The sequence below is a fragment of the Nothobranchius furzeri genome, chromosome 9 (genome assembly GCF_043380555.1).
Source record: "Nothobranchius furzeri strain GRZ-AD chromosome 9, NfurGRZ-RIMD1, whole genome shotgun sequence".
Lineage (NCBI taxonomy): Eukaryota > Metazoa > Chordata > Actinopteri > Cyprinodontiformes > Nothobranchiidae > Nothobranchius > Nothobranchius furzeri.
In genome coordinates this window covers 75,124,727-75,268,905 of record NC_091749.1, presented here as the reverse complement: position 1 = coordinate 75,268,905, position 144,179 = coordinate 75,124,727, and the positions used below count along the sequence as shown (strand labels likewise).

Sequence of the window (144,179 nt, the reverse complement as noted above, 5' to 3'; positions counted from 1 at the left end):
TTTCCGGTCGAGAACCATGGTCTCAGATTTGGAGGTGCTGATCCTCATCCCAGCCGCTTCACATTCGGCCGTGAACCTACCCAGCAAGAGCTGAAGGTCAGAGCTGGATGAAGCTAGGAGGACCACATCATCCGCAAAAAGCAGAGACGAGATTCTCCTGCCACCAAACTCGACACACTCCACACCACGGCTGCGTCTAGAAATTCTGTCCATAAAAGTGATGAACAGAACCGGTGACAAAGGGCAGCCCTGGCGGAGTCCAACCCTCACTGGGAACAGGTCCGACTTACTACCGGCTATGCGGACCAAACTCACGCTCCTCTGGTAAAGGGACTGAATGGCCCTTAACAGAAAGCCACCCACCCCATACTCCTGGAGCGTCCCCCACAGGGTGCCCCTGGGGACACGGTCATAAGCCTTCTCCAAATCCACAAAGCACATGTGGATTGGTTGGGCAAACTCCCATGCCCCCTCCATCACCCTTGCAAGTGTATAGAGCTGGTCCACAGTTCCACGGCCAGGACGAAAACCACATTGCTCCTCCTCTATCTGAGATCCAACTATCGATCGGACCCTCCTCTCCAGTACCTTGGAGTAGACCTTTCCAGGGAGGCTGAGGAGTGTGATCCCCCTATAGTTGGAACACACCCTCAGGTCACCCTTCTTAAAGATGGGGACCACCACCCCGGTCTGCCACTCCCTAGGAACTGCCCCCGATGACCACGCAATGTTGTAGAGACGTGTCAACCATGACAGCCCTACAACATCCATAGCCTTGAGATACCCAGGACGAACCTCATCCGCCCCCGGGGCTCCGCCGCTGTGTACTTGTTTGACTACCTCAGCAACTTCTGCCCCTGAGATCGGACAGTCCCTCCCCAGGCCTCCCAGCTCTGGTTCCTCCTCGGAATGCGCATTGGTGGGATTGAGGAGCTCCTCAAAGTATTCCTTCCACCGTCCGACTATAGCCTCAGTTGACGTCAGCAGCTCCCCATCCCCACTGTAAACAGTGTGAGCGAGTTGCTGCCTTCCTCTCCTGAGGCGCCGGACATTTTGCCAGAACCTCTTTGGAGCCGATCGATAGTCTTTCTCCATGGCCTCACCAAACTCCTCCCACGCCCGAGATTTTGCCTCGGCAACTGCCACTGCTGCACCCCGCTTGGCTATCCGGTACCTGCCTGCTGCCTCCGGAGACCCACAGACCAGCCACGCCCTGTAGGCCTCCTTCTTCAGCCTGACGGCTCCCCGAACCTCTGGTGTCCACCAGCGGGTACGGGGGTTGCCACCATGACTGGCACCGGCCACCTTACGACCACAGCTAGCAACAGCCGCCTCGACAATCGCAGAGTGGAACAAGGCCCACTCGGACTCAATGTCCCCCACTGCTCTCGGGACGTGGCCAAAGCTCTGCCGGAGGTGGGAGTTGAAGACCGTCTTGACAGGTTCTTCTGCCAGGCGTTCCCAGCAGACCCTCACTATGCATTTGGGTCTGCCAGGTCTACGCGGCATGTTCCCTTGCCATCTGATCCAACTCACCACCAGGTGGTGATCAGTTGACAGCTCCGCCCCTCTCTTCACTCGGGTGTCCAAAACATACGGCCGCAGGTCAGATGATACGACTACATAATCTATCATCGACCTGTGACCTAGGCTGCCCTGGTACCAAGTGTACCGGTGGGCATCCTTATGTTCGAACATGGTGTTCGTTATGCCAAACTGCGGCTTGCACAGAAGTCCAATAACAAAACACCGCTCGGGTTCAGATTAGGTGGGCCGTTCCTCCCAATCACACCCCTCCAGGTCAAGCTGTCATTGCCCACGTGAGCACTGAAGTCCCCCAGCAGGACAATGGAGTCCCCTGATGGAGCACTATCTAGCACTCGTCCCAGGGACTCCAAAAAGGGTGGGTACTCTGAACTGATATTTGGCCCATAAGCACAAACAACAGTCAGGACCCGTTCCCCGACCCGAAGGCGCAAGGAAGCTACCCTCTTGTCCCCCGGGGTAAACCCCAACACACAGGCAGAGAGTCTCGGGGCTAACAAAAAGCCAACCCCAGCCCTCCGCCTCTCACCCGGAGCAACTCCAGCAAAGTAGAGTGTCCAACCCCTCTCCAGGTCTCGGGTTCCAGAGCCAATGCAATGTGTCGAGGTGAGTCCGACTATATCTAGCCGGTACCGCTCAACCTCTGCCACAAGCTCCGGCTCCTTCCCCGCCAGCGAGGTGACGTTCAATGTCCCAAAAACTAGTTTTCTTGTCCGGGGATTGGACTGCCAAGGCTCCCGCCTTGGTCTGCCACCCGATTCGCATTGCACCGGACCCTTCATGTTCTTCCTGCGGGTGGTGGGTCCACAGTTGGACGAGCCCATGTATCCGGTTCGGGCTGGGCCTGGCCGGGCCCCATGGGCGAAAGCCCGGCCACCAGGCGCTCGCCCACGGGCCCCAACCCCAGGCCTGGCTCCAGGGTGGGACCCCGGTAACCCTCCGGGCCGGGTACTCCGACTCTTTGTTTTAACCGCCATGAAAGATCCTTCGAACCGTTCTTTGTCTCACCCTTCACGTAAGACCAATTTGTCATGGGAGACCCTACCAGGGGCACTAAGTGCCCCAGACAACATAGCTCCTAGGATCATTAGGGCACTCAAACTCCTCCACCACGATAAGGTGACGGTTCAAGGAGGAGCGATTTTAATAGGGAGTGATTTTAATGGAGCGACAATATCCATAGCAGCCAGGCAGGATGAATAAAGCACACGAAGTGATCCCTCAACTACAGAAGATGCATCAGTAGAATCATATGGAGCTGAATTCAGAGTAAGAACAGCGGCAAAATCTGCAGCAGTATTGGGTCTGATTATGCGAGAGAAGCTGGGATGGAAATATTCAATATGAGGGGCATAGTCCAATTTCAAATTAACAACACTGGTGAGTGATCTGAAAAAGTCACAGGTAAAATGCCAAGATCACTAATTTCCAGCTGATGACAGAAAACCAGGTCAAGTGTGTGTGTATGACCATGTGTGGGCCCACTCACACGTTGGGACAAGCTAAAAGAGTCGATGAGATCTAGGAAATCCCTTACCAAAGGTTTGTCAGGGTAGCAGACATGAATATTAAAATCACCAAGCAAGAGTATTTTTCCGTATCTACAGGAGACTTCAGCCAGAAAAGCTGCAAATTCATTTAGAAAATCCTTATTGTATGGTGGTGGACGGTAAATGAGAGCACATAACAGTGTAGGCGAATGTCCCAATTCAAACACGCTTAATTTAAAGGATAATGGAGTTGATTGAGGGGTAATCGGTGTGCAGATAAGATCTGCTTTAAATAAAGTCAATAGACCTCCGCCCCTGCGATGTGCTCCTGGAATGTTAATGAAGGAGCATCCAGGAGGTAACAGTTCGACTATTGCGGCCGAATCCCCATGGTTGATCATGATTCAGTGGCGCATAAAACATCCAGGCTGTTGTTCTGGAAGAATTCCTTCAGAATAAAAGATTTATTTCCAACCGATCTGGCGTTGATCAGCGCAAAGCGAGTCGACTGAGTACCCGATTGTAGAGAAAGTCCGGTTCCATCAGATCTTGTAACATACCGCAGGTTGGCGGGATTTCTTCCCCACTGAATGGGCCGGCCAGAACGAGAGCAGCCGAAACGTGCGTGGGCACCCGGCTGGCGAAACATCCTCATATCCCACGCACTCATGCAGCTCTCCGCTCCGAGAGCTCCCAGCCAGCAGGACATCCTCATTTCAGACGCATCCATGGAACATTCAGCTCCGTGCGCTCCCGGTAGCAGCGAGATCAGCCCACCACGGTTGAGATGGCGCTGGATCCGCCACATCACAGTCGCGGAGCAGCACTCTGATACGGCTTCACCGCACCGGATCCTTCGGAGCTGAACGAAGAAGCTGCCATGTTTCCCCCGTTTCTTTTTCCACGGTCTCCGGGGCAGCAGTAAACCAAAAGGCAACGCAAGCCCGAAGGCTTGGTTAACATCACTCTCCAGCGGTGGTGGGAAAGCATGGGGCAACAAAGGCCCTAACGTTAGGTTAGCGTCAGTCTCCAGCGGCGGCGGAAAAGGGTGTCCCGCATTAGAGTACTAGAGGTTGTCCATTCTGTACTGGATCGAGAGCAGGAAGTCCCGATCATACGCCAGCAGAAAATCACCGCTATATATCGAACAAACCATAAAATAGAATAGAAAAACAAAAAAGGTCGGGAGCCGAGCAGAAACGCAGCCGACCAAGGGCGCCATCTTGCTCCTCTTGCTTTGACTACGGCAGCACGCCATCTTAATTTTCGTGGACTTGTTTCTCATTTTAACGTCTACTACAGGTCGTCTTCAGTTACTAAGGTAATAAAATAATCCAACTTGGTTTATTTATCGACAGCATTGTGTTGCAGGCAGGGAATGTGCAAATTATAAATTTACGTTAGCTTTAGCTCATTTCTAGCATTAGCGTTAGCTACATTCGGCTGAAAAGAGCCTTGCAAAACCAGCAGTGCGCGTTTTAAGACGTGTTTTGGAGACGGGTGTATTAATGGAAACCGTCTAATTAGTATAGCTATATTTGAATGCTTTGTCTAAATGCGGCCTGGGTTTTCCCGCCTTGTTTGACATACAGCTGAAGCTTTAAGTTAGCTAGCCTTGCAGCTGTGTCATATTGACTATGTATTTTTGCAGCATATGTGGAGAATCGGTTCAGTCCGTGAAAGCTTATGTTTTGCATTGCAGACTGCATCGTAATGAACCCCGGTGTATTTTTAAATGTGTTGAAGTAAGTTGTAAGCAGGTGTTTTCTGGATATGCTGCTTTAAAGTCTCACTTCTACCGCCACCACACTGGTACCGCAACTGTTTCTCAGAATGGTACCTTAATGGGTTTGAATTGCACTGTCTCACTTTGTGAACGCCAATGTGAGGGAACTAAAGCTTTGATTGCTCACTTAAAGGAACACATAGAAGAGGGACGGCATGTAACTTGTCCAGTGAGAGGATGCCAAAGTGTGTTCTCTGTAAAATCTACATTTACCTCCCATATGTCTAGAAAACACAAACGTTTGGAAAATGTGATTTGTGGTTTAAGCAAAGATATTCAGTCAGAGAGTCGCAAAGATATTCAGTCAGAGAGTCTATCTACAAGTGCCACCATACAGGAAGGTGCCAGTGTATCAGATACAGAAGACCCTGGTATGGATGGGTCTAATTTCAGTGACCTGTATCTCAGAAATGTATGTGTGTTTTACATAAAACTACAGGGACAGCATCTTCTACCAGCATCTACCATTCAAACCATTGTTGAAGAAATACAAAATATACATGAATTGGGACAGATGTATACATTGAATAGACTAAGCTCACTTCTAAAAGATATGTCAGTTTCAGATGAAGACATTATAAAAATCTGTGACACAGTAAAACAATCTGACTTGTTCTCAGCTTGTCACACAGGGCCCATGAGAACTGCTTATTCAAGAGTTCAGTGCTTTAAAGATGTGTTCAAGTATGTTGAACCCAGAAAAGTGTTTTTGGGCAGGGACGAGAACAGGATGGAGAGATTTGCCTATTATGTTCCTCTGCTAAATACTTTGAAGAGTATGCTGGAATCAAGTTTTTGGCAAGGTCTCATATCAGTGGATCCTAATAATGTTTCAAGACCAGATGTTCTCAGGGACTGTTGTGATGGAAACGTGTTTGTGTCAAACAAATTTTTTCAGGAAAATCCGCATTGCCTCAAGCTGGTTCTGTACCAGGATGCATTTGAAGTAGTTAACCCACTTGGTTCTGCAAAAAAGAAGCACAAGGTTTTGGCTGTGCACTTATCTATACTCAACACACACCCCCCACCCCCATGCCCGGTCAAATGCTGATCATATGCAGCTAGTCTTCTGTGTAGGGAGAAGGATTTCAAGGAATTTGGCCATGACAGTGTTTTTTCAGAACTCCTGAATGATTTGAAGGTACTAGAGGAGAATGGGATAACAATGGCAGACAAACCTGTTGTGAAAGGAGCACTCTACTGCATTGCTGGAGACAACCTGGGCTCTCATTGTATTGGGGGTTTTACAGAAAATTTTAGTTCATCAGTGTACTTATGCAGATATTGTCTGTTAACTCGAACTGAGTTTCAGGGTGCTGATCCAGCAGTGTGTGGACCTCAGCGGACCCCAGAAATGTATAGATCTGCCACTGAACAGCTGGAACGAGAAGATGTGTCAGAAGTTCAGGGGATAAAGTTCAGGTCTGTATTTAATTCTTTACAAATCTTTGATGTTTGCACACCTGGCATGCCCCCATGTCTCAGTCATGACATTTTTGAGGGTGTCCTCTCATACGAGCTTGCTCTTTACCTTAAGTACTTCATCAACAAAAAGAAATGGTTCACTTACCCAATTCTGAACAGGCGCATCAAGCAATTTAAATACAAAGAAACATATGCTCCATCCAAACCTTGTGAGGTCAGTCCAAAAACATTGAAACTTGGTGGACAAGCTGTTCAAAATTGGAACTTCTTGAGACTTTTACCTCTCATAATTGGAGACAGAGTGCAGAACTCTCAAGATGATGCGTGGCAGCTAACATTGCAGCTTAAGGACATTGTTGACCTAATTTGTGCTCAGCAAGTTTCCAAGGCTCAGGTTACTTATCTGGATGCTCTCATCCAAGAGTATTTGGAAACCAGAAAGGTGCTGTTTCCTAATATCAACTTAAGACCTAAACACCATTACTTACGACATTATCCAGGGCTGATCCTAAAATTTGGCCCTCTCATCAGGCTGTGGACAATGCGCTTTGAGAGCAAACACAGCTACTTCAAAAGATGTGCAAGGCATCTGAAAGATTTCAAAAATCTGTGCTTGACACTTTCAGAGAGACATCAGATGTTTCAGGCCTTCCTTTCTGCTGGGTCAGTGAGTCCTCCAGCATTGCAAATAAAAGATTGCTCACCATTTTACTCAGAGCTTTACAGTGAGCAAGTTAAAGATGCAGTCCTACATTTTGGCTTTACTGAAAGCAATACAAAGATTCCAGTTGCGGTTCAGTATAATGGCCTTACTTACAGGAAGGGTCAGTTTATTGTCACTAAGTTTGATCAGTTAGTGGAGTTTGGTGAACTTCTCCTCATTCTTATTAAAGATGAGTCTGCTCTTCATTTTCTCATGAGAGTTTATGATGCAGAATGTATTTCTTGCTACCACATGTACTCTGTAAAAAATGACACTGGGAGATTAGAGTGCAGACTCATCAGTGAACTGATTGACTTGTGGCCGTTATCATCTTACGTGAAAAACGGACACCAGATTGTTCCACTGAAGCACAGCGTCTTGTCAGACTGAATGCCTTGATGTCATTGGGCCAGAGCCAAACTGTATGTGTGTCTTAACAGATATGGCTGAATCGCAGGTGCTTACCTTAAAGAACATAGGGGATGCAATTGCAGGAGTGCTTCCGGACCTTCCTGATCAACTTCTCAAGTCAGTAGAAGATACTTTGAAAACACTTGGTGCAGAAACCACACATGACTTGAAGTACATTACTGAAAATGACTTGCTGCCAGTGCTCAAGCCCATACAAGCCAGAAGACTAGTGGCTGCCTGGACCCAAAATGGTAAGTGTAAAACATTGTCACCACACCAAACGCACAGAGGGCTGTTGAAGTTGGAAATAGTTAGAATATGAGTGTTTCTGAGTCTGATGATGTGTCCATTATTATTTAACCATGCTTTCTGTGTAAATAAAACTTGATGCTTTGTGGGGCAGTTAATACATTTTGAGTTTCGAAATGCAATCTATCAGACAAATTGCATTTTTAAGTTTTGGCCACGCTGTGTAATCCTAATATCTCAAAATGTATCTAAGCAGTGCAGAATTTAACACAACAGAAAAAATGATTTGATGCTTTCATATCTCTTTTTCTATGTACTTTTAAAGTCTCTTGCACTTCAACACCAATTGCTGTACATTGCTCTCCAGTGGATGTCCTTTCTCCACCCTCAATTTCTTCTTCACCAACATCATCCACCACTACTTCATCACCTTCAGGAATCTTTACACCATTACTACCAAACTGGGTAGAGAGTTTTGAGATACCATGGCAGAGGCTCCCTGAGGAGTTGGTACAGAACTTGGAAAGACAGAAAAGACCAAGCGCAAGACAAAGACGAGGAATGATGAAGATTTGTAAGAATCCAACCAAACATAATACTACAGAGATAGCAAAAAGGTTGGTGGCCAAGTATCCCAAGTCTCTTCAAGATGTGATTGATGGTGATGTTATTGGACCTGGACATCATTCCCTGGTAAAGCAACTTCAGGCAAGAGTTGAAAATGTCAAGCGACCTGACACACCAAAGATAAAAAAACGCAAAGCAATATCAGATGATGGCAACGACACAGACGAAATACCAGCTGAACAAAAAGCAAGGGTTCAAGACACATATGGCTGTATTAGCTGGGAGCCAAAGCATTTGCCACTCTCTGAGACCGTGGAGAGTCAACTTGAAATAAAGAAGAAATGAAGAAATTGTTTAAAAAGAGTAACTGTAGTACAGATGTTGTGAAAGAACTAGTCACGTGCACCTATTACACGCAGCGTAAAGAAATCAATAAAGGGGCGAGCATCCAGAAACTATGCCAGGAATGGCCCTTTCTCTTCAATCAAGTTGGTATGACCGCACATTTCCAAGAACTGATTGGTGTGAATCTGATGGAGACCTTCCTTGCCAATGTAGACAAAAAGGGTGCATGTCTGTTAAAGTTCCTCAAATATGTTGATGCACAAAAGCACAAGCAAGTCCTGAATGCTGTTCTCAAACTACAGACTGAAAGAGGTCAGTCCAGTGGTTGCTTGCAAGAAGTCATTGAGATATTGCTTCTTTTACTGGCTCATTTTGATGAGAAGGAAGAGCTTCTGTTCCACTGCGTTGAGATGACAAGCCTTGCAGAAGATGTTCAGATGGAGAAAGTACCGCCAACACCCTTCATCATTGTTTGCGGTAAGCCGAAATAGCAAAATTCAACAGTTTTTTTCTGTTGTAACTGCCACATTCTTGTACTCTTGGCTTGTTTAGTTTCATGTTCTGTTGCTTCCACACTAATACACTGGCTAACACAACCATATAAGTTTAGCTAGTAACATAACGCATCCTATGATGCATGTAACAAGTATCTCTGTATTTGTATATACAGGTGCTGGCCAGTAAATTAGAATATCATCAAAAGGTTGAAAATATTTCAGTAATTCCATTCAAAACGTGAAACTTGTACATTATATTCATGCAATGCACACAGACCAATATATTTCCAATGTTCATTACATTTAAATTTGATATTCATAAGTGACAACTAATGAAAACTCCAAATTTGGTATCTCAAAAAATTAGAATATTCTGAAAAGGCTGAATATAGAAGACACCTGCTGCCACTCTAATCAGCTGATTTACTCAAAACACCTGCAAAGGCCTTTAAAAGGTCCCTCAGTCTTGTTTTGAAGGCACCACAATCATGGGGAAGACTTCTGACTTAACAGCTGTCCAAAAGACAATCATTGACACCTTGCACAAGGAGGGCAAGACACAAAAGGTGATTGCTAAAGAAGCTGGCTGTTCGCAGAGCTCTGTGTCCAAGCACATTAACAGACAGGCGAAGGGACGGAAAAAATGTGGTAGAAAAAAGTGTACAAGCTCTAGGGATAACCGCACCCTGCAGAGAATTGTGACGACAAACCCATTCAAAAATGTGGGGGAGATCCACAAAGAGTGGACTGCAGCTGGAGTCAGCGCTTCAAGAACCACCACGAGGAGACTCATGAAAGACATGGGATTCAGGTGTCGCATTCCGTGTGTCAAGCCACTCTTGAACATGAAACAGCGCAAGAAGCGTCTCGCCTGGGCCAAGGACAAAAAGGACTGGACTGATGCTGAGTGGTCCAAAGTTATGTTTACTGATGAAAGCAAGTTCTGCATTTCCTTTGGAAATCAAGGACCCAGAGTCTGGAGGAAGAGCGGAGAAGCACAGAATCCACGTTGCATGAGGTCCAGTGTAAAGTTTCCACCGTCAGTGATGGTGTGGGGTGCCTTGTCATCTGCCGGTGTTGGCCCACTCTGTTTCCTGAGGTCCAGGGTCAATGCAGCCGTCTACCAGGAAGTTTTAGAGCACTTCATGCTTCCTGCTGCTGACCAACTTTATGGGGATGCAGACTTCACCTTTCAACAGGACTTGGCACCTGCACACAGTGCCAAAACCACCAGCACCTGGTTCAAGGACCATGGTATCCCTGTCCTTGATTGGCCAGCAAACTCGCCTGACCTTAACCCCATAGAAAATCTATGGGGTATTGTGAAGCGGAGGATGCAATACGCTAGACCCAACAATGCAGAGGAGCTGAAGACGGCTATCAGAGCAACCTGGGCTCTCATAACACCTGAGCAGTGCCACAGACTGATCGAGTCCATGCCACGCCGCATTACTGCAGTTATTGAGGCAAAAGGAGCCCCGACTAAGTATTGAGTGCTATACATGCACATTCTTTTCATGTTCATTCTTTTCAGTTGGCCAACATTAGAGAAACAAACATTTTTTCATTGGCCTTTAGAATATTCTAATTTTCTGAGATACCAGATTTGATGTTTTCATTGGTTGTCACCTATAAATATCAAAATTAAACGTAATAAACATCGGAAATACATTGGTCTGTGTGCATTGCATGAATATAATGTACAAGTTTCACGTTTTGAATGGAATTACTGAAATATTTTCAACCTTTTGATGATATTCTAATTTACTGGCCAGCACCTGTATGGCTGACATTAAAGCTCTTGTTAAAGTTTTTAATTTGTTGTTGTTGTTGTATTAATTCTCAGGTTCCTCCTGCTTCGCTGCTGAGACATTCATGTTGAGCATTGACAAGAAGATTGTCAATGACCGCATCACAACCTTCACCTCTGCTATCTGCCTAATGTTTGGCAGTTACTACTGCTTTAACATACACTACCCTGTGGAACTACGATCAACACTGGAGTTCCTTCAACAGTAAAATTTCTTTAATTATAGATTTTTTTTGTGCTTATCAAATTGGACATCTGATATCCCACCTCAGGTTGTTAATTTCGTCAATCTCTCTCGCCCCTTTTTTCATAAAGGTGTTTCTTTTCCATAAATCCTGAGAGAGGCACCAAGGTTGAATCCAAGAAGAAAAGTGTTCTCAGTCAATCCCAGAGTCCTCACTCTCATCTCAGACATTGCTGACCATGAGTGGATCTAGTCCTACCCCTCTTGTTTGAGACAAGGTGATAAAGGTATTTACTATGTTACATACTCTACCGATGTTCTGTTTTTGAAACAATTGTTACATTTCTGACTGTGAGTGGGAAGGTTTTAACAATGTGAAGTTTTACTAAACACAATTTGTAAAAGTACATGTTCTACTTTTGATTCACCATTTTATATCTGAAAAATGTGTCTTTTAAAAATGTGGTAAACCTGCTATTTTGTTTCTTAGATTTTAATTTTCCCAGTTTTAAAGATATTTGTATTCCAATAGTGTACAAATATGCTGCAAGTACTTTGTTGGCATTTTGTAGTTATCCAAAAATTTGCAGTTGAAGTTCTCAAAACAAGTGTAAAGTTTGTTACCTGATGCAGTTTGAAGATGTACATTTCAGCTTTACTGTTCAGTTCTGTGTGCAAAATATGTGGGTGTAAACTTGTTACTGTAATTTCTTCAATTCATTTCAATTATATAAAAATATTTCATTCTCTATATTTGTATTTGAATAATTAGAAAAGTGAAGATTGTTCGTGTACCGACATTTATGTAGTGAGAACAGGACCAAAAACACAGGTGTCTGAATAGTCTGCTAAAGGCAATGTGGAATATGTGTGCTCAACTTAAAGCACTGGTTTTGCACAGTTTGAACAGAACTTGTAAGAATTCTCTGACTCCTTACTGTTACTGTCATGGAGATAACTAGTAACCATTTCTGATTTGTTTAGTATAAATGCAAATGTTTGATGTTCAAAACATCAAAAATGTTAAATAAAATACTTTTTTGGAAATTTAAGGTGGAGTTTTTTGTGTTACATTTAGTAATTTGAATAAAATCATGGTTTGTGTATTACGCGTACAGAGTAGAACACTTAAAAGCACTCTAGTCTAAAAAAGGTTTTGTATCATCTGATAACATCAAATGAACTGCTAAGCTATCTGAATATTTTACTTATACTCAAAATGTTTTTTGGCATTAAATGAAGTAGTTGATCATTGATACTATCAATTGAACAGTGAAAGGTGATCATATTTCAAGAGTTAAACACTCATGATAGTTTTTCATGTCATATTAAATTATGAAGTAAATTGGTGTTAATAAATAGCAAAAGTCTTTATTGAAACAGTAAATTATTTCACAAAAGATTAACTCAAAGCAACAGAACTAGCACCCTTTTAGTCGTACTAGTTAAGTGTTTCACTATAATATTTACATGGAAGTTTTATAATCTTTTTTTATAACCATTAAAAAGTAAATTCTGGCAATTTTAACAGAATAAAATTGTATTTTATTATTTTTTGATAGTTAATTTTACAGGGAAAAAATGTTGTGTTTTGTGGCAAGAGCTTTATTTTGTATGTTATTTTCATGTCAATTTTGGGGGGGAAAATGATTTTTTCTTCAAGTTAAAACATTTTCTTATACGGTAAAATATTGACCCTAGCGCTATTTTTAATCGTAAAATCAACAATAAGAATATGTTCTTACCATTAAAGAAAATAATGTTTCACCCGTAATTTTACGGTACATTTCTGGCAACCACAGCTGCCAGCGTTTTACCGTAAAATCTAAATTTTTTTTACAGTGTATAAAGATTTACACAAAGGGAATTTAACCCACTAATAAAGTTTCTTATGGACAAAAGAGCTCTAACGCTCTGAATGGAGAGCACCAGATAGAATCTGACACCCTCCTGGAACGGGTGACAAGCACCAGTCTTTAAAGGTCATTAATGCTACACTGAGCTTTAGAGGTCTTTACTGGCCTTAGCTGGTCTCTCGTGATTTTAGGGGTTTTATAAGCACTCTCAGCTTTAGCTGAAACCAGCTACCATTTGTAGGCTCTCTTTGTTCACACATTTAATTCTACCACGCTGTACTTATGTTTTATAGCAACCTCTTTTAGTTAAATCCCTTATTTTAGATTTACAACTCGTTCCTATTAGGTTTTGCCCTCTACCTTTTGTAGAGGGGTGCTTTGTGTTTAATAAACCTACCCTACCAGGGACGTGGTCAAACGCCTTCTCCAAATCCACAAAACACATGTAGACTGGTTGGACAAATTCCTACACACCCTCCAGGATCCCCCTAAGGGTAAAGAGCTGGTCCAGTGTTCCACGGCCTGGACGAAAACCACATTGCTCCTCCTGAATCTGAGGTTCAACAATCCGATGGACCCTCCTCTCCAGAACCCTGAATAGACCTTACCAGGAAGGCTCAGGAGTGTGATCCCCCTGTAGTTGGAACACACCCTGCGGCCCCCCTTTTTAAATAGGGGGACCACCACCCCGGTCTGCCAGTCCAGTGAGACTGCCCCCACGATACTGCAGAGCCACGTCAGCCAACACAGCCCCACAACATCCAGAGCCTTAAGGAACTCCGGGCGGATCTCATCCACCCCTGGAGCCTTGCCACAGAGGAGATTTTTAACCACCTCAGTGACCTCAGAGATTTGAGAGGCCAACCCAAAGCCCCCAGACTGCTTCCCCAATGGAAGACGTGTCGGTGGGATTGAGGAGGTCTTCGAAGTGGTCTGCCCACCGATCCACAACGTCCTGAGTTGAGGTCAGCAGCACACCGTCCCCACTATAGACAGTGTTGGTAGCACACTGCTTTTCCCCCCTGAGGCGCCGGATGGTGGACCAGAATCTCCTTGAAGCCGTACGGACGTCTTGCTCCATGGTCTCACCGAACTCCTCCCATGCCCGGGTTTTTGCCTTGACGACCACCTGAGCCGCGTTCCGCTTGGACTGCCGGTACCCGTCAGCTGCCTCTGGAGTCCCACAGGCCACAAAGACCTGATAGGACTCTTTCTTCAGCTTGACAGCATCCCTAACCGCCGGTGTCCACCAGCGGGTTCAGCGGTTGCCACCATGACAGGCACCGACGATCCTGTGACCACAGCTCAGGTCGTCCGCCTCAACAATGGAGGCACGGAACAGGGTCCATTCAGACTCAGTGTCCCCCGCCTCCCCGGAACATTTTGGAAGTTCTGTCGGAGGTGGGAATTGAAGCTCCTTCTGACAGGAGACTCTGCCAGACGTTCCCAGCAGACCCTCGCGATACGTTTGTGCCTGCCTGGTCTGACCGGCAACCTCCCCCACCATCTGAGCCAACTCACCACCAGGTAGTGGTCAGCTGACAGCTCCGCCCCTCTCTTCACCCGAGTGTCCAAGACATGCGGCCGCAGGTCAGATGAAACAACAACAGAGTTGATCATCGAGCTGCGGCCTAAGGTATCCTGGTGCCAAGAGCACATATGGACACCTTTATGTCTGAACATGGTGTTCATTATGGACAATCCATGACTGGCACAGAAGTCCAATAACAAAACACCACTCGAATTCAGATCGGGGGGGGACGTTCCTCCCAACCACACCTCTCCAGGTCTCACTGTCATTACCCACGTGAGCGTTAAAGTCCCCCAGCAGAACGAGGGAGTCACCAGAAGGAGCGCTCTCCAGCACCCCCTCCAAGGTCTCCAAAAAGGGTGGGTAGCCCGGCCGGGATCCATGGGTGAAAGTCCAGCCACCAGGCGCTCGCCAACGTGCCCCACCTCCAAGCCTGGCTCCAGAGGGGGGCCCCGGTGACCCACGTCCGGGCGAGGGAACACGGTTTCCATTTATATAATTCGTTATAAGAGGTCTTCAGGCTGCTCTTTGTCTGATCCCTCACCTAGGACCTGTTTGCCATGGGTGACCCTACCAGAGGCAGAAAGCCTCAGACAACTTAGCTCCTAGGATCATTGGGACACTCAAACCCCTCCACCACGGTAAGGTGGCAGCCCAGGGAGAGGTCTACCTCTGAAGATTCAGTCAAGACCCTTCAGTCATTTGGATATAACTATCCAGAAAGATACATCAGCTGCTGTGATCTCTTACCTCCATAATGGCCACATGTATGGTACGTAGAAACTCTGAAAAGGGCTGCAGGTTAAAGGGATACTCTGTAATAAAGATAATCATCATTTTCATCGATATATGAGCTGGACCCTAGGGACATTCTATGCTAATGTAGCGTTAAGGATTGGCTTCAAATATATTAAATGATAGAAGACTTTAGTTTCTTTGACTTATTCAGGGACCAGAAACACACTTCACATTAATTCAGACAGAGTCAATTTATAGTTTATAAAAATTAATTTATTTCTATTTTCCTAAACTAATGATTATACATGACAAAGTAAGAATGAAATGAAGGAATGGAAGCTAGATGTTGTAGCAGAACCTTTCTTAAGTATCTGAGAGAGTTTGTGGAGTCTGGATTGTAAAATCTATTTTGCTGTTATAAAAAACACCATCCGATGCCAGTGTGCAGAGTCTACGATACTCTCCGTGTTGCTCCCAGCCGTCTAAAGGAAAGGCGGCCCAAGTGGTGAGTTCACCGGGCGTCTAGACCACGAGAACCCAAAGAGTCGTAGCTCCCCTTGAATTCAGCGTTCACCGGCCTTGAGATGCAACCAGGGTCTGCAGGTTAGACGTCTGTCTGAGGTGTTGAGTGGCTCTTAAAAGAGCCGTTGTGTCTGAAATCACTCGCAAGCGTTGCAGAGAGGCTTTGACCTTGAGGTTAAAGAGAGGATGGTTTCAAATGCTTGCTCACTGGTTTGGCTGGACCAGGAGGCAGCTGGAGAACTGACTAGATCATGAAGCAATTCCTGTTTCATCACCTTCCTTGTTTATAATCTTGTACAAATCAGGATTTGACACATTTGAGGGCATTACCTAAATACCTCAGAAGTCATTCCTTCCCTCAGATACAAGGAGGGGTTAACGCTTTGTGTGAAGTGGAAATGTTTTAAACATTTTGAACATTTGTGAATATTAAAACATTAATATTAATCTAATGATGTATGAGTATACTGATAGATTAACAGATACTGATCCAGTGTAGTTTAAGATCTGACATGAATCATTGCAGGAATATTCATTTTAACACATCATTCATTGATGCGAACATTATTCACACACTTTGGGATTTAACAACAGATGATTTTATGGCACAGACAGTACAATGCCCGCATCACTGCAGATGCAGCACCAATCCACCTATCAATCTCATGCTCCATCTTTCCATCACTCGTGAAACTTAAACTCCTCCACTTGGGGCAGGAACTCATCCCTGACCTGGAGAAGGTATTCTACCCTTTTCCCAATCAAGACCATGGTCTCAGATTTAGAGGAGCTGATTCTCATCCCAGCTGCTTCACACTCGGCTGCGAACCGCTCCAGCAAAAGCTGAAGATCACGTTCTGATGAAGCCAACAGGACCACATCATCTGCAAAAAGCAGAGACCTGATCCTCAGACCACCAAAACGGATGCCCTCCACACCTTGGCTGCACCTAGAAATCCTGTCCATAAAGGTTATGAACAGAATCGGTGACAAAGGGCAGCCTTGGCGGAGTCCAACTCTCACTGGGAACGAGCCCGACTTACTGCCGGCAATGAGAACCAAGCTCTGACACCGGTTCTACAGGGACCTAACAGCCCGTATCAGAGGGCCTGGTACCCTATACTCCCGGAGTACCCCCCACAGGGCCTCCCGAGGGACGCGGTCTGACGCCTTCTCCAAATCCACGAAACACATGTAGACTGGTTGAGCAAATTCCCACGCACCCTCCAGGATTCCCCTAAGGGTATAGAGCTGGTCCAGTGTTCCACGGCCAGGACCAAAACCACATTGCTCCTCCTGAATCTGAGGTTCAACAATCTGACGGACCCTCCTCTCCAGAACCCCTGAATAGACCTTACTAGGAAGGCTCAGGAATGTGATCCCCCTGTAGTTGGAACACACCCTGCGGCCCCCCGTTTTATATAAGGGGACCACCACCCCGGTCTGCCAGTCCAGTGGGACTGTCCCCGATGTCCACGCGATATTGCAGAGCCACGTCAGCCGTCATCCAGAGACTTAAGGAACTCCCGAGCCGCATTTTGCTTGTACTGCTGGTTCCTGTCAGCTGCTTCTGGAGTCCCACAGGCCAAAAGACTTGATAGGACTCGTTTTTCAGCTTGACAGCATCGCTAACTGTTGATGTCCACCAGCGAGTTCGGGGTTTGCCGCCACGACAGGCACCAGTGACTCTGAGGCCACGGCTCCAGTCGGCCACCTCAACAATGGAGGCCCGGAACAGTTCCCATTCGGACTCAATGTCCCCCGCCTCCCCCAACGTTTTGGAAGTTCTGTTGGAGGTCGGATTTGAAGCTCCTCTATAATAATTTATCAGTCGGTTGTTTATCTCAAAGTGCCGTTCAAAAGACTGGCTCCTTGGGTTGGGTAGCGTTCCGCTGACGTCTACCACAGCGGTGGATGGGGGTTGAGCAGGTGTGCTTTACCGACTCACGGGGAGATTTGTTACCGGAAAACAAGATGAATGGCTCTCCACGGGGACTCAGCTCTCATCGTTCACATTGAAAACCCGTTCAAAAGATTTGATTTGTTCGTGAACGTCACATCACTACATTGCAGAGACATCAGGAGTCTTGTGTTTGATCCGAATATAAGTTCATGTTCCAAATTGTTCATCGCTGTCGAGTCTTTAGAGAAGTAATAAGGTAAAGAGATTGGTGTAGACCTGGAATGACGGTGTATGCTGACAAGCTGGTGTTTACAGGGTTTAGGCTGCGTGAGAAGCTCAATTCTTTTCTTAGGTATTTCAAAAGATTGCAGGAAATGTCATCATCTCCTCAAAATGCATATTTTCATCTTCTGCCTCCACTTAAAGTATGTTTACATTTTTTATTTCTCCTTCCTGGACTGGTTTGTGCCAGTGACACCTCTTCATTTTCTTGGCAGCAAAATCTAGGAGAGAGTTTGCAAAACAAAAAGAAAAAAGAAAAACTCCACTAAGACGCTGAATGCATTGCAGGAGAGGCACACTCACTCCCACTTTGTCCTTCTAGAAGGCAAAGAATATGAAAAACACTAACCTGACTCATCCTACAGTGGAGTTGCCAAGATGCAAAATTGCAATGACTGTACAACCTTGACCCCTTATCTGCATTCTGTCAACTCCCTTGGGAATATTGTTGGTCATGACCTGCGGTCTGTTGCTAAGGACAGGTTGGTGTTGGAGGTTTCTGACTAATCCTGTGACATCACATGTGTAAGGGGGTGATTGTGCCGGAAGAATAAACACAAAGTGAAAAAAAACAATTGCAGGAGCTGACAAACTGAGCATGTGACAGCAAGAAGAAACAGCAGTGAAGCTCAACAAGGGGCGGATAGATTATCCAGAAGGTAGGGGCCACAGGAACATGTCCATCTGTGTGATAGTGTACTGCAGCCAGCTGTGATATGTATGAGTAACAGCTTGACAGCCATGAAGCTTCCTACCTGAACTTCTCTGTGTCCTTCAAAACAGAGGGCTGTTTATTTGTCAAGGAAAGATTGATGGAGTTCTCCTCGGGGAAGGATTTCTCTCACACAGCATGGATTTAGCTTCAAACCAGGCAGAGGATTCGGGTGTGCTGACTGATGTGAACATGATCAAAATAAGTTAAGAAAAATCACTTTTTGAGAAAAAACAAGTCAGGAAGGATTTAAACAATAGAAAAATAATAAAAGCATGAAGGAGGTCTTTTTCCATCGTTTACCTCAATCCTTTAAAAATCCTTCAATAGATTCACAACGTTGCTTCATTTATCTTTTACCTCTCGAAAAAGATGTTGTAGGAGAGGAAACCCAAACATCCCTCTCCCCATTGACACTCTCTAGCTCCTTCAGTGGATTGCACAATGTTTCCTCAGGCCAGAGAAGATATTAAATCCCCTCAATAAGATCTGGTTCTGCCCAGGTCTCCTCCTTGTGAAACGTCCCTCCAGAGGGAGGTAGCTGCATGTTCTTCAACTTCTCAAGTGCTTTCAACACCATCCAGCTGTGTCTACTGCAGCAGAAGATGAGGGGTGCAGGAGTGGACACACCCCTCTGCAGCTTCTGTACTGTTACCCACCCACTACCGCATAGAGACAGTGTCCTGCCCACGGCCAAAACCACACAGATTAAATATCAGGCTTAATAAAGCAAATCATGGAAATCTCATAAATATTAGAACAAATTAACTGAGCAGAAAACTAGAAAAATTAAATGTGGGTTGTTGAACATTAGATCCATTTTTTCTAAGACTTTGTTGGTTAATGACTTGATTTGTGATAATCAGATCTCTTTGCTCTCTCTCACAGAATCCTGGCTGCAGCAAGAGGACTATGTTAGCTTAAACGAGTCGACTCCTTTAAATTATTTAAATCATCATATTGCTCGAAGTACAGGGCGAGGAGGAGGAGTGGCAACCATTTTTCATTCGGACTTATTAATAGTCCCTTACAGATTAATAGTTACAGTTCGTTTGAACATCTTATTCTTAGTTTTCCTAATCCAGATTGCAAAACTGTAAAACCACTCTTGTTTGTAGTTTTATATCGTCCACCAGGCCCTTACTCTGAGTTTTTGGATCAGATCTCTGATTTTTTATTTGATTTGGTGCTAAATACTGATAAGGTCATTGTAGTGGGGGATTTCAACATTCATGTGGACATCGAAAATGATAGCCTCAATGTAGCCTTTAGTAATATCTTAGACTCAATTGGTTTTACTCAAAGAATACATAGCTCCACCCACTCCTGCCATCATACATTAGACCTTGTGCTGACTTATGGCATTGAATGTGAGGAAATAACAATCTTACCACATAATCCAGTCCTCTCGGACCACTTTCTGATAACCTTTGATTTTTTTTATAACTGAGTTCTCGAGTCATGAAAGTAAATTTCATTATAGTCGGTCTCTATCTGACAACGCAGTTGCGTCTTTTAAATCAACTGTTCCATCTTTACTGTCCTCAGCATCTCAGAGGAACGTAGCAGAGGGCAATATTTTCAGTTCTAGCCCCTCACAAATTGATGCATTAGTTCATCATGTTAATTCCTCTTTACGTGTGGCATTAGATGATGTAGCCCCTTTAAAAAAGAAGGTAATTAGGGACAGGAAGTTGGCTCCCTGGTTTAATTCTCATTTACGAGCCTTAAAACAAAACTCTAGGAAATTGGAGAGAACATGGCGCTCTACGCATCATGAGGAGGCCTACCTATACTGGAAAAATAGTCTTGTGCTTTATAAAAATAAGCTTCAACAAACTAGAACTGCTTATTTCTCAGCATTAATTGAGGAGAGTAAGCATAATCCTAAATTTCTTTTCAGTACAGTTGCTAAACTTACACAGAATCATAGCTCTGAGCCATCTATTCCCTTAGCCCTCAGCAGTAATGACTTCATGGGATTTTTTACGAGTAAAATTAATTCTATTAGAAACAAAATCTTTAGCATCCTCCCTAATGCGATTTCTTCTTCCTCAGTAAGTGAGGCAGCATCAGAGGTGACTTTAGAACCTCATCTGTGCTTGAACCGTTTTGATCCAGTTGAGCTTTCAGAGTTATCAAAAATATTAGCTTCAGCTAAACCTTCAACTTGCATTTTAGATCCAATCCCAACCAAATTATTTAAAGATGCAATTCCTTTGGTTACTGCCCCCATTCTAGATATAATCAATCTATCCTTAGTAAATGGGTATGTACCACAAGATTTTAAGGTTGCTGTAATCAAACCTTCACTTAAGAAGCCTTCTCTGAATCCAGATGACCCAATGAATTATAGACCAATATCTAACCTTCCATTTTTATCCAAAGTCCTGGAGAAAATAGTGGCCATCCAAGTATGTGAGCATTTAAACACTAATGCTCTGTTTGAGGAATTTCAGTCTGGTTTTAGAGAGTATCACAGCACTGAAACTGCATTAGTGAGAGTTACAAATGATATTCTTATGGCCTCAGATAAGAATATTGTGTCTGTTCTAGTCTTGTTAGATCTCAGTGCTGCCTTTGACACAGTTGATCACAATGTTCTTTTAGAAAGACTTGAACATGTTGTAGGGATCAAAGGAACAGCGTTAGGCTGGTTTAATCCCTACCTGTCTGACAGATTTCATTTTGTAAATGTACATGACAAATCGTCTTCATACTCCAGGGTTACTTGCGGAGTACCACAGGGTTCAGTGCTTGGAACAATTCTTTTTACTATATATGTGCTCCCAATTGGTAAAATCATTAGACAGCATGGGACAAACTTCCACTGCTATGCTGACAATACTCAGTTATATTTATCCATTAACCCTGGTTGATGCTGTCTAATGATTTTACCGCCAGTTGCAGCCAATCAAGGCTGTGTCTTAAGGCTGTGGTTGGCACTAAATGCACTGTGATTTATTGTGTGTGTGTGTGTGTGTTTCTGTTAACATAGGCATGACTTCACCTGGATGAGTGCGCAGGTGTCCTATGAGAGCACATGCACTGTGATTTATTATCGTGATTGTTCAGTTAAACAATGTTGATTTCATATTTCCTCATCAGGTTGACGCAGTGATAGTTTGCTCCTGTTGTATTGTTGTGTGTTGTTTTTCTTTTTTTTTCTCCTTCTGCAGGTCTAGAAGCAGACTCTTCATCATTGATTGTTTATCTTTGTGGATATAACGTTGAAATTTATCTTGCCTGACCGGGAAGATCTCTGGGTGCCCCTGAGTACCTCTGGGGTATAATCGCCCCTGCCTGAAACCTGTGTGTGTGTGTGTGTGTGTGTGTGTGTGTGTGTGTGTGTGTGTGTGTGTGTGTGTGTGTGTTTCTGTTAACATAGGCATGACTTCACCTGGATGAGTGCGCAGGTGTCCTATGAGAGCACATGCACTGTCCTTCCTCCCTCACCATTCTGAGTGTGAATGCAGATCTTTCTGTTGTGCAGGTGAACATCATAAATGTGTCTACAGCCACAGCAGGGCAGCAACTCTCCTGGCTGAGCTCCAGGTAAAGCACAGTCATAGTGGCAGAAAGTGAGATCTTGGACACAGTGAGGGATTGTCGATGTGACTTCTCAGTGAGCCCAAGAGACAATATCTTTCCCGATGGGACCCTGATAGATGTGAAGCTGAAGCGAACCATAGCACTGAGCAGCCAACCGTTACTGTAGCTGGCTCAAACTATGCAGTAATTGCTTCTGCTGGCTGACAGCTTTATAGCAAACATACATGATGAGGAGGAGGGGGAAATGTTATTTATTTTCCTGCAACAATAGTCATCGGGGTGTCGTTTTTACTTGACAGCACACAAATCCATTTTGCAACTTTTCATTAAAAAAGAAGTGTTCAGCTCTAAATTCAAGTCACCAGATTATTTGATGACAAGTTTATCACTTGGGTCTGACCTTTTTAAAGCTTGCAGCTGCCTTATCTCCATCTGGAGGTGTCAAAAGTTCCTTGGCCATTAAAAGCAGACTAGTAAGGGACCCAAACATCATAAGTTCACTGCTTTAAAGCTGAGTTTTTCTATGGAAAAATCACTGAATCCTTTATCCCAGAACCAGTAATATTCTGCAGGTAGTCGAGGTCAAGGTAACTTTATTAATACCCGCAGGTAAATTTGATTAACCATGTTACACGAGAATTAGCGCCCAGTTACACACACACAGTCACAAAAATACACACATCAATAAAAATATAAAATCAATACATGAATAAATAAAAATAAAATCAAGTAAAATAGCCACGCCAGACTCATTTCTCATTGAGAACGTTACTGCCTCAGGAATAAAGCTCCTTTAATACCTCTTGGTCTTGCACTTAGCCAAAACAAATCTCCGTCCTGATGGCAGGTGCATGCAGTGGGTGGCCCGTGTCCCTAACAATAGCTTTGGCAATTCTCTCTACCTGCCCACTGTACAGTTGTGCCACACTTCACTTGTTTTCAAGCAGACGACCCGACCACTTTACTATCCTGTTCAGCGTTTCCTTTTGTTTAAGATTTGCCTGGCTAGTTATATTGTACATGTGTGTGTGTGTGTGTGTGTGTGTGTGTGTGTGTGTGTTTACTTTTAATAGATTGTCAATAAAATGTAATTTTCCATAAAAATATGGATAATCAATATTATTGAACCTTTAATATTCGATAGATGATGAAACTAGGTAGTTCGGGTATGCCAGCAGGTATTTTAACGTTATTTAACTGCACACATGGTAGCCAGCAAAGCTTTTTCACCGTCAGAGTATTTCAACTCAAGACTGGACAAGATCTTATTAGCAGAGACTACGACACGCCTATCGCAGTCACACATCTGGTACAGACCAGCACTCCAACAGTGGGTAGAGAACCTGACCTCAAGGTTGAATTCCTTGTCACAGTCAGGACGAGCCAAGCATGGGGCTAAGCACAGCCTTCAAGTCATCCATGGCCTGCTGTTCCTGCTCAGTCCACTCGAAAGGCACATCCTTTTTCAGTAGGGTGATCAGAGGTCTTGCCAGCTCCGTACAGTTCTCTACAAACTGGTGGGAGTAGTTGGACACCGTGTGAAGGTGTATTGGCAGTTGGCGAAGGTGAAGGCTAATTTGTTTTGGTCAGGCGCATAGACGGGAATTGGCCAGAATCCAGAAGCATTGTCAATGGTAGAGAAGTATTTAGCATCTTTCACTTTTGAAAGTTTTTGTTCCAGGCGGACCATCGGCCACCGAGACACTGAAACATGTTGGCTCAGTTTTCCTCACTGGCCACAACAAAGCTGTGTAGGTGCTGCTACGGGGTCGAATGATAACCTGTTCCAAAAGGCTGTCAATGATTTCCTGGACAGGTCCATGGGAGGCCAGGGGAATCTTCAATTGACGCATGAAGACATTATGTGTGGTGGTGTAGGATTCTTCATCTCATGGATCGTAGTCAACTCGCAATGCAAGGAGTTGACTAAAAGAGAGTCTTTGTATTTTAGTAGGAGCAGCTGTGGTTTGTCCCACTTACCTCATCGACTAGAGCATCCACCTGCCCTACAACCTATTCAACGTGTGAGAGAATGTCAGAGGGGGCTCTGAAGGATGCTGTGGTGGCGGTTGTGGAAGGGTTGAGCTTGCCAGGGAGCCTGTATGGTCCCCATGCTCAGGCCGCCTACTGCAACACAGTGAAGGTCAAGTTCAGGAGGGAGCTCAATGGGCAAGGGCTTTTCAAAAACAGGCCCTTCCTACATCGACAACAGGGACAAGGCGCTCCACCAAATCATTACCAAAGATCAAAGTAATGGAACCAAGGTCAGGAACGTACACGGGGGGTTTCACAGTGAAGTGAAGAAGAAACATGGATGACAAGGTTGTACCAACTGGAGCATTTGCGCGGACATTCGTCGCACAAGGAGTTCTGGATGTGGACCTCCACCATTAAGGTCTTGGCTACACTATGGTTACCACCGATGTCTTCACTCTCCAGGCTTTCTCAAGTTCTTCTTTAAGGCCCTGGTACTTCTCTAGTTTCTCGTGTTCCTGTTTCCTGATGTTATCTACATCTATATACATCAGCCACAATGGCTGTCCTCTGTCTGGATCTGGAAGTCCCACGGGAGCTTGGCTCTCCTGTTACCCACTTTGACCTTGACCTTGGGGCTTCCAGTCCATACTCTGCTCATCTCTACCAATGCCTCTCTGTGCTGTGCTCATGTATTGATCCATGCGCCTACTTATCATAATAATAAAAATAATAATAATAATAATAGATTTTATTTGTAACACTGTCGCGTGCCCGTCCCATTTACCGGTTCCTTTAGAACTTATGAGACGGTGCATCTATCAGGGTTCGGGGGGATATCGGCGAGTTTTATCGTATTAAATCTGGGTTTGGACCACCTAATTAGAATCTTGTCTTTTATTTTAAAGGTGAAATGACTTGCACGAATAGCCAGCCTCAGAGTATTCCACTTCTTTTAAAGTCGTTACCTTTTGGTTAAGATACTAGAGAGAAGTCTGGAGGCAAGCCACGCCTCTCAGCCATTTTTTGGGTTATCCGGATTAATTGCGCCTCTTAACAGCTTATGTGGGAGGTTGGTAACTATAAAATGATTTATGCTAGTTGATCAGGCTATCATAAGTTTATCAATTTATTTATTAATCCAACCACTCCAGCTGTTAGAGACTTTTTCAACCTACAATCAGAGCCAAAATAACCTCTAATAATCTGTTTTTATCGCCCTTAAGACAACTCGTTACTCGCAAGGAGGGGGAAGTTAAAACTTCCCTTATCTTAAGGTTTCTTTATATTATTCTGTTACAAACTGTAAAGTAAGTCCTGATAATTCAGAGACCTGTGATCGATATGCTTACCTCTGTGCAATTATGGCCAGGGCTCCAAACGTGAAGCTTTAGAGAAAACCTGAAAGAATCAGGATTATGTTTCTTTTTCAAAAATGGTTTATTACAAAATCAAAATACAAAAATGGGTAAATAAAAAACAACTGCTATCCCCCAAGGAGGGATTAGTTCAAAATGATTAAAGAAGAGTTAGTTTACACTAGCTCCTGTCTTCTCAGAATCTCCCCAAAACAGCTTCCAAGTCTCCCAGCCCGATCTGAGCTGCATCCTTTTATATCACTTCTGAGACTGCTCTAAACAATGCAAGAGTCACAAGTCATCCTCTCCTGACAGTTTAGGTCAAGGGGTCATTTACCAAGTACACTTTTTTAGCTCTACATAAGACATTTGGTATCATTTTCACTACATGCAGTATTCACATGAGGGCACAAAAGTTCATGTTGCACTCCTGGAATGGGAGCACAGGCCATAAATCTTCATGTTGGTAGCAAATTGTAGATCTTCCTTCACTATTCCTGAGGACTTCTGGGTCCAGATGGACTGTCCTTACTCCATTCCAGTCCTTCTTTTCCCGCCAGAGGTGGAGTTAGGGGCGGGCCCATGGGTGGATCCATGGGTGGATCCAGAGAAGCCATCCTGTCTTTTGACCCTTTGCCTAGTTCTGTCCTCACCAGCAAGTCCTGAACTATTGTCCTCTTGACCCTTGTGTGACCCTTGTCTCTGACCACTGTTTCTAAGCCTTGACCGGCTGCTGGGACTTGCAACAACACACTTTACATTTCAGTGAAACCACAGAGTGCTAGATTAGTCGCTATGATGCCTGACATGAGCTTCCATGTTGTGGAGAGACATGTTATTGGCCAATAGTTGGAAGGGACCTTCATGATCAGGCTCGTGCGTCCTTCTCTTAGCCGTTTAGGGTGAGTCCCATCCTTTAGCAGCTGGTTTATTTGTGCTGCCAGGTGCTCATGCAGTGCAGTGAGCTTCTTAAGCCAGTAGGCATGGATCATGTCAGGTCCCTGTGCTGTCCAGTTTTTCATACCTGATCCTCTTTCCTGGATGTCTGCCACAGTGATGGATACTGGGTTCTTCTCAGGGCGGTTGCTGTGGCGAGTCTGTTGTTGTTACCCTGCCACTGAGAGTACACTTTGGGTTGAGAAGAGCCGGTTTATTCATCTGGCTTCACTTTCTCTCGTCTCTCTCTGGTGGTGGCTGGCCAAGACTTGGAGCTTGTTTGGCAGTTTCCAGTGCTTCCGGTCTGGGCTTCTGGCTGTAGATCCTGGGACCTGGTTTTCTCACTGTGCCTTTCTGGAGCTCTGGTTGTTGGCTCACTTCTCTCCACACCGCCTTGCTTTTGGCTTCCAACCTTCTCCTCCATGGTGGGTATTGTTGCTCTTGCTCTTACATCCAAGCATCTGAAGTGAGTATATCAGCTCCTTGCTTTCAGCGATGGTGGTTGTAGGAATCATCCTCAATGCTGCATTCGCATCTTCAGGGATTTCTGACGGTACTTCACTCAGCTTGCCTGGTGTTTATTCACGCCATTATCTAGGGGTGTAACGGTTCCCGGAGGCGTGTTGAACCGTTTCGGTTTATTTTTTCTGTTAAATAATGAATTTCTATTCACGTGATTTAAGTGTAGCAGATAAAAGTTCCTATGTGAGTTTCCGCACGGACGCTGTATTGTGTGACGCATGATGGCTGCACACGCCTGATCTCCGTTAAAAAAATGTGATCTGCTAATTCTGATCAACGCCTTTCAGAGCGGATCAAACCAGCTGCTGCTGAAGAGATGCTGGGCGGAGCGACGCGTCGCCCCTCCCTCCCTCCTCTCACACTGCTGCCATGTAGCGCCAAAGCTGTAAACAAACGTGTCTGCTGAACTTTCCCCGTGACAACTAACGTAAAGTTTTCATCCTACAACAAAACGCGGCGCGGAGGAAGCTGGTTGTTTAATGCGAGTTTTAAAGGAGAACCTCTGGGCGGTGTGAGGGGTTTTTAAGGCTCGCTGCAGAAATAAAAACAGGAGCATCAACAGTCAAACACAACGCCTGTCTGTATGAGCGTGACGCTCAGAGCTGCACTGATAACCTGTGAAAGACGTCACGCTAGATCAGCAGCCTGTGATGACACCGCTTCAGATATTAAATAAATAAATATAATAATAATAAACGGGAAATTAATGGAACCGAGCTCTTCAAAACACAGAGCTGAATCTGATTTTAGCGTACGGTTACACCCCACCATTATCCTCTCTCAGGTCAGTCGCTGCCTCGTTCAGCGTTGTTTCACTCATTGGGGCTCCATACCCGATCTCTGGATGGGACTTGATGCTAAATGCCCTCTGACCTTGTGTCTTACACCCCCCCCCCCCCCCCCCTTGCCATAGCATTTGTGTTTTATCTTGTTAATCTCAGCTTGTGATAGCAGTTGCCGTTTGTGGATGCTGGAACACTGAGCTGCTAGTGATGAGGACGGGTTTAGAAGCAACCGTTCTTCCCACATTCTCTAAATGGAACCCCTCTGACTAGGATTACTGGAGTAGCAGAACCAGCTCTGGTTCCCCAGAACCTGATGCAAAGTCTGTTTGGTCGGGCCACGTCTGAGCCGGCATCGCATCATTTCGGTCGCTGTCATCATGTTACGAGGTGGGCAGTTGGCACCAGGGATGTGGGTATGTGTCTGCTTTCCCCTGCTTATCTAGTCGAGCTATCCAGCTGCCATATATAGTTATTTTATACTCTTTTGTCTGCCTTTACAACGTCTGCACCTGACAGGTCATCAGAGTGATGTGTGTGTGTGTCGCTTTACGTATCTGAAACACAAGCAAACACATTTATTAGCATCCTGACTCTTAAATCACTCGCATGATTTCAGAGAACAAAGAACACGGCCTGAGCAGAGAGAATCTGTCTCTCTGGAGTCCACAGAAGGCCTGGCAGACCGGCAGCAGTTGTGTAGTTATTATTCGTCTTCCCTTGAGGCGCAGAAACGCAGAATTCATTAAAATTTTACCAAAAGAATTCTTTCAATTGTGTCCTTGATCTGTTTTTCTAAAGGTGGTCCAACAACACCTGGTCAAGGACGTCTTTTATACTGTGGTGTCAAGGGGCTTCAGCATCTCTCCGTCTCACTGGGGACAATAATCTGCGTGTAACTAGGCTGCAGGTAGTTGCGGTGAAGGAGGAGGGAATGAGGGGGAAGTCCTCACGAGGCCATCTGTTCCTGTGTAATTACAGTGCTGAGCCTCAGCTGGATCGCTCTCTGTGTGGTCAGAGATCGGGAACCCTGACCAACCTGCAGCCTGCCTGAGAAGTAAATGAGCATCTTGTTCCACAGCTCATGGTTGTCAGTGGCAGTGAGCTGAATACCTGCCTAGTCGTGTGTATCTGAGGCCGAGGCAGCGAATGACACAAAAACAAACATGTCATCAGAAGTTGGTTTGAGGAAAATGTTCAGTTGTTTTTCCGTGATTTGAGCCTTCAGCTGTTCATGTACAAGTGTGAAATGAGGTTTAGAGCAGCGTGACATATCTTCATAAAACAGGGCGTGATCGTCTGTGTGAGCACTCAGCCGTAAGATTTACTCAGAAACAGTTTAACGTAAGCATCAATGTGGGCGGCGCCCTCCACGTCTGCTGGGAACAGCGGTGTGTGTGTGTGTGTGTGTGTGTGTGTGTGTGTGTGTGTGTGTGTGTGTGTGTGTGTGTGTGTGTGTGTGTGTGTGTGTGTGTGTGTGTGTGTGTGTGTGTGTGTGTGTGTGTGTGTGTGTGTGTGTGTGTGTGTGTGTGTGTGTGTGTGTGTGTGTGTGTGTCTTCTCCATCCCCAGTGAGTCGTGGTGGATGGCTGCTTACACTGAGCCGGGATCCTCTGGAGGTTTCTTCCTGTTAAAAGGGAGTTTTCCTCTCCACTGTCGCTGCATGCTTGCTTAGTATGAGGATTGCTGTAAAGACTCTGACACTAGTCAGTGACTCGATGCGACCTGCTGGGTTCCTTATACAGGAAACTTGTTACTGATTGGCTTAATGACCTGACCTGCAGTGGAATGTTTATTATGTGAAGGTCCTCGAGACGACTCTGGTCCTGATTTGGTGATTTATGAATAAACTTGAATTTAGGAATTTAAGATGAATGAGCTCCTCTCGGCTTGGACCATCAGTACCAGAGCTGGGATGGACGGTGGATGTGTTCCACGTTCAGTGTTTGATACCAGCAGTCTGCTGGTTTCTGTCCAGACTGCTGAGGATTGAGGAAAGCCCTGTGGCAGATGGTCAGTGAGAAGGGTTTCATCGCTTTAACTAAAGCTGCCCGAGTGTCTGTGGTTATCTAAATGGACACGTGGCATTACAGCATCCCAGACCATTGGTTTTACTCCCTGCAAGATGTCCATTTCCACCCATGGCAGTTAGATTAATCAAAAAGGAATAAAAATGAAACACTAAATCCATGAATAATGCATTTTATTAGTTTTTTATGAATAAATGAATGAATGTAAACTTAAACTGCCTGCTGTGGACATCCATAGCACTCCCTCAATGAGAAAACCTCTTTTGAAACGCCAAATATCACCAAATAAAACCATCTAAATGTAACTAAATACATTAATTAAAACTGAAATAAAGACAGAAGATTTAATTGCAAGCAGAATACCTGTTTTATATAATTAACCAACAGAACCCAGTTGTATAGATGCTTTCCTAAAGAGGTCGAGTAGCTAGTTTTAAGCTTTGTGTGGGTTAGGCTACAGGCTGGGAACTGATTATACAGCCAAACTCATGAGTGGGCCCTACAAACCTACGGTGGCCTGTGTGGCATTTATTAGTCAGACAGGATGAGTCTTCCAGATACTAGATGTGCTTCTACTGTTCCTGGTAGACATGCACACTCCAGATATCCATGAGAAGGTTGTAACTGAGAATCATTCAGTCATGAATCATCTCTGATGTTATAGGTATCATAGAGTTAGCCTCATAGTTACTCTGCTAGGTAACTAATTACTTTTACAAAGTGTTTACTGAGTTACTGTTTTACTGCCTCTGGGCCTAGGGGTACTTCTCCATGGTAAAATGGTAAAAGGCCAGTATGTGATTTCCTGAGTCCTGGAACCCCCCAAGGTGCTTTACAACACAATCAGTCATTCACACATTCACACTCTGGTAGTGATGAACTACACTGTAGCCACAGCTGCCCTGGGGCCCACTGGCAGAGACGAGTCTGCTGCACACCGGCGCCACCGGTACCTCCAACCACCACCAACAGCTAAGGTGGGTTAGGGTCTTGCCCAAGGACACAACACTTAACAGACTGAGCGGGGCTTGAACCTGCAACCTTCTGATTACAGGGTGAGCCCTTAACTCATGTGCCACCGTCGCCCCGAATCTAGATCCACAAAAACCACGTGGACAAGTTAAGCAGACTCCAGTCTCTTCCAGCACCCTAGCAAGGGTTCGTGGTTCTGTGGCCAGAATAAAAGCAGGTTAATCTGCCTTAATCTGAGATTCAACCAGGGATGGACTGAGACCATGATTCAGCCCTGGACTATCTGTCTGTCCGGTCGGTGCAGTGGCATTAGGGGTCTATGTTTGTTTTACTGCTTCGTTCATTCTAAGAACAAAGACACTCGCTTTCATTTCCACCAAGATGGAGGACGCAGTACCAAACCACCTGGAAGCTCTTCGCTTCAACATGAACCTTTTCCACTAGAGCGAATAAAGAACCCCATCTGGAAGAGTCTTGGGAAGTCAACTCCTCCCTCTTTACGTGTCTGAACTTGCAGCACCAGCTAGCTTCCATTTTGGCCAGCAGGTCAGCCCAAACAGCCATCCATCAAGCATGAGGTTACCGCTGATCCATTAGTCCAAGACCAGAGGAGCAGAACACAGAGCCACAGAGCTGTTCATCCAGGCAGAACCAATGGACCGGTGTGAGGGCTTTGAGCTGCGACAAACCCTGGGTGCTGTTCTAAAGCAGGCGTGGTAAAAATGGCTAAAGCTAGCATGTAGCCTGCAGCCAGGTGGGCAGGCAGGCAGCAGGGGAGATCCGTGGCTGGGTGAAGGTTGAGCTCATAACTTCTGGGAAAATGAGGCACGCTTATATCAACAGGACTGATGACATCATTAATGAGCCACACCTGTATAGCACCTTTCAGAGGGCTGCACTCTACAATGACTCATTCATCCATTCACACACTGATGAGCTCCATGTGGTCTCAGCTGCCCTGGGGCTCACTGACAAGCAGCCATGCACCAGCACCACCAGTCCCTCCGACCACCACCAGCAGTCAGGGAGGCTGACGACGACTGCCATGGTCTGAATTTGAACCGGCAAACCCCTAACCCTGAGCCACCATCAGCCCAGTATCACATCATAGCTGGAACTCACCTGCTGCTCCACCTAAAGGAGACAGACAGGTTTACATGTTCAGAAGATAGCTGTGACCACACCCAGCAGCTGGGGACTTTTACTGGCCGCTGTTCATGTCTTGGTCGTTTCAGTGACGCCACCATTACTGGTTCACGAGGCCCAGTAACACGGCAGCGCCACGGACTAGAGAGGAGGGAAGTCAATCTCATATTGATTCGTCTCTTTCCCCAGAGACCCTGGAGACGCTACACAGGTAGAAATAGGTGAGCAGCAGGAGGACATGTGAGAGAGCATCAGCCCAACCTTCCAATTATAAACTTGGACAGAAGAAAGTGTTTTCTTCACAAGTGATCCAGACCTCCTTTGAGGGACTGGACCCAAGAAGGTGTTTAAAAACACTCAAATGTCCACGATGTCTCCACACGGCTGGTTGTGGATCTCCTCATGATGTTTGTGATGCAGCCTGAGGCCCAGAAAGCTTCCTGCACAATCACCTGAACTTAATCCACATGCTGAAGACATGAATCAGCTGCAACACTCAGCTTGTGTTGGAGTCCTCGCGGCTCGAGCCATCCGTTTTACTCCCGAGTGTGTGAACGCATCGCTGTAGGAGCTGCTTCAAGGCCCGGTCTGGGAAAAGAAATCCAAGCTGCTTGGAAATGATTCGAGCATTTCATCACGTCACTGTGTCTTTGTTGTGTTGACAGGAATCAAATGACATCAATAAATGGTCACATGGTTTGTTTATTCTGCATCACATGACACTTCAGACCGCCACGGCAGACATCCATCCAGAATTTATTTGTTCATTGTCGTCATTTTCAGGCTGCCATACGTGGATGTCACTTAAATAAGTAGGTAGAGCTAATTAGCATCGTTTCATAATGTGCACATTTTTATTCTCTCTTTGACCTCAGATCAGCTGAGCGGACCTTCCAGATACTTCCAGGAGCAGATCTGCAGAACAACTAGATGCTTTAATCTTACCTTCATGAAGTAATTCAAACCTCTTCCACCATCACCACGGTGCACATGGTACAGTTTTTCACAGAACACACACACACACACACACACAAAACATACACACACACACACACACACACGCACGCACGCACGCACACACACACACAAGCACACACACACACACACACACACACACACACACACACACACACAAAAACATACACACACACACACACACGCACACACGCACACACACACACACACACACACACACACACACTCACACATACACTCACACATACACTCACACTCACACACACACTCACACACACGCACACGCACACTTACACACACACACACACTCACACACACACACACACGCACACTTACACACATACACACACACATGCAGCACTTAGAATTTCTCACATAAAAACAGATGAGCCTCTCTGAATTCGCCGTCCAACCGTACCTCCGTATGCTCGATGATGCTGTGGGACGCGCAGGTTTCCGACTGACAACACCCCCTCTTCCATTATTCCTTCTACTATCCTCACAGATGAGCCCTGTGTGTGAACGATGTGGCTGCAATAATGAAGGGGCAGATATGGCTGCAGCTCCAGGGGTCCTAAAAGCACCCCAGATATTTACTGTAAATACACACAGCCATAAACTGTAAATACACACAGCCATAAACACGCCATGCATCCAGCGCTCAGCCCTTGGCTCGCGTTTTACAGCTGTGTTTAAAAGCATTGGGTTGCTTCGGTGCTGTATGAACACATTTAAATGTGTAATTGTTGGTTACTCTGGGATCCTGCACGCCTTCAGACTAAATGAATGGACCATCCTGGGTTTTCTTCTGCTCGCTCACCGGCTCAGAGTGTGTCGTTGCTGCTGTGGTGATGGAAATAAGAACATCCCTTTATGGAGTTTACATTTCTCATTATCTTTATTTTACATTTTCTGACTCGAGAGGCTTGAAAGTTTTTCTTACCGCACTTGTTAGAATCCCACTGAAGGAGCTTTACCTTCGGGGCTCATAAGAAGCTGCTACTGTGTGTCAGGACATGATGTAATTGTGATTATTCCACAAACATGAGAGACAAGGTGAGGGACAAACATCATTTGTCTGATGAGTAATCATAAATCCTTCTATAAACACTGATGAAGTCTTTATAACAGCCCACCAGTTCATGCTTTGTGACCTTATATCAGAGTCATCACTCTTAATGAACAGTTCTGAACATTCGTGGTGATATAAAGACTTGTTGGTTAAAGACTCATTGGTTAAAGAGTCGTTGGTTAAAGACTCGTTGGTTATGGTTAAAGACTCTTTGGTTAAAGACTCTCTGGTTATTGTTAAAGACTCGTTGGTTAAAGACTCGTTGGTTAAAGACTCGTTAAAGACTTGTTGGTTAAAGACTCGTTGGTTAAAGACTCGTTAAAGACTTGTTGATTAAAGACTCGTTGGTTATTGTTAAAGACTCATTGGTTAAAGACTTGTTGGTTAAAGACTCGTTGGTTATGGTTAAAGACTCGTTGGTTTAAGACTCAGTGGTTAAAGACTCGTTGGTTATGGTTAAAGATTCGTTGGTTAAAGACTCGTTGGTTAAGGACTCGTTGGTCATGGTTAAAGACTCGTTGGTTAAAGACTTGTTGCTTAAAGACTCGTTGGTTAAAGACTCGTTGGTTAAAGACTCGTTGGTTAAAGACTCATTGGTTAAAGACTCGTTGGTTAAAGACTCGTTGGTTATGGTTAAAGACTCGTTGGTTTAAGACTCGTTGGTTATTGTTAAAGACTCATTGGTTAAAGACTCGTTGGTTATGGTTAAAGACTCGTTGGTTAAAGACTCATTGGTTAAAGACTCGTTGGTTAAAGACTCGTTGGTTATGGTTAAAGACTCGTTGGTTAAAGACTCGTTGGTTTAAGACTCATTGGTTAAAGACTTGTTGGTTAAAGACTCGTTGGTTAAAGACTCGTTAAAGACTTGTTGATTAAAGACTCGTTGGTTATTGTTAAAGACTCATTGGTTAAAGACTTGTTGGTTAAAGACTCGTTGGTTATGGTTAAAGACTCGTTGGTTTAAGACTCAGTGGTTAAAGACTCGTTGGTTATGGTTAAAGATTCGTTGGTTAAAGACTCGTTGGTTAAGGACTCGTTGGTCATGGTTAAAGACTCGTTGGTTAAAGACTTGTTGCTTAAAGACTCGTTGGTTAAAGACTCGTTGGTTAAAGACTCGTTGGTTAAAGACTCATTGGTTAAAGACTCGTTGGTTAAAGACTCGTTGGTTATGGTTAAAGACTCGTTGGTTTAAGACTCGTTGGTTATTGTTAAAGACTCATTGGTTAAAGACTCGTTGGTTAAAGACTCGTTGGTTATGGTTAAAGACTCGTTGGTTAAAGACTCATTGGTTAAAGACTCGTTGGTTAAAGACTCGTTGGTTATGGTTAAAGACTCGTTGGTTAAAGACTCGTTGGTTTAAGACTCATTGGTTAAAGACTTGTTGGTTAAAGACTCGTTGGTTATGGTTAAAGACTCGTTGGTTTAAGACTCATTGGTTAAAGACTTGTTGGTTAAAGACTCGTTGGTTATGGTTAAAGACTCGTTGGTTTAAGACTCAGTGGTTAAAGACTCATTGGTTAAAGACTCGTTGGTTAAAGACTCGTTGGCTATGGTTAAAGACTCGTTGGTTATGGTTAAAGACTCGTTGGTTTAAGACTCAGTGGTTTAAGACTCAGTGGTTAAAGACTCATTGGTTAAAGACTCGTTGGTTAAAGACTCGTTGGTTAAAGACTCATTGGTTTAAGACTCAGTGGTTAAAGACTCATTGGTTAAAGACTCGTTGGTTAAAGACTCGTTGGTTTAAGACTCAGTGGTTAAGGACTCGTTGGTTATGGTTAAAGACTCGTTGGTTAAAGACTTGTTGCTTAAAGACTTGTTGCTTAAAGACTCGTTGGTTAAAGACTCGTTGGTTAAAGACTCGTTGGTTAAAGACTCGTTGGTTAAAGACTCGTTGGTTAAAGACTCGTTGGTTATGGTTAAAGACTCGTTGGTTAAAGACTCGTTGGTTAAAGACTCATTGGTTAAAGACTCGTTGGTTATGGTTAAAGACTCGTTGGTTTAAGACTCGTTGGTTATTGTTTAAGACTCATTGGTTAAAGACTTGTTGGTTAAAGACTCGTTGGTTATGGTTAAAGACTCGTTGGTTAAAGACTCAGTGGTTAAAGACTCGTTGGTTATGGTTAAAAACTCGTTGGTTATGGTTAAAGACTCGTTGGTTAAAGACTCAGTGGTTAAAGACTCGTTGGTTATGGTTAAAGACTCGTTGGTTAAAGACTCAGTGGTTAAAGACTCGTTGGTTATTGCAGACATTTACTCTCTATATAATGAAAAGCTCAGCATGTGGAGTAAACTGAGCTGCAGAAACTTCTCAATTATCCACAGAATCCTTTGTTCTGGTGAGCTGACTTGACAGTCCCTGTCTTACTCTGCAGGTCGTTGTCCCTTGGTGTTTGTTCTATGTGATCTTTGACGGTGATAAACGAGTACCTGCAGCACCGCTTCCTCCTTCAGTTTCCTCTCTAATGGTGTTACACTGGGTAGCTGATGTTGTACCTGAGCCTTTAGACGTCAGTGCTCTGGTTGTTAGAGCTGCAGAGCTCTCACCTTCTGTTACTGTGACCTGTGCATGTCCAGATGAACCTGCTGCCTCGGACTCCACCCTTTGTCCTGTTGTTCCTGCTCTCTGTTCTCATCAAGTGTTTATGTTTATGTAATGTTTATGTTTATGTATTTAGCAGACGCTTTTGTCCAAAGCGACTTACAAGTGATAATCGGCATGTTGCCCTTGAGGCTAACAACAATAACAACAACAACTTGACATCATGGTGCATGGGCTGCATGGTGGCGCAGTGGTTAGCACTGTTGCCTCGCAGCACAAAGGTTGCAGGTTCGAATCTCAGCTGCGGCCTTTCTGCGTGGAGTTGCGTGTGCTCCCCATGCCTGCGTGGGTTTCCTCCGGGTACTCCGGTTTCCCCCACAGATCACAACATGCCCTACAGGTTATAGATTGTACGTCGCTTTGGATAAAAGCGTCTGCTAAATAAATAAACATAAACATTGACATCAGTCATGGAGAGGAGGGAACAAGGAGTGGACGGTAGAGAGGGGGATGGGTGCAGGGAGGGTACTAGTTTAGAAGATGTTCTCTGAAGAGCAGGGTCTTCAGGAGTTTCTTGAAGGAAACTCCTGTTCTGGTAGTGTCATTGGTTGAAATGTGTTCTTAGTTATGCTGCTATAGGCTTCGACTGCTGGAGGACACACTGACCACTTTCCACACGCTACTGCTTTCTTCTACAATCTGCTCTTTAACTGTATTATTTCCTGCTATTTCAGCTGTTAACTTTATTTTCTCTCTAAGTGTTTTTCTCCCCAGAAGAAGCTACAACGATGTTCTGCTGAGCTGTGGTGGCCTCATGGAGGGGGCCATCGACTAGCACGCTGCTGCTAACCACTTAAACATTCTCCCTCTCCTGATAATAACATTTTGCTTTCCTTGACGTTGGATGTGCTACTACTAGTTTACCCGTTTAATTATAGATCCACTAGGATAAATACAATAAAGTTTATCTCTCACCTAATAAAATATTTACTAAGAATTCACAATGTAACCATAGAAACGTGTGTGTGGTTTCTTCCTGTTAAAAGGGAGTTTTCCTCTCCACTATCGCTTTATGCTTGCTTAGTATGAGGATTGCTGTATAGTCACTGACACTAGTCAGTGACTTGATGCAATTTGCTGGGTTCCTTATATAGGAAACATTATTTCTGATTGGCTTAATGAACTGACCTGAATTGGAATGTTTATTATGTGAAGGTCCTTGAGACGACTCTTGTCGTGATTTGGTGCTTTATAAATAAACTTGAACTGAATTGAATTAACGGTAGAGGGTTTGTGAGGTGGTGCTCACTCCTCACCCCTGCCACATGGACCCAAGGGATGAACCATGAACCCTGCTCAATGGTCAGCTTTCCTTGCAGGGTCACCTGTGAAGACAGTGGGAGGGTTAAACACTGTAAAACACACTGAATATTAAAAGAATGCATACGGAGTGCTAGCAGGTCCGATGAAAAAGGGCTGTTAAATATCATTTGTCAGCAAAACATGATTTTGTTCCAAATCCTAAAACTGTGAAAGGAAATGGGAGCTTTACCTTCCTTCAACAAACAAAACCTTTCCTAAGTGCCTGCATCCTCGCTGCTACACCTTTGTGCACGTCTCCTGTGGCCTCTTGATTTAAAAATGGAATGGATTCTTGCTGCCTTGGTGCAGAGATGCATGTCATAACAACAGTTAAAGTTAGTCAGCATCTCCACAAGGCTGGAGAGTGAGGACCGGTGTAAAGCTAACTCCTGCTGTCGGCGTTACGGAGAGGTTAAAGTTGGTCCTGCCATGCTGGAACTGTTCTAGCCACAGGAAACTGGCTGCAGCGTGACCGTCTCTAGACAATGGCCGAGCGTTACACTTACACATATCTGGAGGATGATAAAAGTGGGTCACTCAGCCCACTGAGACTCAGGCTGTACCATTCACTCATGTGGAAATAAGTCTTCTGCAATGGGCCGAACCATCAAGGCTGCAGCACCAGTTCCACGCAGATTTTAGTTACACACACACACACACACACACACACACACACACACGTGCACACACACACACACACACGCACACACACACACACGCGCGCACACACACACACACACACACACACACACACACACAGGCATGCAGTTTTATCCAGATGTGCTCTTGCATGCATCTGTTTCACGCGACTGAATAACGATCTTCTGCAGCCGAGTTAAACCACTTTTTTACTTTCATGTGTTAAAAACGTACTTTTTTCTCAGCAATCCCGCAGAAAGCCCCAAACATCGAACCATTCGGAAGTCCATTTAGCTGTCTCAGTTGGTGCCTGATGGCAACACACTGAAAGTCCTGTTAACATTTTGTTTGCGTGAATACAAACCCCAGCCTGTTCTGAAGGACCTGATGACACACCTGTGGCGTGCGGGCAGAGCAGTCAGTAACAATCGTGCTGTTTGATTTCTCCAGAGCCTTTAAAGCAAACCGGCCTGATTGTGTTTTGTAGAAATCTCCAGAACCCTCGAGTGAAAGCTTCCAGTTTCCTCCAGAAATAACCCCAGGTTTTAGAACGCTCTGCCCCTTTGTCTTCCCCTAATCTCAGCAGATGATTGGAACAGCCCACCTACATGTGAACGCATGAAAGGTTGAAGTAGTATCCATAAAGTGAGGGGTGAGAAGAGATTCTGCTGTGGTGCAATATCAACATCAGCAGTCTTAGCAACAGGTCAGAGGGTGTGAGGTATGCAGGTGAGACCTTAGATCATCTGCGGGTTTAAGTTAAACGCATGCACTCAAAAATCCTCCTTTTAACCAATCATCTCCCTTAGAAAAGACTGACACTGCACTGCTGGTTAGAGTGGAGGAAATCGGTATACGTCCCCCCTCTGGGCTCCAGTGGCGGCCAGCCAACGGTGAACGGAGAGCAGCACACAGATCCCAGCGGACAGAAGAGGCTGAAGCAAACACAGCATTACTGACAGCTCCCTGATTTCTCTGCCCGCTAAGCCCTGGGAGCCCACCTACAGCTGCTCTATATGGTCTACATCTAACGTAACTCCAGATGTGTGCATCCTAAATATAGCTGATGACTCGTTTGCATTCATCTCATCAAGCTGGACTCTTCCTGACATCATTCATTTAGCTTCTACTTCATCTTCTTCCATTATCTTTCTGCAGGTGCTGCCTGTTCGCTCTGAGGCTTTCTCCTTGGCAGCTTTTAACCCCCGTAGGGCCCATGCTGCCAAGGAGCTCTATCTGTCAGCAGAGGTCGTTTCTGCAGCAAAGCTATGGAGTGGCTGAGCGTGGGATGCTGGACAGAATTACATGACTGTCTGTTCAGCTGTGAGGAGAAGGGAGTAGCATAAATATGTACGATGCAAGCAGAACGAAGAAACATGTTATGCATCAGAGCTCCCTCGCCTCCATAGGATTTCTATGAGAATAAATTAGATTTAAATCATTATAGTGACCAAATTATGTCTTTTTTCAGATTTTAAAGCATAAAATGTGTTTCTCTTAAAAAACAATAAAAGCTAGGGGTGTGGCGGTTCGTTTAGAAGAGCTCGCTTTGATTCATTTTCAGTATATTATTATTATTATTATTATTATTATTATTATTATTATATTTATTTAATACCTGAAGCAGCTCCTATACAGAGCAGAACCAGGTGTCATCACAGGCTGCTGATCCAACATGATGTCTTTAATTATTTCACAGGTGATTAGTGCAGCTACGAGTGTCATGCTCCTACAGACACGTGGTGTGCTTGTTGTGTTTTTATTTCTGCAGCGAGCCTTAAAAACTGCCCTCACACCGCCCAGAGTTTCTTCTTTAAACTCGTGTTAAATAACGAGATTCCTCTGCACCGTATTTTTGTTGTAGGATGAAAACTTTACATCTATAGGACTTGTGACGGTGACGTCATCACCGACGCAGCCGCCTGTTGGAGGCGTGTGAGTCCTTACCTACCCTAACCCTAACCCTTACTTGTTAGTCAACGTTGAAGTCAGTTTTATTGTCACTTCTGCCACATGTACAGGACATACAGAGAAATGAAATTACGTTACTCTCAAACTCTCGCTAGATAGCAAATAAACATTTAGTATAAAAACAGTAACCAAGTTCAGAGAGACTGTGGGGGAAAAGAGAGGAGAGGTGGGAGAGCTGGGAGGGAGTTTAGCTTCCTAACTGCCTGATGGATAAAGCTGTCCTTCAGTCTGTTGGTCCTGGCCTTGAGACTCCGCAGTCTCCTCCCTGACGGCAGCAGCTCGAAGAGGCTTTGCATTGGGTGAGTGGGATCAGCCGCAACGCGAAGGGCCTTTTTTGTGAGGCGGGTGCTGTAAATGTCTGGTAGGGAGGGGACAGAGACCCCAATGATCTTCTCTGCTGCTCTCACTATACGTTGGAGGGTTTTAAGGCAGGATACGTTGCAGGCTCCGAACCACACAGTGATGCCGCACGACAGGATGCTCTCAATGGTGCCTCTGTAGAAAGTGTACAGGATGGGGGCTGGTGCTCTTGCTCTTCTTAGTTTGTGGAGGAAGAAGAAACGCTGCTGTGATTTCCTCGCCAATGCTATGGTGTTGTTCGTCCAGGAGAGATCCTCTGCAATGTGCACACCCAGGAACTTGGTGCTGCTCACTCTCTCCACAGACACACCGTTGATGGTCTGCGGAGCATGCTGAGTGTGTGCTCTCCTGAAGTCCACAACAATCTCCTTGGTCTTCACCACATTTAGAGAGAGGTTGTTGTCAGCACACCATGTGGTAAGGCGGCTCACCTCGGTCCTGTAAGCGGTCTCATCCCCGTGGTTTATGGGACCCACTACTGTTGTGTCATCCGCAAACTTGATGAAGAGGTTAGAGCTGTGTAAGTGTGTACAGTCATGGGTCAGCAGAGTGAAGAGGAGGGGGCTCAGCACACATCCCTGGGGGGCCCCCGTGTTTACACTTGCAGACAGATAGGCATGACATGGACATACCGAGAAAAAAAAAAGAGGAAAAGGAAAAAAAAAAGTTTGGGAGAGAGAGAGAAGCCGCTGCGTGTGCACGCGCCGCCAGTGGGATGTTCGCATGTTACTACAGTAAACAGCGCTCAGTCTCGTTCTTGCTGCTTAGATTAACCTGTTCTTCAGTTGATTGGTTTCATTACACAACTCTAGTGAATCATGGCAGAGCTGTGAGGAAACACATGTGATCACCAGGGGAATAAAGGTGGAGAATAAATAACGTTTCACCGTTTTCCTGCTTGGAGGCAAAACCACGTATGTAGCTTAAAGTCGTTAGCTCTTGTATCGCAGCTGTAAGGGGACCAAACATCACCTTCTGCTAAGTTACGCATGGTATAAGTGTTTATAGAAGAACAGATCTTTTCTATAGCGCCTCTCAAGATAAACATCACGAGGCGCTTCACAAAAACAAAAAATGTAAAAATATTTAAAAAAAATTTAAAATGAGCAAAAAATAGACAACTGTGATTAAAATGTAAAGAAAGAGAGAGAGTGAACAGGAAAGAGGGAAATCAGTGGATCCTGAGGAAGGTGGAATAGGTGGGGAGAGCAGAATAAAGAGAGAGAGGTGAAGAAGGTCATACAAAAGCCAGCTTGAACAAGTGAGTCTTCAGCTGCTTTTTAAAGGAGACCACTGAGTCCACTGATCTCAGGCTCAGGGGGAGAGAGGTGCAGAGTCTGGGGGCCACAGCAGCAGATGATCTGTCACCTTTGACCTTTAGCCTGGTGCTGCACAACCAGTAGGCTTTGATCACTGGACCTCAGGGACCTGCTGGGGGTGTAGGGACTAAGAAGATCGCCAATGTAAGATGGTGCTTGTCCATGTAAGGCCCTCTAGACCAGAACCAGGATCTTGAAATGAACCCTGAAGTTGACTGGCAGCCAGTGAAGCTGGAGGAGAAGCGGGGTGATGTGGGTGTGTTTGGAGGACTTGGTCAGAAGCCGAGCACAGGCGTTCTGAACCACCTGTAGACGGTTCAGGGAGGTTCTGCTCAGACACGTGAAAAGAGAGTTACAGTAGTCTAAGCGTGAGGAGATGAAGGTGTGGAGAACTGTCTCAAGTTCAGAGCGGGACAGAATGGGACTCAGCTTAGCAACGTTCCTGAGATGGAAGAAGGAGGAGCCAACAAGAGAACTGACATGAGAATCCAGGGTGAGAGCTGGGTCAAAGGTCACGCCAAGATTCCTGACAGAAGGTTTGGTGTGGGAAGCAAGCTGACCAAGAGAGTCTCTGACTTTGGGAACCAGCTTGTCTGGGGCACAGATGAGGATCTCAGTCTTATCTTCATTCAGCTGAAGAAAGCTCCCACCATCCAGGTTCTGATAGAGTCTAAGCAGGTGTGTAACAGCTGCAGCTTAGACATCTCATGGGGCTTAAAGGAGATGTACAGTTGGATTTCATCTGCATAAAGATGGTAGGAGATTCCTTTGAAGGAGCTCAGGATGTGCTGAAGAGGAAGCAGACAGAGGAGGAAGAGCAGAGGCCCCAGCACAGAACCTTGTGGGACGCCATGGGTAAGAGAGGTGGTGGAGGACCTAAACTTGGAGACGGCCACAGAAAAGGAGTGCTCAGAGAGATAAGAGGAGAACCACTCCAGAGCAGATCCTGATAGGCCTACCCAGTCTCTCAGCCTCTCCAGTAGCAGGTGATGGTCAACAGTGTCAAAGGCTGCAGTCAGGTCCAGCAGGACCAGAACAGAACAGTCCCCTGCATCACTGTGGGTCAGAAGGTCATTAGAGACCCTAAGAAGAGCTGTTTCAGTAGAATGAGCTCTACGAAAACCTGACTGGAAGCTATCATAGATGTTATGTTCATCAAGAGCAGCTGTGAGTTGTTTAGCCACAACCTTTTCCAAGATCTTGGAGATGAACGGAGGTTTAGAGATGGGTCTGAAGCTGCTATGGAGAGAGGGGTCCAGACTCGGTTTTGTAAGAAGCGGGTGGATTACAGCGTTCTTAAAGTAAGCAGGGACCTGACCAGAGACCAGAGAAGCATTAATTATAGAGAGCACGCTGGGACCGATGGACTGAAAAGCACTTTTAAACAAAGATGAGGGTAAGATGTGGAGGGGGCATGCAGAGGTCTTCATAGAGTTAACTAGTTTGGTTAACTCAGGCAAAGAAACAGGAGCAAAGCTATCTAGGATGATGGGCCTGGTTGGAGTCGGGAGAGGCGGCGATAAGGCTGAAGGAGAGATGCTAGATCTAACCTTATTGACTTTGTCCACAAAGAAAGACAGAAAGTTCTCACAGTCTGCAACAGAGTGGATGGAGGCTGTAGGAGAGGCAGTAGAGACGATGCTGCTGATGGTGTTAAACAGCACCTTGGGGTTCCCTTTGCTCAGGGACACCAGGTTGGAGGAATAGGAAACCCTAGCGTCTCTGACTGCAGAGTTAAAGGATGTCAGAAGATCCTTTAGGTGCAGCAGATGGACGTGGAGATGGGTTTTCTTTCACAAACGCTCAATTTTTCTGCACTGGCGCTTCAGGCTGCGAAGGCTGTCATTAAACCAGGGAGTAGGGTTCACTGCAGGAACTGATCTGGTTCTGACAGGACAGATGTTGTCCAGAATGGAGAGGCAGTGCTCATTGAACTGAGAAGTTAAGGAATCTGGGTCGTTATCAGAAGAACAGGGTGGATCAAAAGCAGCAGAAAAATTGCTAGCTGTGCTCTCATTAAGAAAACGAGAACTAACCATACGGCGAGCAGGAGGTGGGGACGCAGAAACTGACAAGTTAAAGAAAATGCAATGGTGATCTGAAATATAAACGTCCTCAGGACAAACACTGTCAGCATTTAGACTCAGGGTAAAAACAAGTTCTAGAGTGTGCCCCCTGGTGTGTGTGGGGCCAGAAACATGCTGGGTAAAGCCGAAGGAGTCCATGAGGCTGGAGAAATTCATGGTAAAGTGGTCAGAGGGATCATCAACGTGGATGTCTCTACAGGCTCCTGTAGCAGCGGCAGCCAGCTGGTTTGATCCGCTCTGAAAGGCGTTGATCAGAATTTGCAGATCACATTTTTTAAACAGAGATCAGGTGCGTCCAGCCATCATGCGTCACTCAATACAGCGTCCGTGCGGAAACTCGCCTAGGAACTTTCATCCGCTGCACTAAAATCACGCAAATAAAAATCCATTATTTCATGGAGAAAATAAACCAAAACGGTTCTACACTCCTCGTGAACGTTGCACCTCTAAGAACCTGTTTAACCTGAACCTGTCACTGCAACTTTATCTTACAGAACAACCAATTTTTAAATAAAAAATGTTGGAAATACATCTTTTTATATCTCCTTTCCACTGGAACGAAGCAGATATTCCCAGCTTCCCAATGTTCAACAAATTCTGGCCGAGCGAGGAGGTTTGCTGTTGTAGTTGCAGAAACAGGAAGATAACGAATGAATGGGCCATTCCAAGATTTTCGCTGTTATTTCCCCACAGGCAGCGAGCTCCCCCTCATTAGCACTACACTCACCTGGGTCTCTGGTGAGATGTGAGGCAGGCTGAGCTAGCATCCTGTGCAGAAATGTTGCTAAAAGACAAACACACATTCAAACAGGTACCCTGCATGTGTTTTTCTTGTAGCTCATGTGTGCACGTGTCTACCCTCACCACTGAGCATGTGTGGCATCATGTCTTCACTTGTGTGTTAGTGCATGTCTGTCTCCCCAGATGTCTGCAGGGAAACCTTCTCTGGTTAGCAGTGATGAGTGGCTGGAGACAGCGACAGCAACCCCTCTGTCGCTCAGCTGAAGCTTTTATCTAACTCTACCGGGTATTCTGCCGTGTGACGTGGCCTCGTCGTTCCTGCTCCCATGAGCTTATATCCCCTCCATTATCTTCATCACTTCTTTGTCTGCCTGTTTTCCCACAGTTTGCCTGCATCTTTCCGTGGTTGGAATTACCCGTCCTCCTCTGATGCACCCCTGGACAGCTGTGCACATGCCCACACACACACGGATGAATACATATTCAGTTTTCCATGTGTGGGAAAATGAAATAGTGATCACCTCTGGAGTTGTGTAAGGCTGCAGGAGCAGTCAGTGATCTATACAGCGACACAAACGGAGCCAAAGCAGGCGTGAGGTCACAACAGCAGGACTACCAGTTCTTTGTGAGGGGAGGGGGCGCACATTGCTACTGTGGGGAATGACACAACTGCCCCCTACTGGCCATCCTAAGAGTTTCACCTTTTAACGAGTTATACTAGGAAACGTGTGGCAGGATAAAGAAGGGTCATCCGGCTGTGGCCCTGGCCTCAGAGGCACTCTTGTGTTCACCTCCCTCTGATCTGCTGGATTAAGACCAAAACCCTTTAGAGAATTTTAGTTCACTCTGAGCCACGAGAGTTCCTTTCCTTTAGTATTCAGTGTTTAACAACTTTTATTTTAAGGGACCCAGCTGAGATTTTACAACAAGGATTTAATGTCTGTTAGTTACTATTAACAGCTGATCCTTTTCCCAGAGAATGGAGACATCTTCATCAGATGGATGGAGGAGCAGCACCTTTGCACTTGTCATCTCTCAGCATGATCCAGCCAAACTCACGTTGTTAGCCGTGACTAAGATAATCATTAGAGACCGTGTGCTGATGTTAGGCAGGAAAACTAAATCAATAGAAACTCACAGTGTTCACCGTGACGTGTTTTCACTTACATGCAAGTTTTCTGTAATGCTTCCTTTTACAGTCCCCTAGTTACTAAGTACTTACATGGTAATTACATAGTAAGTTGAAGTGTTTTATTGCGTAATTAAAGTGTATAATTGTAATAAAGTGTAATTATTGTGTAAAATCAGTATTTACTGGGAATGATTAATAAAAATAAAATCTAGAATTGAACCAGAGTTACATGGTAATAACTGTTTAAGTACTCAGAAAAAATAATACACTTTAACATGTATGTAATTACCAGGTAACTTAGTAATTAGGGGACTGTAAAAGGAACTGTTGCCAAGTTTTCACAGTTGTGAGTCTTTTACACAGTGGAAATATTTCTACAGACCTCAAAAGCAACCTGATTTGTGACTGATTTCTCTGGAAAAGGACTTTCTAAATGACTGACTGATGATCAGTCACCCATCTGCTGTCTTACAGTCTCAGAAAAATCACCTCTAAAACCGTACAGATGACTGATCAGTTACACGGCACATAAAACCAACAACTCAGTCCTACCTATCCTGGAAAAAATAGACTTGTGCTTTATAAAAATAAGCTTCAACAAGCTAGAACTGCTTATTTTTCATCGCTAATTGAGGAGAATAAGAATAATGCTAAATTTATTTTCAGTACAGTTGCCAAACTTACACAGAATCATAGCTCTGAACATCCTTGGTGTTATCTTTGACCAGGACATGTCATTCAAATGCCAGGTTGAACAGGTTTGTAGGATTTCCTTTTTCCACCTTCGGAATATTGCTAAGATTAGAAGCATCCTTTCCAGGAGTGATGCTGAAAAACTAGTTCATGCATTTATTACATCAAGACTGGATTACTGTAATTCATTACTCTCAGGAAGTCCACAGAATGTAGTTAAAAGTCTTCAGCTTGTCCAAAATGCTGCAGCTAGAGTTCTGATGAGAATTAAAAAGAGAGATCATATCTCTCCTGTCTTAGCTTCCCTACATTGGCTACCTGTTAAAGTCAGAATAGATTTTAAGATCCTCCTTCTCACATATAAAGCTCTTAATAATCAAGCTCCATCATACATCAGTGATCTGATTGTTCCATACGTTCCTAACCGAGCACTTCGCTCTCAGACTGCAGGTCTACTGGTGGTTCCCAGAATATCTAAACTTAGGATGGGAGGCAGATCTTTTAGTTATCAGGCTCCTCTCCTGTGGAACCAGCTCCCAGCCTTAGTCCATGAGGCAGACACCTTGTCTACTTTTACAAACATCTTCAGAGCTGATGCTGATGGTGGCATCACTTCCTACTCTGTTTATCTGCGGGTAACAGAGGACGTTGTCGCCCTCTGCTGCCCGCTCTCCCCTCTCCGATGATGCAGTCCCATGCACAGTCCAACGAGTAAACTCCATCGTCTCTGTTCATGGTCCTCTGCTGCCCACGGATAAACAGAGTAGGAAGTGACGCCACCATCAGCGTCAGCTCTGAGGATGTTTTGCAGCCGCAAACGAAACGTCAGCAAGGTAAAGAAAAACCTTTTCTGTGTTTAAAAAAGAACCAAAAATGGAATTTGAAGACAAACCGCAAGAACGTACAGCAGATCGCGCTGGTCCGGGAAAGCATGCACAACATCGGTGTTCCCAGTTAAAACCTCCAGTGCTGCTATTCACTGAAGCTTGGCTGTTGCTCGAGCAGCTGTGAGTAAATAAGTGGACCAAGGCCTGGATGAAGCCTGTCAGAGCTACGAACACACTAAGTGGGTTTCCAGAACTTCTCTTAAGCTCCCTCAGCTAATCACAGCCGACAGGCGTGTGTCGGAACGTTGGAGAGCAATCTCTTCCAGGACTGGAGGTGAACTCGTTTTAGGAAGGACACTTTTAGCGTCTACATCATCAAACCCACAAATAGAAAAGCCGTGGCTGCATTTGCTGTCGTTACATTTAAATAACGTCCCAGCAGGCGTTTCCCAGGAATAGAAACCAGCTCTGACATCACACACAGGAGCACAGCCAAAATAAAAGTCACTTGAATTTTGGCAGCTGCAGCTTTTCTAAACTTTCCCCCACATGAGTAGTTTTTTTTACTGATGTAAACCTCCTTCTACCCGTTTTTGTTTGATTTTTGACAGTTTGGGTTTGAAAGCCTTCACTTCTGACAGGAAGATGACTACAGCTGCAGTTTGACAGAAGCAGATCAGTCTCCATCTGTATAAACACGCTTCAGGATGGAAAACAAGTGTGTGAAACACTAGCCATGCACCTGGTTTAAAACACAAAGTGAAGCTGGCGTAACCTGTCCCTGCCAGCTGCAGGTGTCTCGGAGTCGGCTTCACTGGACCAACGGCGTTCTGCTGCTGGCTGAATAAAAGCAACAAGGCTGCAGAAGTAGAGTTAGGTCCATTTTCTCTTCTGTCACAACAGATGTGCTCCCACAGAACAGCCTTCCAACGAAAACCTCATTTATGGGTTTAGTTCAGCAGCAAAGCCGAGTTCCTGGACTAGAAATGAAACTGTTGTCTGTACTGAACTCTTACTGGTGTTCGTTAGCTCGGGTGTCCCGTTGTTTCTTCATGAGCCTCTGTGGCCCGTAGAGGAACCACACACAGCCTGCTGCCACCTCCTCATGATGTCCCGCTCTTCAAAAGCCCTCATCCACGCCCTCTCCTGTGGAGATACGCCGTGTTTCCTTCACCCTGACCCCACAGCTGCCTGTTCTCACTCTGGACCCACGACCTGACAGCTGTACACACAATATTTAGCAAATATGCCTCGTTCCTGACTCCATTCACCGATCCAACCAAACTAAGTCAAACACAGAATGACTTGTTTGGCCTGCCACAGATTTGCACCAACAAACTTAATCAATAGATACGTTCCCCTTACAAGTACAACCAAAAGGAAATAAACTGGCTTATCAACAGGATCTTGTCAAGAGGCAAGCACACACGCCCTTACATTTAGCGTCTGTAACCTTTGCAAACGTGCCAGTGTTCCTAACCACACGCCTTCTCCGAGGCTTGGGTTGCATCTCTGCAAGCATCATCTCTGTAGATCATGACCTCTCCTCCACAACAGAGGCACCAGCTGCAGCTGCCGAGTGTCCCGAAAGTCAGAAGTACCTGCTTGTTTAGAAATGCCCTAAGTGTGTGACTAAATGCTTTTAGTTGGATGCAGAATGCAGGACTGAACATTAGCTTCATTCTCAGAAGCAGCAGCAGAAGGATACCCAGACCTCCTCGACTCAGATCAAACCCAGACAGCCGTCTAACAACCCGGGCCCTCATCTGCCAACCGTACTCATGAACGGATCTGGGCGTAGGAACGGTTTTACGCGTTGTGTGGTATTTACTAATCTGTACTTGAAACGTTCCTACATGTAGGAACAGCTGTGACCATGCGTAAGAACAGCTGTGATCATGCGTAGGAACAGCTGTGACCATGCGTAGGAACAGCTGTGACCATGCGTAGGAACAGCTGTGACCATGCGTAGGAACAGCTGTGACCATGCGTAGGAACAGCTGTGACCATGCGTAGGAACAGCTGTGACCATGCGTAGGAACAGCTGTGACCATGCGTAGGAACAGCTGTGACCATGCGTAGGAACAGCTGTGACCATGCGTAAGAACAGCTGTGACCATGCGTAAGAACAGCTGTGACCATGCGTAGGAACAGCTGTGACCATGCGTAGGAACAGCGTCCAGTGTAGAAGCAGCAGGGAACCGCAGTCGTGAAGCTCTCAGCCGTCCCCATCACTAATCAGTTTACCCAGTACATAATTATGTTGGTGGAAAACGGCTTTTTTGCACAACTGGTGGTAAAACCAATGAAAGACACCTGTGGCCGACGGGACTCTGACCTCATGGCTGTTCTGTTACTGGAGGGCTTAGGCGAGCGTGCTCTCTGGAGGGAACGCTCTGATCTCAGAGGAAATCCTCTGTGTTGGGATTTGGGAGCGACAGATAATCCCGTTCCAGTTCATATTTTATTTTACAGCAATGAGAACGTCCTGTGCCCCATGATCATTCACGCCGCGTTGCCAAGGTAACCAGAATGAATGACATTCAGACATTTCCAAACGAAACGAACTCCAACCAGAACGACTCCTTAACAACACGACTGATCTTCTCTTTAGTTGTGATGGGGACCTCTCCTCTGTCCCGACCGCTTCATCACCGCTGCACTTTGGTCAGTTCTTCTGCACCTCAGCAGTGTTTCCATCTGGCCGTCAATAGTTTTCCTATTTTTCTGGGAAAAAAACAGGGAGTTCCCCTCGTGCTGAGGATGTAGTGTGACCAAATATGGTTAACTGAGGGTGTTCCTGTATGTAAATGACTGAGAATGGACACGAGCACCTGGGTACGCACAGGTGGGGTTTATCATCAGACGGCTGCAGAGGAGCGGGCGTTCGAGAGGCTAACCCTAACCCTAACCCTCTGCATGTGTCATACATCAGGTGTTTGTTTCTACACACATCCTAAATGTCATTGGTAGGCAGGAAAACAGGAGTCTGAGAAACAAGGGCCCGGGAATATCTTCAAAAGCCCAGGCTGTGGAAGCAGACACGCTTTCAAGTGTCATAAAGGTGCAGAGAACTGAGGTAGTGCACCAGTCGATCGCTTCAACTACACAAATGAACCTATTCATCAGGTGAGCAGCTTCTGGCTGTGGAGCTTCACTAGAGCTGTGGGACTCTCGCTTCTGCATCTCAGGAGCTCTCTAGTAGGAATGAATGCCAGGTCAAGGCAGCAGCAGCTCAGGGGGTACAGCAGGTTGTCCACTAATCAGAAGGTTGCAGGTCCAACGCTGGCTCTCACCAGAGAATGCTGCTGTTGTGTCCTTGGGCAAGACACTTGACCCACCTTGCCTGCTGGTGGTGGTCGGAGGGACCGGTGGCGCCAGTTTTGGCCTCTGTCAGTGCGCCCCGGGCAGCTGCGGCTACATCGTAGCTCATCACCACCAGCGTGTGAACGACTGAGTGTGTTGTGAAGCGCCTTGGGGGGTTGTAGAACCATGTGTAAGTTGTACTCTGGGGAAAAACGCTGCAGCGCGCCACTTACAGGAAGTAAAAGTGAGCCCGATCAGAAAATCTCTCCTCTGATTGGCTAACAGCAACACAACTCTACCACTGACTCCGGCTGCTCTGATACGTTGACGTTTCATCTCCACCAATAACACAAGCCTGGAGGAGTTCTGCTGAGTGGTGGAGTAGCTAATGCTAACAGTTAGCTTCTACTAGCTGGGACGTTCTGTGCCGTTTCCTGGTCTAAACCAACAACAGCTTCCCCGTCGTGAGTCCATGAATGTTAAAGCCGTACTTTGCAACTTGATCATATTTTTAAACTATTTTCTTGAGCTTGTGCAAAAATGCCTCTTTACAGGGTTCGTGACATTTCACTCAGACCCCCACTGCGCTGTGTGGACACAATACCGCATTTGCATCTTCAGAGTGCCGGTCTGGTCTGTTGGACTTTGAAATAAATTGAGCGGACCTCTCTGGCGCTGCGGTCTGGCTCCAGCACGTTTCTGCGTGTTTTAGATCACGAACCCAGCTGATTAGTTGGATTTAGTGACGGATCCCCCCGTAGGCGCTGAGGAAGGCTGGGTTCTCAGTGTTCCACACCTCTTAACATGTAGACCAGCTGCTTTCTGATGAAGAAACTGGGAGATTTTAAACCTGCTAGCATAAAGGCTTAAAAACCTGCCAGCACTGTGCACCTGTGAAGACGTTAGTGCACCTGGAAGAGCTGGAGCACGGCTGCAGGTAACTTCTACAAACAAAACCAACGTTTAAAAACTCAGAAAGCAAACTGAACCAAATCTGCACATTTATTTCAAAAGTAGCACGCAGACATGTTTGTGCTGATATGATCCTCAGTAAAAAAGACGCGTCATGAATGCACCTAGAAGAATTAGGCACCTGAGACTCTTTACACTCCTAAACATGGTGTAAACATGAGTTTATGCACATCTGGAAACGGCTGTGACGCCTGTGAGAAGGTTTCCGTGTGTGTGAGCATTTGGACCCTGAGACTGCAGGATGCTGGAGAGACAAACACTCTCACAGCGTGCGCGTGTGCTGAGGCGTATTCCTCAACGCCACAATACTGAAGCATCCACGTGCTGAAGCGTCAGACCCTCCCGACGCTGCCTGCTCAGCGGCTCGCTCACTTCCTGGGTTTCTCTCATTCCTGATTGGACACGGAGAAGCAGCCTTCTCCAACTCACATCCATCTGCCCTTTATGACAGAGCAGCTGTGCAGACGGGGAACCCCTGAACTGTTCTCCACAAAAACACAAACAGGATCACACATGCCACGTGGGACTTGCTGTGGATTCTTCCTGGGTGTAACATAATCCAGGCTGGAAGTTCGCTGATGCGTGGCCACGATGCAGACGCTACGGACACAGATATGTGTGTGCCGCTGAGGTAGAGTGCACAAAGCCGGAGCTAACAAAGGGTGCAGGCGATAGTCCTGCAGAGATGACCTTCCCTACTGCAGATGGGCGGAGTCTGGAGTCTCCATTTTCCGTCTGCTCTGACCTCAGAGTAGGCCCCACTGTCGTAGAGGAGCGGAGGCCGTTGGTTAACCCCGTGTCCCGCTGCAGCTCTACGTCTGCACACAGCGTGTGCCCCGTGCGTTCTAGCAGCCCGTTGTGATTCGCCACAAATCTTTTCAAAGGAAGACTCGAGGGACTTTCAGCCAGCTGAAGTTTTCCGTTTGACTCCACCTGTCCTGGTGAACTCGGCTGACTCGAGGGGGAATAAACATCCTGGGAAAGCGAGGGTCCTCTGGTGCTGTCATCCTCCTCCTTCTCCCTGCCAGGGTCAGACAGCCCAGAGTGAACGATGACTTCCGCCTCCACCTGGTTGCTGTGGTTACTGCACAGTGAAGCGCCCTGCCCGTCGCCGAGTCCCTGCAACAAAACAAAGTCCATCAGCCACTTCTCTTTACGAGCCTAGCCTGTTAGCATCTCTAATTGTATCTGGCTCACAGCAGCCTTGGAGCAGAAAGGCTTATTTTGTCTGACCACCAGAAAAAAGCTCATCCTCGGTCATGAAGGTAATATCTTCTCTAGCCCGGATTCAAACCCTACGGACCGTAACTGAACTCTGAGACCCGCCTTCATGACGAGAACAGAACAGGTTACTCCTGGTTTATGACTGTTGGGAGATGGAGGCCATTTTGCTGAGTTCAATAGATTCAATGGAAACGAGAGTCTCTGGTTCAGGTCCCGAACTCATGATCGATTTGTCCCACTAGGCAGGCTGTCTCACCTTTAACCCCTTCTAGACTACGGTCATCAACTAAATCCTGAAGACGCAGCATCAGGATTAGCACCTTCATCCCAAACCTGCCACGTCTAGTCCCACATGTGTCTGCTGCCCTCTGCTGGGGGTCCTATCACTTAGTGTCTTACTGGGTTTTTTTGTCATTTAATTACAAAATACAGATGAGTTATCATGTCAATACGAGTCGATCTACAATGTTCACATTCCACTGCATCACTAGAGATGAAACACGTCACTGAAAACATCTCACCAGCTGGACCACGACTATTGGAGAAGAAAGAAAAGATGCTGAATGTAAATTTTTAGATTTTCTTCCGTTTCCTTCCTGATTTGCATCACCTGGTCTGATGCGGAGAGACGGCATCCATCCCTCTTTGGATGGAGCAGCTCTTCTTTCTAGGAACATGGCCAGTTTTATTAGTCCTCCATGACAACCCAGGGTCCAGACCAGGAAGCAGAGTCGTAGTTTAACCCACCCCTCTGCAGCTTCTGTACTGTTACCCACCCACTACCCCATAGAGACAGTGTCCTGCCCACGGCCAAAACCACACAGATTAAATATCAGGCTTAATAAAGCAAATCATGGAAATCTCATAAATATTAGAACAAATTAACTGAGCAGAAAACTAGAAAAATTAAATGTGGGTTGTTGAACATTAGATCCATTTTTTCTAAGACTTTGTTAGTTAATGACTTGATTTGTGATAATCAGATCTCTTTGCTCTCTCTCACAGAATCCTGGCTGCAGCAAGAGGACTATGTTAGCTTAAACGAGTCGACTCCTTCAAATGATTTAAATCATCATATTGCTGGAAGTACAGGGCGAGGAGGAGGAGTGGCAACCATTTTTCATTCGGACCTATCATGTTCTTAGTTATAGTTCTGGATCTTACTGCCTGCGCTCAGATGATCCCTTACTGCTGGAGGTCCGTTTGTGGGTACGAATGTGGGAAAATGCTGGTCCATGTGTGCTGCATGATCTGGAAGATGAGCCCTCTGCCATCTTTGCGCCTTCATGACTTTCACATCCATTTGTCCATCCTGGCTGTTAAACGCTCCACAGCGGTATTATCACAGCCCCTGTCGGCGGTCCCAGCGGGAGGAGGGGCCGGTCTGCCTCCCCATGACCAGTCTAGCCCGCTCACAACGTCCAGCTAGTCAGTGCCTCGTCCAGATCAGTAGCCCCCGGGTCATGGCATTTAGCACGAAGGCCAGGGTCCAGTCCAGCCAGAAAACAGCTAAACTTCTCTCCCTTTTGCGCCACTGCTTCCTGCTCATGGCCCCGTGACAAGCCTCGACATATCAGCTGCGTATCGCTCCTAACTCTCATTAGCCAGCCTAGGCCGAGCAGAGACACAGGTCTGAGAGCGCAGCATGGGATGTCCACATGTCTCATTTAACGTCTCTCCAGGACTAGCTCTCCATGCTCAACGTACCCAACTCCACCTGCAGGTGGATCACTGACTTCCTGACGGACCGAAGGCAGTGCGTGCGGCTGGGGAAGAATGTCTCCACCACTAAGACAATTAGCACAGGATCCCCACAGGGCTGTGTGCTTTCTCCTCTGCTCATCTCCCTGTACACAAACTGCTGCACCTCGAGCCATGACTCCGTTAAACTGATCAAGTTTGCGGACGACACCACCCTCATCGGGCTCATCTCTGACGGTGATGAGTCCGCCTACAGGAGGGAGGTGGAACGGCTGGTGTACTGGTGCAGCAGCAACAACCTGGAGCTCAATGCTCAGAAGACAGTGGAGATGATTGTGGACTTCAGGAAAGTCACCGCCCCATCTCTCCCCCTCGTCCTGACGGACACCCCCGTCACCACTGTGGACTCCTTCCGCTTCCTCAGAACCACCATCACACATGACCTTAGGTGGGAGCCATCCATCAGCTCCCTGATCAAAAAGGCCCAGCAGAGGATGTACTTCCTGCTGCAGTTGAAAAAGGCCAAGCTGCCGGCCCAGATGATGGTGCAGTTTTACACGGCCATCATTGAGTCCATCCTCACCTCCTCCATCGCTGTGTGGTACGCTGGAGCCACGGTGAGGGACAAACATAGACTGCAGCGCATTGTGCGCTCCGCTGAGAAGGTGATTGGCTGCAGCCTTCCATCTCTCCAGGACCTGTCCGTCTCCAGAACTCGGGGGCGTGCAGGTCGGATAGCAGCTGACCATTCTCACCCGGGTCACAGACTTTTTGAGCCGCTTCCCTCAGGCAGGAGGTTACGGTCCATCCAGACCAGAACCTCTCGCCATAAGAACAGCTTCTTTCCATCTGCCGTTAGACTTGTGAACAGCTTATAAACACACAACCATGCTGGTCTTCTGTACTTGACATAACGTCACGTTATCGGCCATGTTACCATTACCTGCCTTTTTTATAGCAAAGTTTTATGCTAGTTATTATATTTTATTCTACTCTATTCTATTTTTTAATTATATTATTCATGTCATATGTAGCACGTTAGTACCGAAGCAAGTTCCTAGTTTGTGAATCGTTTGTTCACTAACAATGGCAATGAACCTTTTCTGATTCTGATTCTGATTAAAGGCGGCCAGTCACCTCGTGCCGCCGCAGGGAGGCTGTCCCACAAAAGGAAAGTGGCGCCGTCCAGTCTGGAGGGCAAAGAGCAGCCATAGTGGCGGTGTAGCTCCGCAGGTTTGAGCTCGCACGGCAGCCTCAAACTGCTTCATCCAAGTAGCGAAGAGTTTACGACCGTCATCACAAGACGGCGCCGGCAGCTCCACCCTGACATTACACACATCTTCAGTCCAAACTGGGCTGTACTTGTCCTCGTCATCCATACCAGAAGAAGAGCATCCGAGCACGGTCCAGTGTAGCTAACAGCCGCCTTCTCACGTCCCGGGGTAAACGTCACCAAACGCCGCTGCCACTAATGCAAAGTGTGAGCAGTAGGGGGCTCGAACCAACGGTCCCAGGACAAAGAAGAGGTAGGGAAACACCTTTGGAGTTGGGGAACACGTCTCAGTTTGCCGAAGAGCTTCACGAGGCCCCAAAAACCGCTGGAGAGACTGAGGGTAAGAGCCCCGCCTCAGTAAGGCTCAGGGTTCGCAGCACATGCACACAACACATCACCCGCTTACATCATCATGAGCTAATGGGTTAAAATGAACTACAGAGCAAAAACAAGACGAGGGTCATTTAAAGCTTCTCTGGATCACTGAACAGCCTCCAGGCGAGTAAAAGGCTTTCATTTGGTTTGCAGCGTGATCCGAGGACGGCAGCACAAGGCGGCTTGTTGCCGATCGCTGCAGCGCCGGCTAAATCCTCCACAGGGAATGAAAAGTGCGACTCATAACCTAGAAGAAGATGACATCGCGTCTGTGCCAGCTCCTTTAAAGACTCAGTAAAATGGCGTTCGTCCATCGCGTCGTGTTGTATTTCTGTTTAGTCGTGGAGCAACGCACTTCCTGCCCCCGCTTGAGTTTGGTGCGGCTGCAGACGTCGCGTGAGTGAAACCCAGCAGTAGTCCTGCTGCAGCAGCGCTGTGAGCTTGTCAGTCCTACTGGGCAGCGAATGGACATTTCCCATAACCACGGAGGTAAAATGTTTCCTCTCCTGCCTGGAGCCTTTTCCGTGTGGAAGAGTGCCGGTGTCCAAACAGCTCTGGTGCTGGAGGAACTTCCCAGAGCGTTCCCAACACAGAGGTAGTCCTGTGGATGGTGCGGTGAGGGGCGCTAAGAACACGCAGCACAAGACAAGCAAACAGGAAGGAGAAAAGAGACGAGAGCTGCTGCAACAGGCGGCACCATCGTCTTCACACAGGAAGCCATTTTAAACACCAGGAGACGTTTCCTTTTCTTAATCATCTCTGAGTCGTTGTCTTAGTTTAGGCAGCGTCGTCTACTGAAACAGGCTGATAAAAAGATGGTTACCGTGCCGTTGGCAGTGAAACCCGTCTTTAGAGCGCCGTTAGTCATCGCTGGTGAATCTTCTGTTATGGTGTCTCTGTAGGTCGTGATCCTGTTGACCCAGTTGTGACTTACTGAGCCGTTCCAGACAACCTGCTGAGGAAACAACAAAGTGGAGCAGTTAAAACGAGCACTGCTTTCTTCCATTAACACACACAAAAGGCTCAAAATACCAGTGGCCCGTGTGGAAATGAGCATTCCCCTTGCAGGTTTTGACCTTGGGTTCAGGTGCAGGGGTGTCCTCCCCCTCCCCCAGAGAGGTGCTCGCCATCAGACTCTGGGCCTCTGCGTCCTCTGCTGCCTGCTGACCTGAGCCGTGGCTTCCCGGAGGCACCAGCGTCTCCAGCTCGTGACTATCACCACCGTCTGGCACATCGGCGGGAACGGGGAAGCCACCTTTCCTGTATGCAGCCGCTGTGGAGCTCAGACCCACAGACGCCTCCCTGGTTGGATCAAAGACACGGTTAGAAAAGGAAAAAACAATGTTGTATTTATTGGAGCTGACTTTTTATTAGCGAGGGGACATTTTAAAGAACACAGTGGATAAAAAACATAATGATGGTACTTATTCCAGGTATGCTGACGTCTCACCTGCTCTTGTTACTACGGAAACTGTAGCACATGCAGAGAAGGATGCATATCAGCCCCAAGCACACACCAAAGATGATGCCCGTGACCGCCTGGATGTCCAGTTCTGGAAACAGATGTTAAAGTTTTGTTCTTTAATCTCAGATCACTTACCTCATATTATTATAAACTTGTCACAGCTCTCAACTAAAGAACAGCTAAGGACTTCCAGCATGTTCTGTAATGTAACCGAGCAAACGCCCATTTGTGCCCCCATGTGGGATCCCTCTGGGCAAAGACTTGGCCCACAAAGGGTTGGCCACACTCGGACTCACAGCTGTGGTGAAATGTGGGCTCATTGCAAATCCCATCATTTGGGGCCACTTAGGGGCCAAGTGGGGCTTGGTCTGCATATGTGGGCTGCCCCCTGTGGCCCCAGTTTGGCCCATCACTGTGGAGCCCTTGTGCATTTCACGGTGGTACCGTGGCATGTGTGGGCTTCCCGCCCTGCATACACAGAATAACAGATTTAAACAGCAGTTTTGAACCCACCCATTATCCTGAGCTGCTGCCCTACCCGTACAACCACTAAGCATCGCTCTAACACCTCATCTACAGTTGGGTCACATTTCTGTTTTATTTTGTTCAATGCTGAAATATTTGACATCTATTCATTTTAAGTGTCTACATTATGCATCGTCTTTTTAAAGGAAAAACTCGTTTTCTTAAAGGTTTGTTGGTTTTCCTGGACTCCCTACATGTGCTGACATGGGTTCGGGTTCGGGTTCTGGGTAGACCCCACAGAAATAACCAACGTTAGGTGCAAACATCCATTAGGTGGTCCAGGGCAACCCACGAGGGCTCAGCATGGGGTGCCTTTGGGCAGATTCATCTGTGGGTTGTCCTTCACTACATCAAAATGGGGAAATGTGGGAAAGCATATGGGCCCCATTCATGCAGCCATACACAAGATCCTAGTGGGTGAACTCAGGGGTAAGTGTGGGTTCTCCTGCCCACACTAGTCCAGACCCAGCCCACTAAAGCCCCTGGTGGGCCCAAACGGTTCCACGAGCAGGAGGACCTTTACACTGAATCAACCTGAGCAAGCAGACCTTCACTGATATTCATTCACACCTGGCATTGTGGATCAGGAGCAGAGAAAAAGCAGATGGCAGCCCCCCCCCCCCCCCCCCCCCCCCCCCCACACACACACACACACACACACACACACACGTTCACTGGCAGCTCAGATGGAGCACATGGGATGGAGACAAACAGTCAGTTACTGTTACTTTACTTTCATTTCATTGTAGTTTAAATCTAAAAAAGATGCTGATAAAGGTCCTGCGACTAATGGAATAACCTGGAAATCTGTGTTTAGTCACCCTGAGTGCACAGGCGCGCCTTTGGGAGGCAAAAGGTTTGGTCATCCTCAATATATTTGTATTTTCTGATGATTCAGCTTTAAATGCTTTAAATAAAGGTATGTTTTGTTTGTGTTGATAAATGCAATATAAAGTCTCTTGACACACCATATTTGGGCAGAGGAGTTTGAACGTCTTTTACAGGTGAAAAGGGTCCAGGCCCAACTTCTGTAGAAGCTCCCAGTTTAAAGAAGTAACGAGTCCCACTGGACAAACCACGGACCGCCACGCTCCTAACACCACCTGAGAGAGACGGGGTTCTGTAATGAACACATGACTTACCACAAGACAAGAATTAGACACCAGTCTGCAGGTTTCCAAAAGGAAAACTTACCATCCTCTGAGAGATTTTTCCATAAGTGCTCCGGCTCACTGAGCTTGATGCTGTACAAAATCCTGTAGCTGACGATGATACCATTGGGTTCCAGTGGAGGGCGCCAGCTCACCAGCACAGAAGATGGGTCCAGCGTACTCAGCTGCAGTTCCTCGGGTGGTGTGGAGGGCCCTGAGGGAGAGAGCTGGATCGGGTCAGTCATTAGAGCCCAGAAACGAGGCCTCACAGCTGCAGAGCCTACATTGTCTCGGTGGGGTGGGGTGGAGGGGGGTGTCTGCTGTGTGACAGCTATCTGCATCCTTGTGTCGCTTGCTGCCACCTGGGTACAGGACATGAGGAGCAACCAGGGTACTGGCAGGAGGGGCAAGGGCTGAGGTGATGATGCAACTAGTGGATAGTGTGAGGATTGAACCACTCTAATAACAACGATACCATTCACCAACCACACCTGAGGGCCCAATCCGAGCTGCTGTCCAATGCAGGAGCCATCCTAACACCTGAGCGCTCGACTACAGCAGTTTTAGCATCCTGTTGCTACAGGCCAGCCAACAGAGTGAGTGAGCTGATAGTCACCAGCATGTAAAATATCCTGCAGCAAACAGTCACAGGTATGAATATGAGCTTTAAAACATGAAGATCTCTTCTAGATTTTGCTTTGCACAGGATTAGCCTGTAGTGTGTAGCCAGAAATACGATTATTAAAGTATCACATCTGTAAAACGTCCACAGACTATTCTAACACACATCTCTACCCTCTTCCGCTTCAGCGTCGGTAACAAGATGGCGCCTGTGATTGGTTTAGCCGTGGTCACCGGGCACGTTTTCAAACTTATCTCTACTAACCTTTCCGCCCCCCTTCTGTCCGCGATCCTCTTCGGTACTGTGCCGGCTACCATCTGCTATGATCGCCAGGATCTTTTGTTCTTCAGTTTGTCTGCGACTGCTCACGATGCACCGAGGATTTACCTCTCTGCTTGTTTACGTGAGCGGCGAGCTGGCCCGGAGCCAAATGCTGATTCCTACCTGAACGCCTCCAGCGATGTTTTACTGATCCCAGGAAAACGTCGGAGGAAAAGAGGTAAACGAGCAGGAATCCAGGTGAGTATAAGACTTCTCTTTGTGTGTGTGTGTGTGTGTGTGTGTGTGTGTGTGTGTGTGTGTGTCCCGTCTGGCTGTGAAGCAAGCAGAATTGATGTCTGAATGCTGGTAGCAAGCCTTACAGATTTACTCTCAGGTGGAGCATCACAGCGTCTGCTTTTAATGTCACGCCTGATACTTAAAACTTTATTGTTATTGTTTTTTGATGCTTTGTAATTCCGACCAGACACGGAGACAGAGGTGAAAGAGAAAGGAAAGGAAGAGACAAAAGGTGGTGGTGGTGGTGGTGGGGGGGGGGGGGGTCCACAAAAATAAACAATAATGAACAAGAGTCTGCTTCTAGACCTGCAGAAAGAGACAAGAAAAGAAATAGAAAAAAAGGGACACAACAATACTACAAGATCAAGCTATCACTGCGTCAACTTGATGAAGAAGTATATAATCAACATAGTTTAACTGAACAATCACGATAATAAATCACAGTGCATTAAGTGCCCACCACAGCCTTAAGGCTGCGTGAGAGCACCTGTGTGTGTACACGCACTTGTTTATGCTTCTAGCTTCTCTTCCTTTGTTTGGTGACCTGAGCGCCACTTCCGCATTCCCGCCAGGCCGTGTTGCGACGCGGTTCATCCGTCCAAGTTTTTTAAGGTCAGTTTATCCTCATTCCTCAGTGGTTTCTCCTCCTGTTCCCTCCATAAGTGGTTTTTATAAACACCATGGATCTAACCCTGCTAATTTACGTCCACTAACTCCAGCTGGTTCTGTAGTTTCTGATTCCTCCACCTCACTCAGCATGGCTCTATTAAATACCCGCTCTGTTAACAATAAGTCCTTCCTGCTCAATGATCTAATTCTCTCTAAAAACCTGGATTTTCTGTTTCTGACTGAAGTTTGGCAGCAAACATCTGATTATTCTGCTCTGATTGAACTCTGCCCGAGTGGTTATTCTTTTCTTAGCCAGCCCCGGGGTTCTGGTCGTGGTGGAGGCCTAGCTGTTGTTTTCAGAGACCATCTTCCACGTAGCTCTACAACCTCTGGTCACTTTGCTTCCTTTGAACTGCAGCTGATTAAAGTCGGGCGTAAGGACCCGTTCTACTGTGCTGTGGTCTATCGTCCACCTGGTCCAAACAGTTCTTTCCTTCAGGAGTTTAGTGACTTCCTATCCTCCACTGTGAAGCTGTCCAGACTGGTGATTGTTGGTGGCTTTAACATCCACGTTGATGATCCCTCCGATCTCTTTGCCATGAATTTCTCCAGCCTCATGGACTCCTTCAGCTTTACCCAGCATGTTTCTGGCCCCACACACACCAGGGGGCACACTCTAGACCTTGTTTTTACCCTGAGTCTAAACGCTGACAGTGTTTGTCCTGAGGACGTTTATATTTCAGATCACCATTGCATTTTCTTTAACTTGTCAGTTTCTGCGTCCCCACCTCCTGCTCGCTGTATGGTTAGTTCTCAGAATCAGAAGTTTTTATTGCCATATGTGTGCCAAGTCCCAATATTAGGAAATTGCTGCGGTATTTTGGTGCAGAAGGTAAGATAGAAAAAAAAATAATTAAGAGATAAGCAAATATAAGAACTAATAAAACACTCATGATAAAATTATTAATGTAAAAAGTGGCAAGAATTAGAGAAGCAGCTATCTACTCCGTGTAGGTACTAATCTGAGTGTTTGTTGAATGGTTCAAGCACAGCATCGGGTCACGTGACTGGGACCAATCAACTTGAGTGGGCTGCCCTAGGATTTTCATTCAAAAGTCCAACTGCAGAGGGGAAGAAACTGTTTTTGTGGCGAGAGGTTCTGGTCCGAATGGATCTGAACCTTCTCGTTTTCTTAATGAGAGCACAGCTTTTATAGATTTTTATAGTGTGGAAGTTGTGCAAATGCAGGGATGGGCGTAGATATTCTGCTGGGGTGGGGCTGGGTTGGCGCCCTCAGATTCCGTGAGGCTCTGTTATGCTGCTGCTTTGGGCCCTGGCAGGATGGGCTGGGGTCTCCATGCCCTAGGTGGCATGTTGACAACAGAGGTGCCTATTGGGGCCAGTGGGGGAGCTGGCTCCCTGGAGGGCTAAGCCCAACCAGCCATTCCTCCCCATCCCCGTATATTTTTCTCCTCCTGCTCCCTCACATCACACAAACATGCACATAGGTCCTTGGGGGGTGGGCAAGACAGGGAGTGCGGGTATGGACCCCATTTCTGCATTCCTGTGGCAACCTGCCCCCCAATTTTATTTGCACCTTAAACACTTCCACTGACGACATTCCGCACAAACACACACTTAGGGCCTTGGGAGTGAGCACATTCAACGGCATTTGGCAGGGGGATATCTCAGCCTCCTCCTGAGTGCCGGTGCCCACTTCCAATTTTAAACCACACTTAGACACCGAGGGCTGTGGGTTCAAGTGGGGTGGTGCGGTGGCATCAGCTGGCATAGGCCAGGCAATGCCCGCACTGCCCGCTCACCACAGCCATGGAATACACCTCATCAACACACTATATTGTAGTACGGGGAGGGAGACTAGGGGGTCTTAGCCACCTCTGTTGTCGCTTGGCTTCCTGGGGCTGGAGGCTAGGAGGGAGATCTGGCCGTCTGGTTGGGGTCTGGGGTGGTGGGTTGCTGTGCTCAGCGTTGGCCGGGGGAGCCTGCTCATCAGCACCCCAGCAGAAAGGGTCAAACTCTGGTAACCGGTGATGGTTGTACCCCATGTGCAGCAGTACTGGGACCAGAGTGAATAGGGTGTGTATGGGGAGCATGAGTGGGTGTCCAGCGTGCATTTTTGTAAGTCTTGGGTTGTATGTGCATGTGTGAGCATGGGTTAGGGCGTGTACACACACAGGTGCTCACATGGCGCTCTCATAAGTATGGACTTGGGCACGTTCAACACATGTCTTAAGGCTGTGGTTGGCACTAAATGCATTGTGATTTACTATCGTGTGATTGTTCAGTTAAAAAATGTTGTTTATATATTTCATCATCAGGCTGACGCAGTGATAGCTTGCTCCTGATGTATTGTTGTTGTGTCCCATTTTTTCTTCTCTCCTTCTGCAGGTCTAGAAGCAGATTCTTGTTCATTATTTATTTTGTGGAACACAAGGCTCCAGGTTCTGCAGTGAACCCTACTCCCTGGTTTAATGACAGCCTTCGTAGCCTAAAGCGCCAATGCAGAAAAATTGAGCGCTTGTGGAAGAAAACCCATCTCCACGTCCATCTGCTGCATCTAATCAGTCCATCAGTCCCAGCGTGCTCTCTATAATTAATGCTTCTCTGGTCTCTGGTCAGGTCCCTGCTTACTTTGAAGAACGCTGTAATCCACCCGCTTCTTAAAAAACCGAGTCTCGACCCCTCTCTCCATAGCAGCTTCAGACCCATCTCTAAACCTCCGTTCATCTCCAAGATCTTGGAAAAGGTTGTGGCTAAACAACTCACAGCTGCTCTTGATGAACATAACATCTATGATAGCTTCCAGTCAGGTTTTCGTAGAGCTCATTCTACTGAAACAGCTCTTCTTAGGGTCTCTAATGACCTTCTGACTCACAGTGATGCAGGGGACTGTTCTGTTCTGGTCCTGCTGGACCTGACTGCAGCCTTTGACACTGTTGACCATCACCTGCTACTGGAGAGGCTGAGAGACTGGGTAGACCTATCAGGATCTGCTCTGGAGTGTTCTCCTCTTATCTCTCTGAGCGCTCCTTTTCTGTGGCCGTCTCCAAGTTTAGGTCCTCCACCACCTCTCTTACCCCTGGTGTCCCACAAGGTTCTGTGCTGGGGCCTTGTGTGTGTGTGTGTGTGTGTGTGTGTGTGTGTGTGTGTGTGTGTGTGTGTGTGTGTGTGTGTGTGTGTGTGTGTGTGCGTGCGTGCGTGTGTGTGTGTGTGTGTGTATGTGTGTGTGTGTGTGTATGTGTGTGTGTGTGTGTGTGTGTGTGCGTGTGTGCGTGTGTGCGTGTGTGTGTGCGTGTGTGCGTGCGTGCGTGTGCAGCTTTTATCTTCAGAGGAGATCCTGTGGAGGGGAAACTCACGGTCAGGCAGAGTGGGCTCCTCCACGGTTCCACTGAAAGGTCCCGCAGCATCCACCCCATTAGACTGAACCGCCAGCTCATAGCGAGTGAAAGGCTTCAGTCCTCCAAGCAGGATCTCCAGAGCAGAACTGCAATACCAAAGGTGTCCTCTGAGTGTGGGCATTTGTTTGACATTCAACTCAAACACATCTGCTTGTTCAATGGAGTTTTGTCAGTTTGTACATTAAAAAGGTGAATTATATTCCCTTTTTCTTTCTAACCTCAACATCAACTGTGAAAAAATGCTATCTTTCCTGAGCTGGAGGATCTATCCTGACATTGTAGGATCAATAAAGTCATATTTCCATCCATCCATTTTCAGCTGCTTATCTGGAGTTGGGACACCCATACATCCCTCTCCCCAGCTACTTGGGCTAGCTCCTCCGGGGAAATCCTAAAGTATTCCCTGGCCAGCCGAGAGACTTAGTTCCTCCAGCAAGTTCTGGGTCTTCCCTTGGGTCTCCCCCTAGTTGGCCAGAGAACCTCTCCATGGACCAGATGCCCGAGCCACCTCAACTGGCTCCTCTCGACATGGAGGAGCAGCAGGTCTACTCCAAGCCCCTCCTGGATGAATGCGCATTTTACCCTATCTATAAGGGAGAGTCCAGCGACCCTGCAGAGAAAACTCCTTTTGCTTGTACTCGCGATCTCGTTCCTTCGGTCACTACCCAAAGCTCAAGACCATCAGTGACGGCTGGAACACAGATCAACCAGAAACTTGAGAGTTTTGCCTACCGGCTCAGAACAGTACAACACCCGCATCACTGCAGATGCAGCACCAATCCACCTATCGATCTCACGCTCCAGCTTTCCCTCACTCGTGAACAAGACCCCGAGATACTTAAACTCCTCCACTTGGGGCAGGACCTCATCCCTGACCCGGAGAAGGCATTCTACCCTTTTCTGAATCAAGACCATGGTCTCAGATTTAGAGGAGCTGATTCTCATCCCAGCTGCTTCACACTCGGCTGTGAACCGCTCCAGCGAAAGCTGAAGATCACGTTCTGATGAAGCCAACAGGACCACATCATCTGCAAAAAGCAGAGACCTGATCCTCAGGCCACCAAAACGGATGCCCTCCCTTGGCTGCACCTAGAAATCCTGTCCATAAAGGTTATGAACAGAATCGGTGACAAAATGCCTTGGCAGAGTCCAACTCTCAACTCAACTCTCAAGCTCAACTCTCAAGCTCAACTCACTCGCAGTGGTTGCAATACGGACCAAGCTCCAACACCGGTCATACAGAAATCCAAAAAGCCCGTATCAAAGGGTCTGATGACACATACTCCCGGAGTACCCCCCACAGGGCCCCCCGAGGGTCGCGGTCAAACGCCTTCTCCAAATCCACGAAACACATGTAGACGGGTTGGGCAAATTCCCACGCACCCTCCAGGATCCCCTAAGGGTATAGAGCTGGTCCAGTGTTCCACGGCCAGGACCAAAACCACATTGCTCCTCCTGAATCTGAGGTTCAACAATCCGACAGACCCTCCTCTCCAGAACCTGCTTTGTTATTGGACTTCTGTGCCAGTCATGGAGTGTCCATAATGAACATCCTGTTCAGACATAAAGGTGTCCATATGTGCTCTTGGCACCAGGATACCTTAGGCCGCAGCTCGATGATCGACTTTGTTGTCATCTGTGTCTTGGACACTCAGGTGAAGAGAGGGGAACAGCTGCCAACTGACCAGTTGGTTTTGATGGTGGGGGAGGACACCGCTCAAACCTAGCAGGGCTGAATGTACTGTGAGGGTCTGCTGGGAACGTCTGGCGGAGTCTCTTGTCAGAAGAAAATTTAATTCCCACCTCCCAGCTGAGATAAGAATCAGCTCCTCTAAATCCGAGTCAGAAAAGGGTAGAAAGCCTTCTCCGGGTCAGGGATGAGGTCCTGCCCCAAGTGGAGGAGTCTAAGTATCTCGGGGTCTTGTTCACGAGTGAGGGAAAGATGGAGCGTGGGATCGATAGGCGGATTGGTGCTGCATCTGCAGTGATGCGGGCGTTGTACCGGTCTGTCGTGGTGAAGAGAGAGCTGAGTCAGAAGGCTACCGGTGGATCTACGTTCCTACCCTCACCTATGGTCATGAGCTTTGGGTAGCGACCGTAAGAACGAGATCACAAGCGGCTGAAATGAGTTTTCTCCACAGAGTGGCTGGGCTCTCCCATAGAGATAGAATGAGAAGCTCAGTCGTCCGGGAGGGGCTCGGAGTAGACCCGCTGCTCCTCCACATCGTGAGGAGCCAGTTGAGGTGGCTCGGGTATCTAGTTAGGATGCCTCCCTGGTGAAGTTTTCCAGGCATGTCCAACCAGGAGATGGTCTAAAGGAAGACCCAGGACATGCTGGAGGGACTAGGTCTCATGGCTGGCCAGGGAATGTCTTAGGATTACCCTGGAGGAGCTGGTCCAAGTGGCTGGAGAGAGGGAAGTCTGGGCCTTCCTGCTTAGGCTACTGCCCCCACGACCCAGCCTCAGATAACCGGCCGAAAATGGATGGATGGATCATTGTTTCTATAGCCAGTTACATTTTATAATGAGTACAATCCAAGATGGCTGCCAGAACACATCAACATCAGTGAAGACACATATGATCAGACTTCCTAACAGAGCATAATCTCTAGAACAGGGTGAAATGACTCTACCTCCATCATTTATATCAGAGAACCTTTGTGTTTAAACAGACCCAAGAGGAGTTGTGAAGAGATCCGCCAGCGTTTTCCACCCAAGTCAGAGGATCGAAATCACAAATATCATCAAATTCTAACCATCTTACCTGGTGTGATAGGTGACAAGGGATGCGTTGGTGGTTCCCGACGGGCTGCAGCGCACCGTGTAGTTGATGATGCGTATGTTGCTGAACCGCGGTTTCTCCCAGCGGAGCCAGATGGATGTGGAGCTGTTGGATGTGGCTTGGATGGTGCTCGGGGGGATCGGAGGAGGGTGACCGACTGTTGGAGGCACTGGAACACGAGTTAGCACGACATTAATTTAACATCCTGGTCAACATCCAGACATTGAGAAGCTGCTCATGCCATGTACTGCAAAAGGAGTCTCACATTTAGTAGCCTTGTCCGTCCTTCCCTTCCACACGGCAGCTGCCCCGTCCACCTGCTTGTTGAATGCCCAAACTCTCACCTCATACTGTCGGTCAGGAGCTGAAACAACGAAGACCTCTTCCAAATCTGTTCCTCTGTAATCTAACCGTCTCATTTGTTATTACATTTTCTACCAATGTTTATTTTTTAAATCAGAATTATTACAATATTTTGTCTGAAAAGAAAAACTGCATCCAGAGTGAAGGCTGCGAGTAAGTTACTGGAATCTGCTGGTTTTTCTGCTGTAGGAAACTTTTACGTAAGCGAGTACGCAGCAAGTACATTTTATTTCTACAGCACACAGACGTCGAATCACAAAGTGCTTCACATACAGTAGATCAGAAGAAAAGAAAAGAAAGTCATAAAACCATAATGATCTCAAAACAGAAATAGATTAACAGAAAAATATCATAAAATTATAAAATTTCATAAACAGATGAAAGATTAAACATTTGAATTAAAAATAAAAAAATTAAAGATTTAGGTGAAAGCAGCTTTAAATAAAAGGTCTTCAGCTGTTTTTTAAAAGTGTCCAGACTGTCCAGGCTGCGTAAGGATAAAGGAAGATCATTCCAGAGTCGGGGTGCAACAGTCTGGAAGGAGAGATCACCTGGACTTTGGATCTTCTAGAAGGTTCTGGTGGGTGGACCTGAGGGCTCAGGTTGGAGCATAAGGCTTTAACAGGTCAGTAATATAAGGAGGAGCTTGACCATGTAGAGATTCAGATTCAGAAAACTTTATTGGTCCCAAATGGCAATTTACTTGTAGCATACCATAAAAACCATAAAACCATAAAAATATATAAAACCAATCAATCAATCAATCAATCAATCAATTAATGGGTCCCTACCAACATTACATTAAACATAAAGCCCTAGAGACGAGTCGCCCTCACAACGGGCTCCTACTCGGAAAACAAATCAGGAACTGATTTGTTTTCCGAGTAGGTTCATAAAAACGACGCCCTGAGGGCACGAGTGTAGCGCACGGAGAGGCTGACCCAAAATACATTTAGCCTTCTTTAGCGCCTGCTCCACCCAGAGAGACTGACTCATGTTTTGACACCAACATTCACAGTTTGGAGATATTTCTTAAGTGAACAGAATGGATGGAAGGATGAATTAGATGGATGAATTAGCCAAAGACACCAGTTAAAAAGCATTAAACCCCCGGCAGGACTGCAGATAAAAATAAAATAGTGGCAGATTGTCAGATGAAGCCAGCTTACCCAGACCGGTGAGCAAATGATGCCTAGCCTTCTTCCGTAGCCTGATGGTGTGGGCATACTGGGACCTTTTTCCATCAAAGGACTCGTCGGCCTCTGCCTCTTGGTAGGACAGCTTGTAGCCAGAAATCAGGGCATGATTTGGTGATGGCTGCCACGTCACATTGATCATATTCTCTCTGGGTCTGACCTTCAGCTCCGTTGGAGCAAAAATCACTGAAAGAAGCAAAAACAAACTTAGAATCAACACAAACACCCAGACGTGCACTTGAGATGGTCTGGTCCGTTTCTGTGGTCTGAATGTAGGACGACCGGTGAGAATGGTTTCAATCGGATTCATCAACAGCGTCGTACAACAGTTATGGACATGACTCCAGCGCAGCACCTTTGGGTTTTACACCAACAGCTCAGTGGCAGCTTGGTTCTGTTTATTCTGTCCTGCTATTAATATTATGAGTAAACTCCAAAGCGAAGGATTGTGAAGCTGTTTGGGTCATTTCCAGGTTCTGTTTGGTTTCCCTCACAGCTGTGGCTCAATGTGCCTGCTTCAGGAACTAGAGCTGATCCACGTGAGGAGAGGGCTTAACACAAGAGGGTGACGTAGATCTGTCAGGCTTTTCCAATCCTAGAGTCTCACCGTCTGTTTCTATCAGAAGCTACTGCAGGAGATAGGTGTAGGAGACTATTTTCATGTTCAGCCTGCCTGCCTGAACACTCAGGCTGAACCATCGTAATCGGACACACTCATTAAAACATGGCTGTCAGGTGTTAGACGCCTTGAAGAAGTTCTCCATGAGCTCCACACCAACTGGTCATTTGCGGGGGAATGAGCTGCATGGCACGTCTGGTTGGAATGTCCAAGGTTCTTCAAGAATATCCATAAAAAGTGAAGTTTACTGTAATGTAGTAATGATGAAAAGCTGCTCTGAGAAGGTGGCCTGATGGTGGCTCCCAGCCTGTTACTCCTGTCAGAACAACAAACTGAAGACCTTCACAAAGCTGTCAGCAACAGACGGGCTTACATGCCTGCACCTCTGCTTTCAGGTCTAACTCACAGCACACGTAATCTGTTCCTCATCAGATTTCCACTAACGGTCCAGAGATGTGAATCAGAACTCTGACAGGAAGAAACCTGGTGATCAAACCACATGGACATGGACTTCTGTTCCGTTTCAGAAGGCAGCAGGACTTCAGCTGACACAGCATCATCTATCCAAACGTTCGGATCCTCACGCTCCAAACAACACGCTAAAGTCAGCAAAAGTCTTGTTTCTGCATTTCCCCCGAGCCAGACCCGGCAACCCAAACAGGTCAAATGTCTTTTCAGATATAAGGAGATGTTCCTTCCCTCTGGAGGTCTAGGAGGGTGAGGGAACTGTATAAAGTGGGAGTCTAAAGATGGTTCGCATGTTTAATGTACAAAAACTATCTACAGGAGTTTTTGCTGAATGAGCCACTGAGAGGCCGCCCTGTTGTCAAACGGGAGGAAACTGGAAACTATCTGGTTTAACTAACGACTCAAAAACCACTAAACACCAACAGCTGAGTTCAACTGGTTACCAGGCCCACGGCTCTCCACCACAGAGCACTGAAAGACTGACCAAGAGATCAAAACTCTAACGAAACATCCTTAAACACAAAAATAGCTCTTAGCTCAAAACCCTAACGTGGATGACATCCAACTGTACATCTCCTTTAAGCCCCATGAGATGTCTAAGCTGCAGCTGTTACACACCTGCTTAGACTCTATCAGAACCTGGATGGTGGGAGCTTTCTTCAGCTGAATGAAGATCAGACTGAGATCCTCATCTGTGCCCCAGACAAGCTGGTTCCCAAAGTCAGAGACTCTCTTGGTCAGCTTGCTTCCCACACCAAACCTTCTGTCAGGAATCTTGGTGTGACCTTTGACCCAGCTCTCACCCTGGATTCTCATGTCAGTTCTCTTGTTGGCTCTTCCTTCTTCCATCTCAGGAACGTTGCTAAGCTGAGTCCCATTCTGTCCCGCTCTGAACTTGAGACAGTTCTCCACACCTTCATCTCCTCACGCTTAGACTACTGTAACTCTCTTTTCACGTGTCTGAGCAGAACCTCCCTGAACCGTCTACAGGTGGTTCAGAACGCCTGTGCTCGGCTTCTGACCAAGTCCTCCAAACACACCCACATCACCCCGCTTCTCCTCCAGCTTCACTGGCTGCCAGTCACCTTCAGGGTTCATTTCAAGATCCTGGTTCTGGTCTATAGGGCCTTACATGGACAAGCACCATCTTACATTGGTGATCTTCTTAGTCCCTACACCCCCAGCAGGTCCCTGAGGTCCAGTGATCAAAGCCTACTGGTTGTGCAGCACCAGGCTAAAGGTCAAAGGTGACAGATCATCTGCTGCTGTGGCCCCCAGACTCTGGACCTCTCTCCCCCTGAGCCTGAGATCAGTGGACTCAGTGGTCTCCTTTAAACTCACTTGTTCAGGCTGACTTTTGACTGACCTTCTCCTTGTTCTGCACTCCTCAGGATCCACTGATTTCCCTCTCTCCTGTGCATTTTCTCTCTCCCTTTGCTTACATTTTTAATCACAATTTTAAATTTTTCTCATTTTAAACATATTTTAAATCTTTTTTTTTCTTTTTTACACTTTTGTTTTAGTGAGCCGCCTTGTGATTTTATCTTGTTATATATCTTTCTTTCTTTCTTTCTTTCTTTCTTTCTTTCTTTCTTTCTTTCTTTCTTTCTAACAAAAGGCCTAGAGTAATTCACAAGTCTTACCCATGCTGCGGTCGCTGTCGTTGTAGCGGGCTAAAGTTTGGTGCTGAACCCACTCAGAGGGAATGCCGAAGCCGACGCCGGTTCCTGCTGCTATCCTCAGACGGTACATCTGGTTCGGCTGCAGCCCTCTCAGGGTGAAGCTGGTCTCATTCCCTCTAACCTCCACTGAGACCACAGCACCTGCCATCAAAATCACAGCTAAATCAACATAAACTGACACACTTGTTAGCTAGGTGCCGATGCTGCAGAAGCGGAGCTTAAAGGTTATGTTTTTCTCCTAAATCATCTATCAAGTGGTCAATTACACCAAGACAAGCTATCTGACTGAAAACTAAGATCTGCCACAGATGTAAAGTACACCAAGTGTTCCTAACCAGGTTCAGGCTTTGGGCCGGTGCACGTTACTTACTTTGATCCAGAGCACCATAATCAACGCGGTAGCGGGTCAGGGCTCCTCGGCTTTGCTGCGAGGACGGCGGATGCCACGTCAGCCTGATGTCGGTGGGGGACGTGCTCGCCACAGACAGCTGAGGAGGGGCACTTGGCACTGTGGGAACACAAAAACCTCCAGAGTTTCTGAGCAGCAGAGCACAACGATGAGCAAACGGCCCGAAGCGGACTCAAAATTAGAAAAATAAAGATTCAGTTGGATTTGTGGGGGTTTGCCTTCCGGCAAAAGCTTAACTGGCTCTTCAGAGAGTGACTTCCTATCTGCTGACACCGATCATTCATAAGCCCTGAGTCCTCAGGAGCTCCAGCCCTGCCCTGCCTTATTTCCAGCTGTCATGGCTGATTGTTGTGTGCAGTCGTGTCGTGTTTGTGGAATAGTTGATCCACTCACCATCCTCCAGCATCTCCACAGTGACAGGCAGTGATGGGGGACTGGCTCCCATGGGAGAATAAGCCACCACAAAGAAAGTGTAGGCAGTGTGAGGAAAAAGCTCCTTGACAAGATACTTTGTGGTGTCGTTGTTCATCGCAAAGCGATCCTCCACGTTGTCATTGCCTAAGGAAGCATGGGTAATTAATGCATTCATTTACAGGTGAAGCTGCTCATTCCTGGCCCTGTTGAAGGACACCCACCTGAAAGGTGTTGGCAGTGCACAGAATAGGCAATGACTTGGTCGGAGTTATACTCGGGTTTCTCCCAGGCGAGCAGGGCAGTGGTGCTGGAGTACGGGGTAGCAGACAGGTGCCGAGGACGGCTGGGCAGGCCCTCTCGCACGATGACCGTCAGCTTGGCAGTGGCACAGGCTGTACCGAGCCCGTTGTCAGCTATGCACTGATAGTAGCCTGCATCCTCCAGAGCCAGCTGATTGATGAGCAGGACTCCAGGACTTTGCATCTTCAACCGTCTGAAAGGCTTGACGGGCTGACCGTTCTTCAGCCAGTGCAGCAGGGGCAGAGGCTCTCCAGAACTGTTACACAGGAACCGTGCCGTGTTGCCTCTGGAGAGTGACATGGCCTCTGGGGGCTGAACAATCACTGGAGGGGCTAGTGGTGCAAGAAGGCAAAACGTTACCCCACGCCTACTGTTAGTGCACAGCGTCCACCCTGCCACATGCACCAACTCCAACGCTGCTGCTGTTAATCCATCCATCCATCCATCCATCCATCCATCCAACTATCCATCCATCCATCCATCCATCCATCCAACTATCCATTCATCCATCCATCCATCCATCCATCCATCCAACTATCCATTCATCAATCCAACTATCCATCCATCCATCCAACTATCCATCCATCCAACTATCCATTCATCCATCCATCCATCCATCCATCCAACTATCCATTCATCAATCCAACTATCCATCCATCCATCCAACTATCCATCCATCCAACTATCCATTCATCCATCCATCCATCCAACTATCCATTCATCCATCCATCCATCCATCCATCCAACTATCCATTCATCAATCCAACTATCCATCCATCCATCCAACTATCCATCCATCCAACTATCCATTCATCCATCCATCCATCCATCCATCCATCCATCCATCCATCCAACTATCCATCCATCCAACTATCCATTCATCCATCCATCCATCCATCCATCCATCCAACTATCCATTCATACATCCATCCATTCATCATCCATCCATCCATCCATCCACCCAACTATCCATCCATCCGTCCGTCCGTCCGTCCGTCCATCCATCCATCCATCCATCCATCCATCTTTCCATTATCTTAGACCTTCAAAGGCACCATAATGAGTCTTCCCTCATAACACTGCTCTAGATGCTGTGATGTCATCATCCACACAACACAAGGCGACTCTTACCCGGAACATGGAGCTCCGCAGCAGCAAAGACAAACTCTCTGGTCCTGGGTTTGTTAGCTCTGCAGACGTAGACACCACCATGGTGGCGCCGAGTGTCCCTGATCACCAAGTTTGTTGCCAGGACCATCACATCGGTGGAAATGGGTTTTCCATCTGATGGAGGGGGAAATGAAGGTGCAGGTATGAGAAGGGTTATGGATGCTACAGCAGTAGACACGAGCTCAGATCAGGTCTCTGTTTCTAAAACCTGATCAACAGAATAAAGAGAGTGGGATTCACGTGTAGTCTCACGGGCTGACCAACAGGTGGCTCTACGGCTTTTCACTGGAACATTAGGCTCATCCACTCTAACTCTGAGGAATATTGCTGGCCATTAATGGACAGTCTCTGTTCTCAGGGTTAGTTGATCCATCACAGCTTTTACATTGTCTACATTAGTGACTAAACATGCAAATGAAAAATGTTGCCTGTGGCCCGACAACAAACAATTTCATCTAGAGAAAATGTAAAGGAGGGAGACATTTCAGATGCAGCACAAGACTGCAGCAGCCACAGCAAGATGAGGGAGTTTTAGCTTCATCTCTAAAATCAAGACAGACGTAGGTTCATGTGTGTCAGGGTGGCTGATAAAGGCACACGGTAACAGAAGAATTCAGAGTGGAAGGAATGTGAAGAGGAAAAGGTGACTCTTGATGAGGCTCACCTTGTCTGCTCCAGGACACTAGAGGTTTTGGGTGACCTTGTGCCATACACTCCATCACAGCGAGGTGACCAAGCAGGACTGTGGTGTTCTGAGGCGGTGCAACAATGACTACTGGGTTCAATGCATGCGTGGTGCCTGTAAGCACAACAGGGAAGCTCTTTTATTTATTAAACCTGATTTGTGGGCTGAGAACTCACTCATTTACAACGCCGATCTGGCCAAGAGGCAGCAGCACACAGTTAGCTTTACACCAAAGAACAACAGATGGGATAAAAACATACAAGACAAAATAACAGTTAGCCATAAAGACAAAGGACTGTTCTCATATATAACACGTACGAGCAGTCAGAACAGACTAAGACAGTCTTTAATACTCAGAAGCAGGAACACTGATCAGAAACTATTGATCACCATGAATTATTGAAGGTAGATAATGGAACGTAGGCAGTGAGCTTCAGTGGTTTCTGCAGCTCATTCCAGTCACTGGAAGCAGCAAACTGGAATGAGGAGCAGCCAAAGGAGGTGCGAGCGTTGGGAATAACCAGAGATGAAGTTACTGGAAGGTAAACGGTGCTGGTTGTTGGAAGTGATGAGTAATGAGAGAAGATATGACGGTTCTACCGATGATGGTTTTGTATATGAACTGGTACCGATGTAACATCCTGCAGGAATGGAGGGATGGCCAGTTAACGAGTGAGTACAGATCACAATGATGAGTAGTGAAAGGGGCACCAGTGACCAAACGGGGTGCTGAGTGATAAATAATCGGGTTTATGAAGAAGTTTTTAGAAGCAGTCCTATAAATGATGTCACCATAATCTAAGATGGAAGGATCGCCATGTTGACCAAGGTTTGCGTTGCAGAACGAGTAAGGATGACCTGTTGCTATAGAAACCCAATTCTAGACTGACTTTAGAAAGTAATGAATTCATGTGAATGTCAGATGAAAGTGTGCTGCCAAGCCAGATACCCAGATACTTATAGCAACTGACGAGCTGTAGCTCTGTTCCATCCAGGGAAACAACACTAGGGTGGTAAGTTATGGTTGAAGATCATGAACTTTGTTTTACCTGTGTTTAAATGAAGATGAAGGTTGGAGAAGGCATGTTGAAGATGATTAAAGTTGTGCTGCAAGGAGTACAAAGCTGTGTTCAAGGAAGAACTGCATGAATATAAAATGGCGTCGTCTGCATATAACTGCATATGAGAACTGTCAACAGCATGAACGATGTTATTAATATTCTGAATAAGGCTGGGCCCAGCATCGACCTGTGAGGAACACCCATAGATAGAGGTAGAGGAGCAGGTTGGTAACCCTGTGTTCTCACTGTTTGCATAGTGGTCCTTTAATGACATTAGGGCAGCAGTAGCTCAGGGGGTAGATCAGGTTGTCCAGTAGACGGAAGGTTGCATGTTCGATCCTGGCTCCGGACAGAGAATTCTGTCATTGTGTCCTTGGCAGTGATGGGAATAATGCAGTTTAAAATAGTGACATTAATAAAAAATATAAAATAAATAAAACAGCTTTTTCAGTTACAAGTAATCTAATTATTTCTGCCTGAATCTGCAGCCGTGTCCTTCTTAGCGTGACAGCGGGACGTCCCGAAGGTCCGCTCACCTGTTCACCGCTCAGACGTCCTGATCTTCTACCTTCCTAGATCATCCAGCTGTAACCTGTTTCTGATCATGTCTTTAGCCCCGCTGTAACACTGATGCATCCGTCTCAGACGTCATGGAGCTCAGGTGTTATCAGAACTACCTGTGTGTGTTTACCACCCAGCTTCAGCTCTTCTGTGGTTGGGTCTGACCCACGTTAGTAAATGTAAGTCCTCCATCAGGCTTGTGCCTCTTCTAGTGTCATTTTAAAGGATTTTATTTATTTATTTAACCTTTACTAGATTAGCAGCAACAGAAATGCTACTAAAACACACAAAGTCAAGCTGGAAACATTAGAATACTGTGCAAAACTACATTTATTTCAGTCATTTAACGAGACTGAGAGACCATCTAAAGGCTCAGGAACCTTTGTCTCATTAGGAGCAGTCCCCGATGTTGTCAAGCATGCACACAAGCTCATGGGCGCCACACAAGATACTCAAAAGCAATCTGAGTTGCAGAAATTAAGTTTTTGAAATAATGGACTAGCCTGCCACGTCTTCATTTCACTCCGATTTTAGGGTGTCTACAGAATTGAGCCCTCTGCAGGCTGATAACTTTTATTTCCATTAAAAGACTCGGCATCCTTTTGTTCCTAAGACATTGCCCTGCCGTTATTTGTATACATATCCAACTTCATATTGAGATCTGATGTATCTAAAGTGTTTCTTTACTTTTTGTGAGCAGTGTATTTATGCAAATGAAGACTTGGATTATGGCTGCCTACCAGCACGTACGGTTCCAGGTAGAGATCTCAAAGTACCTAAATATAATCGCCATGCAATTCAAAATCAGTGCTTTGCCTGTTTTGAATATGCACATGAATGGCTTCTAAATATGTGTTTAAAAATCTGCCAGTGGCTTTATTTGTTAATGAATGTGTCCCTAAATTTGGCTTTTTAGTATTAAGTAACAGCTTGATCACATACTTGAAACTGTAGGAAAACGTAACAAATCCTCTATTTTGAGACATTTGTAGATGAAGATGAAATATTATTCACAGCTACTGATGCATCCCTGAAAAGATCCTTCAGCAGCAAACTACAAATATAGCGTGCAAAATCAGGAATGAACTGTCACCAAGAAACTGGTGATTTGTTTTAGACACACGACGGCACAAAGACTGTAGCCACAAGGCTGAGATGGAGAAGAAAAGTCAACATAATTCTGTTGAAGGAGCTGAAAACGAACCCAATGTGTCAACCTGCAGAATAGCTTCAGTTACTGGACTGAGGGCTGCAGTGACTGTGGATTTTATTCAAAGCACATTTTTACAGATTGAAGGAGTGCTCATTTCCTAAGTGCATATCTGTACGCAAGAGTGCACGCAACCTCTCCTGCCATTGATCTCTGCAAAGTGGCCCGGCGTTCCGTAAACACATTATAAATGAATGACTGAGATTACACGCAGTAAACCTCAGTTACTTATCTGACTCCTAGTAGGTCAGTCTGGCTTTTGCAGGACCTGCAGATTAAAGCGGGCCTTTAAAGTGATTGATATGATGGGTGTCACTGTGATGAACCATAAAAACATCAAAGCTGTAGGACTGAAGTAGATTTTCTGTGACTTTGGCATTAAACTGAATTACCACATGTGGTGATTGTCCCATCCCTTGGTGCAAGACTTCTTTTGGCCAGGCTGTTCTTTCTGTAAAGGGCCAAACTGGAACTCTCTACCCACTGAGCTAAAACTAGAAAATGACAGTAAAGTTTTTAACAAAGGACTCAAAAAAAGGCTAAAGCCAAAACAACGATGTTCACACGAATAGTTTTAAACTCGTTTAATCTGCTGCTTAAATTGCCATTTATTTTTTTATGTTGGAAATTGTAATTTAGTCTGTTTTTCTTTGATTTCTTTGATTTGTTTGTATCTTATTTAAATGTGTTCTACTTTTTACAAAAGGTGCCTTTGGACAAGTGTTGCAAGTTAGCACTTGTGCTAACACACTGTCTGATGTAATTGCTGTGTCCACATCAAATAAACATCACCATGTATGTCGCTGTGGGTGTTGAGGTGTTCTGTTCACTGGATTTTGGGAACGGGGTGCCTATTGGGGCAAGTGTGGGACCTGGCACCCTGGAGGGTCTCGGCCCCCCCAGCATTCCTTCCCATTCTCAGACATTTCCTCCTCTTGCTCCTTTACATTGTAACGTGATGTAAGTGGTTCCTTCTTCTGCTGAACACCTGTGGATGGATGAAGGAATGATAAAATAATTATATAAACTATGCAGCAGAGATTTGCAGTCACTGTTTTACTGCAATTGCATTTAAATAAGTAGAATTGGAGAAATCTGCAGACATTTATGTTCTCACATGCAGCATCTTGGCACAAATAAGGACTCGGCTGGACATAAAAGCACACTCTTTCTATAAAACGTGTTAGACATAAATTTACACTCAGATCAGTCATGTTGTTTTACTCATGCTATGAAGGAGTGAGTAGAAGATGCTGAATGTTTGTTACTAAACACAAAAGTGAAGATTTTAACAGGGAAAGTACTTGAATGACTAAGTTGGTTCTGATCTGTTTGTCACCGGTTATTTTTTAATAGCGTCACATTTCACATTCATTTCTGTTTAGGTAGCATTAGCATAGCATGCTATTAGTGCTAACACGGGAAGGTGACGTGCACACGTATGAAACAACGCAATAATCCAGTTCAATCTTTCTAACAAACAATAAAACAAAGACGTTGTGACACGGAGCAGGAATAATTTGGCCAAAAGAAAAATACAAACCTTAGCATAGCATCGATTTTCAGGCCGCGTGACTGCCGCCATTGTTAAGACTCGATGCCATTGTTCACCCTGGTTGGTTGAAGTCAAAATGTGATGTTTCCTTTTGGGAATGTTAGCAGCTGCCGGCTGTTTCTTCTTCTGAACTTCTGAACATTTCATTTCCGGTTCGGCTGAGCGTCGCACTTCCGGTTGTGTGTGTTCTGCTGAAAAATGAGTGCGTGCACAAAAATGTAGGTCATGGGGAAGTGCGGAAATGCTGCAGTTCGGCCAGACCGACGAACGTTCTCGTTGCTTTCAGCAACGATTAGCTGAGGCTTTCAGACAAATGTGAGAGAACCGCTTAATCGTTTTTTAGGGGGTTTGTTTGAATCTCCACAATATATTTATAGCTATGCTATGTTAGCACGTTGCTAAGAGGCATGAAAAAAAAAACGTTTTCAGCTAATTTGTTTTCCAAATTAAGGAATGCAGCTTTAACAGCGAGCTGAGATACAGAAAAGTTTCTAGAAAACCTGTTTTCTTTCAAAGGGTGAATCAAATATTGAGTTTATATTTCAAGTTTATGTTTCAGGTTGTTGGGGTTGCCCCGTTAAAGCTTTTCACACAAACAGTAAACTTAAATATGTACGAATGTTCCAGTGAAATAATCACCGAGCAGCCGAACGCCAGAGGAAGGACGCAGAAACAAGTTTCCTTCTGGTTGTGCGGCTGGAGAGACGCTTCGGTCTGAAAACATGGAGCCTCGGTGTCACTCTGAAATGGATCGAGTCATTCTGTTTTCATTTAGCTCTCTCGCCGTGTCAAGATTTCCCAGAAGCGCAGTGACTCAGGAATCTAAAGCAGAGGTTAGTGTGACTGGTGTTTAATCAGCAAACGTTTGATATTTACCTTTATTGAGAATAAAGCTCGTGGCCTTATGACTATCGTCAGGTTCTTGTCCACATGCTGCCGATTGAAGGACGAGCGATGTAAACGCAAAAACAGGCTTTTTACATAAAATGAGACTAAAGGTGCCAGTTTACAAAATAAAAGACTTTTAATTAGAAATGATGTGTCAGGCATCATCAGGACAATAAATGTACCCACGAACAAAAACTTTTACCTGTCAAGAAGTTTCTTTCTTTTCTTTTTTTTGGGGGGGCATTTGCATCGTGGCTTCATCCTCATACAACGTAAAGTTCAGACTGAAACTAACAAACATGCCTGCTCTTCTCCAAGACTGTCCTGAATCTTGCTGCCACTGAAACAAACCTGACAGACGTCAGATCAATGTTTTATTTCAGGGACACATTAAAAATCTCTCCGCCATTAGGCTGAAACACACGTGTGGGTGTGTGTGTGTGTGTGTGTCTTACTGTTCTACAACCCCCCAAGGCACATCATAAAACAGTTCTTCATTCACCCACTCACACACACATCCACATGCTGGTGAGGATGAGCTATGATGTAGCTACAATAACCCGCTCTACCTCCTGAGCTACTGCTGTGCGTGCGGGCACATACCAATTCTCTCTCTATTAAACCCACGAGACCTCATCCTCACCTGTGGTGACATTGAGTCTGGCTTCATCACTGAAGTCCTTCCTGGCAGAGTTGGATGCAGCACAGCGGTAGAAGCCTTCATCCTCCTTGGTCACCTCCAGGATCTGGAGGACCCCGTTAGGAAGGGAGATGAATCTGTCACACGGGAGAGGAGGGAGAACCAGATGGAGAAAGACAACAGAAGAAATGGTTTAGTGCTCTGGATCACAGAGCATCCCACGGACTGGCTCCTCTAGGGTCCTGCTCAGGTAACTTCACAACGTTCTTATTCAGGAATAAAACATGTTCAACCACCAGGCATCACTGGCTGCATCACTCAAAGCAAGGCTGCAGTACAAAGATTTCGAGACGTGGTTGTATTCTGGTCAAAGATGGTTTTGCATGTAATTTATTTTCTAGTTTGTATCGACCGAACTCACGGACAGATCTGTGCGCGTGTCCGTCCGCCCGTCCATCCATCCATTTTCATCCGCTTATCCGAAGTCGGGTCGCGGAGGCAGTAGCCTAAGGCGAGAGGCCCAGACTTCCCTCTCCCCAGCCACTTGGGCCAGCTCCTCCGGGGGAATCCCAAGGCATTCCCTGGCCAAGTGAGAGACATAGTCCCTCCACCGTGTCCTGGGTCTACCTTTAGGTCTCCTCCCGGTTGGACGTGCCCGGAAAACCTCACCAGGGAGGCATCCAGGAGGCAACCTGACCAGATGCCCAAGCCACCTCAACTGGCACCTCTCAATGTGGAGGAGGAGCGGGTCTACTCCGAGCCCCTCCCGGATGAATGAGCTACTCACCCTATCTCTAAGGGAGAGCCCAGCCACTCTTCAGAGGAAACTCATTTCGGCCGCTTGTATCCGCAATCTCGTTCTTTCAGTCACCACCCAAAGCTCATGACCGTAGGTGAGGGTAGGGACGTAGATCCACCGGTAAATCGAGAGCTTCGCCTTCTGACTCAGCTCTCTCTTCACCACGACAGACCGGTACAACACCCGCATCACCACCCCGGTCTGCCAATCCAGTGGGACTGCTCCCCGATGTCCACGCAATATTGCAGACCGTGTCAGCCAACGCAGCCCCACAACATCCAGAGCCTTAAGGAACTCCGGGCGGATCTCATCCACCCCTGGAGCCTTACCACAGAGGAGCTTTTTAACCACCTCAGTGATCTCAGCACGAGAGATTTGAGAGGCCAACCCAAAGTCCCCAGACTGCTTCCTCATTGGAAGACATGTCGGTGGGATTGAGGAGGTCTTCGAAGTATTCTGCCCACCGATCCACAACGTCCTGAGTAGAGGTCAACAGCACACGGTCCCCGCTATAGATAGTGTTGGTAGCACACTCCTTTCCCCCTGAGGCGCCGGATGGTGGACCAGAATCTCCTGGAAGCCGTACGGAAGTCTTGCTCCATGGTCTCACCGAACTCCTCCCATGCCCGGGTTTTTGCCTTGACGACCACCCGAGCCGCGTTCCGCTTGGACTGCCGGTACCCGTCAGCTGCCTCTGGAGTCCCACAGGCCAAAAAGACCTGATAGGACTCTTTCTTCAGCTTGACAGCATCCCTAACCGCCGGTGTCCACCAGCGGGTTCGGGGGTTGCCACCAAGACAGGCACAGACGATCCTGCGACCACAGCTCCGGTTGGCTGCCTCAACAATGGAGGCACGGAACAGGGTCCATTCAGACTCAATGTCCCCCGCCTCCCCGGAACATTTTGGAAGTTCTGTCGGAGGTGGGAATTGAAGCTCCTTCTGACAGGAGACTCTGCCAGACGTTCCCAGCAGACCCTCGCGATACGTTTGGACCTGCCTGGTCTGACCGGCATCCTCCTCCACCATCTGAGCCAACTCACCACCAGGTAGTGGTCAGCTGACAGCTCCGCCCCTCTCTTCACCCGAGTGTCCAAGACATGTGGCCGCAGGTCAGATGAAACAACAACAAAGTCGATCATCGAGCTGCGGCCTAAGGTATCCTGGTGCCAAGAGCACATGTGGACACCTTTATGTCTGAACATGGTGTTCATTATGGACAATCCATGACTGGCACAGAAGTCCAATAACAAAACACTCGAATTCAGTTCCTCCCAACCACACCTCTCCAGGTCTCACTGTCCTTGCCCACGTGAGTGTTAAAGTCCCCCAGCAGAACGAGGGAGTCACCGGAAGGAGCGCTCTCCAGCACCCCCTCCAAGGTCTCCAAAAAGGGTGGGTAGTCTGAACTGTAGTTTGGTGCATAAGCACAGACCACAGTCAGAACCCGTCCCCCCACACGTAGGCGGAGGGAGGCTACCCTCTCATTCACCGGGGTAAACCCCAACGTACAGACACCAAGATGGGGGCAACTAGTATGCCCACCCCTGCTCGGCGCCTCTCAGTGGGAGCAACTCCAGAGTGGTAGAAAGTCCAACCCCTCTCAAGGAAACTGGTTCCAGAGCCAGAGCCATGCGTTGAGGTGCGTTGACTATATCCGAGAGCTGTTAACTGCTCTCAGATATAGTCGGAACCTCTCAGAACCCTAACCCTTCCCCACCAGAGGGGTGGCATTCCATGTGCCAAAAGCCAGCTTCTGTAGCCGAGGATCAGACCGCTAAGGTCCCCGCCCTCGACTACCACCCGTCACACACTGCATCCGACCCCTTTGGCCCCTCTCACGAGTGGTGAGCCCATGGGAAGGGGGACCCTCGTTTCCTCTTCGGGCTGTGCCCGGTCGGGCTCCATGGGTGAAAGCCTGGCCACCAGGCGCTCGCCAACGTGCCCCACCTCCAGGCCTGGCTCCAGAGGGGGGCCTCGATGACCCACGTCTGGGCGAGGGAACACGGTTTCCATTTATATAATTCATCATAAGAGGTCTTCGGGCTGCTCTTTGTCTGATCCTCACCTAGGACCTGTTTGCCATGGGTGACCCTACCAGAGGCAGAAAGCCTCAGACAACTTAGCTCCTAGGATCATTGAGACACTCAACCCCCTCCCCCACGGTGAGGAGGCAGCCCAGGGAGAGGCATGTATCATGAGTAGGAACTAATTTACGCATTGTGTGGTATTCATCATTTTGTACCTGTGAACGAAATTGTTCCTAAATTTCAGCAAACTTCCAACCATGCGTAGGAACAGCTTCTACGTGGTCAGTGCACACGGAAAATACAGTGAAGAAGGCACAGCAGCGCCTCTTCTTTCTCAGAAGACTGAGAAGATTTGGCATGAGCCACCGCATCCTCAGGACCTTCTATCGCTGTGCCATTGAGAGCATCCTCACTGGATGCATCTCCACCTGGTATGGCAACTGCACCGCTTACAACCGCAAAGCTCTCCAGAGAGCAGTGCGGTGTGCAGAAAGGATTATTGGAGGTGAGCTTCCCTCCCTCCAAGACATCTACAGGAAGCGGTGCCTGAGGAAAGCGGGGAAGATCATCAAGGACTCAAGTCACCCCAGCCATAAACTGTTCAGACTACTTCCATCAGGAAGGAGGTTCTGCAGCATCCGGTCCAGAACCAGCAGACTGAGAGACAGCTTTTTCCATCAGGCCATCAGACTGCTGAACACGGCGCAGACACCTCACCCTCACTACTGAAACTCCAACATTACACGCTCCATACTGTACATTAATGCCACTGCTCTGCACATACCAACCACTGTACATTTTATATCTCTTATCTTATTGTTTACTTTATTCATTTGTATATTTAGATTAGCCATTTTTATATTTTACATGTTTTTACGTTACTGTATTTTTACAACTGTTGCTGTGAAGCTCGCACACAAGAATTTCACTCGCATGTACTGTACCAGTGTACCTGCACATGTGACGCGACAATAAAAGTGATTTGATTTGATATTCATATATATATATATATACATATATATATATATATATATGTATATATATATAGTACCTTTCAGAGTCAGAGAACTCCAAAGAGCTTTACAGTGAATCATTCATCTAGTCACACACACACACACATGCACCCACACCACACACATACGCACGCGCGCACACACACATGCACACACGCGCGTACACACACACATGCACACACACGCGCACACACATGCACACACATGCACACATGCGCATACACACAAAGTCACACACACACACACACATGCACGCACACACACACACACACACACGCACACACGCGCATACAAACATGCACACACACACATACACCCACACACACAAAGAGAGCTGTTGCCTTGTGTTGTTGGGGATTGCCTCGCCGTCCTTCTCCCAGGTTATAACGGGCGTGGGCGCTCCTTCGATGCGGCAGTGAAAGCGAGCAGCTCCCCCAGACGGCACTGTTAGTGATGATGGCTGCTGATGAAACCTGGACAGACCTGCGGGTCCAAAACATAACCCGGTTATCCATCACGGCTAATTTTCCTCCAGATCAAAGCGGAGAAACAAGCGCAATCTTCTCAGAGATTCACAATTTACTAGTGTTGCGAGCGTGTCCCATTTGTCGGTTCCTTTAAAACCTGGTTCCGTTAGAACCTAAGACTGCGCTGCTTTCTCAGGGTTTGTGGGGCGTCGGTGAGTTTTATTGTATTAGACCCTGGTTTGGACCCCCTAATTAGAATCAGTTTCCTATTTTAAGGTGAGAATGATATGCCGTACTTGTTCTTTTGTGATAGCACACTTTCTTCTTAGTTTCTCCCGTTATTTAGTGGTTCTAAATACTAGGGCAACGTTCAGAAGCAGGCCATTCTTCTGACAATTCTTTGGGTCATATTAGGATTAATTTGCGCCTCTGTCAGCTTTTGTGGGCGGTGGTAACTAGAAAATGATTCTTGTTAGTTGATCAGACTAACATAGATTTATCAATTAATCTAATTAATCCAACCTTCCCACGCTGGCGGAGCCTATTTTAACCTACTAATGTTTTGGCTTATCAGTCCTTAATCTCGTTACTCACGGGAGAGGAGAAGACTAGCTTCTTCACCTAAGGTTTCTTTTCTTAATCTGTCACAAACTGTAAAGCAAGTCCTGATAATTCAGGAACCTGTAATTACAATATGCTTACCTCTCCTATTGTTTCTGGATCGGGGCTCCCACTCAAGCCTTTAAAAATCAAGAATGAGGTTTCTTTTTCCAAAAATTTATTTCAAAAATTGCAAAATACAAAAAATAAGTAAATATAAAACTAACCTATCCCCTGTGGAGGATGCTAATGCTAAAATCTTCCTGAGAATAAATGGTTGACTTGCGTCAACACTAACCTGTCACTCTCTAACTCTAGGTACGACTCTCTCCTTCTCTCCCCAACGACTGACTTGTCGTCGATGACCTCTACTATCCCAGCTCTGCTCTGTCTCTCACTGTCGACTGCCCCAACTCTTGTGTCAGCTCTGATTCTAGCTGCTCTTTTTATACTCTTCTTGGGACAGCCTAGGCAAAGTAAAAGTTTTCCAGTCACACATATATCATTATCACATGACAGCAAGATCATGGGGTCATTAGTCAGTTTCATACTTTTTAGCTCAACACAAGTCATTTGGTGTCATCTTTGCAGCAGATCTTCAGCTTCTCCCGAAGTCCAGGATTCTTCATGAAGGCCTGTCGTCTCCTGATGAGCTCTTTTCAGTCTGCCTCCTTCGGTTCCACCTCTCCTGCTGATGGCTGGGTCAGGCACTTCTTGACCTTTTGCCCAATTTTACTCGCAGAAGCAAGTTCTGATCCCTTGGATTCTTCATGAAGGGTTTGACCACTTCTGAGATGCTTTATCTTCAGTTGATCTTCTTTTGTCCCAGCTTGGATGCTCGATGTGCAGTTGGGCCCCTGTCTTCTGGCTGATTTTACTCACATAAGCAAGTTCAGTGTGTTTCAGTGTGGGTCCAATCTTATCTCTGTGGCCCACCTGTTGACTCCGTTTCTTGCCACTGTCTTTGGCATGAGGGAACTTGCAACACTAGCAGGTAAATGTTTTAGTTTTTATACTAAATTCACACTTTTATGGGTTTTCTAAAACCTTCTCCAGAGCATTTCATCATCATCTGGAGGCAGACTTGCTCATGCTCTCTGTTCTTGGCAAAGCTTCAATTACTGAATAGCTGGCAGTCACCCAGGTAGGATCAGCAGAGGGCGGCAGCGAGCACCGTCAGTGGGCCTCTGACCTCTCACCCTTGCATGCTTTTGGGGGGGGGGGGGGGGCTGCCTCATAAATGGCATAACTAGGCTAGACAGCAGAAGACGTGACAGTGAAGAATCTGAACGAATGAATGCGTGTGTTTGCCCATGAGACGCGCAGGTTTCTGTAACGGTACCTTCTCCATGTTAACAGAACCCATTCACATCTTATTTATGCAACCTGGACGTGCTAGGCTGACTCTGCAGGCCGACATGTGACAGTAGTTGTGGGACCACTAAGTTTGGACTTGAGACTTTGTCGAACTGTGACATCTGCAGGTTTAGGACGAAACGACTAAAACATTATTTCATGCCTCATAGTGATGCAGTAACTTAGAATAAATATACATTTATTACGGAGATAAACAATAAAATATTATAATAAAACCTCACATTTGTCTAAAAACCTCAACCGACAACACGTTTCAGACCAAAGCAGCCGTTGGACCATCCAGTCGTCCGTCTCGCCGCACTTCCCTGGGTCCTCCACTCATCACACACTCACGTGTTCACCAGAACACCACCGGTGTGAGAGGAAGGAGAAACAGCCGGCTGCTACCGGTTCAGTTTTAGGACAAACTACCAGAGTCCCAAAATGAAAATCACCGTCTGAAGTCACGGACAACAAAAGATGTTTGGACGTAGAAAACAGTGACCGGTGTTTGGAGCTATCTCGTTTCCTCTGGTAACGTTGGTTTTTGGTTCAAGCAAAAGTACCTCAGGGACGATACCCTGCCTACCAGCTCAGTGGCCTAGTGAAAGAGTGTCCGCCCTCGGACTGGGAGATCAGGGTCCGATTCCCGGTCGGATCATACCAAAGACCTTGAAAAAATGGGACCCAGTGCCTCCCTGCTTGATTGGGGGTGAAACCACCAAATGGTTCCCGAGCGCTGCCATGTCCTCAGCTCAGCGCTCCCCCAGGGAACGGGTCAGCTGCAGAGAACACATCAGTGTGTGTGACAGCGGATGACTGACTTTAATCTTGTAATTCCCGAGGGGAGGGGTGAATGTTCTGAGACCGTGTTTGTGTTGAAAAGCTAGCTTGTTCCGTCGATTCGCCGTAACGGCTTTAAGACGTTCTTTTTTATGCCATTTGCTTATATTCAACTGGGTTGATGCAGCGATAGCAAGCTTCCTGTTTGAAGTGCAGATAGGGCCTGCTCACTGCTCCTGCATAGCTCCACAGACTAAACATGCATGTGGTGATAAGTGGTGATAGTAGCCGAGAGGATCTGGTTCATTTAGGAAAGGCTGCAGCATCAGCTTCGCCGTTAGTGATTAACCCCGCTGCTTCCACACGTTACACAGCGTGATGCCCTAAATCCCAGAGTGACGCTTGGCGTGTGCCAATGCCGGACAGGATGCCAAACACGTTGAGTGTGAGGGTGTCTAGTTTGGCGTGCACACACAAGAAGCTTCTTTTCCCTCAGCTGATTGGACAGAATCATATTCAGTTGAACTGACTGCCATATAGGTGTTGTGTCTGCGGGTGCATGAACGTTGGGGTGAATGACAGCTGATAAGCCAGGGAGCACAGGAGCAAATGTAAATGAAAGGGGAGGGCAGGGCTGGGTGGATGTGGGTAGAGTTCAGAGAAGGCCCTTTGGCCGTGCTGTGATACGACGTTGGTGGCTGGCTGGGCCTCCGCTGCTCCGTCAGAGCCCAGGACTCATGGTGAAACTCCACAGCCAGCCCCACCGGAAGCATGAAGCTCGCCCTCGGCCCCCCAGAAGCTGGCACCGTTCTGAGGACAATGTGACACGGGGCTCTTTTCTCAGTCACTGAGGCGTCCGAGCTAAAGGTCACATTCCGAGACACGGGAGTGAAGCAGGATGTCTGGCGTTTCCTAGCAACAAGCTTTTTCTTTGTGAACCTAAACGCATCACTTTTGGGCACTTACGTTTAAAGATGTCTCTTCATGCTGTTGGTAACTAAAGCTGCCTTCTTCCCGTCTCCATGCCCTCCTCTCATCACGTTCACGTCTGTTTGAGTCCCTCAGCCCTGTTTCTGCGCCCCGGGCTTCAAACCCACAGCTATCAGGTTGCAGCGACCCTTGTGTGGGCGGATGCCTCCGCCCGTGACCCCTAGAAGGCTGAGATTGTGAGAGCTCATCAGGAAAACCTGGTAAACCTTCCCATTAGTGACAGCTCCTGGAAAAGGTGTGTGGCTCAGCGTCCTCCAGCACCGACCCTTAAAGCCTTTTACTGGGCGAGGAGAAACCATTCATCGTGGAGACGTGTTGGGTACAGGTGTGACTCACCTTCAGATGCTATTCAGCTACTGCTACAAATCCGTGTTTATATGAACGGTTTGTTAAAGCTTGTGTGAATCAGGAAGTCTCATATTCATCTAAACGGAGTCAGATCAACATAAAAACACCTTTTATTATTAGTATAGATGTTGTTGCTGATTCTCTCCGAGCTGCACACGATGAGTCTGGCAGCTTTCGTTCTCTATTCGTTTTCTTTGAGACGTGTTTTTGTCTCTGGAGTATCGGGACTGTGGAGCAGGTGTGATTGCTGATGTTTTCTCTCATCTGTCTCCCACACTGTGAAGATGGCGCCAAGGTGGACACATCCACTCGATCTCAACGCCGACGCTATTTGGCTTCGGGCTCTTTTAAAGTGATCACATCTTAGCTCAGGATTCTGCTAGAATTACCATCACCCCTTCCCTCTCCCCCCGTCAGGACCTAGTCTCCCTCAGACAGCAGAGCCTCACACAGTAAATAAGCACGCAACAGCTGGCCACAGAAGGGGCGTTCGTGGAGGAAAGTGATGAGCGTACACAAAGCTAATGACCAAATAAAGACGGAACGTAGGAGTGAGAGAAAGAGGTGAATCAGACCCACAGCCAGCCCATCTTCCTGCTGAATTTACTGTTTTCCACCTTCTTTTCCTTTTAATGTGTCAACAGAAATGTTTATCTGTTTCTCAGATGCCCATTAAGGTGTACACCTGAGAAATGTGTAAAAACTCTGAAGATGTGGATGTGTTTGTCTTCAGCTGACGAGGAACCGAATCACTGCTCTGGTCACGTGGTCCAACAGCTCCTCAGAGACCAATCCTGGATGTTTGAGGGTTAAACGTGAGCTCCATCCATCCTAAATCTCTGACAAGAGACTGCCGTTGACATTTCAGACGACTGCTTAGCTCAACGTTCTTTACTAAAGGAAGATTTTGGCCATCTGAGCGTGTTTCTCTGCAGAAGTGATGAATAAGTACTATCCCATAGTTCAGAGCCTCTGAAAATAAAACACCAGCCGAGCGCTGATGAGCTCCACACCACCACAAGTGTGCTGCTCCACTGAAACGGCTACAGTAGGAATCCACTCCAGCTCCACTTCCACGTTCCAGCCGTTTACTGGGAATCTGTGGATTATTAAAAAGGTGAAAATCACCAGCAGGAGCTACCTGTAGCTCTGTCACTGCATCCAAGACACTTCTGCCATAATAACTGTAACGTCCAGCTGATGGAGGTGCAAACCTGTAGAAAAACAGCTGATGGCCGAGTCATTCATCAGAATGAGCGGGGTTAACTTTCACTCACGGGCCATACTGGTACCACTCTGACAACGTGGTACTGATGTGAGCATCGATGGACTTGAGCCAGTAGTCTTAACGTGTCCCGTGGTGTAGCACAAGACGCCGCGAGTCTGCAGACGGTGCAAGACTTTCTTTTAAAGAAGGAAAACACATCCGAGCTTTAAGTTTTCTATAACTTGTGTTTCTCTTTCTGAATAACTTGTTGATCAACGCTCAAACGGGGTTCCTGCTGACCTGGCCTACAGTCACAGTTGGATGAGTCGGCTGCTTTCACTCAGCATGAACTGAGTCAGAACCTTTGCTGACAAAGGAAGCAGGTTATGCTAAAGAGAGCCAAGCACTTACTTGCTAGCAGCACATTCACAGTCCTGCTGGTCAGCGCTCCGATGGCGCTGGCGCTGACACAGCTGTAGCTCCCCTCCACACTCTGGGGAGGCCGGCTCTCCGTGGGGGTGGGCAGCAGGACGACAGATCCGTTGTCCAGATGCTGCAAGAACTCACTTTCCTCCAGGCCCAGCAGGTGACCATCCTTGAACCAGGTGACATTGAAGGGTGCGCTGCTGGTACCCAGGCTGCAGTCCAGCAAGAGAGGCGAACCTGGCTCCAGAACTACATGGCTAGGCCCGGCGCCGCAGCTCAGCTCCACAGAAATGAACTTTTCTGTAACGAACAGAGAACACGACGGTCACTGGCTGCTGAACCAGCAACAGGTGAGGAGTGCTCCAGGTAGAGTGACACCAACATGTGAAAGTGAATAAAACACTTCCCTCCACTTACTGACCAATCCTCTAAGGAGTCACACGTTTAGCTCCACCGTTTGCTGCTGATGAGCAGTCTTCTGAAAGCTGAACTCTACTAGAGTCGATGCTCTTGGCAGCACAGACGGATGAAGGGAGAGCATTTCAGACACAGATGATTCAGAGGCGCTCGGCTAAGAGCTCCCTGAAGCCATGACGAGTCGGTGAGGTGATAGACTTGGGATAAAATCCAGTCATGGAGCCAAAATGGAGTATTTGCATGTTTGGATGAAAACAAAACCTGAGGATTACTAATGCAGATTCAGAACATCAACTATTGGATCTGATGCATTTGCTGTCAGCCACGCCTCCATTCTTGTGTTTGTTTACACATCAGCAGCTTTACTGCGGTAGACCACGCCCCCTTCTGGCCGTGACGGACCGTTGACACCTTTAGAGTACGGGATCTTCATACATTATGCATTAACATGTGTTTTGTAATGATGTATGAGGCCGAGCAAAAGGTTTTCACTTCATGTGAAGTCAATTATAAAAATATTATAACAGCAAAAAACCAGAACTTAACCAAGGTCTGAACGTAGGGATGCACTATATATCGGCATCAGTATCGGTATCGGCCGATGTGAGTCATTTTTTAACATATCGGTATTGGTCGGATAAAAAAAACGAGCGATAACATCAACCGAGATTTTCTCCATCTTGTCACCATTTGTTGCCTGTTTCAGAGGGTGAGGGGGTGGTGTGTGTGTGTTTAGTCATGTCACAGTGATAGTAAAGCATGCATGTGTGTGTTGTGTGTACATGGTAACGTAAATTCTGCTTCAATCATTTTCAATCTACAATTCATTTGTTTCCCATGTTTTTATTTCACAAAGAATATGCATCTTCTTAAACCAACTTCAAGTCAAATAGTAAAAAAAAAAAATCCTTTCACACACACACAAAAAAGAGCAAAAAAATTCACCACGCTGGGAAGGGTGGCCTGGAGCGGCCGGCCCTGCCCGCGAGGTGTCCCTTATTTATTTTTCAGGGAGTTGGCAACCCTAGAGGAGAGTGCTGTAGCCTTTTAGCTGGAAGCTAACCGGAGCCTGGGGCTAACGGTGGGTTGGTTCACCGGCACGTGTCGGAGTCAGCCCGGTTATTATCAGCTGCTTAACGACACCGAGCGGAGTCACGTTCACGTTTGAAAGCAGCGCTGAATCCAGAAACATCAGCACAAAGTGCGTTCGTTAATCTGAGCCAGCATGACGAACAAGAGAACGGCGCCGCAGTTCGGGTGTTGCTTTCCATCCTAAGGGTCTACGTAGGGGGCGGGTGTAATATGTGAATGGACCCATCTGATTGGCCGCATATCAGAAGGGCTACATTTGATTGGTCAAATAATACTTCCGTGAAAAAACAGAGCTGGTTTACAAAAAGGTGGAAATGTTTGAACCAAACATTTATCGCCGTTTTTGACGTGCTTTGCGACGGGCCTATCGCACGTCCTGTTATCGCGATGACGATCATTTTTTGATATATTGTGCAGCTCTATAGAGCTCCGGACCCCACGTGACTCTCAGTTAGTTGACGCCATTTTGGCATGCAAAAAAGGTAAACAAACACGGATGTAACCATGAACATGAACGGGATCCGCTTGGATTTTACTTCGTCGGAGTTTACTTCACACTTTAAAACAGAAGAAATCGTTTTATATAGTCAGAAATTAAATAGACTAAACATCTCCGACCCTTACCGTGCCCCTGGGATACTTTTTAAAAACACCAGAAGCTGTCGGAGCGGACTTCTTACCGGACCTGACCGGGGAACCCCTTGGGATTCCCCCGGCCGGAGGAGCTGGGGAGAAGGTCTGGGACTCTCGACTCTACTGCCCGCTCCGACGCCAGAAGCTGTCGGAGCGGATTTCTTACCGGCACAACACCGGACCTGACCGGGGAACCCCTTGGGATTTACCCGGAGGAGCTGGCTCCGGCGGCTGGGGAGAGGGAAGTCACGCTACTGCCCCCGCAACCCGATTCCAGATACGCGGATGAAAATGGATGGATGGACGGACAAATAACAGATTTACACGTAAGTAGTCTCGGTGAGACAGATAATAGCAATCCAAAGTGCTTTTTATGTCTGATCTGACAATTGATCAACCATTGCTTAAAAATTAAATACAGCTTAGCCGGTTAATTGCTGTGATCATAAAACACGTAAACGGCAGCACGCAGAACTCACGAGGCAACGTTTTACGTGACGTTTACTTGTTGCTATGAGTAATAAGACAGAAAAAGCCCCGCCAAAATAAGTTTAGGAAGCCCACTAAGAATCGTAATAAAAGCATTTAAAATAAATACCATACACAGTTGAGGAAACGTTGGTTTAAGTACCTGATATGAAGCGGTCGCTGCATAAGAGAAATCCTTTACTCTCGGGATCCCACAGCTTCATTTTCGCCCGGTCACTAGCGCGTTTTATTACAATGATCCAACGTTTGCGGCGCTCCGGATCTTGGGGAATCCTGTAGATGGCTCATTCCTTATGTTGTCCGCGTCTGTTCTGCATCCTGGGGCACAACAGGAATCTACCATATTTCCCGTTTGATTGAGTTTTCTGACAATAACAAATAGTCCAGCTGCCGGCTTCTGCCTGCCAAATGGCGCCGTTTCGATTTGAACTGTTGCATGCCGGGAGAAGTGACGTCAACTCCCGGAGCTCTATATTGAAGTAACTCAAACAGAATGGACTGATTAGTATGAATTTGTTAGGAGTAGCTTATTTATGTTCTTTGTTTATTGATGTTTCCTCACCCTATTGTGTTGGCAGTGGTCTGATCAGCCACTATTTAAGATGATCCTGTTGTGTCTGTAGAAGAGGGTTTGTTTTGTACATGTCTGTAGTCAGGTCCTGAGTTTGGGTTACTTGTTACTACGTCCATTGTCGTGTACTGTCGAGTGCTGGTTGGAACCCTCTTTGGAGAGAAAAAAAATAGTAATAAATGAAGACGTGAAGAAGATCATCCGTGCTCTCCTGGCTGGTTTATGCAAGTCCCTGACAGGCACCTTGGTGAGTCTTGATTTTTATGGTTATATGTCACGAAGCCGCTGGGCATCATTTCATTCATTTTCAACAACATTCTGATGAATATTTCCAGGAACTAATGGTAAAAACTACAGATTGTCTCTTTAAACGCATGCATTTGAATTTCTAAGCTTTGCTAAATAGCATTAGCCCTCCGGCTTCATTCGGGACGTGTGTGTCCTCTAAGTAAGTTACAGTGAAGCCTGCGGGTTAATAAAAGTTATACTACAGCTTTTATGGTCATTTCCTCCATTTCCCGTCTTTCTCGAGCCGTTTAAATAAGCTCCAGAGTGAGCTGGGAGTTCTGAAACGGCAGAAGGAAAGCTGCTGAATCTCTGAGCTGAAGAGAAGTGAAGCTGGATGTGATGACGCCACGCAGCAGCTGTTGCATCAATCATTGGCCTTCCAGCTGTGTTTCCCCCTCGCTGGGCTTTCTCACACCAGTCCCTTCACCTAAGTTCATTTTGTTCTGCTTTCTCTGAGAACTTCACTCTTTTCTTTTGTATTTATTAGAAAACAGTTTAAACAGTTTACGGTCACAGAAACAAAGACAAATGCATTAAGGAGTCCATTATTTCTAAATATCAAAAATCAAAGTATGACTGGAAACACAATACCTGTAATTCTACCTAAAGTCTGGACTAGCCTTGCATTTGTCAGTCCCGTAAACGACCTGAAACCTTGAAAGCTGTTTGTCTCCACTCAAACACACAGTGGCTCTCTCCTCGCTCAGTAAATCCCACAGCAGCACGGAGGCGTGAACATGGCGGCACCGATGTGGGACCGGGGGGGAGCTTTTCAGGAATTGGAGGTGTGGCCTGATGGCGTGTGAAGGTGTCAGATGTGTGTGTTTCTCTTGCCTCGTGTGCAGCCCGTGTGCGTGCAGGGCCCCCTAGCAGCGATGGGCCTTCTCATGACCATGTCAAGTGCAGAAGTTACCAAAGCCAACACCAAAGTAGAACAAGAGACCCAAATGCATTCACACAAAGTACACAAGGTATCCGAAAAGCTTCTCTTTCCAAAGAGACGAAACACGAGCACACGCCAACAGTTCAGCCACATCCGCCTCTTCCCCAGCATGGCATTACGATGCTTCTCTGCAGGGATCAGGGCAGAAGAATGCAACGGTTCTGTGACGCTGCTTGTTTCATGTAGAGTCCAACAGATATGGGTTTTTAAGGCCGATGCTGATACCGATTTTTAAAGAATTTGGATAACTAAAGCCGATTAATAAGGCCGATATATTTACACGTTTTCGCAGCCCATCGCTTGTGAAGGACAACCGAACACTCACTGTGTGCAACATAAATTAAATATGTCAATAAATCTCTTAATATTTATTGAACTTCACATCTAAGTGTGATTAAATCTGATTTTCAAGATGGCGCTGACACCCATGTTTGCGGCTAAATGTCTGCTCTCTCGACTTTTGCTTATTTGTTTCCTTTGCTGCTGTTTGGTGGGTTTTAGCTCAACTGTCTCACTCTCCTTCAGCTTCAGCATACATCTGGTTTCGCCAACCACCGTTGGTCACTGCAGGAAGCCAATGGGCCAATGAGGTAGAGGGTAAAGTGCGGGCAAAACTAACCAATCAGAGGACAGAGAAGATCTGCCACAGGCCACGCCTCCAGAGTGCCAAAACCCCATAACAGCCGAGCGAGCGGAGTCAGAAACCGAGCGCGCAGAGAGGCTGCCGCACGTGCACGTTTCCTCTGCCGTGTGCTCGTTGGCAACGCGCGCACGCAGGTTTGTCACTTGTGCACATCCTTGTGCGCTCACAGACACAGTTTGCTCCCTCTCAGTGCACAAATGACCTCTCGCCATGTATATTTTCACTCGCGAGTCCCCTTCACACGCGTGATGTGGACCCAATCCGCGTGCACGGGTTGTGGCACGGGTCTAACGCCATAGAGTCCCAACTGTTGCTGCAGGCGTGTTGTGTGAGAGTGCAGTTATATACTGGTTAATATACAGGTGCTGGCCAGTAAATTAGAATATCATCAAAAGGTTGAAAATATTTCAGTAATTCCATTCAAAACGTGAAACTTGTACATTATATTCATGCAATGCACACAGACCAATGTATTTCCGATGTTTATTACGTTTAATTTTGATATTTATAGGTGACAACCAATGAAAACATCAAATCTGGTATCTCAGAAAATTAGAATATTCTAAAGGCCAATGAAAAAATGTTTGTTTCTCTAATGTTGGCCAACTGAAAAGAATGAACATGAAAAGAATGTGCATGTATAGCACTCAATACTTAGTCGGGGCTCCTTTTGCCTCAATAACTGCAGTAATGCGGCGTGGCATGGACTCGATCAGTCTGTGGCACTGCTCAGGTGTTATGAGAGCCCAGGTTGCTCTGATAGTCGTCTTCAGCTCCTCTGCATTGTTGGGTCTAGCGTATTGCATCCTCCGCTTCACAATACCCCATAGATTTTCTATGGGGTTAAGGTCAGGCGAGTTTGCTGGCCAATCAAGGACAGGGATACCATGGTCCTTGAACCAGGTGCTGGTGGTTTTGGCACTGTGTGCAGGTGCCAAGTCCTGTTGAAAGGTGAAGTCTGCATCCCCATAAAGTTGGTCAGCAGCAGGAAGCATGAAGTGCTCTAAAACTTCCTGGTAGACGGCTGCATTGACCCTGGACCTCAGGAAACAGAGTGGGCCAACACCGGCAGATGACATGGCACCCCACACCATCACTGACGGTGGAAACTTTACACTGGACCTCATGCAACGTGGATTCTGTGCTTCTCCGCTCTTCCTCCAGACTCTGGGTCCTTGATTTCCAAAGGAAATGCAGAACTTGCTTTCATCAGAAAACATAACTTTGGACCACTCAGCATCAGTCCAGTCCTTTTTGTCCTTGGCCCAGGCGAGACGCTTCTTGCGCTGTTTCTTGTTCAAGAGTGGCTTGACACACGGAATGCGACACCTGAATCCCATGTCTTTCATGAGTCTCCTCGTGGTGGTTCTTGAAGCGCTGACTCCAGCTGCAGTCCACTCTTTGTGGATCTCCCCCACATTTTTGAATGGGTTTGTCGTCACAATTCTCTGCAGGGTGCGGTTATCCCTAGAGCTTGTACACTTTTTTCTACCACATTTTTTCCGTCCCTTCGCCTGTCTGTTAATGTGCTTGGACACAGAGCTCTGCGAACAGCCAGCTTCTTTAGCAATCACCTTTTGTGTCTTGCCCTCCTTGTGCAAGGTGTCAATGATTGTCTTTTGGACAGCTGTTAAGTCAGAAGTCTTCCCCATGATTGTGGTGCCTTCAAAACAAGACTGAGGGACCTTTTAAAGGCCTTTGCAGGTGTTTTGAGTAAATCAGCTGATTAGAGTGGCAGCAGGTGTCTTCTATATTCAGCCTTTTCAGAATATTCTAATTTTTTGAGATACCAAATTTGGAGTTTTCATTAGTTGTCACTTATGAATATCAAATTTAAATGTAATGAACATTGGAAATACATTGGTCTGTGTGCATTGCATGAATATAATGTACAAGTTTCACGTTTTGAATGGAATTACTGAAATATTTTCAACCTTTTGATGATATTCTAATTTACTGGCCAGCACCTGTATTTTTGGGTTCAGTTGCTTTCATGTGGCCTAATGTGAGTCTATTTGGGATCATTGGAATGATCAGCAGCATTTCTTGATGTGACTTTATGGCAGTTGCCCAGGGCATCATCGCAAGGAGGATGGCATTCATTTACTTTTGTTTTATTTGGTATTTTTTCAGTCATTTTTGGAAATAGTGATTAATTTTGATTAATTCACAGCTCATGTTTAATTACATTTAAAAATTAGTTGTTTGACATCCCCAGTTATAATAAATGTCTACAGATGAGATCAAACAAAACATATGAGAATTGCCCTTAAAGAGCAAGTCACCCCCAAATAAACTTTTTTTTACTGATAAACTAAATAAACGAGTGTCTAATCGTGCTGCAGACACGTGTCGTCAATAATTTGGCACTTCAGTGCATCTTAGTTCAAATTTAAATATTCTGCCTAAAACTGGCAGTGTTGTGCCGTTGTCAGGTAAAAACTCTGCACTGTATTTTAATTTAAATCTGCCACCGCTATTGGCTAAGAAGTATGCTATGATGTAAACTGGTACATTATGATGTCACAATGCTGTCGTGAGCCTGAGTGTGTGTGTATTTGTTAGCGGCTCCGCCCTCTCGGTCTGCCAGGCAACAGCATGTGTTGCATTTTTCAAACGAAGCGGGAGTGGAGTTAAGACTCTGGTAGGGGTTGACTTGCTCTTCAAGCTGTTTAACTTGGACCAAGCATTTTAGGTCACAGATAGGTGTAGCTTAGGGTCTCTGTCTATACACCTTATAAGACAATTTAGGTGATGGCATGTTGTTTTTCTGCTATTGAACTGTTTTCTGATAATGTTGTGTTTAATAAAGTGAAGGAAGGAGAGAAATAACGTTTCCCTAGCAGTTTTTAAAAATGTCCCTATGTAATCCGATTAATCGATTAATCATTTCGAGACCCCATCCGATTCATCGATTATCCAAATAATCGTTTGTTGCAGCCCTAATACAGACCATTTTAGATTAGGTTACATTTCCTTTATTCCCAGATTATGTAGTTTGTAGCACTCATTATAATGTTGTAGAAAATTTCTGGCCAATCCACGTTATCGGAATCGGTGATCAGCATTCTTTGATATCGGTATCGGTGATCGGCAGCAAAAAACCTGATCGGTGCATCCCTATCGGCCATAACAGTGATCTTTATATGGATATTGGCATCTGCCCAAAACTTTCATATCGGTGCATCATCATAAAACAAACTCAAAACATTAAAAAAAAAAAACGGTAAATCGGCTTTTTAAAATAATTTCGGCCGACGGCTGATGTAGGAACACTTGAAGATATCGGCCTGATTTATGGGTTGGTCGATATACGAGGCGGCCTCTCGTTTCGTGCCCGACTCTGAGCAACTGATGGAGCTTCACATCTTATGATGGCTGCGGGATTCTCGCCGAGGACAGCAGATGATGAGTGTCAGCTCCGAGTAGTTTGCTGCCTCTGAATGTGAGTGACGCGCTTCCCTTTGTATTCACGTGGAACGCATTAATGTTAATGAACACATTAATGATTAGAGCTGAAACAGGTTTAGTCTCCACAGACTACGGTCTCCTGCCCACCGACACGCGCGTCCACACAGACAGATAAACTAGCGGTAAATAATTAGGTACTATAGATTAATTACACAATGAAATAATTCAAACCTAATTTATCCCAATGTTAATCATTATAGCTCATTTTCTTTCACTGTATTTTTACAGTCAGAGGATCAAGCAACCCCCCGGGGAGCCTTGACTGTTTTCCACATTATAAATGCCTGACATGGCTTTTACAACACATATCTGATGCATTAGGCTGTGGGCCACATGCTGCCATCCTGCTCACTACTTCTGCAGCAGCAGAGCCCGTCCAAGGCGAAGCGCGGGGGAGTATCACAGAAAAAAGCTTCGGTAAGGAGAAACGGTGTTCAGCCTCGGCCCGCACACGGACATTTATGTTCCAGCACATCACTGACGAAGTGTTTCTACATGACTGTAAATCAGGATGATAGCAGGCATTGTAACAGCAGGTTACTACTGAGGGGGCTGTGGTATTCTGTGCTCCAGTCAGGTTGTGCTTGGACACATCTGGATGATTGTTGGATCTATACCGCTGAACATATAACAGATGACTGAATTACCCGGCCTGGCAGCTGGATTATTTGGTAGCAGACGTTGGAAAATCCCAAACGTTTACGGTGTGTCCGGCCCGCCTGCACAGAATTCAGAAATGAATCTCAGGTCAAAACTAAAACCGGTAAACCTGAAGTTGGTCGGCGTCATTTAGCATCATCAGCAGCTGAACGATAAATGTGATAAATGCATCAGAAGAGCTGGTCTGGGTTGATGTGGAGGTTACGAGTCTATCCAGGTAAGCATGAATATTTGCTTACCTGCTGAGACTGAACAAGCCAACAGGGTTCTATCTACCCACGACGTCAGTTACAGCCACGCACCACGCCCACTTGTTGCATCCCCAGGAGTTTGTAAATAGAGGAGGAATCTGCCTGTTCTACCTCTAGTTCGCCCTCTTCTCCGCCTTCACCAACATCTCCACCAAATACCAAAGACCCAGAACAATGTCTGTCCGCTACTAGATTCCTTTCCTGTTTTGCCCGCCTTCGTCTCCCGGCAACGGACAACAACTTCCGGGATCAGATGTGCTGCTCCGTCTCTACCGCAGATGTAGAACATCATCGGGAGCGTTTCTCCCTTCATAAAGGAGCTTCTTTCAGACATTAGGAGAGCTGTTTTGGTGGTAGCAGTCTCTCCTCCGTGCTGGTCTGTTTGCTGCTGGGTGTTTTTGGTTTATTTAAACTTGGTAACTTGAACTTAACGTTGGTAAAGCTACTGTTAGCATCTTCGCTAACAGCTTCTTGCGTTGGGATAAGCTGTTACGTTTTGGTTTAGAGTTCATCTTTTTGTGGTGCAGATCTCCCTTTTATTACATTTAGAGTGTCGTGGGTTTTCGGTTTAGTTTAAAATATCACCTTGAGTTTGGTTTAACCGCCCAGTTTAGAGTTTGGACTTTGGAGATTCTTATTTTGGTCCAGAACCCAGTAATCTTTGCCCAGTGGGACATCCCTACTTATTTGTACTTTTGTTTTAATTCCCCACAGGCAGAATTAGTTTTATTATTCCCAACCTGTGGATGGAAAGATTTATGTTTTTTGTAGTTGTAAATAAACCTGATCATCATTTTAACTTTTAAATCCCGTTATTGTCCCTTCCTTTTTGCACACGAGCCAAACTCCCCAGGAAGAGTCGTAACACCACTCGCCTCACGCACATAAGTGACCAAAACAAGCAGCATGGCGACACTCCGTCTCCAACCACCTCTCAGGCAGCAGCCTGCACTCCCAAGTTCTACAGTCACCAGAACATAACCAACCAACACAATAAAAGCAGTGTTATACAAAATGGGAGGTCTGTAGTGTTTATTCTCTTACAGCACATATGTCAGACACAAGGCCCGCGGGCCAGATGCGGCCCGCGGAGCATTTTTATGTGGTCCGCGAGATAAATGTCAAAAATATTTTAAAACTGGCCCGCTGGCCGATTTTACCGCTAAGACTACAACTCCCATGATGCTTTGCGGCGTCAGCGTGGAGCCGACGCGCCCCCTCCTTTGTGTTTTTTTCCAGCGCCTGCTGCCGGTGTCTGCAGCTCCGCTGTCTCGGACAAACTACACTCCTCTCACTCAGCGCCGAGTTCACTCAGCTGTTTTCTGACGTTGAAGCCCAGAAACGGAGATTCTAGCCGCTCAGTAATGTGTTCACGACAGAAAGAGAAAGTTTTCCTACTAACATCCAGACAGAGCTGATATAACTCCAGCGAGCAGCGACACGCTCAAACCAGCACGACTCTGTGGTTGTGTTCCTCCCCGACACACAACAACGTGGTCAAGCTGCTCAGACATGTTCAGCAGCACAAACCTATGTGAGCACCTGTTGTCATCTAATGTTGTCATTATTATGATGAAGATGAACAAAACAACAGGAGTCTCCTCCTCAGCTCAGATCAGCCCCATGATGCAGGTATCTGGCTGGAACAGGTGAGCATCACAGTAAACCAGTGGAGCAAACTGAGCTTTAAATATGTTGGTTTGATGCTCTTTTTCTGCTCCAAAACATGAAAGTTAACAGGTGAGATGTTGCATTTTCATTTAAGATAAAATGATATTTTATGTTGTTGTTGGCCCGTGAGAAAAGATTTAACCTACAGTAAACAGGAAGTGGAAAGGCTGCAGATAGATGAATAGAATAGAAAATCCCTTTATTGTTCCTCAGTGGGGAAAGCTAGACGTCACAGCAGCGATGACACGTATTACAGGAGAAAAAAGGAGAATAAAAATAAGAAAAATGAATAAACAAGAAAACATAAATCCTGAATAGATTTTACAAATGCTGATTATACCTCAAGTAATGAATACCACTGATGCCTTTTATTTAAAACTGACTTGCTCGTGTGTAATTTGGTTATTCCACATTCAGTGTTAATGCAGAAATATGTTTGTTTCCAAATTTAAAGGTTCAAATATATGTTGATAAAGAAAATGTACAAATTTGCCGTCACTTTTTCAAAAAATATTAAGTTTGGCCCTTGACTCCGTCCCAGAGTTTCATTTCGGCCCCGTGTGAGTTTGAGTTTGACAGCCCTGTCTTACAGTAACAATTTATCAATTTTTTTGAGGAATTTATAAGATTTTTTTGGTTTTTATTAACTGTGCAATAAAAAAATAATTGTTAGATTAATCATCTACATAGTCATTGGAATAGTCGACTATTCGATAAAATAATCGTTTTAAAAATTATCGTTTACCCCAGCCCTATAAATCAGATAACATCTAATTTAAAACTCCCTCTCTTTTGATCTGGCAGCATGAGGAGGCGGTGTACCGGACAGCACAACACCCACAAATACACCCAGCACCCAGGGCCCCTTCAAATAATACCGGTATGCATCCTAACTTAGCCTCGGTTCCCCGGGGAACGGATCAAGATGCACGGAGAATTACAGCTGACACAACTCAGCTCACACACACACACACACACACACACACACACACACACACACACACTCACATACACACACACACACACACACTCACATCCACACACACACACACACACACACACACACACACACACACTCACATACACACACACACACACACACACACACACACACACACACACACACACACTCACATACACACACACACACACACACACACACACACACACACACACACACACACACACACATACACACACACACACACACACTCACATACACACACACACACACACACACACACTCACATCCACACACACACACACACACTCACATACACACACACACACACACACACACACACACACTCACATCCACACACACACACACACACACACACACTAGGGATGCTCCGATCCGATCACGTGATCGGAAATCGGGCCCGATCATGTGACTTTTAAAAGATCGGAATCGGATGTTAAAGATCGGATTTAACCTTATAAAACAACAAGCATGACATTTTTAATCAATCTTGAGCTTCAAATTGAATAACAATGGCTTAATTTTGTACCAAGTTTCACTTCCTCAATAACAACATGACAACACCATACATCAGCCTTAACGTCACATGTTTTAAAGTGGACCGCGGAATTCAGGTTGCAGTTAGCTAGCAGGTTAATGCTCATCTCGCTCCAGGAGGGCAAAAAATGTCAGCGGTTTGGAATCATTTTAAACTGGAGACCGAATGCTGTCCAACAGCCACTTGCAACGTGTGCAAACTGAGTGTTTCACGTGGTGGAAAAGACAGAGCTGCTTTTAACACCACGAACCTGATCCGCCATCTCAAGAGCAAACATCCAGCTCAATATTCTGAGTTCACCGCGGCAACGCAGATCAAAACATGGAGCCAGCCGACACTGGAAGCTATGCTGAAAAACAAAGAAAAACTTTTTATGGTATCATGTTGGATGCCGTCATATAAATAACAATAATAATAATAATAATAACAATAATAACAATAATAATAATAATAATAATAATAACAGGTCAATTTGGAGGCAGTCTCCCTTTTTTCTTGCTATTTTATTGTATTGCTGAAGTATCGGATCGGGACTCGGTATCGGCAGATACTCAAAATCAAATGACTCGGAATCGGATCGGGAGCCAAAAAATGTGATCGGAACATCCCTAACACACACACACACACACACACTCACATCCACACACACACACACACACACACACACACACACACACACACACACACAAGGAAATGAGCTAAACTCCATGAAGGGGTGAAGACGAGCATTAGGGTTAGGGTCTGAGGTAATTGAGGACTTCCAGCATCATGAACCGGGTCCATCCAGAGCTGTGGAGGTGGACACCGGCGCTGAATCAGCCAAGAACCTAAAAGCCGACCCAACTCAAGCAGCGATAGAAAGTATTCAGCCTTCCAGATGTTTAGCTGGGATTGAGTCGTCCTCCAAACACGTCTTTTATCCAAAATACTCAACCTTTGGTCAGCAGCTGGGATCCAGTGAGCTGGTGGGGTGAACTAGAACGTTTTATTCTAACAAAGAGCCTCTAGTAGACGTCCTGTGTGTTGGGTGGGATGCTGCTGCAGCCCCGCTGGTCTCAGACCTTCTCCCCGTCTGTAACGTTACGTCGTCATGATGTTTACGTTGGAGAATGACCTTTGGCCTGCGGCTCCATGGTGCAGAGCGTGGCTCAGAAAACAGCGCTGACTGGACGACAAAGGGAAGTGATCACGGTCCGTTTTAGTTCCCTCAAAGCTCATCACACTCTGCTGCTTCTGAGGAATGGCCGTGGGCGGCTGGGGCACAAACTACTCCACTCCATAAGTTTGAGCTCGACAACACCGAAACATTCCTCAAACATCGCTGCAGAATAAAAAGTTGTGCTGATCGTGGCTTTTAATGGCCGTCTTTAGTCCTTTCACCAGTTAATGAATCCGTTATCAGCACCAGAGAGATTCTTCAGATCATCAGACTCCTGGTGCACACCACGTCCTGCAGAGCTGTAGGTGTGTAATCAGGTTGGAGTGTTGTCGCTGCACACACACACACACAAGGTCGGCTCCATCCATTCCCACGTGTTGAGTTTAGTAACGCTGACATGTTGGTTAATCAAGTCCTTTGTGCTTGTACAAACAGCCCCTGCCCTCCTGTCTGCCCCACCCGCACCCCTCAGGTCAGTCACTGCCCCCCCACTCCTCACCAGCCTCTAATCCCACAACATTCCTGCACCTGTAGGGCAGCGGCCATGTTAACTAGCCTGGACAATAATCCAGGGACATTTAGTGATAACCACATTTATTTACTGTTAAAAACTATTTCCTTCACCCTCAGGCTTCGGCGGGGACCTTCTGTCCATTTGGGAAGTTTCTTTTGCTTTTCTTTGGACGCCATTGCACCGCTGTCTGTGCATTTGGTACAAAACCTCTCTGGACCAATTTTGAAATTCAATTTGGAATTTTGGAAACATAGCAAGGGAACACCGTAAATTATATATATATATATATATATATATATATATATATATATATATATATATATATATATATATACACACACTTGAGTCTTCGGCGGACAGAAACGTTCATTGACTTCCACAGGTTTGATCCTGTGACATCTGCAGCAAGTAGTCCTGCTCTCTGTGATGTCAGGGTTTCATTTTGGAGAGGCTGTACCCGGATATTGCGTAAACATAGTACGGCGGGCGTGCATGCGTCATTCACCCAAACAAAGCTATTCAGTCAAACATGGCCGACAAAGAGACTTCCTCTCACTGGTCGGACTCGTGTTAAGCATAATTCTGCACACACGAAGACGCATAAGAGACCAGGATGATGAAGCTCAATGGTTAAAGGAATCACGGAAGCGGTGTGAAGCGCTCCATCGCACGTCTAGGCGGCACCGTAGGAGGCGAGCTGCCGTGGTTCGCTGCATGCTACAGCAGCGAGCTATCTAGGTGCACCCCCCGGTCCCCTCCTCCTCCCCCTCCTCCTCCCCGGAACTCGACCTCACCTGTCTGAAGCAGCCACCCTGTCCGTGACAAGTCCGGCCGTGTTACTAGTGGCGTTGTCCGGTTTACGGACAGAGTCCTGAACATTTCCGTTTCTCATGGCCTGTCTGAAGGAGGCTTTACTGAACTTCAAAGTGTAGAAAACAAAAACAATGAGTGTGTTCACATACATGTGTGGAGCTCCAGTCAGGTATGTGAGAGTTGCATGAAGAAATCTTTTAACCAAGGTCTGAACCAAAACACCTTGAGCCTGGAAGCAGATGGCCTCCAGCAGCCGAAGACCACAGGAGGTGTCACTCCTGTCCCGTCAGCTTAGAACAGGAAGCTCCAGCTACAGGTGTACGCAGGATCTGTGAAGCCGGGCTAAGAGAGACTGGAACAACGTACCCTGGTCTTGAGTTCAGATGGTCGGGACGACATTTTAAGTCAGCAACATGAAACTATGGATCCGTTCTTACACTACAGCCTGCATGAGTATTGCTGCAGACCAAGTCCTTCTCTTTATGACCACATGGACCCATCTGAGGCTGCTTCCAGCAGCACCAGGTCACAAAGCTCAGCTCATCTCTACCTGGTTTCTAGAACATGACCACTGGACGCCAACGGCCTCCACTGTCACCAGAACCCGGGGAGAGTGGAGGGACGGGAGCTGCTGGTCATGGATGGAGCTGATGCTGTCATGTCAGGATGAACCAGAATCTCAGAGGACGGCTTTAAACACACTTGAATCTGTGCAGTGAAGGCTTAGGGCGGTTCTGAAGGCTAGAGCGGGTCTGACCACCCACAAACCCTAACCCTAACCCACCCACAGATGTGGAAGGAGCTACCAGCACTACCAGAACAGCGGCTGCCTTGTCGACTTTCATGAATCTCCTGAAGACCCTGCTCTTCAGAGAGCATCTTCTAAACCCGTCCCCTCTCTACTGTCCTCTCCTTGTTCCCTTCCCTCTATGCTGCCTCACTGCCTCCTAGGATTGACTGAATAGTGTTTGTTGTCAGCCTCAAGGGCAACCACGGCTTCATCATCACCTGCAAGTCGCTTCTGCTAAACACATAACCTGATGCTGATCCCTGTGTGCCTAATAAAGTGTCTGGTGAGTGAATAAGAAGTGGCTTTTACCTATATTATCATGTTATTATGGTTTAGTGAACTATACTCCGTAAATCTGACTGCTTGTGCAATAAATAATACATATGTTAGATGTCTAAAGATGAAAAATATATTATGGGATATCAGGTTATTTCTTCTGCCAACATAAAACCACCGCGTGGTTCCACACAGGGAAACATTCCCTTCACCTAATTTCTTCTGTCCTGAACAGCAGGTAAAGGTGGGATCTGGGCAGCAGAGGTCCTCTCCCTCCGGCCTAGCTGCCTTCAGATCTGTGGAGGTGAACAGAAACTAAACCTCTGCCTCTTTCACCCTCAGCTGGAGGTTTGGTGAGCTCCAGGAGCGCACAACTTGTCTGGGCCAGTGGCTGAAGTCAAGTGAACTGAGAGCGTCTGCGGAGACTGTAATTGTGCAAAACGCACATGGGGTCTCAGGGGCACGTGTCCGGGGTTGGCTGGGACGGAGTCGTTCTCGGGGCCAACGTGCTGTAACTTTGTGTCTGTCTTAAAACCAGAACCCAGACCGACCCGTGAAAGCCCCGAGAGCTGGCTCTGTGGGGCGGACAGACAGCTGAGGAGACACGGCACGGTCCGCGTGCAAGGTGCACGTTTACCCAGTGGCACTTCAGCGAAATCCCAGTTACTCCACAAATGCAAGCTCTCTGGAGAAAAGGAAAGCGGGGAGAAGAGGACTTTTACCTTCCTTTGATGAAGCGCAAACCAGCGACAGAAGACAGAGCAGCCAAACTGTCTCCACCGCCATGTACAGCCCCTGCTTTCCTCCGGTGGCGTAGAAGCGTGCGTCCGTACCGACAGCTACACCGTTACATCGACCTGCACACGCTGGAATCCGCTTTTGTCTCGTGCGTAAAGGAGTTTGGCTCCGTGCTCACCAGCGGTCCTCCTCGGCTTCCCCTGCCGAGAGGGCTGCGCGTCAGTCGGGACAGAGCCGTCGAGTCTCTCGGCGCTTCAACGCCATGTTGCGAACGAGTGTGGCGCTGCCGCCCCCCCCCCCCCACACACACACACACACACACACACGCACGCACGCGCATGGTCGCACGCGTGCACGCGCCCCATGCGTCCGCCCGTTAACCAGACGCTGCCAGAAGCTTTTTTATGTATTTTTACTTTCTTCCATCCTTGGGCGGTTCTTACTTCAGACCCGGCGGGTCCGTTCGGGTCGGGCCACGCTGCTGACCGGAAATGCACATTTCTCAAAAATGGATCGCAGCCCTTCTGTCTGTCTGTCTGTCGGTGTGGGGGAGACGGATTCTTTACAGAGAATCGGTGTGTGCGTGCGTGTGCGCGCGTGTGTAAGAGGACTGCTAATGCGCTGGCCTCCATGAACCCAGTCTGAGGACACTGATGATTTAGTCCTCATTTATTCACGTCATTTATGTAATCACGCATTTATTTCTTCCGCTGTTGTTGCGGCAGCCGCACACCTTTGTTTGCGTCAAAGCTGGTCTGATTTTTCTAAAGGGGGTGGGGCCGGAGGGCCACATGTGTTCAATGAGCAAAAAAACAGCCAAGGGAGGAGGTGGGGGTTGCACTGGGGGCCAGAGGAGGAGAGCGAGGGGGGACGGACCTGCATCCTAATCAATCAACCAACCAGCTCACCCTGTCTCCCACACTCCCCTCCCCCTGAGTGCTGGAGGACCCGCTGACTTCTGCATGTAAACACATAGCAGGAGCCAGCTGACCCAGACAAGACTCCTGCAGAGCTCTCAGCATCACTGCTCAGTGCTTCACAGCCAGCATGCAGCCTGGGCTTCAACACCACAACTATACCACACAGTCATGTGTCATCTACAGAGAAAAGGCCATTGGGAGGAAGAAGAAAAAGAAAATATCATTTCTATAGCGCCTCTCAAGATAAAAATCACGAGGCGCTTCACAAAAACAAAAAATGTTAAAATATAAAAAATAATTTAGAAAATGTTTAAAAATATATTTAAAATGAGCAAAAATAGACAATTGTGATTTAAAAACATGTTAAGAAAGAGAGAGAGAGAACAGGAAAGAGGGAAACCAGTGGATCCTGAGGAAGGTGGAATAGGTGGGGAGAGCAGAATAAAGAGAGAGAGGTGAAGAAGGTCATACAAAAGCCAGCTTGAACAAGTGAGTCTTCAGCTGCTTTTTAAAGGAGACCACTGAGACCACTGATCTCAGGCTCAGGGGGAGAGAGGTCCAGAGTCTGGGGGCCACAGCAGCAGATGATCTGTCACCTTTGACCTTTAGCCTGGTGCTGCACAACCAGTAGGCTTTGATCACTGGACCTCAGGGACCTGCTGGGGGTGTAGGGACTAAGAAGATCACCAATGTAAGATGGTGCTTGTCCATGTAAGGCCCTATAGACCAGAACCAGGATCTTGAAATGAACCCTGAAGTTGACTGGCAGCCAGTGAAGCTGGAGGAGAAGCGGGGTGATGTGGGTGTGTTTGGAGGACTTGGTCAGAAGCCGAGCACAGGCGTTCTGAACCACCTGTAGACGGTTCAGGGAGGTTCTGCTCAGACACGTGAAAAGAGAGTTACAGTAGTCTAAGCGTGAGGAGATGAAGGTGTGGAGAACTGTCTCAAGTTCAGAGCGGGACAGAATGGGACTCAGCTTAGCAACGTTCCTGAGATGGAAGAAGGAAGAGTGAAAACTGGGAATTAAAGTCCAGCCCTGAAAGTGCTGTGCCCATCTGTAACATGCTTGGGGATGGGTTGGTTGTGTTGATAATGGTGGGGTTCATCATCAGCTGGACTGACTGATTGGAAGTTTATGTTCAGGGTGCGCTAGTCTCTCATGATGAAGAAATGGTAAATGGCCTGTATTTGAAATAGCGCCTTCTAGAGCCCTGGAACCCCCCAAGGCGCTTTACAACACAATCAGTCATTCACCCATTCACACACACATTCATACACTGGTGCCGAGCACTGGAGCCACCGGTCCCTCCGACCACCACCAGCAGGCAACGAGGGTTAAGTGTCTTGCCCAAGGACACAACGGCAGCGACAGACTGAGCGGGGCTCGAACCTGCAACCTTCCGATTACGGGGCGAGCAGTTAACTCCTGTGCCACCGTCGCCCAAGAAGGAGCTAATAAAAGAGGACATCCACGTTCTGACTCGTATTTGGTCACAAAACTAAAAGTTTGACCAGAAGGATCCAGAAGCAGGAGGCCGGGCCCGCAGCTTCAGCCATGGGGCCCTGAGTCCAGCCTCTGCTGGTTGTTCTGGTGTCTAACCTGCCTCCGAAACACATCCCACTCCAAGTAAAACTAGAACTTTCTAAGTGCTAACCGGCCTGTACAGCACCTTCTACAACCCCCAAAGGTGGTTTATACACCCCGCCCCCGCCCCCAGGTTCACTCAGGATCTGAAGGAATCCACGCTGCCGTACAACGGTTCCTTTGGTAATAAGATCCCCGCCAGTCTCAGGGGTCGGCAACCCGCGGCTCTTTCATCCATCTGATGCGGCTCTCTGCTTGTAAACTAATTAAGGAATATTTAATTACGATGTAGTTTATTCATGTTTTCATCTGTAGCCAATTCTAAATTTAAAGATTGTCCGCGTAAACGTGAACGGGTCACCTGCTTGTGCATAATCAAATGTCTACAGGAGCTTTCTGATCTTGATATGAGATTCTGGACTGATCCTCAGACGGCTCAGGGATGCGTCGCGGTGTTGGAGACAGGAACAGGCGCTATTCAGCCAAAGATTCATAATCAGGGAACATTTCTTAAGTGACAAGTCTCTGAGAGACCGGGTTTAGAACACACAGAATCTTCCTGCATGGTTCTGGTTCTGCGACGCGCTCCAAGCCCCTGATCTATCTTCAGCTCGCTGTCCACCTTACGCGTGCGCTGACAGCGAGCTGTGCTGAGCTCAGTGTCCATCTCAGATGTTCCGATGGGAATCTTTTCCTGACTGATGTAGCTACTCCACGATGTGTGTTAAAATGTCAGCGCATCTGCAGGCTTGAGATGTCTCCGTCAAAATAAACACGGGACACATCGGGTCGTGCGAACCCCGTCAGTTAACCGCTTTACCTTCTAGTGAAGATTGTTGCAGACAGAAACAGATGAATACCCGAGCCACCACACTGAGCCGTTACCTCCGTCAGTGTAAACAAGGAAAAACAAATAATTACCTTTTCAACCATGTTTAATGCAAAGTTTAGTTCAGTACAAAGTTGAATTACAACCGTCCAACGAGACAGAACAGTTATGTGCGATGCCTCAAAAAGTGTCACCTGCTCAACTAAAACCACCAGCAGGGTGAAAAAATCTAAATATTGTAGCACAGACGGGCTTCAACTTTTGGATCGATTTCATACAAACTGTTTTATTAATTGTCTTCTGTTGAAAGATAACTTTGAGGTACAAGAGCGACCGGTACTGGCTGCTGTCACCTGTTGTGAGCAGCTCTCTGCTGTCTGAGGGTAGGCCCCGCCCACAACGCTGCGGCTCCCAGGGTTGTCTTTACTGTGGGAAACTGGTAATAATGGCTCTTTGATGGGAACAGGTTGCCGACCCCTGCCTTATCTCATTCTATTCATTTAATCCTGACGAAGGGTTTGAGCTGATGAAATAAAATGGGATGGGTGCCTTTCCAAGGGGACTGATGGAAGCAGGTGTGATGGTGAGTGGGTTGTGGCTAACGTCTGTGTCCTTTGCAGTTATGGTTACCAGTTACAAGTTTTGTTTCTTTAACCAGATGAGTGGATTAAGAACTCATTCTCATTTACAACGATGATCTGGTGTGAGCGTGTCCACGGGGTTGGACAGAGAAAACTCATTTCGGCCGCTTGTATCCGTGATCTCGTTCTTTCGGTCGCTACCCAAAGCTCATGACCGTAGGTGAGGGTAGGAACGTAGATCCACCGGTAAATCGAGAGCTTCACCTTCTGACTCAGCTCTCTCTTCACCACGACAGACCGGTACAACGCCCGCATCACTGCAGATGCAGCACCAATCCACCTATCGATCTCACGCTCCAGCTTTCCCTCACTCGTGAACAAGTTTTTGGTTCATTAAATGTACAAAATCTTTTGGTGCTGCAGCTTTGTGACACTCAGGTAGGGTTACCTGGTGGACAGCACTGTTGTCTTGAAGCAAATGGTCTTGGATCGGTTCCCGTCTGCAACATGTCTGCAGGTTCTCACCGTGCATTCAGTTTCCTGACACAAACTCAATTTTCACATTTATGGTCAGTTGACGACTGATTTGGCATCTACATGTGACCATATTCATGTGTGCACATCTGTGACCTGTCCATGGTGGATCCCTAACACAATCACAGTCGGGCAGGCATCCGCTCCCATCACTCTGCAGAGGACTGTGTAAGGAAGAGGTGTAGCAAATGGATAAATGCAACACATCTCCCTCTAGTTTTACCACATGGGTTTGTCCCTGTGAGGCTTCTGTAGTATTCTTCACAGACAGACACCAAACATCCTCTAACTGCAGACCAAGCAGAGAGAACAGCGCCCCCATCTGGATGTTCACAGGTGTGACAACGTCAGGCTCAGACTTGTGTCATCATGACAAAAGCAACATGCTGAAGAAAGAAAACGATGTTTTAAAGCACTTCTCAAGATGAAAATAACTTCACAAAAAAGTATAAAAAAGATTTTAAAAATGATTAAAAATATGTTTAAAATGAGAGAAAAAATAAATTGTTATAAAAATAATATAAGGAAAGGGGAGAGAAAATGAAGAGGAAAGAGTGAAATCTGTGGATGGCGGGGAGCGGTGGAATAAGTAGAAAGAGCAGAATACGGTGGTGTCAAAGGTCACGCCAAGCCAGCGTGAACAAGTGAGTTGTAGGTTGTGGACCAAAACCTTCCTGCAGTTAACTAAAGCGTACATTTTATTTCCAACTGCATTTGAGCGCAGCATTTTGAGAGAACAGAGCCCTTTTCCAAGCTCAAATCAATAAGCATGCATCGGTCTTCCAGATCAAGCTGGGCTGAATCAGCTGTGATGTTTAGAGAACAAACAGCGTGGCTAATGGTGCAGGGGTCATGTTTGGACATGTAAATGAGGTTGGTGTATGATTACCTTCTACAATGTTAATCCAACCCCTTTCCTCCAGAGGTGCTCTCCTCAATGCTTCAGCTGCATGAAAGCGTTTCCATGGAGATGAAGAAGACAGCAGCTCACGTGCGCACAGGGTGACTGAGTGAAGGTGTTTTCTTTGGCAGGATGATGAAACCAGGGTGCCCAGTCATTGGGAGCTAACTAACAGACACATGAGCATTAGCACTGTTGTCAGTGCAGCCCGGTGTCAGCAGGATCGTGTTTAACGTCCACCATAGGTGCCTGAATATGCAACGACACCTGAAACAATGAAAACTCGGCGTTCCTAAAAACATTGAGAAACATTCATCAACAGCACAAAGACGTCATCACGGCTGAGAATTTAAAACAATCAAATCACTATTAAGTATCGTCCCAGTTGCTCTCAGGCTGCATGGTGGTGCAGTTGGGAGCACTGCAACCTCCCAGCAAGAAGGTTGCAGGTTTGAATCCCTTTTCTGTGTGGAGTTAGCCTGTTCTCCATGTGCATAGATGGGCTTCCTCTGGTTTCCTCCGACAGACTAAAAACATGCTGTGGAGGGTGTGACTGGTTGTCTCTCTGGGTGTCCCTGTGATGGACTGGACACCTGTCCAGGTGTCGTATCACTTTACTGGGGGGGGGGGGGGGGTCTGCGACCATGTTTGGTTTCATGTTTGGTTTCTGTGTTTATTAAAATGTGTCAGCGAGGGTTACCAAAGTCTGGCCTACTGCTATGCTCCTCAGGTCCTGCAGGTGAGATGGGACGGTAGTTTCTCTGCTTCTTTTGGTGCCACCAATGGGGTAAAGCAAGGAGGGGCTCTCTCTCATGTGCCCAGCAGCCTGAATGTGGATGAACTGTCAGTGAACAGGCTGCATGATTGGTTCAACCCTAGTCAATCATCTCATGTATGCCGACGATCTTGTCATTCTAACTCCTAGCAGCGTGGGGCTACACGAACTCTACTATGGATTGGATTATGACCTCAGTTATAATCACAGCAAGAGTTTCATCTGACTTGCAGAACAAAGGAAAATAAAGGGTTACACACTGTGTGGTGAACCTTGGCTGTGAGTGGTAAATACAAATATTTGGGGCATTTCATCAATGGTGACTTGGCTGATGATGATGTTGATCGGCAGTGCCGTAGGATGTGTGCACAGGCCGGTATGCTAACCCGTGGGTTTTGTGCGTGCTCTGTAGTGGAAAAGATATGACAAAGTACGCTGTACTCAGCTCTCCATGGCACGCCTGCGGTCCTGCTACAAACGATCGTCTTCAGCAACTTAATGTAGCACATGACGATTGTCTAAGAGTTTTACTGAAGAGACCTTGTTGGGAAAGTGCGAGCTACTTGCTTGTTTCTATGGGGATGAGTCCAAACCGGATCCTGATGTATAGGGTTACCTGTCAGCTAAACCAAAGTTATAATCATAAAGTTCCCTAACTAGTGTTGACTGTAGCGCCACCTGCTTTCAGTAAGAACTGTGGCACCATTGCTACAGCAGTTTGAACATCTTCTGTACTTACTTCTGTGTCATTTGAGGAGGCGGGGCTTTCTCAGTTTTGACCTCAAAGCTGAATGACCTTCCACTGGAGGTCCGACCAGAACCCTCACTGGCTGTTTTTAAGAGTCGGATGAAGAGTCACTTCTGTCCTGTAGCGTTCCCTCAGCATGGGAGTCTTTTTAGAAATTATAAGATATTATATTTTAAATATTACAGTTTCATTTGATCCTGTTTTAGTTATTTTATCAACATTTTCGCTGCTGTTTTTATTCGTGTTAATGCATATTTTGTGGGCGCTTGCTTTGCTCAGTGATGTTTTAAATTCGGTGAAGCGTGGACAGCGCTTTGGTTCACCTTCTAGCTCATGAAAGCGCGCCACAAATGAAGCTGATGATGATGATGATGATTGTGTCACCTTGCATTGATTGGTCCTTTTAAAACGCAGACAAAAAGAGTTGTTCTTTACCTTATTTTGCTAACATTTCCCTGCTTGCTGTGGCCATCCTCTGCTGTTGGTGGCGTTGCTTCCTTTGCCCGTTTTTCCCATGTGCAGTGGTCTGTTACAGCTGATTCCTTATTGTACTTTCTGCTCCTTTCGCTGCTCTTGTGTGTCTTCAGCCAATAAACGGAGAAGGAAGTGACGCCACCAACACTGGCACAATTCTGAGAATGAGTAATTAGCCAAAACATTAACAATAGAAGATAAAGAACAACTATGTGTTTTAAAAGAACCAAGAACTGCGAGGTATGGCAGCTTGCTTTGAATCATTTGTATGTTTTGTTTTTCTTTTTCTTAAACTTTATTTTGTTCATCACTATTGTTGTTATAGTTTATTTTGGATCCTGAGTATGTTAATAAGAGTTGACTGACTGATAGATTGAACTTTTATTTAACCCTTACCCAACGTTTAAATTTTCTAACGTTAAAGTCATTAGAGCACAAAAAAATGCTCTAATGTGAGGTAAGGGTTAATTTATTTATCCAGACAAGTCGACTGAGAACTCATTCTCATTTACAACAACGATCTGGCCAAGAGGCAGCAGCAACAGACGAATATTAGCTTCACACCAAAGAAAACAGCAAAGATAAAAACATACAAATGGTAAACGGCCTGTATTTGATAGAGCGCCTTCCAGAGTCCTGGAACCCCAGCAAGGCCTTTTACAACACAATCAGTCATTCACACATTCACACACACATTCACACACTGGTGGTGATGAGCTACTTTGTCGTCACAGCTGTCCTGGGGTGCACTGACAGAGACGAGTCTGCTGTACACAGGCGCCACCAGTCCCTCCAACCACCACAACCATTGAAGGTGGGTTATGTGTCTTGCTCAAGGACACAACGACAGTGACAGACTATGCAGGGGCTTGAACCTGCAAACCTCTGATTACAGGGTGAGCACTTCACACCTTTGCCACCGCCGCCTGTGATGGATACAAGTGAGATAAAACAGTTACACATAAAAACAAGACCCCTTGTGAAGAAAAATATACATGGAAACCGTGTTCCCTCGCCCAGACACGGGTCGCCGGGGCCCCCCTCCGGAGTCAGGACTGGAGGTGGGGTACGCTGGTGAGCGCCTGGTGGTCGGGCTTTCACTCTTGTTCACCAGTGAGGGAAATGTGGAGCGTGAGATCAATAGGCGGATAAATGATAAATGACCCGCACTTGTATAGCGCCTCTCAGAGTAAGGACTCCAAAGCGCTTTACACTACAGTGTATCATTCATCCATTCACACACACACATTTACACACTGATGGTGATGAGCTACAATGTAGCCACAGCTGCCCTGGGGCGCACTGACAGAGGCGATTGGTACCGGATTGGTGCTGCATCTGCAGTGATGCGGGCGTTGTACCGGTCTGTCGTGGTGAAGAGAGAGCTGAGCCAGAAGGTGAAGCTCTCGATTTACCGGTGGATCTACGTTCCTACCCTCACCTATGGTCATGAGCTTTGGGTAGAGACCGAAAGAACGAGATCGCCGATACAAGCGGCTAAAATGAGTTTTCTCCGAAGAGTGGCTGGGCTCTCCCTTAGAGATAGGGTGAGAAGCTCGGTCATCCGGGAGGGGCTCGGAGTAGACCTGCTGCTCCTCCACATGGATCTCAGAGCTTCACGGATGGTTTTATCCACCCACAGCTTCTTGTTGGGAAACGTAGTGATAGTCCTTGTCTCCACGGTATCATCCGCTAGTTTCCCGATGAATCCCACAACCGCTTCTGTAAACACGTTGACGTCATCGGAGCTGTTTCTGAACATGTCCCAGTCTGTTTCGTCGAGTGCATCCTGTAATGAAGCCACCGATTGGTCCGTCCAGCGCGCGACCTTCCTCTCAACTGGAACTTCCTGTTTCAGCCTTTGTTTGTATTTTGGCATGAGGAAGATGGTGGCATGATCAGATTTGCCAAACGGAGGGCGAGATTGTGCCTTGTAGCCGTCCTTGACCGTCGTGTAGCAGTGGTCCAGTGTCCTTTCACCTCTGGTGGGGCAGGTGATATGTTGGTAAAAGTTCGGCGCTGCGCGTTTGAGGTTGGCACCGTTGAAGTCCCCCGTCACAATAAGCGCGGCATCCCGGTGTTGTATCTGGTGCTGGGTGAGAGCCTCATGCAGCTCGCATAAGGCAGAGTCCGTGTCCGCTTGTGGTGGTATATAAACGGCACTTATAATGACCGATGTAAACTCCCGAGGTAGATAAAAAGGACGACACATGATGGACAGTAGTTCCAGATTTGGTGTGCAGGAGCGTGTCAAAGGAACAACGTTCGCACTGTTGCACCAATTGTTGTTCACAATTAAACACACACCGCCTCCCCTTGACTTCCTCGAGTCCTGTGTCCTGTCCATGCGGTGAACCGAGAAGAACTCGGCCGGCTGGATGGCGTAGTCCGGCACCGCTGGGGTCAGCCATGTCTCAATGAAGCAGAGGAGATTGCAGTCCCGAATGTCTCTCTGGAACTTTATCCTGGCCCTGAGGTCATCAAGCTTGTTCTCCAGTGACTGGACGTTGGCGAGCAGGATGCTAGGCAGAGGTGTGCGGTGTGCACGGGCTCTCAGCCTGTTCCTGACGCCGGCACGTTTCCCTCGAGGCCGCCGCTTCACGTCGCGTCTGTTGTTCTCCCTCAAGATCTCACTCGGCCAGCTCAGATCCGGAGTTAAAAACCCCGAACTGTGAGTACATTGTACACCAATAGAAACAAGAGTGGCACTGTCATACCTAATGTACCCAATGGTGATTAATTTAACGATATAGAACGCAAAAATAAACTTTGAAAAAACCAAAACAAACGAAAGAGGTGGTCAGAGCAATCGTGACGGCAGCCGACCTCACTGCGCCATCTTGTCATAATTTTCTGATCACTCCATTGGCCTCTTGTGCATGGATGAAGCGGGGGGCTGGCGGGGCCGCCACTCCAAGTCCATTCGTGTACAGAGCGCACGTGACTCACTCAAAGTGCGTGGAGGAGGGAGCGCACAAGCCTCTGTCAGTCGGAAGTCACATTAAATCACAGACTCTGGGGTCTCTATGGGACTCGTGCGTCACCTGAGTGATGTTGCAGCAGGAGTACGTTCTTTCATCCTTGTTTGGCTCGTGGCCTGTCCAGTTTTACTTGGTGGGAACTTATAGAGAGACAGAAGGTAAGATAAAGACTAATTAAATACAAATAATTGCTAGACATGAATGGACAATGTACGTTGTTGTAAAGAGCAAATAATGTATTGTAAAGAATTAATTGTATTGTATTTTTCAAAACTGACTTTGGGAACCCCGGAGAGAAGTTAGGCCAATGAGAGCATTGATAGCCTGGGTAGAAGTTTTTTATTTTCAGTTGCTTCCTGCTTTGGCTAAACTACGTCTGTTTTAGGTCCGTACGGACGTGGTACCAACGATGGACATCAGGAGCTTCTTTCAACGACAAAACTCAGGTACATTTTTTCAAATATATTCAGTTTAATATCTGTATGCAAAACGAAAGGATATTTATTAGATCGCTATATTTACTTTACTTTAAATTTGAACAACCAAAGATAAAAAATGCATTTCAAATAAAGAAAAGTGAATGAACAAATTAATTTTCTGGCTGAGACATCAACGAGAACAGGCTATTTACTTGAAGAGGGCACCATACTTTAAACATTTTGCAATGTGTTGCCCAATTGCGGTGGCATTCTCTATTAAGAGAATTGTTGTTGCACTGCAGACGGTCCATCTTAGGAGACAAGCATCAGTAATGAATCAGATACAAGTTATAGTTTTGTATATTAGCTTTAAGACCTGCTGAACAGGTTAGTGATGACCTATGGCCACCCTAAACCCTACTAACACGTGGAGTTGTTGTTTCTTAACTGGCTGAGTTTGCATTTGAATCCCGTTCCTCCCTAACCCATGATAGACGGTGTTTGGGTCAGATAGAGAAAGGTGTGAAGTAGAGTGAAACTTTATGTCCTCGTGTTTTCTATGGGGGAACGCCTACTTTAAATAGAGCAGATGGCCCCCAGTTTCACCCCTCTAACGTCTAAAAGTTTACATGTAAGGAACCTTCCTTTATCTGATCCAAGCACAATACGGCCTGACGAGATCAACTACTCCTTCAGTGGGTAGGGGACGAAGTTTCAGACAATCAGACGGCTCTCTAGAGTATCCACGCTAGAACATCCCAGTTTGATCTGACAAAGGTGAGGGCTGAAATGTTTTCAAGGTTCAACAGACCAACGCTGTGTAGTTGTTTTAGTTCAGCTAAGGTAGAAACACGCTCCTCTTACTCCGAGTATGAAAACAATAATTCTACGCTACTTAAGTATACATACTGTGGTTCTTCCACATAGTTCTAATACAATAACTTTTTTCTGATTTTTCAGATGAGTCAAGAGAAATCGAGGAGGAAACAACACACCAAACTACAACAGTCTCGTGGCCGAAGGCTTCAAAACGGAAACGATCGGAGCCAGAGGTGGACTTGACTCCCACAGTCAGCATAATGTTGCAGCCGGTCAGAGTGAGACACAAGCTTATGAATGCAGCAGCAGCGACAGCGCTGAGGTTTCCACGGCTACTGTTGAGTATGCTAAAGACTCATCCACCGACAAGAACAATGACATTGAGCAACAGTGGCCAGAATGTTGGTCCCAAGCACAGATCCACTGTTTCTCTACAACGTGCAGGCGGCTACTCAGCAAAAATAAAAAGTTGGGCTGTAGTACTTGTAGCCACATAAATGCACGCATGGATAAGACAGAGAGGACAGAGAGTGTCACTGGAGTGGAGTCGGTGCTTAGTTTCTTCATATGGAAAGGACAAGGCTGCACAAAACAACTCGCTGCGAAAGAAAATTCAAGAACACAAAGACTCAAATTCACAAGAAAGCAGTTGAGATAAAAGAGAGGGCATCAGACAACACTAAACTGCAAAAGGCTGATCATACTTCCACTTGTAATGTGTTTAGAACAGCACACAGCATGGGCGTCCCTTCACAGATATGCCAGTTGATGTCCAACTGCAAGTTTTAAATGGAGTGAACATGGTGCGAGTTTTGCACTCAGATAACACGTGTGCAAACGTACTGGATCACATCGCAGCTGAAATGAAAGAGAAAATAGTTGATGACATTGTGATGAGTCGTAGAAAACTGTGTGTGCTCATTGATGAGTCCACTACAGTAAGTGGAAAGTCTGTGTTAGTCGTCTAAGGAGCTTTGAAAGAAAAGCGTCTGGACTTCTTTGAGTTGCTTGAAGACGTTTCACCTCTCGTCCGAGAGGCTTCTTCAGTTCTAAGGTCAAATGGTGGAGAGTCCCAGATTCAAACCCAGTGGGAGTTTCCCCCCGAAGAGGGAACAAAAGACCCCCTGATGATCTTCTACATAAACACATTGAGGGTGGGTGTGGGTCCTATTCAGCCAGAGTTTCGGGTGAGCTCATTGTGAATCCTGGCCCCACCCTATCATGTGAATTCCTGAGGTCCGATGGCCCAGGATATGCGTGGGCGTTGAGGCATCTGGGAAGGGATCTCCAAACTGGATTATAGATGGCAGACAGTTGGTGTCGTAGACCACCGCCTCTGTTCAAAGATGGTTGCTCACAGTGGACATAAATGGCTTCCTTTACTCCTCTTTCAAACCATCTGTCCTCTCTGTCCAAAATGTGAACGTTGGCATCCTCGAAAGAGTGACCTTTGACCTTTAGATGCAGATGGACTGCTGAGTCCTGTCCCGTGGAGGTGGCTCTTCTATGTTGTGCCATGCGCTTGTGAAGTGGCTGTTTGGTTTCTCCGATGTAGAGGTCTGGGCATTCCTCGCTGCACTGTACAGCACACACCACATTGTTCAGTTTGTGTTAAGGAGTTTTGTCTTTCGGGTGAACCAGTTTCTGTCTGAGTGTGTTGCTGGGCCTGAAGTACACTGGTATGTTGTGTTTGGAGAAAACCCTCCTGAGTATCTCTGATACACCGGCTACATAGGGGATGACCAGGTTGTTGCGTCTGTCTTTCTTATCCTCCCCCGCTGGTGTCTGGTCTTCTTTTCTGTGCATCTTTGCTGACTTTATAAACGCCCAATTAGGATAGCCACATGTTTAAGTGATTCCTTTATATGTGTGTGTTCCTTCTTTTTCCCTTCCGGCTTAGAGGGAACGTGTTCTGCCCGGTGGTGTAGGGTCTTGATTACTCCACGTTTGTGTTCCAGAGGGTGATGTGAGTCGAAGAGGAGGTACTGGTCCGTGTGTGTGGGCTTCCGGTACACTTCAATGTTGAGGTTGCCATTTTCTTCAAGGTTCACAGCGCAGTCCAGGAAAGGCAAGCAGTTGTCCTTTATGTTTTCCCTGGTGAACTTGATGTTTCTGTCCACGGCATTGATGTGCGTAGTGAAGGATGAGAGGTGAAACGTCTTCAAGCAACTCAAAGAAGTCCAGACGCTTTTCTTTCAAAGCTCCTTAGACTACAATGACCTGGATGACTGAGAACCTTCACAGACGTCTGTGTTAGTTGTGTGCCTTCGCTCAGCTGTAGCAGGTAAAGAGCCAGATACTATATTTGTGAGCTGATTGAGCTGCAGGGCACCTCAGCAAAGGAAATACCTGATGCACTGTTAGAATGTCTTCAAAAAATGGCTTTGACCCTTATTTTTTACAGGACCATTTGTTGGCCTTTGCTTGTTATGAAGCATCAGTGATGCTCGGGAGGAAAGCACGGGTCGCTGCACAGCTTTGTTGCAAATTCCCTAACTTGTTTGTCTGGCATGGTTCTAACCACAGACTGGAACTGGCAGCATGTGATGCTTTGACGGAGGCTGGGGGAATCAATCACTTCAACATTGTTTTAGATCAGCTGTACTCCCTCTACCATGCATCCCCAAAAACCAGAGAATTAACTGAGAGGGCTCGTTTTTGGCCAAACTAGCTTTTTGCATCTAAACTGTTTACCGTGGAACACAAGAGTAGGGCTGGCAGTAAAAGATAAGAAAGTCTGATAAAACGTGTTTTTCAAGGTGAAATGTCATATAAGAACGTTTTTGAGATCACTGCAGATCTTGATGCTCTCTGGCTTCTGTCTCCGTGAAACTTGGTGTGGAGTTATGTGACTATCCCGAGTCACGAGGCCTTGGTTTCAGAATGGGAGGATGGAGAGATTTCTGGCAGAAATGTGGCAAAAACACTCAAAGTGATGCTGCATGAAGAGGGATTTCTGATCGCTCTTGTATTTGTTCACCTTATTAAACATCTGACTTTAAACTGTGTTAAAAGAACGGTTCAGTCATTGTTCTCACCTGGTTCTTCTGGAATAACGCGTGGCTGAATCAGACATTCCCAATGGGGAGGGCAGACGGAACCCCGCTGCCTGGAACTTCCTACTAATTACCTCCACCTTCAGCACTATGGACAGAGAACCAGCCAGCGATTGGCTAATCGCCCCAGCGTCAGGGATTAGAGCGACCCGCCTATTGGTCTGACTCACAGAGACGGCGGTCTTCTGTTCCGTGATTGGTCGAGGGTCGGGACAGACGGGCTTTCAGTTTTTCGTTAGTTAATCTTTGCAGGATTATTGTTGATCTTGTCCAACAGTGAAGGCTACTGGTTCTACCGGTTTGGCTGCTGGTTCTGATCCGCGCAGGCTCCACGCGCAGCTGACGTCTCCGCGGGACAGCAGGACAGGAGCGCCGCTGCTCTCCGGAGAAGGTAAGAAGATTAGGAACCGTGGATCCGTTATTCCCGTTTATTTCCCCCTGCAAGCGCAGTCGCCCGGGCCCCAGTCTGCATGCGACTGCGTGTGTGTGTGCGCGCGCGTATGTGTGTGTGTGTGTCCGGTCGCCGGTTGTGTGTTAGATGACGGCGGGTGAAACCAGAAGGATTGAGACGTTCAAATCCGTTAAGATCAAAGTCAGCCGCGGCTCACGCGGTAAATCTCCAGCAGAGCCCTGCACGCGCCCTATTAACCGAATTAATCGGCCCGTTGGTGGTTTTGACTTCACCGATGACTGCAGATCAGTGCATTTGTAGACTAACCACTGTTCTCCTGCTCTGACAGGCGGAAGGGCCGATAGAGCGAGTCTGAACCCAGCGGCCAGATGGCTGGTAGGTCCCAACCTCACAGGGAGCCATGATGAAATCAACGCATTTCATTGGTTTTTGTTGGTTACAGATCCGAATTTCCCGCCACTGCCTGGATTCATTCCTCTTAAACCGTGTTTCTATCAAGACTTCGAGGAGATCCCTGAGCAGCATCGCAGCATGTGCAAGAAGATGTACCACCTGTGGATGTGTGAGTGCTGCAGGACACCATAACCTGCACGGCTGGGCTCAATTACAGGTTCAGCAGAAGTGACGTCAGTGGGCTCTCACAAGATCAAACACAATATTCAGAGAGACTTTACTGCTGTTTCAGATGCTGATAGACAAAGGCTTCATGCTGCATGTTCAATGGTTTATCCTGTCTGTTGCTGCAAAATCCCAAGAGTTGTGTGCAAACACATCAAGATGTTGGAGGTGTGAGTGGAGCAGCTAGGGCAAAACAGTGTTTCAACATGTCATCCACGTTTATTACTCTCCGATATGCAGCGTGATGCATGGTGGTAGAGCTGTCCTCTGATGCTCCCACCTGTCAGTCCCAGCACACAAGGCAGAGGACAATGGGACAGAAGTTAAGTCGAGTCCACATGTCCCTGCAGGTAAAGCCCAGAAATGAGTCAACATGGCCAAGAGAACACTGTCTTCAGTCAGAAAAGGGTAGAATGCCTTCTCCGAGTCAGGGATGAGGTCCTGCCTCAAGTGGAGGAGTTTAAACACCATCTTACATTGATGATCTTCTCAGTCCCTACACCCCCAGCAGGTCCCTGAGGTCCAGTGATCAAAGCCCACTGGTTGTGCAGCACCAGGCTAAAGGTCAAAGGTGACAGATCATCTGCTGCTGTGGCCCCCAGACTCTGTACACCCCCCCCCCCGAGCCTGAGATCAGTGGACTCAGTGGTCTCCTTTAAACTCACCTGTTTGGTGGGACCTTCACCTCCCTCTCCGTGTTCTCCTCTTATTCCGCCTTTCCCAGGATCCACTGGTTTCCCTCTTCACTTTCTTTCTCCCTCTCCTTAAAAATGTTCTCCATATAAACATGTTTTTAATCCTTTTTAAAACTCTTTATACTTTCAATTCTTTTGTTTTTGTGAAGTGCCTCGTGATTTATCTTGACAGGCGCTAGAGAAAAGGTTGCCTTCTAAGTATCTCGGGGTCTTGTTCACGAGTGAGGGAAAACTGGAGCGTGAGATCGATAGGTGGATTGGTGCTGCATCTGCAGTGATGTGGGCGTTGTACCGGTCTGTCGTGGTGAAGAGAGAGCTGAGTCAGAAGGCAAAGCTCTCAATTTACCGGTGGATCTACGTTCCTACCCTCACCTACGGTCATGAGCTTTGGGTAGTGACCGAAAGAACGAGATCACGGATACAAGCGGCCGAAATGAGTTTTCTCTGAAGAGTGGCTGGGCTCTCCCTTAGAGATAGGGTGAGAAGCTCGGTCATCCGGGAGGGGCTCGGAGTAGACCCGCTGCTCCTCCACATGGAGAGGAGCCAGTTGAGATGGCTCGGGCATCTGGTCAGGATGCCTTCTGGACGCCTCCCTGGTGAGGTTTTCCGGGCACGTCCAACTGGGAGGAGACCTAAAGGTAGACCCAGGACACGTTGGAGGGACTATGTCTCTCACCTGGCCAGGGAACGCCTTGGGATTCCCCCGGAGGAGCTGGCCCAAGTGGCTGGGGAGAGGGAAGTCTGGGCCTCTCGCCTTAGGCTGCTGCCCCCGTGACCCGACTCCGGATAAGCGGCTGAAAATGGATGGATGGATGGATGGATGGATGAGGCAGTGTGCACACATTCATGCATCTTTGTGTTTTTTACATGTTAGTTTTCACCTCATTTGTGAAAATCTCTGATTTGAAAGTTTATTACTGAAACCATCTTAGCCACCCAGCCGGTGCCTACCCTCGTACCTTTAATGAGATCGTGTCCACTTTCGCATGCACACATATACAGGTCTTTTGTCTTTTGTGGCATTTTTTAATCTTTCCTGATGGTTCTCATAGTGAACAGTGCCACACTGATGGTGAACCTCATTGGCTGCTTTGCTTGGATGTTTGGTGGAGGCGGAGTCACCAACTTTGGACTGGCCATCATCTGGCTCCTGATGTTCACCCCCTGCTCCTACGTCTGTTGGTTTAGACCCATCTACAAAGCCTTCAAGTGGGTGGAGAACACACTCACGGTGCCTTTACCTCCTGAGGTCTTTTGCTGTTTGAACAACCCTGTTAAAGTTTACAAAAACAGCTCAGCACTCAACCTAATTAGCACACTTGTAAGTTTCAGATGAGAAAAATAAATCCACGTCAGCCAAAAATCATCTGTGTTCATTTTAAAATGATCATTTAGTCACGAGGAGAAACTGAAAAAGAAGCAAGTGCTTGAAGGAGAAGACATGTCTGATCTTTTCCTCAGGACCGACAGCTCTTTCAACTTCATGCTGTTCTTCTTTGTGTTCATGGCCCAAGTTGGGATCAGCGTCATCCAGACCATAGGAATCCCAGGATGGGGGGTGTGGTGAGAATCCCGACACTTCACACACGCTTGCTTGGCCCAAAGACCTCGTTGTAATCTTGATCTTTGATATTCAGGTTTTAACTTGAAACGGCGACTTCAGCCATCAGCTAAATAGTAAAAGCATTCGTGATTTAAGTCGTCTGACTTTGTTTTAATAACTGACCCTGAAATAAAGAATTATTGCTTTTTTAACGCGTTTCAGACAGAAATGTCTTTTTTCTGTAAGAGCTGCAGGAAACCCTTGAAGATGTGATGATTATGATTATTATTATTATTATTGAATCCACATCACGAGCCGTTTGCTTTGGGACCTTCTGGTTTGGACGTCATCTTAGTTTGATGTGAGATTTCTGAAATCTCAGGTTAAATACATGTTCTTTCTCTTTTTGATGTATTTTTAATCGTTGCACCTCCTGGGGAAGAACTCAGCCCAACTCCACCTCTAAAACTGTGTTGATAGGTTTGCAGCTGTGAGATTTAATAAGGTGTCCAGAAATGTCTCCGTTTATTTGATCTAGTAAAAGAGATGACAACATTTCTCTTTATTTACCTCCGAGTGCAAAAGGACATTTATAAAGGCTAAAAGTCTTTTTCCTTCAGCTCTAAAAACAGAAATCCTGCTACTTTCATCAAAACGACAGCGAACGACCTCCGATTTTACCCCACATAACTTTTACGATGGTGCTGTTATTGGATTTTGAGAGGTCGTTAACTAATCCTGCAAATGTCATCTGACTCAGGCTGATGATCGGAAATTAATATTATTATAGCCTCCATAAAGTTTGGAAATGTCACCATGTGCGTCCAAATGTTCCCTAGCATAAAACTTGAACATTTTTATCACAGTAGTTAAGTCTGCGGAGGTGTTAGCATCCAGATGTTCGGCTGCTGCAGGATTTTCCAGCTCCTGCTGTGTTTGGACTGTTTTCAGCTTCGTTGTTGTTGACATCTATGTCTTTGTTTTTCAGTGGCTGGCTGGCTACCATCTCCTTCTTCAGCTATAATATTTTGATAGCGATAATCATGCTGATCCCTACAATCATGTTCACTGCGGTGGCATCGCTGTCCTTCATCGCATTGACCAGGGTAAAACACACAGACCTAGAAGTCTCTCGGACCAAATCTTTATGAGGAATGATTCAAAGCAAAGATTTGGAACATGAGAGTCATTGTGACACATTCTAAAAAAAAAAACAAAGCCTTAATGTGAATAATTAGTGACAAATATTGATTTTGATGCATCAATTTGTTCATGTGCTTGAAGATCCATAATTTCTACCGTGGTTCTGGAGCCAGCATGTCCAAAGCTCAGGAGGAGTGGTCCACAGGAGCCTGGAAGAACCCTCATGTCCAGGCAGCAGCCCAGCAGGCGGCCATGGGGGCAGCAGCTGGAGCCATGCAAGATCAGTTCTCCAGCCCTCAGTACAACCAAAACCAGATGTAGCATCAAGAATGGTGCAGATGTGAGGCCAAAGTCTGAGTTTGAAAGATTAAACCGTCTCACATCAGTAAGTTTGAGTCTAGAACAACAAAACAAAGCAATAAACACCTGGGAAGCTGTTTTCAAGGCCATGCAGCAGAATAAAGGTGTTTTAGAGAGATCTGTATTTATATACTTTCCCTTTGGACATAAAATAGTTTTAATACGTGTTACTGTAGTACTGTAGAGGTACTGTACTAGCTCAGTATCAGAGCTATGTGCTGCCTTAGTTATCTGCAGGTTAGAAATGAAACCAAAGACCAATCCTCTCTTTACTTTTTCATACACTAGCTATGCAACTATGATAAATGCATGACTATGTTTTCATGTACTGTTTGAATGATGGGATATTTAAGAAATGTTAATATTTCTTTCATTTTACCTCAAAAGGAAACCACAACCTTTAATGTTACTCTGCTAGACCTCAGTACACAATGATTGAGTTAATTTGAGTTATTGCACTGAGAAATAAAGAAAATACAGCCATGCAGTATTATTACAGGTATTACTACAGGTGTTATTACAGGTGTTATTACAGGTATTTTACAGGTGTTATTACAGGTATGATTACAGGTATTATTACATGTGTTATTACAGGTATGATTACACGTATGATTACAGATATTATTACAGGTGTTATTACAGGTATGATTACAGGTATGATTACAGGTGTTACTACAGGTGTTATTACAGGTGTTATTACAGGTATTACTACAGGTATTATTACAGGTATTATTATATGTGTTATTACAGGTATTATTACAGGTGTTATTACAGGTATGATTACACGTATGATTACAGATATTATTACAGGTGTTATTACAGGTGTTATTACAGGTATGATTACAGGTATGATTACAGGTGTTATTACAGGTGTTATTAAAGGTATTACTACAGGTGTTATTACAGGTATTATTACAGGTATTGTTTAGGTACATATCTGATCCAATTGAACTTGAATTCAGTTGAATCAGTATGTGAAAAACACCAGAGTTACGTCAGATGTTTAAACGTGTTCAGAATTCTAAAAAGGTTAAAAAGCAAACTTGTCTTCATGTTCAGACTCAAGTTTCACTGAAAACATGAAAGTTCTCTGGTGGTAGAACCTGCTTCTGTTGTTTGGCTATCTGACCACCGAGGGGCGCTGATGGACCTTGCATGAAATAAAGAGATCCAGCAAGCTCATTAAACCCCCCCCCCCCACACACACACACACGCACACACACACACAGATGGTGATGAGCTACATTGTAGCTACAGCTGCCCTCGGGCGCACTGACAGGCGAGGCTGCCACACAGGCACCACAGGTCCCCTCCACCACCACCAGCAGGTTAGGAGGGTGAAGTGCCTTGCCCAAGGACACAGCAGATTTTTTCCCTGCAGAGATCCTGCAACCCTCCAGTTGCTGGACAACCCGCTCTTCCTTCTGAGCTGCTGCTGGGGCTTTAGGCTGCAGTCATCAGCGTTATTGATGGGTTGGACTCCACCATTCTGGGATTTTCAGATGAATAAACTTTCATTTTCTTAGCAGCATGGTTTTTTCTAAGAAGCTATTTGCTTGAGTGTTTATAATGTTTGCTCCATTTAATCAAGACATTCTACTAACTCATTATTTAGGGCTTTCTATTGTTTCCAATACATTACACACAGAAAATGATACTTTAGTCACAAATGAATGCTGTTAAAATCAGAAATCAAAAGCAGAAGTTACATCCTCTTCCTTTAGGGGGCAGTGTTGGCCTAGTGTGGAGGCCCTATTCCCCCCAGCCTGCCCACAGAAGAGAGGACACAACATGGCGCTGCTTCCTTTTGGTTTGCAGGTTTTTATATGAAAATAAACGAAACCTAAAGATGGAGTGATTGATGCAAAAGTTGTAGCCCCAATTTATATACTACAAATAAAAATATTTATTTAGCGATTCACTTCTTACTGGAGTCTGTGGTTGTTCTCATCTCTACTTTTTACCTCTCCTGCTGTAAGACTGATTAAACATCTCATTTGATCAGAGGCTGGAATTAGTTTAGAATATAGTTTTCCACACACACACACACACACACACACACAGTTCAATTCAAGTTTATTTATAAAGCACCAAATCACGACAAGAGTCGTCTCAAGGCACTTCACATAATAAACATTCCAATTCAGGTCAGTTCATTAAGCCAATCAGTAACACGTTTCCTATATAAGGAACCCAGCAGGTCGCATCAAGTCACTGACTAGTGTCAGAGTCTTTACAGCAATCCTCATACTAAGCAAGCATGCAGCGACATTTGAGAGGAAAACTGCCTTTTAACAGGAAGAAACCTCCAGAGGATCCTGGCTCAGTATAAAGCTTGGTTTATGCTTGATGCATTCACTTTCCGCGCGGTGATGCGGCTCGCGGCTGGAACGCGCTTCACAACTCACAGCTTTTATGGTTCGTGCGGCTCGTCTCTGCGGTGAGCCAATATTCTCCCAAACTGTAGGGGGCAGCATGGAGCTCTATGGCATGCACCCAACACTACACCATAGTAGAAGTAGAAATTACTGTTGACAACATGGCATTCCAGCATTTTTAACAGCGTCCTCGTCTTTTCTGACAGTGCGAGCTATTTCTTTCCAGGAATTATTAACAACATGTTGATCACGGTGATCTCTGAGAGCTGAATCATACACATGTCTGTATTTACCAACCTCTGCCATACTAGTTCTTGCCGGTCCGCCATGTTTTTCCGTGTCCGTCCGTCCGCGTGGTTAGAAATTTTCCGAGGTGCGCGTTACGGGAATCTTGGGCTGTGCGGAGGCGCAGTGGAGGGGCGTGGTTGTTAAAATGACCCAAAATGATGCAACTTTTCCGCGCAGAGTCGTGCGGACCTCGCGGACACGTCAAGCATAAACCATCCTTAAGCAGCCATCCTCCACGACTCACTTGGGATCGAGAAGACAGAACACACACACACACACACACACACACACACACACACACACACACACACACACACACACACACACACACACACACACACACACACACACACACACACACACACACACACACACACACACACACATATAACCCCCTCTGCCTGCTTAAAAGCAGTGATGGAACATACTGCGGTACCACACCCTCGTGAGCATCAGTTGAACAGTATTATACTGCAGATAGTGTGTCGCTTCAAAAATGGTGAGAAAAAGGCCATTAACAATGGAAGAGAGACAGACCTTCATAAGACTTAAATGTAGGTCTTTCCTACAGAGAAAGGTGTTGGTGAGAAAAGTTTCCGTCACCATCAGAAGGCACTCTGGGGCAAACTCTGACAGGAAGAGGTTTGGCAGACCCAAAGCCCCAACTGCATCAGAGGACAAGTTTCTGAGAGTTACCAGCTGATAGAGGGCTCACAGGACAACCGCTTCAAGCACAGTTTAATAGTGGTCCTAGAAAGCAAGTCTCAGTTTCACCTGTGAAGAGAAGACTTGGAGCTGCAGCTTTGACAGTCGAGTTGCAGCAAGAAAGCCACCGCTAAGACGTCAGAATAAGAGAAAGAGGCTTGCCTGGGCCATGAAACACCGCCACTGGACTACTGAAGACTGGAGGAAGGTTTTATGGACTGATGAATCCAAATTTGAAATCTTCTGTTCATCATCAGGATCTTTGTACACTGTACATATATATATATATATATATATATATATATATATATATATATATATATATATATATATATTAAAAGTGTAAAAATCTATTTTTGGCATATTTTATTACATTTTAGAAGCTTAACACTTTATAACGATTTTTATGGCTGGTGTAAGTAAAAGGTCTAATTCATTTATTCTGAAGCTAATTATGCTTACATCAGAGCACAAACAACCTGCAGGTTTTCTGACTCGCAGAACAACCAACAGAGGAGCTGTGGGAAATAAGGCACACCTACAGGCCACGGCGTGGCTAAAGTTGAGTGTGCACAGTGAGTTGTTGTACTTAGGTTCTCCAGAGAGACCAAAATAAAGTGCTCTTTCATGCTGTTGAACACACACACACACACACACACACACACACACACACACACACACACACACACACACACACACACACACACACACACACACACGCACGCACGCGCGCACGCACGCACGCACACACACACACACACACACACGCACGCACGCACGCACGCACGCACACACACACACACACACACACACACACACACACACACACACACACACACACACACACACACACACACAGGAGCAGAAATGCAAAGCCAGTGACTTAAGTGTGCATCCCCGTGTGCGCACACACACGTGGATTTCAGATCCTGACACTAAACATTTCTGTGATGACGGATTTCTGAGCTGCAGACCCACCCAGACATCCCGTGGGGAACAAAAACATAACAGAACAGAGTAGAGATGAGGGGGACGTCTATAGATAGTGCTGTTCTCACATTGTAATTTGCACCACAGAAGATTCTCCTGGGGGGGACTTCCACATAAATGTTTAAACAAATAAGTTTACAAAATGACCCAAGGAAAACGTCAATATGGAAAGGAGTTGTTTAACTTTGCTCCTGTGCATCTGCAGTCTGCAAATTGGGTAATCGATGATTGGTGCAGCTAATAATTGGCTGAAAAGTAAGAGGAGATAGCAACCATGTTCATGATTACTTGATAAATTCTTCACTACATTTTCTGTTAAGTGGTTGCTGCTAATGGCACTAAAGTCATGAGAGGTCAGGTTACTGGTGATGGTAAAACTAAAACCAAACACTAGTGAATGTTATCCTTTCACAAGTTAAGGTGATCACAACACAGCAATAAAAGTGAAACCAATGAACAGGAACAGGAACCTGCATGATGACAGAGGAGTGGTTTAAAGAAATCAGGTGTAACTAATAGACAGAAACTGATAGAAAAGCCCATGAGCCGATGAGAGTGGCTAAGAACTCAGACTGAAGAAAATCTTATATTTTCTTTTATCACTCAGGGGGAGTTAGGCACTGACAATTAGGCACTGACAGTTAGGCACTGACAATTAGGCACTAACAGTTAGGCACTGACAGTTAGGCACTACAGTTAGGCATTGACAGGCACTGACAGTTAGGCAATGACAGTTAGGCACCGACAGTTAGCCACCGACGGTTAGGCACGACAAGCACCGACAGTTAGGCACAAACAATTAGGCACTGACGGTTAGGCACCGACGATTTGGCACAGACGGTTAGGCACAGACGGTTAGCCACCGACGGTTAGGCACCGACGTTAAGCACAGACGGTTAGGCACTGACGGTTAGCCACCGACGGTTAGGCACAGACGGTTAGGCACCGACGGTTAGGCACTGACGGTTAGGCACGACAAGCACCGACAGTTAGGCACTAACAGTGCCTCTCGTAACCCCCTGTACACTACATGACTGCTCAGCGCAAAACTCGCCCCGATGTCGTGGATTCTCGCACGACTGGAAAATCGGCTCAAAAAAGTGAAAAAGTCGCACAGTGTACGCCCGGCTTTAATGGATAAATATAACTGAGTATCGTCAGCATAACAGTGGAAGTTTATCCCATGCTGTCTAATAATTTTACCAATTGGGAGCATATATATAGTAAAAAGAATTGTTCCAAGCACTGAACCCTGTGGTACTCCGCAAGTAACCCTGGAGTATGAAGATGATTTGTCATGTACATTTACAAAATGAAATCTGTCAGACAGGTAGGATTTAAACCAGCCTAACGCTGTTCCTTTGATCCCTACAACATGTTCAAGTCTTTCTAAAAGAACATGGTGATCAACTGTGTCAAAGGCAGCACTGAGATCTAACAAGACTAGAACAGACACAAGATTCTTATCTGAGGCCATGAGAATATCATTTGTAACTCTCACTAATGCAGTTTCAGTGCTGTGATACTCTCTAAAACCAGACTGAAATTCCTCAAACAGAGCATTAGTGTTTAAATGCTCACATACTTGGATGGCCACTATTTTCTCCAGGACTTTGGATAAAAATGGAAGGTTAGATATTGGTCTATAATTCATTGGGTCATCTGGATCCAGAGAAGGCTTCTTAAGTGAAGGTTTGATTACAGCAACCTTAAAATCTTGTGGTACAAACCCATTTACTAAGGATAGATTGATTATATCTAGAATGGGGGCAGTAACCAAAGGAAATGCATCTTTAAATAATTTGGTTGGGATTGGATCCAAAATGCAAGTTGAAGGTTTAGATGAAGCTAATATTTTTGATAACTCTGAAAGCTCAACTGGATCAAAACGGTTCAAGCACAGATGAGGTTCTACAGTCACCTCTGATGCTGCCTCACTTACTGAGGAAGAAGAAATCACATTAGGGAGGATGCTAAAGATTTTTTTTCTAATAGAATTAATTTTACTTGTAAAAAATCCCATGAAGTCATTACTGCTGAGGGCTAAGGGAATAGATGGCTCAGAGCTATGATTCTGTGTAAGTTTAGCAACTGTACTGAAAAGAAATTTAGGATTATGCTTACTCTCCTCAATTAATGCTGAGAAATAAACAGTTCTAGTTTGTTGAAGCTTATTTTTATAAAGCACAAGACTATTTTTCCAGTATAGGTAGGCCTCCTCATGGTGCGTAGAGCGCCATGTTCTCTCCAATTTCCTAGAGTTTTGTTTTAAGGCTCGTAAATGAGAATTAAACCAGGGAGCCAACTTCCTGTCCCTAATTACCTTCTTTTTTAAAGGGGCAACATCATCTAATGCCACACGTAAATAGGAATTAACATGATGAACTAAGGCATCAATTTGTGAGGGGCTAGAACTGAAAATATTGCCCTCTGTTACGTTCCTCTGAGATGCTGAGGACAGTAAAGATGGAACAGTTGATTTAAAAGATGCAACTGCGTTGTCAGATAGAGACCGACTATAGTGAAATTTACTTTCATGTCTCGAGAACTCAGTTATAAAAAACTCAAAGGTTATCAGAAAGTGGTCCGAGAGGACAGGATTATGTGGAAAGATTGTTATTTCCTCACACTCAATGCCATAAGTCAGCACAAGGTCCAATGTATGATGGCAGGAGTGGGTGGAGCTATGTATTCTTTGAGTAAAACCAACTGAGTCTAAGATATTACTAAAGGCTACATTGAGGCTATCATTTTCAATGTCCACATGAATGTTGAAATCCCCCACTACAATGACCTTATCAGTATTTAGCACCAAATCAGATAAAAAATCAGAGATCTGATCCAAAAACTCAGAGTAAGGGCCTGGTGGACGATATAAAACTACAAACAAGAGTGGTTTTACAGTTTTGCAATCTGGATTAGGAAAACTAAGAATAAGATGTTCAAACGAACTGTAACTATTAATCTGTAAGGGACTGATTAATAAGTCCGAATGAAAAATGGTTGCTACTCCTCCTCCTCGCCCTGTACTTCGAGCAATATGATGATTTAAATAATTAGAAGGAGTCGACTCGTTTAAGCAAACATAGTCCTCTTGCTGCAGCCAGGATTCTGTGAGAGAGAGCAAAGAAATGTGATTATCACAAATCAAGTCATTAACCAACAAAGTCTTAGAAAAAATGGATCTAATGTTCAACAACCCACATTTAATTTTTCTAGTTTTCTGCTCAGTTGAATTTGTTCTAATATGTATGAGATTTCCATGATTTGCTTTATTAAGCCTGATATTTAATCTGTGTGGTTTTGGCCGTGGAAAGGACACTGTCTCTATGGGGTATCACAGGTGTTACATTTGATTTTGCAATGTTGTTTGAATGGCACTGCACTCAACTCATTAAAAACTGCTTCTTTCATGTCTAGAACATTTCATAAACAAGACCCTGCGATATTTAAACTCCTCCACTTGAGGCAGGACCTCATCCCTGACCTGGAGAAGGCATTCTATCCTTTTCCAACTCAAGACCATGGTTTCAGATTCAGAGGAGCTGATTGTCATCCCAGCTGCTTCACAGCATGAACAATGTTATTAATATAGATTCTAAATAAGGTTGGGCACAGTATCGACCCTTGAAGAACACCCATAGATTGAGGTAGAGGAGTAGGTTGGTAACCCTTCTGTTCTTGCTGTTTGTGTGCGGCTTAAGATACAAGGCAAGGCAGTTTGAATTGTACAGCACCTTCCAGCAGTTTAAAACCGACCAAATAGCTTCATAGAAATTAAAACATTAAACAATAATACACAACATAAAAATGCATAAAAACTAAAGCTTAAAAACTAACACTAAAAAGACTCATGCTGAGTTAAAAGCCGGATCATAAAAATAGGTTTTGAAAAGAGACTTAAAAGCAGACAGTGAAGAGACGCTTCTATAAATTCTGAACCATGCCACGGATACCGGAGAAATTCCTCGTCCTAGTGAGTTGGATGTGAGCACAGATGCAATAGGCAACAAAGAAGACGGAAATGCCATCAAAAGGAGCCAAGTGCACTGGTAGCAGCAGGATCAGCAGCAGGACCCGGGGCACCACCACATGCCACCAAGACGAGGCACGAGAAGCACCCAGGCAGCAACAGCCAACTGCCTCTCCTGGGGCAGTTGATCCCCACAGAGGAGGAGGAGGAGAAGGAGGAGGAGGAGGAGGAGGAGGAGGAGGAGGAGGAGGAGGAGAAGGAGAAGAAGAAGAAGAAGAAGAAACGATCTTTACTGAAGCGCCTCTTAAGATAAAAATCACGAGGCGCTTCACAAAAACAAAAAAATGTAAAATATAAAAAATAATTTAGAAAAAGATTAAAAATGTATTTAAAATGAACAAAAAGTAGATAATTATGATTTAAAAATGTAAAGAAAGAGAGAGAGTGAACAGGAAAGAGGGAAATCAGTGGATCCTGAGGAAGGTGGGATAGGTGGGGAGAGCAGGATAAAGAGAGAGAGGTGAAGAAGGTCATACAAAATGATGAATGATAAATGACCCGCACTTGAATAGCGCCTCTAAGAGTTAGGACTCCAAAGCGCTTTACATGACAGTGTATCATTCATCCACTCACACACCGGTGGGGATGAGCTACGATGTAGCCACAGCTGCCCTGGGGCGCCCTGACAGAGGTGAGGCTGCCAAGTACAGGCGCCATCGGTCCCTCCGACCACCACCAGCAGGCAAGGTGGGTTAAGTGTCTTGCCCAAGGACACAACAGCAGAATTCTCTGTCCAGAGCCGGGATCGAACCTGCAACCTTCCGATTACTGGACAACCCGCTCAACCTGAACAGGTGAGTTTAAAGGAGACCACTGAGTCCACTGATCTCAGACTCAGGGGGAGAGAGGTACAGAGTCTGGGGCCACAGCTGCAAATGATCTGTCACCTTTGACCTTTAGCCTGGTGCTGCACAACCAGTAGGCTTTGATCACTGGACCTCAGGGACCTGCTGGGGGTGTAGGGACTAAGAAGATCACCAATGTAAGATGGTGCTTGTCCATGTAAGGCCCTATAGACCAGAACCAGGATCTTGAAATGAACCCTGAAGTTGACTGGCAGCCAGTGAAGCTGGAGGAGAAGCGGGGTGATGTGGGTGTGTTTGGAGGACTTGGTCAGAAGCCGAGCACAGGCGTTCTGAACCACCTGTAGACGGTTCAGGGAGGTTCTGCTTAGACACGTGAAAAGAGAGTTACAGTAGTCTAAGCGTGAGGAGATGAAGGTGTGGAGAACTGTCTCAAGTTCAGAGCGGGACAGAATGGGACTCAGCTTAGCAACGTTCCTGAGATGGAAGAAGGAAGAGCCAACAAGAGAACTGACATGAGAATCCAGGGTGAGAGCTGGGTCAAAGGTCACACCAAGATTCCTGACAGAAGGTTTGGTGTGAGTAGCAAGCTGACCAAGAGAGTCTCTGACTTTGGGAACCAGCTTGTCTGGGGCACAGATGAGGATCTCAGTCTTATCTTCATTCAGCTGAAGAAAGCTCCCACCATCCAGGTTTTGATAGAGTCTAAGCAGGTGTGTAACAGCTGCAGCTTAGACATCTCATGGGGCTTAAAGGAGATGTACAGTTGGATGTCATCTGCATAAAGATGGTAGGAGATTCCTTTGAAGGAGCTCAGGATGTGCCGAAGAGGAAGCAGACAGAGGAGGAAGAGCAGAGGCCCCAGCACAGAACCTTGTGGGCCACCATGGGTAAGAGAGGTGGTTGAGGACCTAAACTTGGAGACAGCCACAGAAAAGGAGCGCTCAGAGAGATAAGAGGAGAACCACTCCAGAGCAGATCCTGATAGGTCTACCCAGTCTCTCAGCCTCTCCAGTAGCAGGTGATGGTCAACAGTGTCAAAGGCTGCAGTCAGGTCCAGCAGGACCAGAACAGAACAGTCCCCTGCATCACTGTGAGTCAGAAGGTCATTAGAGACCCTAAGAAGAGCTGTTTCAGTAGAATGAGCTCTACGAAAACCTGACTGGAAGCTATCATAGATGTTATGTTCATCAAGAGCAGCTGTGAGTTGTTTAGCCACAACCTTTTCCAAGATCTTGGAGATGAACGGAGGTTTTAGAGATGGGTCTGAAGCTGCTATGGAGAGAGGGGTCGAGACTCGGTTTTTTAAGAAGCGGGTGGATTACAGTGTTCTTAAAGTAAGCAGGGACCTGACCAGAAACCAGAGAAGCATTAATTATAGAGAGCACGCTGGGACCGATGGACTGAAAAGCACTTTTAAACAACGATGAGGGTAAGATGTGGAGGGGGCATGCAGACGTCTTCATAGAGTTAACTAGTTTGGTTAACTCAGGCAAAGAAACAGGAGCAAAGCTATCTAGGATGATGGGCCTGGAGGATAGAAAGTCACTAAACTCCTGAAGGAAAGAACTGTTTGGACCAGGTGGACGATAGACCACAGCACAGTAGAACGGGTCCATACGCCCGACTTTAATCAGCTGCAGTTCAAAGGAAGCAAAGTGACCAGAGGTTGTAGAGCTACGTGGAAGATGGTCTCTGAAAACAACAGCTAGGCCTCCACCACGACCAGAACCCCGGGGCTGGCTAAGAAAAGAATAACCACTCGGGCAGAGTTCAATCAGAGCAGAATAATCAGATGTTTGCTGCCAAACTTCAGTCAGAAACAGAAAATCCAGGTTTTTAGACAGAATTAGATCATTGAGCAGGAAGGACTTATTGTTAACAGAGCAGGTATTTAATAGAGCCATGCTGAGTGAGGTGGAGGAATCAGAAACTACAGAACCAGCTGGAGTTAGTGGACGTAAATTAGCGGGGTTAGATCCACGGTGTTTATAAAAACCACTTATGGAGGGAACAGGAGGAGAAACCACTGAGGAATGAGGATAAACAAGATAACCAAGAAACAATGAAATGTGAAAAAATGATATATCACAAATAATTATTACAAGGTTAAACAAGTTAAAAGAGGGTTAGGGTTAAAGAGACGTTAAGTAAAAGAGTACGTAATAAAATACAGATCAAATATGTCAAATGTGGTTAAAATAAAAAGGTGAGTCTTGATCCTGGCCTTAAAAACATGAACATTCTCTGCAGCCCTGAGGTCCTCTGACAGACTGTTCCAGAGGTAAGGGTCATAAAGTTAAAGTTAAAGTCCCATCAGTTTCCACACACACTGATATGTGTGTGAAATTTGTCCTCCGCATTTATGTTTATGTTTATGTATTTAGCAGACACTTTTGTCCAAAGCAACTTACAAGTGATAATTGGCATGTTGCCCTTGAGGCTAACAACAACAATAACAACAACAACGTGACATCAATCATGGAGAGGAGGGAACAAGGAGAGGACAGTAGAGAGGGGGGACGGGTGCAGACAAGGTGCTAGTTAAGAAGATGCTCTCTGAAGAGCAGGGTCTTCAGGAGTTTCGTGAAAATTGAAAAGGAAGCTGCTGTTCTGGTCTGGATTGTCCTGAGCGTGGTGTAGGCACTGCTAGCCGACCATCCTGTGATGACCGGAGCGGCCGGGCCGAGACGTAAGCCTTTGCAAGAGGATTCAGGTAGATGGGAGCCGTACCATCTCGGACTTTGTATGCTAGTGTTAGCAATTTGAATTTGATGCGTGCTGCTAGCGGTAGCCAGTGGAGCTCAATGAACAGAGGGGTGACGTGTGCTCTTTTTGGCTGATTGAAGACCAGACGCACCGCTGTGTTCTGGGCCATTTGAAGAGGTCTCACAGTACAGCCTGGAAGACCAGTTAGAAGGGCGTTGCAGTAATGGAGGCGGGAGATGACAGTAGATTGCACCAGGAGCTGGGTGGCATGTTGTGTTAGGTATGGTCTGATCTTTCGTATGTTATACAGCGCAAAGCGGCATGAACGGGCAACAGAGGCAACATGATCTTTAAAGGCCAGGTGTTCATCAATCACAACACCCAGATTTCGAACTGCCTTTGAAGGAGCCAGAGATAGGAAGTCATACTGGATTGAGATACTGTGCTGTATGGATGGTTTTGCTGGGATGACAAGTAGTTCAGTTTTAGAGAGATTGAGTTGGAGATGGTGGGATTTCATCCATTTTGATGTCAGAGAGACAGTTTGATATTCGTGCTGAGATAGTGTGGTCGTCCGGTGGAAATGACAGATAGAGCTGGGTGTCGTCTGCATAGCAGTGGTAGGAGAAGCCATGTGATCGAATGATCTCACCCAGTGAAGTGGTGTATATTGCACAGAGAAGAGGTCCTAGTACAGAGCCCTGGGGGACTCCTGTGGCAAGATGGTGCACGGTAGAGGATTGTCCATGCCAAGATACACTGAATGATCATCCTGTGAGGTAAGATTCAAACCAGGCGTGTGATTTCTCTGTGATGCCCATGCTAGAGAGTGTGGACAAAAGGAAACCATGGTTGACAGTGTCAAATGCAGCCGATAAGTCGAGCAGGATAAGCACTGAGGATTTGGCAGTCGCTCTAGCTTCTTTTAAGGATTCAGTCACTGCTAACAGAGCAGTTTCAGTGGAGTGGCCCTTTTTGAACCCAGACTGGTTAGGGTCAAGCAGACAGTTTTGTGAGAGGTATTCTGTGATCTGCTTGAAAGCCACCCTTTCAATGATTTTGGACAGAAAAGGGAGGAGAGAGATAGGTCGGTAGTTCTCCACATGATTTGGAGGAAGAGATGTTTTTTTAGCAGCGGTTTAACCTGAGCATGCTTGAGAGAGGTGGGAAATGTACCGGATGTCAGTGATGCATTGATCACATGTGTGACTGCTGCGGCTACTGTAGGAGCAATAGCTTGGAGCAGCTTAGTCGGAATGGGGTCCAGTGGGCATGTAGTAGGGCGGCTGCACGTGAGAAGCTTGGACACACAGTTCTCAGTGAGAGGGGAAAGAGAGGAAAATGAAGCAGTAGGGCTTGAGATGGTTGGGCCAGAAGGAGTTTGTGGTAGTGAATGTTCAGGGGTGGCCAGTTGAGTAAACTGTTTGCTTATAGCTGCCACTTTGTCAGTGAAGAATGAGGCAAAGGTGTCAGCTGATAGATTGTTGGTAGGAGGTGGAGACGAAGGGTTGAGCAGAGTTTTGAATGTTGAAAATAGTTTCTGAGAGTCAGTAGAGCTGAGAATTTTGTCAATGTAGAAAGCTTTCTTTGCATCAGTGATGCTGGCAGAGAATGAGGACAGTAATTCATGACATTTCAATAGATCACCAGGATCTTTTGTTTTGCGCCATTTCCATTCTGCAGCACTAAGATTGGTGCGTAGAGACCGGAGGGCATCATTTAGCCAAGGGTGCGACTGAGAGGATCTAGCAGGTCTAGTGGCTAAAGGGCACATTTGACCCATCCCCTGGGGGAGCAGTGAGCTGCAGACACAGCCGCGCCCGGGAACCATTTGGATGCCTCACCTTGTTAGTGTGTCCTGACTTTTGGTATGACACGAAGATGGCTGCCAGAGGAGCGCAGCAAACGTGACGGCTTGTATTTTGGAAGAAGATCTGAGAGATAAGAAAGCCCAAGACCATTTGATACCATTAAATGAACCTTAAAATCGATCCAGAGATGTACGGGGAGCCAATGCAGCTTGTTTAAGACAGGTGCAATGCTCTCCTGCCTCCTGGTCTTCGTTAGAATACTTGCTGTTGAATTTTGAAGAATTTGTAAACCTGAGGGATTATTTTTTGGAAGACCAGAAAGCAGGACATTACAGTAATCTATTCTACTGGCGACAAAAGCACGCATCAGCGTCTCTGTATCGGCCAGAGAGGGAGAGGGGTGAACTCTGGTGATAGCTGGGTGCTAAAAAAGCAGACCTCAAGGGAGGAACACATATCGAGGTAACACTGGCTGTCCTGGCTAAGTGCAGACTGTCCTTTTGCCACCAGCAGAAAGCGGTTTCAGGGCGTTTTGTAAATAAAACATGAAGTTAGCGCTATAATAACCATTCTGTCCTGTGTTGCTAAACATTTTATGTTTTGTGTTTCATGAAAAACGTAAAATGTGAAGTTATAATCGTGTTGCATTTATCAAACTGTTGTACTTACTTTACGTCTCTTGGCTCTGAAGCATTAGAGTACATAGAATAAACATATGTGTCTTACCTGGGAATGACATTTACCAGCACGGCCCTATTCTGCCCAGCTGTGTGCATCAGGTCTGTTTGTTTTCTAGAACAATGAAAACTGGTGAAAAACAGGTCTAAATCATGATCAGCTTTAACGTGCTCTAACTTGTAAACAGCCTTAACCCATTAAAGTGAAGACATAGGATAGCCCAATAATTAAGTATTATGATAACCCCAATAGAGCTAAATAAAGATAAAAGTCAGTCTAACAGTGTGACAGATGCAACAAGATGTATTACATGATCACATTTGACAGTTTTCAGGCTCTTTTATGAAAGAAACTGAAACTGGGTTGTTGCTAAACAGGAAAGAATGTTTATTACAGCAATGAGTTCACATTTTCTTCAAAAAACTCCTCAAGATCTGGCTGTAAACTTAAAGACCTGCAGTGAGGGAAAACTGTTTCCTCTTACACAAAATAGCCAGTCGTAGGAGAGTCATTCTAACCAATCAGAGGTGAGAAAGGCGGGACCTTCCTTGGACATCCTAGAATTCCAAGTGATGCCTCCGGGACACATCAGCTCTCGGTGATCCCCTCGGCATTACAAAATAAAACATTTGTGTTTGTGTGCCCACGCGCACGTTGAGGTCGGCTGACCTTTTGCTGCTGTGCACGCCGTGGATACGATTCAAATCGCGGGGTGAACGAGCATTTGTCCATGCTGCCCCAAAGCTATGGAACTCATTGCCCATTGGAGTTCGGCAGGCTCCATCTCTGGCGGTTTTTAAATCTCGGTTAAAGACCCACTTTTACGTTTTGGCTTTTAGACAGTGACTCGTTTTTGTGTTTTATTGCATCGTTGTTTTAATGTGTTCTTAGTGTTCATCATGTTTTATCTGCTTTTGATTGGGATTTTTATCCTCTGTTTTAATTCTTTTGAGTGGTTGTGTTTTGTTTTAGCCTGTGCAGCACTTTGGGCAGCTCCCATGCTGTGTTTTAAATGGGCTATATAAATAAACTATGTTATGCTATGCTTTTCTCACTGACCTCTGTGTCTGTGATCACTTCAGCATGTCGTTGGTCAAAAAGTTACCCGGCCGGCAGCATGACAACCACAGCTCGACCAAAGAGACTGTCCCTTGTCCTGGTTTTCTACGTTAGCTTACGGTGGACCTTCAGATCCATGGCCAGATCTCGGCTCAGCTCAGTGGCATGGTGGTTTCAGTGTCCGCCTGGGAATGGGGACAGGGACCTGGGACGGGGTTCAAATCCTGGTCGCGTCATGCCAAAAACCTTGAAAAAGTGGTACCAAGTGCCCCCCTGCTTGGCATCCATCATTAAGGGCTTTGATTGGGGAGTTAAACCATGAAATGGTTCCCGGGCGCAGCCGTGTCTGCAGCTTACCGCTCTTTCAGGGATGGGTCAAGCAGAACTGGTGTTTGTGACGATCAGTGGGACTTTGACTTTGGTTCAGGTCTACGAGGGTCTCACTGCGACATCTCCTGCATATTTCAACTTTGCTTTGAAAGCATGTCCCTGCCCTGGGGCGCAGTGACAGAGGCGAGGCAGCCGTACACCGGCACCACCGGTCCCTCTGGGCGGGTCAAGTGTGTTACCCAAGGACACAACGACAGCGACAGATTTAATGAATGAATGAACAAACTGAAGCTTTTCAGATTTGTCCCAGTTTAATTTTGTAAATGCTTTTCATCTGTAACCTGTACACCAGTGAGAGACTTTCAAATGCCTAACCCTTTTAATTCTTTGGGACTTGTAAAAAAGAGGAAAGTGAGTTGGGAGGCTCCAGTCCGTCCCATCTGGACTCTGTTTTGACGAACCTCTGTAAAATAATCATATGATCTGCTGCCTGAGGCTGCATCGTTCGTTAAACAAGCCCATCCCAGATCACCTTTACAAGCACATGATGAGAGGAATCAGAGCCTGCCACTAAGTAGGGGTCACCCCAGCTGTCTGGAGAGCATCCGTGTTTATCAGCGAGGGATTGCTGCCGCCAGCAGGCTGTGAAATCACTGATCCGATGATGGGAGTCGTCCCCCTGACGGAGCGGGAAACGGTGACAGTGGAGGCTGCAGAATGAGTGTGGTGAAATATGGGCCTGTCATCAGGGAGGGAGGCTGAGCACAGCAGCGCGCGGCCGCCGCTCCCCGTGGCGGGCTTCATCAGTGACACTCCCCGTGGAGTAGGGGGTGGGTGGAGGTGCTGATACATGGGAGAGAATTGGAGGCGACCTGATTAAGTCTTGAAGCCTATCTTACCTACGCAAGTTGTCCTCATTTGTTCCAGTTGCCTCCAACTATAAACGCAAATTTCCCAACTTCAACTTCTGCCTTTCAAGGAAGAAAAGCCTTAATGAGAAGTTATCGCCCCACTCTTGCAACCATGAACACTGCCAAGGTTTTTGGAAGACGGTGCAGCATGCTCTTTAAAACTGATGTGGGGAACCGAGATGCTAGAGAGAAAGATTGTTTTTTTTTTTTGCAGCCCTCACCAAAGACAAGCCATCTTGTTTGGTGAAAAGGCTTTCGGGCTATAAAGCTGCAGCACTCGGACAAGTTTCAACACAACCAGCTCGTGTTTCATTTTAATTCCACTTCATTCATTTACCTAGGAAGTAAAATATTACTTAACTCGTGTATATATGGTGGAGTCAGCTCT

At 46.2% G+C, this 144,179-nt stretch overlaps 2 protein-coding genes across 7 annotated transcripts; one reads left to right on the top strand and one right to left on the bottom strand.

The window, feature by feature from the left end:
* Positions 1–52,280: 52,280 nt before the first annotated feature.
* On the bottom strand, positions 52,281–107,961 carry igdcc4 (immunoglobulin superfamily, DCC subclass, member 4). Of its 6 annotated transcripts, none has more exons than XM_054732621.2 (20): positions 107,688–107,961; positions 90,750–91,064; positions 84,929–85,070; positions 80,750–80,883; positions 74,811–74,945; positions 74,108–74,260; positions 72,898–73,308; positions 72,656–72,820; positions 72,224–72,361; positions 71,815–71,994; positions 69,058–69,270; positions 67,791–67,889; positions 67,508–67,694; positions 64,702–64,829; positions 59,579–59,749; positions 59,353–59,487; positions 57,845–57,947; positions 57,471–57,696; positions 57,218–57,349; positions 52,281–52,940 (listed from the first exon to the last, which is right to left on the bottom strand). In XM_054732621.2, exons 1-20 carry the CDS (start codon positions 107,749–107,751, stop codon positions 52,422–52,424), a joined length of 3,750 nt encoding a protein of 1,249 aa, XP_054588596.1. In that variant the 5' UTR covers positions 107,752–107,961; the 3' UTR covers positions 52,281–52,421. The 6 variants fall into 6 exon arrangements, 5 of the variants coding, with proteins under 5 accessions (XP_054588596.1, XP_054588601.1, XP_070411288.1 ...); XM_054732626.2 differs by having other exon boundaries at positions 57,218–57,346; XM_070555187.1 differs by lacking the exon at positions 90,750–91,064 and adding an exon at positions 75,881–75,938 and having other exon boundaries at positions 107,688–107,703.
* Positions 107,962–122,359: 14,398 nt separating this feature from the next.
* On the top strand, positions 122,360–129,024 carry scamp5b (secretory carrier membrane protein 5b). Its single transcript, XM_015954116.3, has 7 exons — positions 122,360–122,716; positions 123,066–123,112; positions 123,180–123,299; positions 125,103–125,259; positions 125,512–125,613; positions 126,582–126,699; positions 126,878–129,024. The coding sequence occupies exons 2-7, from the start codon at positions 123,106–123,108 to the stop codon at positions 127,055–127,057; spliced, it is 684 nt and encodes a 227-aa protein (XP_015809602.1). The 5' UTR covers positions 122,360–122,716; positions 123,066–123,105; the 3' UTR covers positions 127,058–129,024.
* Positions 129,025–144,179: the final 15,155 nt, after the last annotated feature.

Bases quoted from the DNA above. Each gene is read 5' to 3' on its own strand.
- igdcc4 (XM_054732621.2), bottom strand. From the start codon at position 107,751: ATGGCGGTGGAGACAGTTTGGCTGCTCTGTCTTCTGTCGCTGGTTTGC. The intron at 72,362-72,655 runs GTGAGTGGATCA...GTGTTCCCACAG, and splicing joins TGTGGAGATGCTGGAGGATG to TGCCAAGTGCCCCTCCTCAG. The intron at 67,695-67,790 runs GTGAGACTCCTT...CTCGTGTTCCAG, and splicing joins GACGGACAAGGCTACTAAAT to TGCCTCCAACAGTCGGTCAC.
- scamp5b (XM_015954116.3), top strand. The intron at 123,300-125,102 runs GTGAGTGCTGCA...TGGTTCTCATAG, and splicing joins GATGTACCACCTGTGGATGT to TGAACAGTGCCACACTGATG. The intron at 125,614-126,581 runs GTGAGAATCCCG...TTTGTTTTTCAG, and splicing joins ATCCCAGGATGGGGGGTGTG to TGGCTGGCTGGCTACCATCT.